The sequence below is a fragment of the Lepisma saccharinum genome, chromosome 3 (assembly GCF_977018435.1).
Source record: "Lepisma saccharinum chromosome 3, izLepSacc3.1, whole genome shotgun sequence".
In the NCBI taxonomy this organism is placed as follows: domain Eukaryota; kingdom Metazoa; phylum Arthropoda; class Insecta; order Zygentoma; family Lepismatidae; genus Lepisma; species Lepisma saccharinum.
Window position 1 is genome coordinate 111,330,975 of NC_139231.1, and position 144,179 is coordinate 111,475,153.

At 37.3% G+C, this 144,179-nt stretch overlaps 5 protein-coding genes and 1 long non-coding RNA gene across 8 annotated transcripts in view; all 6 read right to left on the reverse strand.

Annotated features, from left to right (window-relative positions):
* Positions 1 to 6,826, reverse strand: part of LOC145985641 (DNA damage-regulated autophagy modulator protein 1-like) — a 14,280-nt gene extending 7,454 nt beyond the window's left edge. Inside the window, exon 1 of the mRNA XM_083119709.1 lies at positions 6,679 to 6,826. Coding sequence (XP_082975835.1) covers positions 6,679 to 6,739 — 61 coding nt within the window. The 5' untranslated portion in view covers positions 6,740 to 6,826. The remainder of the gene's footprint in view (positions 1 to 6,678) is intronic.
* An 18,408-nt stretch (positions 6,827 to 25,234) lies between these two features.
* LOC145985959 (uncharacterized) lies at positions 25,235 to 116,488 on the reverse strand. 3 transcript variants are annotated; one of them, XM_083120105.1, is made up of 6 exons: positions 116,393 to 116,488; positions 115,231 to 115,303; positions 113,969 to 114,090; positions 104,641 to 104,779; positions 25,952 to 26,100; positions 25,235 to 25,368 (listed from the first exon to the last, which is right to left on the reverse strand). In XM_083120105.1, the coding sequence occupies exons 4-6, from the start codon at positions 104,777 to 104,779 to the stop codon at positions 25,321 to 25,323; spliced, it is 336 nt and encodes a 111-aa protein (XP_082976231.1). In that variant the 5' UTR covers positions 113,969 to 114,090; positions 115,231 to 115,303; positions 116,393 to 116,488; the 3' UTR covers positions 25,235 to 25,320. The 3 variants fall into 3 exon arrangements, with proteins under 3 accessions (XP_082976231.1, XP_082976232.1, XP_082976230.1); XM_083120106.1 differs by lacking the exons at positions 104,641 to 104,779; positions 113,969 to 114,090; positions 115,231 to 115,303; positions 116,393 to 116,488 and adding exons at positions 29,685 to 29,823; positions 36,405 to 36,502; XM_083120104.1 differs by lacking the exons at positions 104,641 to 104,779; positions 113,969 to 114,090; positions 115,231 to 115,303; positions 116,393 to 116,488 and adding exons at positions 29,685 to 29,823; positions 34,591 to 34,644.
* Positions 42,265 to 53,671, reverse strand: LOC145985957 (DNA damage-regulated autophagy modulator protein 1-like). The gene is made up of 7 exons (XM_083120102.1): positions 53,557 to 53,671; positions 49,630 to 49,702; positions 48,818 to 48,939; positions 48,034 to 48,257; positions 43,962 to 44,100; positions 43,165 to 43,316; positions 42,265 to 42,339 (listed from the first exon to the last, which is right to left on the reverse strand). The coding sequence occupies exons 1-7, from the start codon at positions 53,615 to 53,617 to the stop codon at positions 42,265 to 42,267; spliced, it is 846 nt and encodes a 281-aa protein (XP_082976228.1). The 5' UTR covers positions 53,618 to 53,671.
* On the reverse strand, positions 54,979 to 85,998 carry LOC145985958 (DNA damage-regulated autophagy modulator protein 1-like). Its single transcript, XM_083120103.1, has 7 exons — positions 85,879 to 85,998; positions 85,434 to 85,506; positions 84,321 to 84,442; positions 81,635 to 81,858; positions 73,206 to 73,344; positions 57,416 to 57,567; positions 54,979 to 55,130 (listed from the first exon to the last, which is right to left on the reverse strand). Exons 1-7 carry the CDS (start codon positions 85,946 to 85,948, stop codon positions 55,050 to 55,052), a joined length of 861 nt encoding a protein of 286 aa, XP_082976229.1. The 5' UTR covers positions 85,949 to 85,998; the 3' UTR covers positions 54,979 to 55,049.
* Positions 116,489 to 119,851: 3,363 nt separating the features above from the next.
* LOC145985305 (DNA damage-regulated autophagy modulator protein 1-like) lies at positions 119,852 to 137,989 on the reverse strand. The gene is made up of 7 exons (XM_083119156.1): positions 137,856 to 137,989; positions 133,900 to 133,972; positions 133,091 to 133,212; positions 132,276 to 132,499; positions 130,627 to 130,765; positions 120,929 to 121,080; positions 119,852 to 120,107 (listed from the first exon to the last, which is right to left on the reverse strand). The coding sequence occupies exons 1-7, from the start codon at positions 137,914 to 137,916 to the stop codon at positions 120,033 to 120,035; spliced, it is 846 nt and encodes a 281-aa protein (XP_082975282.1). The 5' UTR covers positions 137,917 to 137,989; the 3' UTR covers positions 119,852 to 120,032.
* Positions 137,990 to 139,277: 1,288 nt separating this feature from the next.
* LOC145985960 (uncharacterized) lies at positions 139,278 to 143,767 on the reverse strand. Its single transcript, XR_014441469.1, has 2 exons — positions 143,621 to 143,767; positions 139,278 to 139,431 (listed from the first exon to the last, which is right to left on the reverse strand). It is a non-coding gene; the product is annotated as an uncharacterized LOC145985960 (long non-coding RNA).
* Between the last annotated feature and the right edge of the window lie 412 nt (positions 143,768 to 144,179).

Here is a 144,179-nt window from a genome sequence, read left to right on the forward strand (position 1 = left end):
TTGCCGAAGATGGAGTAAGAGGACTTTAACAGGTTATTTTTGAAAGATATGGTGAGAGTAGTACATTTTTCAGGATTTAATATAAGTTTCCATGTTAGGCACCATGAAAAAAAATTTGTAATGTCATTCTGGAGAAGATGAGTATCGTTGTAAGTGGAGATTTCTCTGAAAATCTTACAGTCATCTGCAGAAAGAAGGTGAGGCGGCTGTGAGATGGTCGGTAAGGTCATCGACGAATAATATGAACAAGAGGGGTCCTAGAACACTGCCCTATGGTATACTCCAGAAAATTAGATAGAGTTCCTGGAAGGACTACACGTTGTTGGCGATCGCTAAGGTAATCTGTGAGCAAGTTAAGAAAGATACCATGAATGTTGAATATATTGCATAATTTGTGAATCAAAAGACGATGACTGACAGTATCGAAAGCTTTGGCCAAATCCAAATATATAACGTCCAGTTGTGAATTGTTTGAAATACATTTCATAGCATGCGAGAGAGAAACAGACAGGTTCGTAAGACAGGAACTACCAGAAAGAAAACCATGTTGATTTGAACTTAGGTACGGAGAAACAAATTTATATAGCCTGTCTTTGATTTTTTCACAAATGATGGACAGAGGAGAGAGTAACGAGATTGGCCTATAGGAAGAAGCAAGGTTTTTGTTGCCACTTTTTTTTTAATGGAAGTGATGTTAGCTTGCTTCCAAGCGGTGAGGAAAGACGCCCTCCGAGAAACATCTATTCAGAAGAATGCAGAGGAGATAAGAAAGGGATTCCGCAGTTTTTCAGGAACATGATGTTGATATTGTCCTGCGCTAGGGCACGGTAAGCTGGGAGAGACGACAATAAACTTTTCACTACATCGGTTGTAGTGGCAAGCTTTGTTAGAGAGGAAGAACAGACTGATATTACGTTTGGCAACGTTGCAATGGGGAAGGCGGACAGAAGTTACCGTGGAAATAAGCATTTGGGAGTTCAGACCTTTGGCCACCTTTCGCACCTTCACTATTGTGTGTAATTTCAAGAGGAATTCTGCTGTTGTTTCTTCTCGAGTTTATTAGGTTGAAGAAGTTCTTTGGATTTTCCTGGATTTTTGCATTGATATTGTTTATGTATTCTTTGTATTTGTTTCGGAGAAGGTACTTTGAGTGCCGTCGAAGAACAGCGAAAGTATTGTAAGTGAAGTTCTTCCAAAGTTGGCAGGCTAAATTCTTGTTAGCCAATACATTGCGCACTTCGGAGTCGAACCAACTTGGAAATCGGCTAGATGCTATTCTTTCCGAAGGGACAAGGTCGTTCACCGTTGCATGAATGGCAGCTGTAAATAGCTCACCTGCATCGTCGACTGTTCTATCTTCCAAAAGGCCCCAGGGGAAGTAGTCGAGGGTACGTCTTATCTCCTCCCACGGCGCCCGGTTCCACAGGTGGCGCTTCTTCTGGATCGAGGGGCGATGACCTCTTTTAGTATATGGGGGATGATAATGGACACGTCCAAACTACCGTGGTCAGAACTGAGGAGCTTACGCGGCGTAATGTTTATATATTGTTCAATGTGGACACTATATACTGTAGATTACTGTTCTTCCTGGTGTTGAATAAATTATGCTGTCTTAGTACGAGTACACCTGGATTAAAGACAAACTCAGAAAGAACACTGAAAATTCTCGAAAAACGGGACGACGATGAGCGCAGCTTCTACTGCTTACCGCCATCTTTAATATCCATAGTGAGGATAAGGATAAAAGGTAATAAGATAAAAATGATGAAACGATAATCACCAACACACATGGTTAGAACACAACAGATTATTATATTGGTTGTGTCCGGACACCAGAGCCTCGTTAGTCTGCAAGAATGCAGTCGTGGGTGTGCTACATTGAAGAAAGATTGACATGTGGTCACCCTGTACATCTCTGTTTAAAGTGGAATCCAGACCACTGCGCATTGTGCCTTCATCTAATCCGGAACACTTGATGGTAAGGCGACAGTGATCCCTCTAGAGTACTGTAGGAAAGTACTGTATAGGAAAAAGGTAGAATTTTTAAAAGCAATGCTCATAAAACTTGACACCTGAAACTTGACTTGCACTCGTTTTAATAACAAAAGTTAGTTTCCTTTTTACATCTATTAAAGAAGTATAGTTTACCTGTATTTGTAGTATTAATGTCTTCATTATAATAAAAAATAGTCCAAAGAACAGCTTTCAAGCAAAAATATGAACAAGGCCAAGGTTGTTTTTCGCCTTGCGCACAGATAGGCTAATAGGGACTGAACCTACAGTTTAAAATGGGATCCGAACCACCATGTATCTCTACGAGTTCGAACCCGGGACTTCTTGATTCCGAGGCGTTAGTATTACTATGCCTTAGGTAAAACCCTGCAAAAATATGCGTAACACTACGCAGATTGCAATAGTGTATAATATATATTGGACAAGAAGAGACATCATAAAATTACAATGCTTTGAAATTACATGTAAAAACAGTAGTGTGCTGATAATTGTCACATAGGATACTTCCAGCAACATGTATGTAAGCATAGGTTCAGTAACTGAATGCGTAGTATTAGTCCTGGATCCAGCCTATACCGTCGTAGAAATATTTAGGTTCCGTCTCCATTAGGCTAAAGAGGCAAGAAAGACTATAAGTAAGACCTATACAGCAAATAAACGAAACGCTTCATTGCTTATCCACTTACCCTTAGGCACTGGTTTCATTGTCCCATTGTTGTTGTCCATCGCTGTTGTAGACAGGAGCATTGTTGGACCTGGCGAACAATACAATGCAATAGTAGTTCACGTACCATGACGCAGCTTCGCTTGAGAAAAACGTGCTAATTACAGTCGTGGGAGATTTAAAAATTGAAGAAGGAAATTCAGCTAAAAATATAAAAAGCAACAAGAGGCTTGTACTTTCTCGCGTCATTATTCAAGGACGAACTATTGCGGAAAACCCTCAGAAAGTTAGCTTCATTTTAATTTTTATTGTAGAACTGTTGTATAATCTCTGTAGTTGTATTTTGTATAACTTTTCTGCATCTTTTGGCTAATCTCTACAACGAGGATGAACGTTAACGTACGCAATAGTTTTTTCGCTAGGACTGGAATCGTATAGGTTGATCTTACACAGCTGCATAAAATATTTGTTAATTGCCATTTTTAAGCTTTGTTTTAAAAGTAGTTCAAAACAAAACAGATAACCTGGAGTTATTTTCAGCAAAGTTTGGTTTCACCACTTGATTTTTTTCCCGAGTTCATTACTTACTACTTTCATTTGGATTTTTTAAATTATTTTTTTCAAAATTCCGGGAGAGGCTGTAGCAGTGGGGTGCCCTTGATTTTCCAAAACATGGGGGTTAAGGACACATTTTTAGTAATCAGTCCTCATTTTGTCATCATTTCCTGCCTTGGAAGTTCATTTTTTATGAGTACTGGGCCAAAGGCGGAGTTCTGACCCCCACCACCAACCCCCTTTGGGTACGCCACTGGCTGTAGCTCCATCTGATCAGCGAGAGAAGAGGGGAGACGCGAGAGAGAGAGAGAGAGAGACAGAGAGAGAGAAAACATAGACAAGTCGGAAAGGAATTAAGAGAAAAGAGAGAAGGAAATGTTAGAAAATATGGAAAGAAGCGAAATAAGAAGATAGAAAGAAACGAGAAAGAGATAAAGGATTGAAAGATGCAAGGGGGAAAGAAGAAAGAGTGAGAAGAGATAGAAGAAAGCGAGAGAAAGAGAATGAGATGAGAGAGAAGGTAATAGAAACAGGAGGAAGCGAGAGATACAACAAAGGGAAGATAAATAAAGACAAAAGAAGAAATGAGGAGTTGGTAAGCTATATGAACAGGGAGATAGTATAGAGCGAAAGGGAAGATGTAAGCGAGATTTATCACCTTTGCACTTAATCCCAATTGCAGTTATTTCATACATCAGCCAAATCATGCATTGTCAGCATCATTGTACTTATCTCACACTTTATTAAGCCATTCCAAAGTCATATTAACCAGATGCTCTGTAAATGAAAAATTAACATTAAACTTCATAATAAGAAAATATAATATGACAATTTATTTCTCAATCAATACAACAATGAACAACAAAAGAATTAACAATTAAATTTTCATTCTCAGGCTAATGAGAAACGTTTGTCTTTATGTGTATGATGATGCCCAACAATATTTGTTAATTAGGTGGCTATACCGAGTTACTGTTGATGAGGTTTCTGATCAGAGAAACTCGTCCCATTCTGAAAATTTCTCACTTCTTCCATGTCGGAGATGATGACCTGTAAGAATGACAAAATGATTCAATTGGTACATTGTTAATAAGTATTCACCATTGTTCTAACATTATCTACGTAGTATGTCATGGAAAAAAATGTACATACAAAGACTCTGTATCTTCTTTAGAGTATATCTATATTTGTTTATTATACAGGATGTTTCCATACAAAACTGCCCAAATTTCACAGCGTGTACAAGACTTCAAGACGAACAACTTTTTTCTTTAACGTTTTGATCTTTGATGCATTTTCTATTCTTTGTGGATGCAGCCATGCGGTAGAATTTCGTGGATGCCACGGGCATTATTTTTTTTCTGTTTATAAAACACGAATTTTTTAGTACTCTACTGACAGACTGTGTTGGGGTGTGAAGACTTCCAGGCAAAATCCATGTAACCGAATACAACATGGCTGTTAATTTCTTCTGGCCAATATCATTAAATTTATTTGGCAAATGTGATTTCCATTGGCATGTTCCATTTCGGACATCGAAGAATTATAATTAATCAGAATATTTCCACTTCAATATATTTGTTAATGAAACTTGCTGCACAAACTAAACTGAGCTTGGTACCCGTCCGTTAGCACCCAAAGTTGGACGCAGGAAGAAACGAGCCTTCTGTTAGATCGTTTGATTGCTCACTGCTACTGTCGCGAAACCAATTTCTGTTATCGCAGTCGAACTCAAACTCGAAAATGACCGAACCGTTAACATTCAAATTTGCAGGCTGCACGGTTCACAGTCCTCTCTACTGCGAGAAAGGATTCCCTCTTATCGCAGGTGAACCCTGAATGAAAGGTAATCTCTCCAGGTGGTTTACCAGCTTAGGCTGCAAGTTCCCACATCCTTCCGGTTCTAACTCGAGAAAGACCCAACCGTTAACATTCAAATTTGCAGCCTGCACGCTGCAGTCTTTTCAGCCAAGCCGTTTTTCGTTCAAAATTGGCTTGTTTTATGTTTATAATTGAATACATTTATTTAGACATGTCCTTACATTCTTTATTTGTGTATTTCAATTTACAAATGTTTATTTTTTATTTATTACTTTATTTCTCTTCACTCAAGTACAATGATTCGTTGCTGTTCTTATATAATATCTACATATGTATCTTTGAGTATAAATAGTTTTATGATATTTATTTATTTTTGCTTGTAAATAATGATCTTCTTTCATACTTCATTTGTCTCTTTCAGTTTACAAATGTTTACAAAAGTTTATTTTCTTTTATTTCTTTGCACTCATACAATAATAAGTTGTTTTTCTTGTGCGTCCATTTCCTTGCGAGGCCGAGAGATCGGGAGAAGTGTGGCGGGAGAATGGTACCTTCTTGCGTCGGTAGCAGGAACTCCAATGGAAGAATTGAAGAGCGAAAGGTAGGGTAGCGCTAATAATGTGTAGACAATGTGGTTGTGGGGTAACAAAGTCCCCCAACGAGCCCGCCCGAGGGTTAAGGGGAAGAGGGACAATTTCCCCTAGGTCCTTCTCTCTGAGGCAGCTGGGAGTACTGTTGCCAACTTAGCTCTTTTGGGGCCAGATCTGGCTCTTTCGTGCACTCGTTTGGTTGTTAACTGTGGCACCCGCCCCCTGCCCCACCATGATGCCATCACTGGCTCCCGCCCATATAGACCAACTTTCGCCATGCGTATACATTTTGCACGTGACGTGATATTGTTATTTTGGCTGCGTCTCCCACCCCCCTCTTACCTCCCCAGCTACTTTAATATAGCCATTGGCTGAGGTTAAGATGACAATATTCTTATCCAGTAATCCCTTATTTTCGATTTCATACAACCATCGGTGAATTATTGAGATGGGTCATGTTGTGAGATCTACACGGTAAAAACTAAGAATAAATTGTCATCACTTTAAAGTTACCGGTAAAAGCATCGCCCCACACCATGGGCACTTTATTCAGCCTTCGTAAATCAAGCTCCTTGAAAGTCAACTTTAGCTCAACTTAAGGTGGAATTAACTCTTTTATGTGCATTAGGTTTGGCAGCACTCCCAGGATGACCGTAGGAGGCAAGGGGAAATGCATTACGCTTATGAGAGAATTATTTTATTCGTTTTCTTGGGTATATCAAACTTCCGATGGCGAAAGTAAACATGTGATCGGGTAGATGATCCATTGAAGATTATATTTTCGCTAGAAAAAGTCGACACTCATATTTGTTTAGCCGTAAGGAATACATGGGATTCTGTAAATACTTATTCATCATATTTTTCAAACAAACTTTTAAAACCGCTGTCACTTGCAACATGTGGAGAAATTCATACTCTAAAATTACGAGTGGATTTTCTTTAGTAGCAGTGCCCTTCGGACGATATTTAAATAAATGCATGCCTGGTGCGAAATTGTCACACCTCATCTTGATCGTACTGAGAACCAAGACTTACCTTGGGTTTTTGAATATGCAGACGTGTGATTTGCTTCGTGTAAGTTGCAATCCATAGGCATTGTGCGAACATGTATGTCCACTCGCTTATAGCACTGATAACATGCATCTCGTATCCACCATCCTCAGGCGACCATCGCAGTCGATCCTTTCCTGTAAAACGAGAAAAATATTGCAAACTTATTTCTAAATATTTACTTTATTACTAATGGTGCAGGTGGTTGTAATTAAAGCTTTCTACTACTAGCCCTTTCCAAATATCGTGTTACTGTGAAACTTAGTATAGAGCTATGGAAACCGAACGCTAACGTGAAAACAAAAGTTCAAATTTTCACCATCAGGTGGAAATGTGGCGCTGAAGTATGGTGCACAGTGCACAACATCCTGCTGTCTTACTCTTCCAAAGAGTTATTCACGTTGACAGCGCGCATATTTGACACTTTTTGTACTGGCAAGTTTTGCATGTCACGATTTTTGGTTGTTGTTATTTCAACACCACATTTCCACCTGCTGGTGAAAATTTGAACTATTTGTTTCGTCAGCATTCGCTTCGTCATGGTCTCTCCATAGCATCTATGGTTGGACCTTGCTCCAGAGATTCCCGGGATAGATTATGATGTCAGGAGATCCTATCTTGCATCTTCGGAAGTTAATTTACAATTACCTTGTTCAAAAAAGTAACTCGCTCACAGTTATTATTATTGTGTGTGTGTGTACAGTCACCCGCAATAATAATGGAGCATCTAGATCCTGAAAAACTAGCTTCCCTGCAAGGCGTTGTGTGTGTTGCCTAACTGTACGGCGATAAGGGGATTTTTAGAGCAAATTTTCAATGGCAAATTCTGCCACCGCCGTAGTTTTAGCCAACGCACATAACATTGTGCATAACAGTATTTCAGGTTCTAGATGTCCTATTATTAATGCCGGCGACTGTACCAATACGCTCTAGATGTGACTGCCCTTGCCTACGTGTGGGAGTGCTCACTTATCATACACTGTTAATTGGACATTATTTATTTATTTAATAAAGAAATGATGCCACAGAACATTGTTCCATTGAGGCATGCACACATTTTGTGCATTATATTTGTGCATTACATACATTTTGTGCATTTTATTTGTGCATATCGTAATTTGTTTTACTAATTACTATACACACGAACCCCTCACTCCTTTCTCCACTGATCCAGTAAGGCTCCTTGAATGCTGTTCATATCAACGCTTGGATCATTTGTTACCACTTCATTATAATTTTTACACATCGGAGATATCTTTACAAAATTTGTTCTAGATTTTGGTTCATGAAACAACCCGTGTTTCGGTCTGGTTCTCATTTGAGGTACACGATATTGTAATGCAGATACTAACCCCATAGGGTCTATTTTTTTATTTACAATTTTATATAGCGTGCCCATCAAATTTGGATTAAACCTTTCTTCAATTTCTTCGATGTTAAACTGTGATACAAGCTCAGAGTACGGAGTGAAATTAGGGTTCACTTTGTGTAGGGCTTTTAACTGTACAGGAAAGTAGACAAATATGGTATAGGGTGATAAATATGGAATACCGACGTATCTAGTTTAATATGTGTTGATACCTGGCAAAAAGCTGATAAACCCAATCTTAGTAGCCGGACGTTATTTGTGAGACTGCTTTGGTGAAACCTGGACATGTTTGTTGGTTAATGCACAAGAAAAACTGTTTTCGGCTGTGGAAAAAGATTTTCCAGGTATGCATGTAGTCGATTTAGTGCATGTGTGTGCCATGAATGTGTGTGTTGGTGTTGAAATGCGCACATTTGGAGCTATCAATAGGGAGAGGTGTTCAAATATCTTTCGAAGAATGGTGCCTGTTGCGAGAAAGACAAATCCAACATGGCGGAGCGATAAATTTGGAATACCGAAGGGGTGATAAATATGGAATGGTATCATCAAGGTGAGCAGTGGATACAGTGTGCCCTGTGTCAAGAATGTGTGCAGGATATTCAGGCTAAGTGTATGTTTGGGATATATGCAAATAGTTTCATGTCTCATTAGACCCATCTTGGCTGTTGGAACAGTTTCTGCTGTTCTGTCCATCATTGCTATCTAACAGGGTATATTTGACGATTGTCATGTTTCGCGAGTGTATTAGTTTGTCAATATATTGCCCTTATTTTGGTGTACAGAGATAAAATTTAGGTCTTATATTTTATTTTTTACATAGTGTAGCACAAAGTATTTTGTCAACCCTTTCCCAAATGTAAACATTTGTCTTTTTCTTACTTTTGTTTACTTTGGTGCTAAGTGTCTATCTTCTAGTAAGCAAGATATATGCCACATTACACCTAACATATCTCTGTACATATCAGTGCAAAATCTTAAATTTTTACTTCTTTTTTTAGTTATGACCCAAAACAAAAATGGTATTATTTATTCGTCTACTTTGCTTGACTTATTGTAACACTACGTTTTGAGTATCTCTGCTCTCGTTGTGGCCGCGGTGGCTCAGTCGGTAATGCGTCTGACTACCATGTTAAATGTCCCGGGTTCGATTCCCGGCAGGTTCAAATCCGGGAACTTTTCTAATGTTGGAATCGGCCCCGGCGCCCAACCAGCGTCGAGTGACATGGGTACCTGGGGCGTGAAGGCTGTCAGGGGCTTGATGCTGATAACAACACCCCCACTCCCGACCTGATCAATAAAGTGTGGGGCGTTTCCCGCACACACCCTATACGCCTTCATGGCGTGGTGCTAAGCACAGGGGAACACTTTCCCTTCTTTTATCTCTTCTTTCGTTTTCAGGTGAACTCATTTATTTTTGTTCCTTTTGGGTGTTCGCCACTGGATTATTACGTCACGGTAGATACCCAAGAGTTATGAGACTCTCCTTAATTTTATGCTACACTGAGCATTCTCAGGACGTATAATTAGAAAAAGAAGTAGCTTCTTGCCTTTTTACAATTTTGGTAACACCTTTTACTCCAAAATAACACAGCTATACTTACAACAGCAATCACTTTTCAATAAGCTGCGGCTTTTCTTTTATAACAGCGTTTTTCACAAAATTAACATCATCTCACGCAACTCAACTGACTTTTCGTCCCACCACCATGCTACATGATACCACGCACTGTTGTCCTGGCAACGAAATCAATAAAAGATTGTACAGTTCTATAAATGTTTATAAACCGGAAATGACTTCCGCTTCCGATGTTACTTTTAATTACACATAAATAAAAGAAACTATAAATTTGATGATATTAACACAAAACAAATAAAACATATTGATGTTGAAAATAAACAAAGCGTATCAGATGGTCAGCCAGACTTGTAATTTTACTACAGATCTGGTGCGCCACGACACCCCAGGAATTGTATGTTACTGGTCAGTCGTAAGTTCGATTCCAAATGGATAATGTCAAAATTACATTGCATGTTAGTAAAGGACCATTGTCGGTAACATTCATTAAATTATTGCTATGCTCACTTACCTTTGAATTCCAGTTCAGCTAATCCTCCAGCCACAAATGTTATTACTACTGAAACACTTGCTTTTATTGTAAACAGAGTTCTCAAGTTAGCAGCCGTTCTAGAGGTAAATAAAGGACCCAACGAGTAGTCGAAAATCATCTTTAAAAATCAGAATTACACAATTAACACTAGCTTGGAATTTCACACAAGAAAATATTAAAAATCATAATAATATTTTTTAAAGAAAGAGATTTAGAAAAGAATGGAACTTTTAACGTCGTAGCTTACTGATCAATGGGTTCCAGGTTTGATACCTGGTGGAAGCTCATAATGGTTCAGAACCAACTTTAAACTGTAGGTCCAGTCCCGATTAGCCTATCTGTGCACGAAATAGACTTAAAACTCAAGATTTAAAACGAAAGAGGGCACGTGGGAAAAAATAAAAATAAGGAGGAAGAAAAAGATAATAGAAAATCACAAAGAACCGAAATATAAGAATACTTATAAGAAGAAAAGAAACTGTGAAGACTTGAAATCATCGAGGAAATGAAATAAATGAGAAAGAGAAGGAGGAAGGAAAGCAAATACAGAAAAACAAAGAGATAATGATTAGAGTAACATAAATAAAGAAAAAATGAGAAACCAAGAATGAGAGAAAAAATATCAAAAGGTTAGCAAGGGCATGGAAGAATTAAGAAAGGAAATAAACATGAGAGAGAAATGAAAATAAGAAGCAAAGAACAACGAGGTGATAAGGAAAACTATATAGATTTGATTTGATTAGATTTTTGTTATTTATGGTCACTTTTTTGCCACTTTTTCAGCTAATTCGAACGACGAGGATGCGTGATGTTATGATGAAACTGATAATGGAACATTCACAAAGATCACTCAGGCCAGACCGGGATTCGAACCCTGTTATGTACCCAATAGGACCAAGTAATGTAAATAGTTTGCCAAAGAGGATTTGAGATGGCAGCACCAGGCGTACAAGATTAAGAACTGGCATAATATATGTGAATAACTTTATAAATAAGAACAAAGCAAATTGGAAAGATTAAAAACAATAGAATATATTATAAGAAGACAAAGAATAAATATGAAATAAATAAATTAATATATATATTTTATAAATCAAATCAGTGATCATATGTAAGTTAATATGAAAATTAAGGAAGTCAAAGCACTGATACAAGTTTGTGACTTTGAACAGATATTGCATCTGTCTGATTGATTTGTCATTCCCATAGCGGAAATTTTGTTTACATCAGTGGCGAGCGCGTTCCAATCGACGCCCCACAGCACTTTTTGGTTGCGCGTTTTAACCGTAGCACCTACTTGGATGCGGGTGTCAATCGTTTGCACCAAGTATACACTCTGTTGTACTCAGTTAGTGTTGGCGCGTTCCAATCGCAACCGCAAGGAAGGATATTAGTATTATTCCCAAAGCTTAAAGGAAAAAGTTGGAAAAGGATAAAGGAATTCGTTAAATAGTCAAAACATAAACAAATTGAAATCCAGAGGGAAGTTTACAAAGAAGACAAGAAGGAAGTCCAGATCCAGAACGTCCATTAAGGGAAGTCCAGATCCTCCATATTGAGAAGGAAGTCCAGATCCAGACCGTCCATTGAGAAGGAAGTCCCGATCCAGACAGTCCATTAAGAAGGAAGTCCAGATCCAGATCTGTCCATTACGAAGGAAGTCCAGATAGAAGAATATTCAAATAGAGAAAATAAATAATAAAAAGCATATTGAGATGAAAATTGACTGTAAACGAGAAAATTAAAGAAGAAAGTAACTTTTCATGTAAATATTCTTACTCCATGTATCCTGTGTTTAAATAATATATTAGTTTAAACGTCTCCATTGGAAAGCATCCTGTCTGGTTTCGTTGTCTACAAAGAACCCTACCCTGTAGATAACCAGCTGAGTTTTAAGATTAAGGTTTATGTACCTTTGCACCAAATGAAGGTAGCAACCCAGGACCCCTGGCGTCGGAAAACTAAATGTATGTATGTGTATATATTTTTACCTTTTTATCTTATATATATACACACATATACCGGGTGGTCCAAAAGTCCAGGAACGGTCAGATATCGTGAGAAATACACATCGAATCGGAAAACGAAAAAATACGTGTTTAATAAGTGAAAGAAAGCTATTCAATGATATCACACTTGATTCCCCACCCCCTTCCATGTATTCTATTGAAAAGTTTTGACGTGCAGATTTTGAATGTGCAATCGCTTTCACTTTAGCTCAATTAGGGGCAGAGCGTTCCTTTGAATTTCTTTTTGGGTTTTATGAAATTTTCACGTGGCTATGAGGATGGTTCATTTGCTCGTTGGACTCGGAATGAAGGCCTCTTTCCGATTCTACAATACAAAATGGGGGTTTCCATTTTAAAGTTTCACAGTTGTACTCCGCCCCGCCCCCACGGGAACTTCTGGACCACCTGGTATATACATGAACACTTGCCTGAATCCACATGTAACTGATGATCGTTAGAATACCGACAGTGGCAAATATAAAATGGGCAACAAGCATAGTTGTGGATTGACAAACACCAACGAGGTTCATGGCAATAGCGGAAACCCACGCCAGCCAGAGACATAACCAGTTTAGAGACCTTACGTTAGGATTGGGTGTGGTTCTAAGGAATTTCTCCACCAGCAGGTAGTTAAGATACGCTAGGAAGGCACCTGGAAAAAAAAGAGCAATTTTACTTCTTGAAGCTTAAAGTTGGTCACCCACTGGCACATGCATTTTTCTACAAGGGTAATCATCTATATTACAAAAATCAAATTAAATTAAGGCGCTTCGTTATGGTATGTGTCTGCATACTTGCCCTTCACTGTCTGATTGAACATACTTCAACTGTTCTATTCAGCACGTGCTCGCTCTTTCAAGATATAAATAACTTTCTTTTGCACTTACCTAGTGCAGTGCTTAAAATTTCACTTACCTAGTGTAGTGTGAGGTGTATCATGCTTTTTCTTTTTCAAAGACAACAAAGTCAGAATATGAGACACAGAAATTTACACTTGGCACAGATAAGGGTAGAAGGAAAAAAATACAAAGTGTTACTCAACTTTTGTTCTCAATCAAGATTTATCAAGTGATAAAGTGACGCCTATATACTTCCTTTGGGGGGTTAGCACATGAAACAGATTAGATGTCACCATTCAACTCAGTACATGACATTCATTGTGTGTGTGTGTGTGTGTGTGTGTGTGTGTGTGTGTGTGTGTGAGAGAGAGAGAGAGAGAGAGAGAGAGAGTTTATTTATATATTTCAACACACACTCAACTTGCCCCGAATTAGTACTCGTATTATGTATATTATATGTATTATGTATTTTAATTATTGTACTTAAACTTTTTCATTTGCCAAAATATAGTAGTAATAGTACGTTTCTAAATATGTTCTTCAGACACTAAGACACAATTTAAATATTCTTAAATATTCTAACTTTTTTCTAATCAGAAATGAAAAACCTTAAATCCTTAAATGTAGCTAACCTGTATTATTTTTAATGTTTTTTTCTTTGTTTCCTCATTGCATCCTTATTTGTAGGATGTATATATCGTAACGATCCGTAGTATCTTTTAATTATTATGGACAACGAATTCCAACTTTCAGTCATTTCAACCATCGTTTCCTAATTAGGAAATATTTAGAAACATCAAAGCGTCAAACCATAACCCTACCTCTGGTGCCAAAATGAGGACTAAAAGTGGGAAACGTTGTAAGTGCCAAAAGCGAAAGTGTTGGGAAATCGCATCGTTCCGCACATCAGCTCGTAATAACGTGCACACTAGTAATCTCTTTACAAGCCCTTTGAACTACTTAGAGGGCTACCAGCCACATTTCACGTTTACCCCATTTTCAAGCATGGCACATTTCACAGTTTAACGTGGAAAACGGTGTTTGAATTATTGCTACACTTACAGCGTTTACTAATTTTAGTCTTCAAATATCTAGGCACTGGGCTGATGACCCATCTTCAAGTAATCCCGAAAGAAATGTTCAAGTGTTAAAATGATGGTTAATATACCTAGTTACATTTAATTTAATTTAATTACATATCGGAGGAAACTCGCAATTTTAAAGTTTTAGCATTGTTTTATTAGCAATATTAGTAATTTGAGGTCTATGACATCCCTCTGTGAAATTTCATTAATCCCTCCGGTTAAAAGCGATTGGATTGAACACTGTTTGTTTTCCTTTGTCAGTCAAATTAGAAGGAAGCTTTTCTAGGTGACTGACAATAGGCTGTCTTTGAAATTTATATAATGACTGATTTGTGCTAATTTTGAAAATGAAATATAAGCAAAAGCAACATCTGTGAGAATATCTTGCATATGGTGTTCATATATGTGCAACAAAATTATCAGACTCTGGCTGATTGATTGATTGATTTTGTGTAGAAATTAGTCTTTTTTTTTTACTAAATGTGTGCCGTGACGAAGTACATTAATTAATTAACGATTCATATTGCTGCATCTGGAAGCTATTTCTTTTTCCATTTAAAATTTAAATTCATGAAAAATGTATATTCCTTTCATTGTTACATCTGCCTCTGTGGCAAAGGGCCATGAGTGGTTGGGAACAGTGGCGGCGATTAGGAAAGGCGAGGGGGGTAGTTGTCCCCACTTTTCGCCACTTTTGCCCCCGCACTATGCTAAACCTTATCTACAAAAGGAAAGATACTGTCTTTGCACCCCCCAGTTTTAACATCTTGGTTTTGGAACCCAATCGCCGCCACTGGTTGGGAGTGAATTCAAACCTAATTCTATAGGTTTGAGTCTACCAATGGGATAAACTAGGAGAGGAAAACATAATTTATTTAGACATTCATATAGTTGTTGCGGCATATTTCTATGTTCTAGGACATGCTCATGCAAATTTTACGTTCTAAAATTCCTAAACGTACCTGACAATATAATTTAGAGCACATATTTCTCGCTTGATTCTACCAAAAAGAAATCTTACACAACGTAAAATAATAATAATAAAAAAGTCTAACTCTATCAGTATCGCTTTCTGCGATGGTCCATCACACCACGCCGAGTAACCCATACGTTCAGAACTCAATTTTAGAAGGAGAAAAAATAGGGGTGCCACTCACCTATAAGACAAGCGACATTGAAGACAAATGTAAACAAAGAGCTTTCTGGTGGTGTGGCACCTGCGTCGCTAATGTAAGGGAAAATTGGCTCTACGTGCCATTAAGCACAGCAATGGCGTACCTGAAATGAAACAACAAAAATAATTACAATCATTATTGACATAATTTTAAATAGGGTTCCAAAGAGCTTGATCGAAAATACAGAGAAAGTGAAAAAAATAACTCTCCCCAAACGGTAAATTGGTCCATCACACCACGCCGATTAACCCATACGTTCAGAACTCAATTTTAGAACTATTAAAAAAAAACATATTAAGTCAATATATACAACATACATATATATTCTATACAACATTAAGTCAATAGTGTTTAGAAAGTGAAAGATATTCAACAACAGTTTGGAACATATACAGGGAGGTCACAAAGTGGGCGTACCCCACCCTGTATTTTCGACACTACGATGGTTATGGTTGATTGATTGATATGAACACATACCTGATGGCTTAAGTGTCCGGAACATTGGTATAGAGATCGTCTTTTTCGTAGCACGGCCGAACTTTGGCACACTTCGCGATCCAAGTGTGAGTGAATAAGACCTTTTTCCGGACGGTGACGTTGCCCTCAATAACGTTCTGAAGGGCGTCCAAGAAGTCCCAGAGGTGGATAATCAATGACACAGGTATGTGTTCATATCAAGTAATCCGACAATTACCATCGTAGTGTCGAAAATAAAGGGGGGTACGCGCACTTTGTGACCACCCTGTACCTGCACTCCGCAACTTTGGCTAGAAATCGCAAACGCGGTGTGTGTGTGTGTAGTTGCATGTGGCCATAACATAACCGAGTTCCACACATCAAAACTGGTGCATATCTGATATTCCTGGTTGGTTGATTGATTGATTAAGTTGGTGTTTTAAGTTCACTTTGTGCACAGTAAGGCTAATCGGTATTGGACCTACACTTTAAAGTGACCCGGCGGCGACCCTACCACTCTGATATTCCTAGGTCTGATTGCACAGCATGAGGGGTGTCCACGACACGATAGTGCACATGCCTATACTACAATAATATGATATTAATAGAGTTTAAAAAATGTACGACTTACGTAATGCAAATTCCAATTATCAAGACCATAGACTGTAATAATGGGAGGAGATACAACTTGCTCGAACGTTCATCTGAAATAAAGAAAAAAGGTCTTGAGAGTAATAATATGTAAGTGTGAAAGCATAACATTATGTCTTTTTATAAGTTCTAGTTTACGTAGTATTATTCACCCTTTCCCTTCATATTGTTTCTATAGCATCGCATTCGCTTGTTGCCCAAAAGCAAATTATTAATCAAGTTATTACTTTTCTAAGCATAATATACTATAGCCTTAGATTTTCCAAATAGCATTAATTAGAAATTTTTGATGTTCAGTGTGCAATGCCAATTAAAATCAGCACTTAGCGAATTAATTTATAATGTTGGCCTCACGATACTACAACATATCACTAGATACAGTAATAATAATAATAATTGACAATAATAAAGTAAATAAATTACGTACTATGTTCTACAGCACTGGTTATGCACTTAATATTAGTCTCTGGTTTCACTGTTCCATTGTGGTTGTCCATTGATGTAGCAGACTTGAGAATTGTTGAGTAACTGGAGAACAATGCTTAGCAACAGCTTTGTCTGTGGTATGATGCAGCTTCGCTTAGGAATCAGATGGTAATTAGAACCGTGGGAGTTTTATGAGAGAAATTATTCCCCTTCAAGAAGGAAAATAAACGTTGAAAATAATCGCAAGCAAAGAATATTCTCATATCATTGTTGAAGGTCGACTCCAAAGCCAAAAACTCTCAGAAAATCTGCTTGCTAATTTTTATAATCTTCTTTTAGCAATGGTTTTCAAATTCTTTCGTAACATAAGTTTTATATAATAAATTTGTGCATTTTTTATTTAACGTTGTTCTTTTAAATTTTGAATTGTTGATTTAAGTCCACTTTATGCACAGAGAGACTAATCGGGACTGGACCTACAGTTTAAATTGGGATCCGAACCACTGTGACATGTGCCTACACCGGGAATCGAACCCGGCACACCTTTATTACAAGGCGACGAATATACCACTACACCATTGGGGAGGTACATTTACGTTGCTTTTCTGGCACTTTCTAGCTAATCGTGACAACGAGGGTTAGATGAAATTGATGAAAGGACACGTGTACGAAAGAACATTCCTTAGGCCAGGACTGGAACCCGGAACCTTCGTGATTCGACCAATCAACGCGTGACACCAAGGCGACTGCGTAAGAGTCAAACTAGGAACTAGTCTGTAACGAGCGGCGCAAGAAATGTCAGCTGCCCTTAAGTGAATTAGTTTCAGCAGTGACCATAAAGCAATATTCTTTATGCACACCCAAATGACTCAAACGGTACCATTTTGACCCCCGCATTAGCAGCCAACGTCATCGAGGTTACATTCCAGAATTATAAGGTTGATTACAAGAATGCAGTCCAAAAGTTTCCACTCAAAAGGACCTAGGTATTATCATGGATCAAAAACTCATTTTTAGTTATCATATTATAGCTACCACTAAAAAAAGCCATGCGCCTTCTTGGTCTTCATACAAATTTAGTGAAATTCAAAACCCATCATCTCTTGCCTTCTTCTTTAAATACAGCTTGCCCATCCTTGAATACTACTTCCCTATTTGGGCAATGGCCTCATAAACCAATCTCACCAGAATAGATTCTGTTCTCAGTTTATTTCTTGCCATTGTTCGCCATAGAACACCTTCTTTCCGACATGTATCCAAATCAGACACCATGGCTGTTCTGAATGTTCACTCTTCATCCTTTCGTCGTGATCTAGCTGACATGAAATTTTTATACAAGATAATAATTGGCAAAATCAGAACTGATCTCCTAATCAGTGAATTTACACTTACGGTACCCCAAAAGCAAACGCGCAACCTGCAACTCTTCCACAACGCTCCTTGTTTTATATAAAGTGTCTCAACCTTAAAAGTCAGTATGGAAGTAAATGGAGTACTTCCCTCTCTCTCTCTCTCTAATACATGAGTTTTGCCAATAACTCTGTCCTTCTCTACCACCGCTGCGTTGCGAGATGTTACAAAATTTACAAAATGTTTTTTTTTTTCCTAGTAAATACTTCAAAAGCCATAAGTATCAAACCGCTTGAACAACTTCTGCAGTTATTTTTCTACGGGATCTATAATGTTTGTAGATATGATATTCTTCGCCTGAGTGAATTAATTGGCTTACGAGGAGAGTTATATATATATATACACATTGGATATTTTGTATAAATCATCAGACCGGAACACGAGAAAGTTGGTTAGCGAGAAACTTTTCGGTTTATCGCGATACACATGCAAACCAAACGAGAAAAGTGTTGACCATTGTTTGAAGTTATTTTTAGAATGCATTGTTACTCCACAGCACCGTCATTTATTCCGTAATCGTAGTTTGTTAATGCAGGCTGTCTGGCGTATCAAATTCATTGCGCCCCACCAAGTTACAGGCAGGTGTCCCGTTTTGTAGGAAGTGCAGTGTGCTTTATTTTCCGTAAAAAATGTATCCTAATGTTTGTTTTTGCATTTATTTAATTCTGTTTATGTAAAGGATACAACATTTAACGAAAGAAGTAATAATAGTTGCGTGTATTACACATATAATGCACATGTAAAATGGTGAATAGTTACGTCGAAATATAAACATTTACATGCAAATCTTGAGGTAACTTTCGTTTCTTTTTCGAAAATGCATCAAATTCATAGATTTTGATGATTTGTTATACGATATTAAGGAAGTAAATTTGTCGCAATCATTAGCGATTAACAGCGACTCGATGCGACTCCATTTGTTGATCTGGCAACGCCGTGCTCTATTTAACTCATACTGACTTTTAAGTTTGAAACGCTCTATAGGCTGCCAGAAATCTACAACAAACTTCTCATGGATGTAGATATTTTCCTTCCAGAAATAAATTTTTGTACATTACTGACCAAGAACATGTAAATCTATCTCAGTTTGTTATTGTTTATATCTTTTGTAATCTTTTGTTTCTACTTCATGTTGTTTCAGTGTAAAATGGCCAAATAAGACTGTATCTAAAACTCTGAGTAAATAAATAAAAATAAATTAATAAATAATACACTTGATTTAACCTTTGAAAAATTGTAATTACAATAACTAGTGTTTATAAACAAACATATATATATCAGGGTGCATCGAACTTTATTAGCTGCGCAAAAAATTCACTGTACTACTGTATTGATGTAATTATACAACATAATACTTTACATGAAACATTTGATTGGGAATTTAATTATAATATAAGGCTTATAGTACTTATTCCTACAATCCGTTATAGGAATTTAATATATTCACACATAGTTACATAAGAAAGGAAGGCCCAGGATAAAATTTATATCCAGGCGAAGTCGATTTTTGGCACCCCAAATGTCCACCCTGTCAACCCCCGCCTCAACTTTCTACCCATATACCATAAATGTGCCTTCATGGCATGGTGCTATATGCATAGGGAACTTAACTTTACCTGTATATATTGTACTCGTTTCTCTACCTCTGAGTAAATATGTTTACTTTTTACTTACGCGAACCCTCTTCTATGCCAATGGCTGAGGCCTCCCTATAGACCTACTTGTCTCCGCCCCCTTCCCCCAGTGCGGGGTTTTGCGGCTTGTAGATCCGGCACTGTCTTTTAGTCACTTTTTCATCATGCCAAACAAATATTTCTCAATTTTGACCTGGAAAAGTTGAGGTATTTTTAATTATATTCCATATGGAACCACTACAATATAAAACCCAGTCATTACACGATCCAAGGATATTATATTTTAATTGATTGTTTAATTCTGAATATACAGTGCCCTGTATATAATATCATGAACAAACCGTTTCACCAATATCTAATTTAAGCATTGAATGTATACTTGCTGTGACTTATCAAACGAAAAGAGATTTACAAAGTAGAAGATCGTGATAAGTCAATCACATTGGCTATTGTTGCTAGTCAAACCAGCTGTGTCTCTGGCTCACTACCCGTCCTTATTCGTTTTTTAAAACACGTTTTTCAGTTCCATCTGTTCGCAATTAGGGCATGGAAGTATTTCTCAATTTTGTGTGTTCGGAATTAGGACCATTTAGGCGTTGTTCGTAATTAGGACTGTTCGCAATTAGAACAGAACTTTTGGTTGCGAGAGAACGTTTTGATTGCTAGCGTGTTTTGCTCGTGTGCGATATTCAATATAAATATTTTATAGGGGGTGGTATACAGTGTCGCGAAACACCTCACTACACGTAAAGCAGAGCTGTCGCATTGCTTAGCACTGTATCTGTTCTATTGGGCTCCCTGAGTGACTGTACGAAAGTTCAACCCGCATACCAAACAGTAGAAGTTCGTGATTGAGAGGGAACAAACTGGTGGTGAGGCAGGGAAGTAACTGGCATAAGAAAGAACTGGCTCAACATGCTTAATGCTCATGGTAGCGCCGGAGGGTGCGAAGGGGAGAAGGTGTACTTCCCATTACTTAACATTTCTGCTACTTTTGGTTAATCGTGAAGATGAGGATGAGTGATGATATCATGAAATTGATGAAGGGACACACAAACAACACCCATGTCAAGGCCGGGATTCGAACCCGGGACTACTGGTGTCGTAGCGCGGTAGGAGGTTAAATGTAAAAGACGTACAACAGAGTACACAACATTGCCTTGTTCGAAGACTCGTTCAGTAGCTACACATATCTGCGAGTTGTTTTTAATTGATTCAGTGCCAGTTCAGAAGAAAACTCATTGACAATTTGCCTTCTATTACATTTGCCACCCACTGTACACGTCCATTATCCCCACTCGCACAGAAATTTTCACCGAGACCATTACGAAGGTTAAGATTTAGTTCTGTAATTGGACTAGAAACCTATTCTGAATCTTGGATTTTCCAGCTGGAATTAAATGCTAAATAATGCTAATAAAGGCACACTTGGACATGCAATTATTTTCGAAATGCAACACGTGAAGCAAGAAATGTTTACTTTAAAAGAATTTACTAGTCCAGGAAATTTACAATTTGACGTAGGCAAAATTGCTTAAGAATGTTTTTAAACAGTTTCTAGCTCAGAAATCATTGCTGAATAACATATCCAAAATCAGAAAAAATCGGACCACGGGGAAAACCCCCAAAACGGATTTCAAAAACGGATTTCAAAATGGGAGACTGCCTGTTTTCTACTAAAGGCGAAAAATAAAGTAATTTACGGAGTTTAGAGAGAGGTAATGCTTTTATTTACCTTTAATAATACTTATACTAAAACTATCTTTCAACATTATATCATTTCATATGCAATTTTGATATTATTTATAGAAGTTAACACTGAGAAAATAACAATTACTTCAAATAAAATTATTTTAAGTTCTCTTAATTATAAAGTCAACTTCTAAGGATGGAGAAAGTTTAATTTACCGTCTTCATCACCGTAAACACTTACTTACACATGGGGGGGGGGTACAGTCCCTCCTGACATTTTGAGAAAAATTAAATTTTTAAAATGGAAACTGCAAAGAATTTGGGAATAACGAAAGTACTAAATGCAAATCACTCTTTCATTAATCCTTAGATTTCAATGTTGAGTGAAAGTTCGAAATATACGAAATCAGTAGAATTTAGGTAATTCCCATTTTTACAATTCCAGCAAACCCCCCTCCCCCATACTCCCAAAAAGTGAATCCTGAGTGCGCTAATAACTGTCATCATATAATTATTGCAACCACTCGCCACGAGTTGTTGGAGAGGACAATCGATTACGCTTGCATCTACATCGTGAAGTATCATCAAGTTTCGACGTGCACGAACAACAAACCATCTTAAGGAGGAAATTTAGATTTAGTGGGTGTACAGCATAACAGGAATTATTCTTTACATACCAACCCCTTCCTTCTACCTTGATCGTCTCTTCTCTATACTTCCAGATTCTTATTTGAAAGTGTGTGCGAAATTTAAGGTGCTTTGTGGACGAATCTGTAAGTTTTAAATTGCACGAAAATACTCACAGAGTAAGATAATTTATTTAATTGGAAGAGACCGTGACTCATCAAGCCCTTCATAATCCAAGCAATTTTCCATCTGACACTCAATGCCTCACACTTTCCCAAGGATATTTACCCAACCTTTTACTCAATACTTCAGGTAAAACAAGTCGTTTTACACCAGGGACATGAAGCATAACGTAACTTGCAACGCTTTCAAGTTACGAACGGAACTATCGATATGCGTTACAAAGGTAGTACCGGAAGGACGGGACCTACCAACAACCTTAGTAATCTAGGCGTACCGTTACTCAACAACCTAATCGCTTCAGGTACTGAGTTGAACGAGTCTCGGATCGAACGGGTACGAACGTTCATACTGTACCGCAACGGTGGCTACAGGGTACGAAATTGAACCAGGTTGGTAACTGATAAGGATGCACCACGACCAGCGCTTGTGATTAGAATACCAGTACGTGGATAGAACTGGAAGAAGGGGGTAACATTTGTAACCGGAAGTTACAGTAACCATAACACATACTGGGAGTATACGATTTAAGTTTACTGTCATTAAACTTCCACAAAAGCAAAAAGAAGTAGCTATAAAATTATACTTCTTGTTTAATAACTATTGTAATAAGTTAAAAAATAATAATTCGTCGCCTTTCTGGTTAATTATTTATCAGAAACATATCTTAAAATACCTTTTAGTTTCTATTTTAAAATGGGTTGCATAGAAGAACTACACATTCATCGTTTTGGCAATTATTAATATTAAGAATGTACGCTAAGTACTATCATGCTAATTTGTTAAAAACAGTAATAAGCTAAGCAAGATGTTCGAAGACCATCACTCAGGAAAACTATTAACAGTAGATAACATTAGGTTTACCTGTTAGTGAAGAAAATACTAATTATAACGACGTGCGCAAACTCAACTTCATGCACAGAAAATCTCATCGGGACTAGACCTACAGTTGAAAGTGAGATTCCATCCACTATGTGGCTTCACTGCGTATCGAACTCGGGGCCCTTTGAACAAAAAAGGTGGAGATTGTATAATTTGGTTTATATTGCATCGCATCGACACAGTGATAAAGTCTTCGCCTTTTAGCACAGCACACGATACAACGCTAGGGATCGCAGGTTCGAATCGCAACCTGGGCATGGGTGTTCTTTGTGAGAGTTCATTCATCCATATCATCATATCATCATTCATCCTCATATTCGTGAATAGCCAAAAGTGGCAGAAAAGCGAAGCAAAATAAACCAAATTATACAATCTTCACCTTTTTTGATCAAAGGGTCCCGAGTTCGATACGCAGTGAAGCCACATAGTGGATGGAATCTCACTTTCAACTGTAGGTCTATTCACGATGAGCCTTTCTGTGCATGAAGAGGACATAAAAATAAACTCAACAGTAATATTGAATTTATTTAAATATGTATTAATTGAAAGTATCTATGGACCTTTTTAGGCAAAAGAAATATAGAAAAAAAGACAAAACGCTTTTCAAATCATCTTCATTCACCTTCTAAATAGAAATTACAACATATTGACTCAATTTTCATCATAATCGGTCAATTATTAACAGAGATATGAGCAGTTTTGTGATTGAGTGGCCGCAATCTTCGATAACATCATAGCGGGAAAATGTACCACGTGACGGATGTCCACCCAAGCCAAAAATACTTCCTAAGACACCTACTAAGCAATGATGAAAAAATATTCTCTATACTCAAAATTTCCTACAGAACCATAGCCAGTCCTGGACTATCAAGCACTGTGAAATCAAACGTTTGGAATTAAAACGGTAGCATGAATGTTTTTGTTAATGTTCTACCTTCAATTTCGTTTTTCCTCTCATATATGATAGAAGTCGTCATTAAGGTTAGAGAAGTATATTCATCTTTAAATAAATAAGAAATGTATGATGATGATATTTATCACTTCTCATGTGCTAGCCGGTTGGCTGTACGAACTACATGCATATTTTATACATTTGTGAAATATAAATAATTACTTGAATATTATAAATAGCATACAGAACATATTTAATAATTATTCGGTCCCAAAAGTTAATATTGGCCACATTCTTAATCGAAACCGCATTACCGACTGCGGGACGGTATGGGTTAGACTCGACTTGGATTCAGTCTCTTAGTTTTCGGCCTTTGTATAGGACCGCTGGTAACCCACCATCGTGAGGAGATTGGGGAGCTACGAGTGAGTAGCGTAATCCGGTCTCGGAAATCTCCTATAATGGCTGAGGGTTCGACGTGCTGACCTCACGTCACCCCATTAGTGGTTGAAGATCTCCACACCTCTAGTCAGGATTGTGTGAGGAAGACTGGCAGTCGGGAAATAGGCCAAGGCCCTTCACTTCAAGAGCTGTCGATCCACGGGTTATTAGCTGTGCATATGTGTGTAGTGAAAATGTGATGTTTTTCGATTTAAAATGTGTGTTATTTATTGTTGTTATGGGGAATTGGAAGAGTAGCTTTCGTATTTGAAACTCAATCCCTCCCTCGACGAGAAATAATTGATAATTTGTTCCCTCCCTACAGGCATACCTTCCGCCTCTATTGAATAATATAAATGTGTGAAGAGTTATATAATTAAGACTTTCGAAACAACCAGAAGCATAAATAAAATGCATGTGTAAGTCTGCACATATTATATTATTCCAGTTAATGATCATCATCAGTTATACATACAATGTAATTGCTTGCAAGAAAATTTCTGTTCGAAGTAACTGTAAAAGTAGCTTACCGTTACTTTTCAAGAACCAGTAACTGTTACTTTCTAAAACGTGTAACTGTAACTGTAACTCCGTTACTTTTTGAGGCAAGTAACTGTTAATTGTAACTAGTTACTTTAAAAAAGTAACTTTCAGAACATTGCCAATATCTAATACGTGAAGTAAAACAAAACAATGCACTGTATAAGGACTGCATTCGAGATAATGGTATTGTAGTTTCGAATCTGCAACCTCATTCCCTTTTGCCATTTTGATCCACTTCATCGCAGGAGAATATGATCTGCAAGTATACCAATAGGATTTAGTTAACAAGGAATCTACGAGATATCTGTGAAGCATTTCTTCTCAACTCCTGAAACGAAAATACGTATCTTGAGAAGGATATGGGAGAGTTTAGGCACTGCGAAAAATTGACTGGAGACCGTCAAATTCACAAATTGGGCTGCCATCAAACAACCGTAAAAAAGGCCGTGACTGTTTCTAATGTATTAACGGCAACTATATTCTTAACGGTAATCAACTTAATGTCAAGGATGATTTTTTTAAAAAATTATATTGCACACAACTGCAGCCTACAGCCTACCTGTTATTTATCTTATTCATGATAAAATATTCAAATATTCAAAGTTTCTCTCTACCTCCCTTTTCGTCCAGTCGAACCAGGTGTACGTACGTCCTGAGGACTTTCAGGCACGTATGTGAGGACTAAATCAAATACTTATGATAAATAAAACTGAGTCTGCAAGGAACATTCAGTAAGTAATAAGGATACGAGGACAATACCCCACATCCACCGGATTCAGGATTGCCGTTTTCATTACATGCATTCTTGAACTGGTGTAGAAATCGTCAGTTTAACATACCTGAGGTTTAAGCTTTAGGAGTTTGAATTGATGTCCGTACGTCGCCATCCACAGACACGCTGCGGTGATATAAAACCATTCGCATGCAACGGCTAAAACATGCATCTCGTATCCACCATCCTCAGGAGTCCATAGAAAGTAACTATTTCCTGTGAAATAAATTACAAGAAAAAAATACCGATTTATTCATACAGACTTTTCTCGTTGTAAACATTTTAGTAGAATACTTATTAAGAAAATATATGGACGTCATTGTGATGCCGAGTCCTTGGACAAATTTGAATAACTTTATGGAAAATAAAATGTGCGAACCTCATTCGTTCAGTTTTTTTGCCATCTAGCACAGTGCTAAAACTGCGCCGTAATGATTTCCGCATGTAGCTCGCCTGGCGTGGTGATGTTTCTGCCCGCTTAACATCTCTCTAACATTACATGCATAGTCGTAGCTACGGGGTGTGCCGGGTGTGCCTAGGCACACCCTAATGGGATGCTTTATCAAAGAGAATTAAAGACAGATATTTCAATAAGAGAGAAAATAAGCGGCATCTTTACGTTTAATAATTTTGTCCGGGAAAAAGAGAGATTATTCGAAATATTGAACTCGCTGAGTTTATCCCCGAATCCCAACCCCTTCCTCAATATTGGTCTAAAACTTACCTATATTTGTGGAAACAGGTTATTTTCTTTACTGAACACTCGAAATTAAAAACTGATATAATACAGGGAAACAATATGTATAACAATAACAACAATGTCACAGTAACATATTTGCTGCCAACAATCGCCTTCACCTCCATTCTCACAATCAACTAATTATTGTATGCTTTCTGTGGTGCAGAAAGCTTATCAGTAAACATTTTGACAATGCAACTATATTGTTGGAAGTTTATTTATCAATGTCGCTGGTGGTTTGTATTTAAATCTCTTTCCAGAACTGACTAGTTTACTTCGTTGTAACTGTCGTTGTACTTGCTTTTTCGGATTCTGTTGCAAATTCGTCTCTCGGAATAATCGAAGGAGCCATTATTTGATGAAAATTTCCGCTTGTGGACGTGATATTTCGTCGTGTAAACTTACCGTACTTTTATTAAATAGCGAGTTTATGCTCTAAAAGAAGATGGATCGTTTTGTCGTAAGACTGAAAAGAAACGAAGGTGGTCCCGATCGAAAGCAGACAGTTGAAAAATGAAGTGGTAGTGCCTGTGATAGTGCACGTTGTAGTGGTATCGGTGAACTTGTAAATAACAAACCATCCTTTTTCGATTCTTCTTTGTAGCTACAGTGGTGATTTATTCAATCTAGTTTTTGGACTTTTAACCGCTGTTATTTTTAAAAGAGATTTACCTACGTTTCGGAGGCTGAGTCTATCTCCGTCTTCAGGGTAGCGTATAGTCTGTTAGATAATATAAATGGTCTATAAATGGTTGCCTTGGAAGATTATTCTTGGTAGCCTAGACTCCACCGTGTCTGTCGGTCACAAGGACATCTATATTCATAAAGTTGCCAGGTAGGATTATCAGTGGCCCAGGCTCCACTTCGTCAGATGACCACGTCAAGGTCACGATCAAGGCTTCGTGTTTCACCGTTCAAACACATTCCACGAGCCTAAGACACTCCGTTGTGTGTCTGCCGGCCGGCACAAGTCTCTACTCTACAGCAAGAGCTCTCTGCCGGCAGATATGCAAGTTGCAAGGTCATGCCGGCAACCTGTTTATTCTTAACGTGCTTTCGTTCTCGTGCTCTACAGTTGGTTCAACCTAAAAGACACATCTTTCTGCCTGCACATCTAACAGACTACACGCTACCCTGAAGACGGAGGCAGATTCAGCCTCCGAAACGTAGGTCAATCTCTTTTAAAAAATAACAGTGGTTAAAAGTCCAAAAACTAGATTCCTGTTTCAATGCTCCTGATGCTGAACAAACACCAGGTAAGCCTACTGACATATCAGTAGATCCTTGTGACCCTGTGAATGCATTGCCACACAACAGAACAGAATGTGATGTAAGGTAAAATTAGGACCGTACCAATAAAACCTGGTGGTTTTCCCTAGAAGTGGAATAGGTGGGAAAGAAAGGACTTTTCAATCTAGCTGGTTTCACAGTTAGAAATTGTTGGAATATCGTATAGCTGTTGACTCTGCATTTTGTTTTTACTGTATAGTTTTTGCTTCAAACAATGCATCAGTGAGAGGGCACCTTGATCAAGCATTCATTACGCGAGGTCTTAAAAACTGGCATAGAGCAAACGAATGTTTTCGAAGTCATGAAAAATCTAAAGGACACCAGCAAAGCTTAAGTTCCTGGTCAAACTACAATAAAAATAAACCAATTGACGTCCAATTAGAGGAGTGAAAGAAGGCCTTTCTTCCGAAGCAAGAACAAACAAGACTGCATAATCGATAAATCATGGAGAGGCTAATAAACATAATTCTTTGTCTTACAAAAGGAGGCCGCCCATTGCGAGGTCATACTGAGAATAAAGAAGCATAGGACAGGGGGTTATCTCTAGCTGTAGTTTGAAAAATGTTCTTGTAAGGAAGTTGAAAATGTCATTACTTGGTACAAACGTTTGTGGTATTGATGAGAGATTTCGTGAAGAAACTGTTGGGGTCATGTGTGCCATTGGAAATCTGGTTGACTTGAATGTAAATGATGAAGAAATAGCCGTCTTAGCTAGAACATTCAAATTGTCAGGCGACGAGTTGGCAGCAGAAGTAAGACTTCTGAAAGGAAAATCCTCTGTACCTAAGGGAAGTTCTTCTGTTACGCTACAGGAGTGGTTTGAGTGGTTGGAGAAAGAAGAGAGAAATAAATTTACTGCATTCTACTCTGTACTACAGCGCTTTTCTTCTTTACCTGTCACAAGCTGCAAGTGTGAGAGAGCTTTCTCCAAGCTTGCTCAAGTTAAAACTAAATTAAGAGCAACTCAGAAGCAGGATAGATTGGAAGCCCTGCTCTTGCTATTTGTGGAACAGGAAAAAGCTTCGTCTATTGATATACATGAAGTTATTGATGAGTTTAAGAACATTGTACCTTTTGACAGACGTCTCTTGTTATAGATGACGTGTATTTTGATATCTTCCTTTGTAACATTTATGAACATTGTGTGTGTGTGTAATTTCGATGCAATTTGATTTTTTTCTACTATATATATTCAGAAATTTTCAACACTGTCATTTAGTGAATTTATATTCCTTTATAAACATCAGTGCAGTTAAAGAGCCAAGTGATTGTATTGCAAAATATGCTATTAAAAAGATACAAGACCTCATTTTTTCTTTGTGCAGACCCAAATATAAAGTTCTAGCTACGCCTATGATTATATGTAGGAGTATTCTTAATCTAAAACCGTCATTAGCCACTTCTTCACATTGCAAGATATAAATATGAAAACTGTTTCTTTGTTTGTAATTTTAACATACCGAATACAATTGGACCGTTTGAATTCCGAAGTCCTTGGGCCAAAGTTGCAAAGTGCATTTTCATAAAAAATATAGAGTCTATTAACTCTCAGAAATGCTATTATAGTAAGTCATAGATGAAGATCATACATAAATCTGCACAGAATGAAAACAAGCCATTGACTTTCAACCACCACTGACGCCTGTCAATGTAACGCATTAGGTACTAGCCAGATATTCGAAGCAAATAAATGCAATTTCAAAATACATTTTCATACATTATTTTAGCGTGAACTCCAACATACTTCTATACATCAATGGTTTCCACTTACCTTTGAACTCTGAGAACGATATTCCTGTTGCAATTCCACAAATTACCAGAACAACGGTTGTTATTGTAGTAAGCAGGGTTCTAAAATCAGCAGTTCCTTTTGTGACGTATCGTGGACCCAATGTGTAGTCGAAGATCATCTAGAAGAAATCAGAATTACAAGATCATAGCTAATATGGTATTAACTACAGTTATTTGCTACAATAAATGTTAAATTTAAAGTCTTTATTGATATGTGTATTTGTTTGTAAATACAGACTCATCCACTATTCTAAATATTTATAGCGACTTTCTGTTTGCAAGAGTTCAAAAGATTCTGTGAAACTTGTTGAGTGTTGATAAATGTTTGAATTGTTATATGTCATACTTGATTATCAACTTTCATTTGTTTGTAGAGGTGTTTATAGACATATTGATCCAGAATGTATATGTTAAAAGTCATTGTTACTGAGATTCCTCGCATTGTTTATCAAGACGAAATAACATGTGCGCATATTAGTGATAAAATACCAGTTTTCCACATACACGACAAAACCTTGCACGAATGGAGATGCTAGCCCACATTTAAATGGAAAAGCATCAATTTTCTATGCTTTCATTTTTAACATATTCTAAGATTTGAAATTGTTCCAAAGGCAAATTAATTACAGTGATCAACAAAATGATTTCTTTTGAACATTAGAGTAATTACTCGATCCTAATATAACTTTTCGGATTGAGCCCAAGAGCCGCTCTATACGGGGATATTGGTTGAATAATTATAATTCCTATACAGAGATCACCCGCCTAGGGAATCGAACCCGTGTCTCATGTATAGTTCACGTAAGGGAGGGGGTCAACTTTTGGTATGATTAGGGTTGCTGTATTTCATAATTGAGAACCAGGACAGTGCTGACCAGAAGCATGTAAGGGAATGGTGGGGAGAATTACAATATTAGAATTACTATTTCCCTCCTTGCTACAAAATTGAAAATAACATCATCGGTGTTATTTTAATATTCCTATGTACACTTAACAGTGCAGGGTCCATTCGTCGAGAATCTCCCGTTGAATTTGAAAGACATGATTTCAACATCTTGAATGTTGAAAACATCCTATCGGGTGTTGCAGTTGAAACTGCAGTGTAGTCAACTTCACCAACAATTTGTGCATATTTGAGTAAAAGGGTTTGTCACAACTTTCTAGTGCCTACAATGCAGACCCTGGACGTGTCTATCCAATTACTGTTTGCCACTTATTTTGCCAGATTTGTCATTCAGATTTGAAAATTTAAAAATTATCAACCAGACCATCCAACATTTTTTAAGCACTGTTCCAATGAATGAGGGATACTCATTTCACATTTTGTTAGAAGTTGTTGCAATTTTGCAATGTGTTGACTGTGTTCAGAGAAACGTGAGTTCATTTCTGCTACAAAATGGTCCAAAAATGGATGACAGATATTTCAAACTCCTCAAAGGTTACACACTGAAGAACCTGAAAAGCTTGCTGAAATGTTTCTCTTGTTCTGGTAAATTGTAAAGTCTCTAAGTTTCTGCAATTAGAGAAAACAATAATTGCACAAGTCACGCTACTTAGCATTGGTACTTTTCTGTCCATCTTGCGTCAAACAACTTCAGAATGTTACCGTTTTTACCTTTCTTGCACTGCGTTTTATAAAAACTAAATTCCTTTGAGAAGTCTCGAGGAAGAAAATATAACTGATTTCACAGTCCCAATGTAGTATCTTATCTCAGAAATTTCACATGAATAGGCAACAGCTAGAGTTAAAAATATGTGCTGAACAATGCACAAAATTTGCTTGGGACACTTCTCTGAAATTAAATCTACCACGCATTACATCAGCACCATCATATCCTTGAGCAACAATTGTTTTCCTACCCAAAAAAAGTGATAGCTGAAGGTAACCCAGACACAGTTACATCTCCAACAGGAAAAAATTGGAAAGAGAATTCCCAATTCCGATCTAGGCTTTGGGATTCTCGCGATTAACGAACAGTTCGGAAAATTTAAATTCTCAAAAAAATAGAACTTGAGGAATGTTTAATTCTTCCATTTCGGGAACTTATAATTAAATGGTAATATTCGTACTACAAGTTCACGAACAACTGCTTAGGACAAAAATTACATGTAACATTTTATAACTTGCGAGATGTCAGGAATTTTCTAAGCATTTCCAGATATATTCCGAAACTATCAGGAAATTGAAGGAATTTGGTCTGGAGTTCCATCTGGTGTGTGGATTTAATTTCTTTCCCATCCGTATCCCGTCCTATACGACTCTAATTAGGAGAACAAAATAAATCTGAGTATTTTTTTATGAACAAGCGGATAGAACAGGTAATCTGGGAGTTGGACCTGTTTAACCCCCGCTTAAATACGCCCATGGTCTCATTCATAGCAATCGGACGTCCTACTGAACAAACAGAAGAGATAGAAGAGAGGAATAGTAATGAAGAATGGAAAAATATAAAATCAATAATACTAAAAACAGCCGAAGAGAAAATAGGAGAAAAGAAAAGAGAATATGGAAAACCATGGTTTGATGAAGAATGCGAAGAGGCCATCCAGAAGAAGAATGAAGCAAGAAATAAGAAGTTACAGAGATAAACTAGAAGCAAATGTGCAAGATACACAGAATTAAGAAGAGCCGCTAAAAGAATACGTACCCAAAAGAAAAGACAATATTTAAAATAAAGATTAGTGGAAGTAGAGGAACAAAAAAAAATGAGAGAAGAAAATTATATCAAGCCATGTTCAGTCTTACAAAAGAATATCAACCAGAAATTGAAGGATGTAAAGATAAAAATGGAGAAATGCTGTATGAAGAAAGTCAGATCAGAAAACGGTGGGCAGAAAGTTTCAAAGAAAAACTGTCAAGAAGAGAAAATGGAATAGAAGCTGGAAATACAGAACGGGAACTAGAAGAAGAGAAAGAAGAAACAATAGAACCACCAACGTTAGATGAAGTAACAAAAGCAATCACGAGATTAAAAAATAATAAAGCACCAGGAAGTGATAATATGGTAGCCGAAATGATTTAACATGGAGGCGCACAACTATACCCGAAAATACACGAGCTGATTAGTAAAATATGGATAAAGGAGGAACACCCGGACGAATGGAGACAAGGAATTATATGTGCCATTTATAAGAAAGGAGACAAATATAATTGTAGCAACTATAGAGGAATAACATTGTTAAATGTTGGATATAAAATATTCTCGAGCATATTAAATAAAAGGATACAGGAAATAATTGAACCCAGCCTTGAAGAGTATCAAGCAGGATTCCGGGAAAATAAGAGCACCATAGATCAAATATTTGTAATTAGACAAATATTAGAGAAACATTATGAACATGGGAGCGAACTACATATGCTATTTGTAGATTTCAAACAGGCCTTTGATAGTGTACAAAGAGAAGAAGTAATTAAAGCAATGGAAAGAATTGGTATACCCAAAAAATTAAGACAACTTGTACAGATGACTCTGATGGACACCTCAGCAAGAGTAAAAGTAAAAGGACAACTCAGTGAAGAGTTTACATTTGACAAAGGTGTAAAACAAGGGGACGGATTGTCGACTACACTATTTAATATAGCATTGAATGATGCTATAAAACAGATTGACCAAAGAAATAGCATCTTTAATAAAAGCTCACAAATCTGCGCTTATGCCGATGATATAGTAATCATTGCAAGATCTATGAATAAGTTAATACAAGTATTTAACGACATGGAGAACTATACTAAGGAAATGGGCCTAGAAGTAAATATAAATAAAACAAAATATATGAAAATAGCACGAAAACCAGAAAGAAGAAAAAAAATAGAGATAGGTAATAAGAAGTTCGAGGTAGTACATGAATTCAAATACCTGGTTAATCAAATAAATGAAATAAATAACATTGGAAGATGCGTGGAAGGAAGGATCAGAGCAGGAAATAGAGCATATTATGCAAATAGAAATCTGCTGAAAAGTAAGATAATAACAAGAACAACAAAAATGAAAATATGCAATACATTAATTAGGCCAGTAGTAACATATGGAGCCGAAACTTGGACGTTGACCAAAGATACAGAAAGAAGGCTAATGGTATTTGAAAGAGCAATATTAAGAAAAATATTTGGACCAACTAGAGAAGAAACAGGATGGAGAATAAAATACAATCATGAACTAGAGGAACTAATAAAACATAAAAATATAGTTCGCTTCATTAAAGCCAGGAGAATCAGCTGGATAGGACATGTATATCGCCTACCAAAAGATGCCATGCCGAGAAGAATAATAGAGAGTAAGCTATATTCAACTAAAAGGAAAGGAAGACCTAGAAGCAGATGGAAGGAAGAAGTATGCACGGACTTAAACAAGATAGGAGTAACAAGATGGAAACAGAAATGCCAGGACAGACAGAAATGGAGGGACATAGTGGAGGAGGCCATGGCCCGACAGGAGCTGTAGCGCCGGATGGTAAGGTAAGGTAATCAGGAAATTGAAGGAATTTGGTCTGGAGTTCCATCTGGTGTGTGGATTTAATTTCTTTCCCATCCGTATCCCGTCCTATACGACTCTAATTAGGAGAACAAAATAAATCTGAGTAATTGTTTATGAACAAGCGGATAGAACAGGTAATCTGGGAGTTGGACCTGTTTAACCCCCGCTTAAATACGCCCATGGTCTCATTCATAGCAATCGGACGTCCTACAGAATGGGCCACCTTGCATCAATTAAATATAATTTAGTTCCTAAAATTCTAAAACGTTTATATATAAAGATAGAGAAGAAATAATATAAAATTACAAGAATATTGAAAGGTTGAAAATAAGATGAAATAGAACATGAAGAAACAAATCGGGAGGAATATAAAGTGAGTTAACAAAGATAACATGTCAAGAAAAGACTCACCTGTATCCACATATCAAAAAGGTGGAGCGAAATTGTACTACCAGCAGCAATAAAGTGAATATCGTACAGTGATGAAGGCTGAAAATTGGCTACGATGCTCAGTGAAAATAGAGAAATCGTCTCCAGCCACAAACAGAATGAATTCAGGGATCTTAAGCGATAATTTTGTGTGGCTTTGACAAGTACGCCCACTTGAAGATAGCGAATGTACATTGTAATCATACCTGAAAAAAAGAACAATGTGGCGGGTCTATAAAGGTTGCTCACAACTTGAAAAATTAATAATATGACTTGTTAAACACATACTGTAGCTTACTTGATACATTAACTCGATTTTTTGTGTGTTCGGTCTGCTTCAACGCTCTGTTAAGACGTAGAGCATGATACGTTTTTCAACTGTTGTCCTTTCTGCTTCTATGCATTCAAAAAGTGAGAAACTATGAAGGAACTTCCCGAAGAAAGCGAACGATATCATTGAGTTGGAACATTTATAATATGTAATACTATATATCGGCACCTTTGGATAGAAATCGCTAAGAAATAAGTAGTGTGACTCATCGAAACGACCACTACATATTTCAACTCTGTCTGTAAGTCGTATTGGCACGTGGACATGGGCGTGCGGCGCAGAACCTCTGATTACGAAGGGACGGGCAAAAAATTGATGAAAGTTCATTTGGAGAAAGAAAAACGTCATTAAATCTCACTGTTTTATTGTATTGATGGGTATGAAAAAGGGGCGTATCCGCCGAATATCTCTGCATTAGAAGAATTCAAACTTCCGCGGCGCTAATGTTCTTTGCCCCTTCTGTATTTCCCCTGTCTGTGATTCAGATACTATTTTACACATAAATATAGTTTCGTACATCAGATTCTTCAAAACAACTACACATATAATATATGTCTCTTAATGATAAGCCTTGTCCTTACCCCCAGGGGTGCCCACAGGAGGGGAGGGGAGGATTATGGCGCAGACTGCTTCATCGAGATTTTTGGGGGGGATTTTTCTTTGCCCCTTCTCTATTTCCCCTGTCTGTGATTCAGATACTATTTTACACATAAATATAGTTTCGTACATCAGATTCTTCAAAACAACTACACATATAATATATGTCTCTTAATGATAAGCCTTGTCCTTACCCCCAGGGGTGCCCACAGGAGGGGAGGGGAGGATTATGGCGCAGACTGCTTCATCGAGATTTTTGGGGGGGATTTTTCCCTCCAAATAATATAAAATTCAACATTTATATATTTCTCTAAAACATGCAATATATTTAATCCATTAGATGAAGAAAAGAAAAGGGGCAGAGGTGCCCATATGTGGGTTTGTGTATGCACGTTACGTTCACCCAACTTGGGAAGGGGGGGGGATATTTTTAGGATGGACATTTGACGTGAACAATATAGCATTGGACACAATTTGAATTACGTTATCAATTAACCATTGCTGCTATACAAATAGCAATTTGTATAAACTTCCAAGGGAATTGTAAAAGGTAATATGGATTATCGTGGGGGATATCCAACTCTTACATATTATGTACAAGACGGTCTCGTCTTCGCAAACAAATTTTCCGGTTCTGAAGTTATCAAGGTTACACAAGGAAAGTGAGTAACGTTACAAGGTACAATTGTAATTACTAACGCAAGTACAGGAAAAGTAACACACTACTTCCAAACTCTGACATAGGGTACATTTTGTACATTAAGTGTGTGATCTGAAACCCATTTTGGAGAATTCGTAAAGTTATGGGATAATTACCTACCTATTATTAATGTTTTAGTGTTAGCTGTACTCATAATATTAAACTCACTTGTCAGAGAGAACAAATTCATGACTTGAGCGAACAATCTGCTCTCTGGTGGCGTTCCACCGAAGTAACTGGCAAAAGGAAGGACTGGCTCAACATGTCCGTTCATGACAGCTAGTACGTAACTGGAATTAAAAGACAAGGATATAAAATTTTGGTTCAAATAGGAATGAAATAAGTTTAATGCACTACGAGAACAGTATAAATGAGGGATACTTGTAAATATAATCATTACACAATTACGTACAAGATCGGGTGCAATAGTTTTATCAAGTTACCATTATTCCTCCAATAGAGCACTTAGTCAATTAGACTGGAATGTAGAACAGACAGACAATAGCAAGGATAGGAAGCAAATTGAATCATTATTTTCATTTCTTATTATTGTACATCCCGTATTGTGTTTAGGAATGTGATTCTGTTGATGCAAGGTAGATGTTGAATGAATGCATAATTTGACTACAATGGCCTTTGTGCCGTTGAGTGTACAACAAAAAGTATATTTAAAAGGTTAATTACATGTTATGTGACGTACTTCTGAAATTGCAAAAATGCTTATATGGCTTTGAATCTCACTATACAGGATGGGCATTGGACACTTCTTAGCTTGAAACTGTAACTACCGTACACAATAAACTACGCGTTCACTTCATCAAATAGTCGTATAAGGTCGTTTTTTGTGCCCTCCGCCCCCATTCCCGCCGTAGAATACAATAACGTGGCAGTGACAACTCCAAAGGAGAAATAATCCGTTTGTTAGCGAATCCTCGCTCCCCAGATAAGAAAACCTGATAAGCAAACGAACTTTAACCATAAATATTAAAATTTTAACACACCTTAAAATTTTAACCTTCTGTTTCTCCTTCTGCTGTTGTTGTGATTTGGGTCCCATTATCAACATTTCGCATAGCGCCACCTACATAAAAGAGCACAGAGGTACCAGGTACCACTCATTGAAGCAGGGTTCTCATAAATCATCCCCTTCGTCCACAAATTGTTCGCTTCCTAGAACTTTTGGAATCTACCCCACGTAAAATAGCGCATAAAAATAGTAAAAAAGATTAAAGAAATCTCAACTTATGTAACACATAATCCAAGAAAAAACACCAACGAACCGACGATCGGGATAAGATAAAATTTGGTCCACACCTCATCTGAAATATGAACAAAGGATTTTAAAATATCAGTTGTCTTGTATTTCTATTTTATTGTTTTATGAAACTTTCGGCCAATCGCACGAAGAAGATGAGTGACGTTTAGATTAAATTGTCGGACACTAATTTAAAAAAAAATAGCCAAATCTATGCCAGGACTCGAACCTTTGGTGATGGCGTCGTGGGTCGATCACCACTTGGTCAGTAATGCAGCAATACAATCACTGTCAGAATTACTGTCGTAAAATCATTACATTACATATTACACGTATTACATATTACGCTTGCAGCTCACTAAGCTGACTTCAGATAGTAGTATGGGAAGATGATCGTGCCCGGGAGCCTATTTCGAGTAATAATTTGCTGGGCTGCTTTCCGAGTTGAAAATTTTGGCCACTTTGCACTGATTCTCTGTTGGCAACAATATCAAGTGGTGCTGCGCAGTGATGAGAAAACCCAACAACCTGCGGCACGTGTCTGCTTGCAGTTGCGGCCATCAGAGAAGTATGACGTTCGAACTGCAATCTGCTGGCCTTCTGAACAGAGAGGCAGCGCTTCCAGCTGATAAGAGTAAGGTAGATTTCACACCAAAGCGACAACCGACACGTGTCGCTTGGAAGCGAATCTTCAGTAATCAATGCAACCTTTCAAACCGATCAAACACAACAAGCTGAACTTGTCGCACGGACCGGGACGTTTTCTCAATACCGTGCATCGTGCTGCCTTAGCCCGTTGTTTGCGCATCCGCGGCGAATGTTTTGCTTTTGACTGATAGGGCTCGTGTCGCTTGCAGCTTCGGTGTGAAATCTCCCTAATACAGCCAATAGAGTATAATTGTTTCCACTTACCTTGCTGTCCTGTACTCAGTCTTACACTTTTGTTATTCATCGGTACTGAAGGCGTGAGCAGTGTACCAAAAGAAAAGAGTTTGGCATAAGCTGCTGTTCTTCCCGCTCTTGAACGTTCGCCTTTCTAGAAGAAACAACGCGGTGTTGTAGCCGTCTGATGTCAACCCCAAGTTGTGAGGAACACACAAAACGTAAAAGCTAAACAAGGATGCACAAATGTATGTGCAGCAGACTATCCAATACCACAAAAACTGGTCAAAACGAACTTTCCCAGTAAGGCATTAAATAAAGTGATGAATACACCACGAAGTGGCAACAGCGTGTGCGTGAGAGCTCTCTCTGTCTAGCATACTTCATTTTCTTCGTTTACAATTGGTACAAGTACTGTCGACCGATCGCTATCTTGGGAAAAGCAACGGGCTGCACCACATTCGGCAAATTGTGACTACAGTATGAAGCAGATAATTGATTACCTTTTTCCGTGTGAGAAATTAGTGCCAATTAACGCCACGATTTTCTCAGAAAAAGATACGTACTTTAAAACCCTAATTACAATATATTAAATAAGTAAAATCAAGTCCTAATTATAGGCACCCGCCAAAAGTTTTACGGCAGTGCTGCCGTCAGACCTTCTGTTGTAAGAAGGCGTTTTGGTAATCCTAAGAAGGACTCTGTAATCAAGGTATCACGGGTTCGAAACCGGTGGAGACACATAATGGTTCAGATTCCACTTTAAACTGTAGATCCAGTCCCGATTAGCCTATATGGGTATAAAGTGAACTTCAGAAAACAATCAATCATAATCCTAAGGGAAGAAAAAGGCTTCGGTGGGCAAGAGCGTCGAGTGGTCTGGTCTGGCCGTTTGTGACTCTTCATCAATTCCAAGGTCACGTTCACGAATGGCCAAATATGGAAGAAAAACGACGTAAAATAGGATGAATACAATAATATTATACTGATTTAAGAACTATCGTAAAATATTATTATAAAATAAAATATAAATAAAAAAAAGTAACCCTAGATTATTATTATTTCTGTATTTTTGCTCAGGCTTGGTGTTCGAGAGCGTTATGTAGTCGACTACGAAGTTCTCAGGTTTGAATCCTGTGCATGGATGTTCCATGCATCAATTACATCATATCATCATTCATCCCCATCTTCGCAATCAATCAACCTTCATCCACTTAATCTAATGATCACTCATCCTCATTGTCCCGATTAGCCAAAATTAGAAGGAAAGCTACTTAACCGCCTGGACTGGTTTTAATTCTCAGGACAGCTTTTCGCGCTGAGCTATAGAAAAGTATAAAGAACCAAGCCGGGCGCTCATAATGGATTATTTCCCATTTGATTTTCTTTCAATTTGCCGAACCGGGGCATCACGTGCTATGCCGAGCCAAGCCAAGGCGCCCACTCGCTTTCTCCCTTTTCTCTACCGTTACGCGCGGCCTTGCTCCACAGGTTCCCGAGACAGACTGCACTTGTTTGTCTCTTGCTTTCCATCCTAGTACGTTGCATTCCATAAAACAAAGCTAATTATAATTACTTGTACTTTCTACTTTTACTTTACGCCACCTTATGCAACTTTGGGTTAATCGCGACTACGAGAAAGAATGATTTAGATAAAACTGATTAAGAGAGACTCGCCTAAGTACACATTTCCAGATCAGGACTTGAACCCGGTACCTTGGGTAGCGAGATTGTGAGTCGATCACTTAACGCGCTCGAGACGTTAGCATGACGGTTAATGTAAACGCCCATTTTCACCAACTTGCACGAAAATTCTCACAGAGTAAGATAATATCTTTAATTGAAAGAGACCGTGACCCAGTAGGTCCTTCATAGTTCAAGCAACTTTCCATGTGACATTGAAAGCCTCACATTTTCCCAGGGATATTTACGCAACCTTTTATGCAATCCAATAGGTAAGAAAAAGTAGTTTTACGTACGTGTGATTCAAAGAAAAACAAGTTGTAAATGCAATAACTCTGAGACCGACATATCCTTCGTAGGTACTAATCAGAAATTGGCAAATCGATATTTCATTATCTAACTCTTCTGACCAATCAGATAAACTTACATCGAAGTAAACTATATAGTACTTATAATAGTTGCTAAGTTAGTCAATATAAATAGCAACATCTTGGATTATCTTGGATTATTAATTTGAACAATCAAATGATATCAAGAATATTCATAATGAATGAATATGATACATGTGTTTTGGTTTTCTTATTTTGTAGATTGAATTGTTTCGTAAATATCAAAGTATAAATGATTTTGCTTGATTGGTTTGGTACACATGGGCAAACGGGTGTGCAGTGAAGTTCCTATTCTAAACTTTTGTTTGTATTAGACACGATATCTTTGTTTTGCCGATGCTTTGTAATATATTTATGGACGCAAATTTAACGAATATGTTGATGAGCATTTAGAATACTACACTTCAACTTGAATGTTAGTCGAAGATCTTACGTATCAACAGAATAGTAGGCTTTCAGTCATTAAATGTTATATTTGTATTGTGAACAGTTTCTGAATGGTTGTTGGGTGTTAATCGGGTTTGAGGACCAATAGAGAGTTATATATCGTATTCAGGGATCTTTCAACTCACCAAATTCAATGTCTGTTGCTTGAATAGTCTCGAAGATACATTTTTCTTAAAATTAATAATTACGTTGTTATTCAATTCATTTACTGCTACAGACAGATGGACGAGAGAATCAAAGTAGTGCGTATCGTGTTACACTAAGATTAAAAGAAATACACATTGACTTTAATTACTTTGCGATACATCGATAAATTCGGTATATTGAGCGTTGCATCTACCTAGGTAGCTTCTCCCAGGTCTATCTATTCAGCCGTTTATGTCTACAGTTCTGGGAGTTGCCAAGGAAGTAAAGATAGGCGGATACTACAGTACCGCCGTATAAGGATACTCTTCTAAAGTCACCGTCTCGGTATCCGAGCGCATCCGATTGAAGTCCCAGCCTCGACGTGGGTGTTATCTTAATCAATTTCAACGAATTGTCGCTCATTCTCCTCACCGTAATCAGCCAGAATTGCCATAAAAAGATACGTATAATAGGAAACGTACAACCACACTGAAATATTTCCCTTGCCATGTAGAGTAAGAGTGAAGAAATCGATAGAATGAGAAAATGGGGAGCGAAGGAGAATGAGAGAGAAGGAAGTGAGAGAGAATGAGAGGAAAATAATCGATAGAAAGACAGAGACTAACAGATAATCTCGATAGAAGTAGAGAGAAAGTGAAGTAATAATAACACTGAGTTAAGAAAGGAATAGAAATAGGTATAGAGGGGAACATAGATTACACAACTGTAAAGCTACAGAGAGAATATACGCAAGAGAGAAGTAAGTGAGTGAGAAAGAAGCAAGAGCAAAGAGAGAGAGAGAGGGGGGTAAGTGAGAATAAGAGAGAAGAAAGCAACGGAATTAGAAGGGCAAGCGAGCGATGCAAGAAGCTGGAGAGAAATGAAAATAAGGGAGGCGTAAAAAGAAAGAGAAGCGATAGTAACCCAGAATTAGGGAAATAATGTAAGTAGAGAGGTATATAGAGCTTAGAAGACATATTACCCTGATCCTCTGGAAGTGAAAAATTGACTGCAAATTTCAGTAAGAAAGAATACCATTTACTTTTCTACATTGAACATACACATTTCCTGAGATAATTTATTTCAAAATGAATACAATGCACGACAAGACAATTAAACTCTCAGCTCTCACTTTTCATCATCATGAAATGACAGCTGAAATACAAGAAAATGAATCGAAGTTGTGGAAAACGCTTCCTGTATTGAGATGCTCCAGGTCGGGCTTGTTAATAAAGATGACAGACAGTTACTGTTGATGTAATTTATGATCAGAAATTCCATTTTTAAAATTTGGCTCGACCTCTTGACAAGACATGTTGAACTGTAACAATGAAAATAAAATGTACTTTTAAAGTGTTAACGAGTATGTAATTTTATTCTTAAGTTTGTTGGTATCGGTGGAAATTTTACATTTAACAAACAACTTTGTAAGAATCCTTTCTATTTGAGGTTGAAACATATAATTGTAAATATATTTCTGTTTTAAAAATGATAAAATTATGTGTAAATACAAAATAAAGTTATCTTTAAATAAATACTTATACCACTATATATTATATAGTTACAGTCACGGACAAGGATGTAGTGATCGTACTGAATGTAAACGGAATCGTTATAACTCAAAAGTGTCCATGACTACAATCCTGTGCATGCATTATGAAATTACCACCGATAATGTTAGAGGGCACAATATTGTAAGAGTATACCTATTATACTGCTTTCCTTACTTTTAGTGCCTATTATCTTGCCTATTTTACACACTCTTAGTGCCTTTTTAGCTGCCATTTTGGGGTCTACTTCTACTAACCATTTCGATTGGTTACTATGGCCTATTTTACATCACTTGTCTGCCACTTTTGGCTAATCGTGATGATCAAAATGAGTGACGATATGATGAAATTGTTGAAGGAACACTCACAAAGAACACCAATGCTCGGGGCCGGGATTCGACCCCGGGGCCCCTGGCGCCGTAGCGCGCTGTGCTAACCACTACGCCACGGAAGAAGTCGACTAACAAACCATTTTATTTCGCACCAGTTTCACTCTTACGTGATTATAAGCAAATGGGTATTTATTGGACAGGCTGACGTATAGCAATTCCATGTTACTCACAGTCAGTCATTTGGGGAGATATATGAAGACTTACCTGAAGCCTCTGAAGACGCAAGGATCCAAATTGCTTGAAGAAAGTTGCAACCCATAGGCAAAACGAGAAAAGGCAAATCCACTCGCTTACAGCACTTGCAACGTGCATCTCATACGCTTCATCCTCAGGCGACCATTGGAGCCGATTCTTTCCTGTAGAACAACACAAAGTACATAATTATTTCCAAAGGGTATGGGTTATTACTAGTGTTTTAAATTCAATTCTATAAAGTGTAAGATCAGGATTATTATTTAAAAGATTCTCCGGGGAAAATAACGCCTCCCCTCAAATTCCACACACATATGGCTTTTATTTTCGGTGGATAACAGTAACATTGCTAAACTTTCGTTATGCATCTATTCGTTGAGCAGATAATAAGGTTACACTTCCAGAATATATATATTCGATATAGATAGATAGACAGATCTAAGAGATTGTTAGGAATAGAACATTGCAGGAGGAATACCATCTCATCTTATGAAACTAGTCATCAACGAGGGTATCCTTTCAAAGAACGTATTTTATTGTTCTACTTACTTTTATATTGTAAACGTTAATATCTTTGAATCCACACAATAATGTATTCAATAAATCATGCGTGTGCGTGTGTTTGTGTGTATATATATATACACACACACACACACACATATATATGTACATACACACGCACAATAAATATATATATATATATACATTGGACATTTTAACGGTCAACATCCTCCATAAATGACCTCAATGCTCTTCGGTTTTTCCTACATACTCGTATGTGATTTTTCGTGCGGGCATTGACCACTTACCTTTGAATTTACTGAGAGATTTTATTGCAGTAACAAATGCGATAATCATTGAAACTGTTGATATCGTTGCAAACACAGTTCTCAAATTGGCAGTGAATTTTGTGACGTATTTAGGACCCAATGAGTAGTCGAAAACCACCTAAAAGAAATAAGAATTACGCAACATTAGTTTCGTTGATTCTTATGTTAAAGTACACCAATTAAGTTGTATATTTTTATACTTTGGATTCTTAGTGTATTCAATCTAGGTATAAGCCAAGTCTGACATAAAGTGCACTCTAAACCCTAACTCCCTTTCACGTGTCACACCCGTTGGTAATCGCTAACGAGGCTCTGGCGTCTCTGTGAGTCCAGCCACAGCCTGTTTATCCTCTGTGAAGTTGTGTTACGTCCTTGAGCAACTTCCTATCATCAGAAACAAAATTGATGTATATCAACAAAATTCACAACTTCTCGACTGGTCGTGGAATTTGAGATGCCTGGGAAGAAAAGTGAATGGAAGTCGAAGGGAAGATGTAAATTTGATAATAGATATTTTTTCGTGCTACAGACTATATTTAATAATGAAATGCATGTCAGTATAATTAAAGTAATTAATAAATGTTATTGTTATTTATTAAAATTTGTTCCATGTGTTAGTCTGAAGAGAATTAAAATTATACGAGATTATAGCAGACAGTATAAAAACCGCGGAACTTCCAAATAAAATCTAATCTTGCTCAATGGTCGATCGAGATCATTTGATTTGATACTATGTCAATCAGCGAGCTTCAGCTCATAAGTAATTTCATTAATCCTGAACACTACTAACACTTATCTTCAAGAAATAGTTTGCCAGTAAGTATTTCTTTACAATTTCATGTAAGCATAACCACGTGAATTCCGAGAAATTGTTCCTTTCCTCTTTGATATTTCTGATATTAGCTTGTTCTTAAATGTATTGGTCGTGGCTGTAAAGCTCATAATATAAGGTTGCACAACTTCTGTACAGTAGATAGGCTTTACTACATGCACTGTATTCCTACGCGTATGATTCATACAGAGCTGTCATTCGAATAAACAATACGATTTCTCAAAAACCACGTGAATATGTTTACATTGACTTCACTCTTACAGCGAACGGAGAATAGTTGTAGATATGGTGGAATCACAGTTTTGATTTCAGGAGTAATTCACATGTGAAAAGTAAAGGAATATCTTACTCATATATTTCTTCATGCATTATTCATTAAAATCACAATAATGTGAACTAGTCAATAGTTTAAAATGCTTTTTATTACTATCTTAGCTACTACTGCACCAAACGTCATTAATTTGTAGCGTTCATGTAAATCTTACACGTAAAGAATGTTGAAATGATAGCTCTGACAAAAACAAACAAACCTTTGCATGTTGAATAAAAATGGGTAGGAAATGAAATTTACATAAATAAGAGAGACATTTCTAAAAAGAAGCTTAAAAACAAAATAAAAATTAGTATAAGCCAAGCGTCAGATTAACCTTGCAGCAGGTTTTATGTATCAATCCGCGCGAGAACTGAGCTCAGAATCTTCCGTGCCAGTCTTGCCTCAACCGCCGAGCTGCTTACATCGCAGACACTGAGAAAATCCACATTATTGCCAACCGCACAACACATCAAAACCCGCATGTATGTCAAGCGGAATATATTTGTGTTTCTTTTTGTCTCCTGAAACATAACATTTTAGAAGTACTTTCGGCGCATAAATTATTTAAAAAAATGTGTCATTACTTAATATAAATGCGAAATATCTTCGAAACATGAGAGTATTTTTCCCAGGGGGGCAAACAAGTCACATTTCCCCCAAAAGAGTGTAGTTCCCTAATAACATTGCTTAAATTTGAATTTATTGTGTTAATGCAATAATTAACACATATTATTGTGGCTAAAATGAAATTATATGTGTGAAATACATAATTTTTGGTTGACTTTCATTTTCCAGGGAGGGAACGGCCCCCTTGCCCCCCCCTTCCAGACGCCCATGAGCATGTGTGTATCTTTCGAGCACGCAAAAATAAAAATAAACAAAGATATAAGAAAACAACGACAGGCCCTCTTGAATTTAATGACAAATTATTGTTTTTGGTTTATAAAAAAATACGTTTATGAAAACCTTTGTTACTGTAAGACACACGCACTTCAAGTTATACCAGCAAAAAAAAAGAAAGGATGATTTGTTATTGTGGATATATACAATCAGGTGCATTGTCTGCTGCTATTATTCTGGTTACAATTTATGAATCACTTCACTAAACCAGGATTCAAATCTTGGTCTGTCCATTTCTTGCAAATCATCCATCCCTTTCCTTGCATGGAACAGTAAATATATGCGCCTTCAACAAAGACGTCATTGCCGTCAGTGGGTGAAACAATAAGCCTCCCCCTTCCCCTCTCCCTTTCTCGTCGGTTTCTTCAGCCCTGGCGGTGGTTTTGCATGGTGATATATATATATAAAAAAAATCAATATAACGCCCACCCCCCTCCCAGAGTTAAAGCACGTCTGGTCCAAATAATAAACATGTTTCTTCTCACGGGGATATCTTTTAATACCGGGGACATTCTTTTGTAGTCAAACAACAAACAATCGTTTCCTCTTCCTAAACTCAAACCGCAAATCATTCAACACCCGGGATACAGTTCGTGCCCCCATTGACGGCAAATCACCTCACGCCCTGTTTTACTTTGATCTTGTTTCCGTAAGGAGGATTATGCATTTTAAACAACTTGCTTGATTTGAAGAGTTTTTTCCTTCGGATGAAGCCCACAATAACACTCGCTGAACAGGAGACCTTGCTTGATTCAGCCATTCTCGCCGATGTATAGCACGATTATTAATCACAATAAACATAGGGTTAAAATAGTGGGATGTGCAACACTGGTATCACGGATTCCACACGCTCTGCAACGTATTCAGTCTTGCTCGACTCGCACTTGGGCTTCAGGGATTCCTCAGCTCAATACAAACTCCAGTTGGCGAATCTGCGGATCCAAGTTCGTCTGCACAGTGATTGCAACCGATCAAGTCCACACCTGCTAATGGATGTATTATTTTGTCTGTATTTTACAAATTAAATAACTGTTTTCTTGCAAGTATGCAGTTGTGTCGGAATAGAACCCGTCTCAGTGGAACTATATTCTTGCGCGCACGTTTGGATCTACATATGCGAAAACCTGCTGCAAGGTTAACCTGACGCTTGGCTTAAATATAACAGGAAGGCAATTAGGGGGAATGTAAATAAAGATGAGTGGAAATAAAGATTGGCAAAGAGGAAGCAAACTATGAAGTGACGAAACTACAAGGGTTGGACAAAAAGTAATGGCAACACTGCTGTCCCGTGAAAGGAGTGAGTCACAGCGCCACAAGCGTTTCGTGGCTGATAAAGGAATGTCAAACGAGGAAGTATAGTGAGTGGGAGCGATTGTATGTTATTCAGTCAAAAACAGCAGTGCTCTGAAGCAGAGGACAAGAGTGCAAGCGCCCTAACAATATGTTTAGGCAAGAAGAACAACATCTCTCAGGCAGACGGTCAACGCAGCCTACTTCTGCACCTTCTTGCAACACCACCTTCGTCTCGCATTAAGAAGGAAGCGACGGCACGGTGTCCCATCATCCTGCTTGACAATGCAAGGTGTCACACTGCGAACAATGTGACGGCGCTCCTGCATAACTGGTAGTGGGAGGTGCTGGAACATCCGCCGTATTCACCGGTATACCGGTATGAGACCGTGTGATTACGACCGTTTTGTCAAAATGAAGGAACCACTGTGCGGGAAGCACTACGACACGCGCGAAGCCATCATACGTGCTATAGGGCGGTCACTGCGGGACATCGACAGAGATGGACGCGCTGACGGTGTACGACGCCTTCCATATGTGTGACAGAAGGTCGTAGAGATGAGGGGCGATTACTTTGAAGGAATGTAACACTTGCTCCTCTGCCAATACAGTCAAGTACCAATTATACCAGTGTTGCCATTACTTTTTATCCAACCCTTGTAGGGTAGATATAAATAAAGCGATGAAATAATAGAACAAATGGAAAAATTACTTGCCTGAATCAACATGTAAATATCACCCGCTGAAAACCCAACGGCGGCAAACAAGATGTGTGTATCAAGCACATGTGTAGATTGACATATTCCAACCATATTAATGGAAAAAAAGAGAGCCAACCCCATATACAGACCTAAAGAATTCAGTAAATTCAAGCGAGGATTGTGCGCTGTTCTTAGAAATACCTCCAACTCGTGGTAGTGAATATAAACCAAAATGACACCTGGAAAAAGAAGAGGAAATTAACTGTGTACTAACACCTCATTGCTGTATTTCTTATTAAGATGATTAACGGAAACGTTCCCACTACGTGAACTTGCCCCCAAAGTACCCGGACAAGGAACATGGAAAACATATGCTCCCGAATCAGTTTAACATCTCAAACCAGATAGAACTAATTTACAAAAGAAATTGTGCATAAGTAATTCTATTGTGAAATTGAACTCTATTCAATCTTGGTACTGTTTTGTTTTCTTTAACACTAGTTACAGTATTGTTTGTTTTCGGTTTAAAAAGGCTTCTGCTGTGCTGGAAATTCCTATTAACAAGGGAAAAAAAACAGCACACATTATTTGGATAAAACCTCCAGAAAAAAAATATAATAGGTACAGAACTTGAAATGAGAATGGCACGTTCAGTCGGCACTAGTTCATCTTAAACTTTTTCAAATTTGAGTGTTTGCTTGCAAAACTATCATTAACTAATCGTTTAGTTTCTTGACAAATAGTAAGGATATGTTCTCAACTTAGAAGAAATTAACACTTTTACAGAACATTAACTTACCTAAACTGCAGAATACATTCAAAACAAAGGAAAACAAACAGCTTTCTGGTGGCGTGGCACCTGCGTCGCTAATGTAGGGGAAAATTGGTTCAACATGTCCTTCAATGACTGCAATCGCGTAGCTGAAATTAATTACAATAATTAGTATAGACATTATTTGAAAGAGAATTTAAGACATGTGTGTGCGAGTGTGTACATATATGTATATTTGTATGGCACTATTTGATGGGAAAGAAGGATCATCATAAATTTGTTAGTGATACAAATGAATTACGTATAGCGAAGCAAAGTTATTCACAAGAATTACTAAAAATACTGTGCTATATTCATAAATGATCGTGTATATATATTCTTTGATATCTCATACGATTACTTTTTATTCTCAAGCATGACAAAGGTGCAGGAATGGCGAATAGCCAGGCAAAAAAATCACTATGCGTGTGTTTGGTGCGTGAGAAGACTTCTAATTGACTCACCACATACATTCGTGTTCTGCAGGTTTAAATTGGTACATATCAAATACCACTACGTTCAGATGTCATCATAAAGGTATCTGCAATAACGTATTTTAATTTGGAAAATGATTGATTGATTTGGTGTTTTAAGTCCACTTTATGCACAGTAAGTCTAATCGGGACTTGACGTACAGTTTAAAGTGGGATCCGAACCACTATGTGCCTCCACAGGGTACCGAACCCGGGATCGCTTGTTTAAAAGGCGGCGACGCTACCACTGCGCCATCGGGGAGGCAAATTTGGAAAATGAGTACACTGATTTATGATGAAAGAAAGTAAATTAAATGTACAACTTACGTAATACAAAATCCAACGGGAAAAACCAGTGACTGCAACAGTGGTATGAGATACAACTTACTCCAACGCTCGTCTGAAATTTAAAGAGAAGGAAGTCATGAGAGTAAATAATGTGTACGTGGAAGCATAACATTATTTGTTTCTACCTTAGTTAATACAGACTCAAATTTTGTTCTTGAAATATGAATTCATTCAAAAGCATTTGGGTAAAATTTTGTATTGATGACTTTGCTTGTTTTCTAGTTCTCATACATATTAATGACTTAATCCAATTATATCTATTACAAGTAGCTAGGCAATAACGAATATGAAAACAAATCTTGTGAAAGCTCGTTTTGAAGCTCAGTTTATGCTGGATATAAGTTATTCGGGACATGCCATACAGTTTTAAGTTAATTGATTTGTTCTACTTCATAATTCGTTTTTCTCCCACTATTAATTTATTTATTGAGAAAATTTCAGATACAGCACGTAGCAATTTTACACTGGAATCAGTAACAATGAAAAGAACAAAAAGAAAAATAACAAAATAAGACAAAATATTAATATAAAGAAGTCAAGATAGCACAATTAAATATTATTTGGCAACATATGTTCTGATGGTTGACCGAAAGGCGTACTCTGTGGAAAATACATCAGCATTTGATGGGAGGTCGTTACATTGAGTGAGAAGTCTGTGGAAGAGCGATCTTTTTTGAATTTCTAGTCTGGGCTCTTTTGTGTAAAATAGATTTGTGTTGCGTGTTGAGCGCATAGGCACTCGAAAGTGGAATTCCTGGAGGAGCGTGTTGCAACGGATTTTGCCATTGACAATTTTGTAAAGATTCCTAAAATCATTCAGTAAACGGCGCTGATAGGGAGTCTGTAAGTTTAGAAAGGACAGGAGATGTGGTGTTGAAATATTGCGTAATGAATGAACCCTGTAACGAACTATGCAAGGAAGAAGTTAAGAACAGAATCGATTCTGGAGAGCTGAGTGGGACATGCCATGGACCAGAGGGGAGAGCAATATTCTATTATTGGGGAAATGAATGATTTGAAGTACAAGGTGAGGGTTGAGATGTCACTAACTTCGGTGAAACGATACAGCAAACCTAATAGACGCATAGCCTTTTCTGTCCTGCCTGTAATATGTTCTTGAAATGTGACTTTTTGGTCGAAAACAATGCCTAGGTCTTTATGAGAGGATACTGCTTTCATGTTATTGCCAAAGATGGAGTAAGAGGACTTTAACAGGTTCTTTTTGAAAGATATGGTGAGAGTAGTACATTTTTCAGGATTTAATATAAGTTTCCATGCTGTCACCATGAAAAAAGTTGTTATGTCATTCTGGAGAAGATGAGTATCGTTGTAAGTGGAGATTTCTCTGAAAATCTTACAGTCATCTGCAGAAAGAAGGTGAGGCGGCTGTGAGATGGTCGGTAAGGTCATCGACGAATAATATGAACAAAAGGGGTCCTAGAACACTGCTCTATGGTACTCCAGAAAATTAGATAGAGTTCCTGGAAGGACTACACGTTGTTGGCGATCGCTAAGGTAATATGTGAGCAAGTTAAGAAAGATACCATGAATGTTGAATCTATTGCATAATTTGTGAATCAAAAGACGATGACTGACAGTATCGAAAGCTTTGGCTAGATCCAAATATATAACGTCCAGTTGTGAATTGTTTGAAATACATTTCATAGCATGTGAGAGAAAAACAGACAGGTTCGTAAGACAGGAACTACCAGAAAGAAAACAATGTTGATTTGAACTTGGTACGGAGAAAAAATTTATATAGCCTGTCTTTGATGATTTTTTCACAAATGATGAACAGAGGAGAGAGTAACGAGATTGGCCTATAGGAAGAAGCAAGGTTTTTGTTGCCACTTTTTTCAATGGAAGTGATGTTAGCTTGCTTCCAAGCGGCGAGGAAAGACGCCCTCCGAGAAACATCTATTCAGAAGAATGCAGAGGAGATAAGAAAGGGATTCCGCAGTTTTCTTCAGGAAGATGATGTTGATAATGTCCTGCGCTAGTGCACGGTAAGCTGGGAGAGACGACAATAAACTTCTCACTTCATCGGTTGTAGTGGCAAGCTTTGTTAGAGAGGAAGAACAGACTGATATTACGTTTGGCAACGTTGCAATGGGGAAGGCGGACAGAAGTTACCGTGGAAATAACCATTTGGGAGTTCAGACCTTCGGCCACCTTTCGCACCTTCACTATTGTGTGTAATTTCAAGAGGAACTCTGCTGTTGTTTCTTCTCGAGTTTATTAGGTTGAAGAAGTTCTTTGGATTTTCCTGGATTTTTGCATTGATATTGTTTATGTATTCTTTGTATTTGTTTCGGAGAAGGTACTTTGAGTGCCGTCGAAGAACAGCGAAAGTATTGTAAGTGAAGTTCTTCCAAAGTTGGCAGGCTAAATTCTTGTTAGCCAATACATTGCGCACTTCGGAGTCGAACCAACTTGGAAATCGGCTAGATGCTATTCTTTCCGAAGGGACAAGGTCGTTCACCGTTGCATGAATGGCAGCTGTAAATAGCTCACCTGCATCGTCGACTGTTCTATCTTCCAAAAGGCCCCAGGGGAAGCAGTCGAGGGTACGTCTTATCTCCTCCCACGGCGCCCGGTTCCACAGGTGGCGATTCTTCTGGATCGAGTGGCGATGACCTCTTTTAGTATATAGGGGGATGAAAATGGACACGTCCAAACTATCGTGGTCAGAACTGAGGAGCTTACGCGGCGTAATGTTTATGTTGTTCAATGTGGACACTATATACTGTAGATTACTGTCCTTCCTGGTGTTGAATAAATTATGCTGTCTTAGTACGAGTACACCTGGATTAAAGACAAACTCAGAGAGAACACTGAAAATTCTCGAAAAACGGGACGACGATGAGCGCAGCTTCTACTAGTTGCCGCCATCTTTAATATCCATAGTAAGGATAAAAGGTAATAAGATAACAATGATGAAACGATAATCACCAACACACATGGTTAGAACACAACAGAGGATTATATTCGCTGTGTGTCCAGACACCAGAGCCTAGTTAGTCTGCAAGAATGCAGTCGTGGGTGTGCTACATTGAAGAAAGATTGACATGTGGTCACCCTGTACACCTCTGTTTAAAGTGGAATCCAGACCACTGCGCATTGTGCCTTCACCTAATCCGGAACACTTGATGGTAAGGCGACAGTGATCCGTCTAGAGTGCTGTAGGAAAGTACTGTATAGGAAAAAGGTAGAATTTTTAAAAGCACTGCTTATAACGCCCAAGTTCACACCTGAAATTTGACTAAAGTAACACGAATATTGTTTATTGGCTAAGTGCACACGTTTTAATAACAAAAGTTAGTTTTCTTTTTACATCTATTAAAGAAGTATGGTTTACCTGTATTTGTAGTACTAATGTCTTCATTATAATAAAAAAAGTGCAAAGAGCAGCTTTCAAGCAAAAATATGAACTAGGCCAAGGTTGTTTTTCACCTTGAGCACAGATAGGCTAATAGGGACTGAACCTACAGTTTAAAATGGGATCTGAACCATCATGTATCTCTACGAGTTCGAACCCGGGACTTCTTGATTCCAAGGCGTCAGTATTACTATGCTTTAGGTAAAACCCTGCAAAAATGTGCTTAACACTACCAGATTGCAATAGTGTATAATATATATATGACAAGAAGAGACATCATAAAATTACAATGCTTTGAAATTACATGTAAAAACAGTAGTGTGCTGATAATTGTCACATAGAAACTTCCTGCAACATGTATGTAAGCATAGGTTCAGTAACTGAATGCGTAGTATTAGTCCTGGATCCAGCCTATACCGCCGTAGAAATATTTAGGTTCAGCCTCGATTAGGCTAAAGAGGCAAGAGAGACTATAAGTAAGACGTATACAGCAAATAAACGAAACGCTTCATTGCTTATCCACTTACCCTTAGGCACTGGCTTCACTGTCCCATTGTTGTTGTCCATCGCTGTTGTAGACAGGAGCATTGTTGGGCCTGGGGAACAATACAACGCAATAGTAGTTTCGTACCATGACGCAGCTTCGCTTGAGAAAAACGTGCTAATTACAGTCGTGGGAGATTTAAAATCTGAAGATGGAAATTCAGCTAAAAATATAAAAAGCAACAAGAGTCTTGTACTTTCTCACGTCATTATTCAAGGACGAACTACGGCGGAAAACCCTCAGAAAGTTGGCTTCATTTTAATTTTAATTGTAGAACTGTTGTATAATCTCTGTAGTTGTATTTTGTATAACTTTTCTCCATCTTTTGGCTAATCGCTACAACGAGGATGAACGTTAGCGTACGCAATAGTTTTTTCGCTAGGACTGGAATCGTATAGGTTGATATTACACAGCTGCATAAAATATTTGTAAATTGCCATTTTTAAGCTTTGTTTTAAAAGTAGTTAAAAAAATGGTAACCTGGAGTTATTTTCAGGAAAGTTTGGTTTCTCCACTTGGTTTTTTCCCGAGTTCATTACTTACTACTTTCATTTGAATTTTTTAAATTATTTTTTTCAAGATTCCGGGAGAGGCTGTAGCAGTGGCGTGCCCATGATTTTCGAAAACAGGGGGGTTAAGGACACATTTTTAGTAATCAGTCCTCAATTTGCCAGCATTTCCTGCCTTGGAAGTTCATTTTTTATGAGTACTGAGCCAAAGGCGGGGTTATGACCCCCACCACCAACTTCCTTTGGGTACGCCACTGGTTGTAGCTCCATCTGATCAGCGAGAGAAGAGGGGAGACGAGAGAGAGAGACAGACAGAGAGAGAGAAAATATAGACAAGTCGGAAAGGAATTAAGAGAAAAGAGAGAAGGAAATGTTAGAAAATATGGAAAGAAACGAAATAAGAAAATAGAAAGAAACGAGAAAGAGATAAAGGATTGAAAGATGCAAGGGGGAAAGAAGAAAGAGTGAGAAGAGATAGAAGAAAGCGAAAGAAAAGAAAAAGAGATGAGAGAGAAGGTAATAGAAACAGGAGGAAGCGAGAGATACAAGAAAGAAAATATAAATAAAAACAAAAGAAGAAATGAGGAGTTGGTAAACTATATGAACAGGGAGAGAGAGTATAGCGCGAAAGGGATGACGTAAGCGAGATTTATCACCTTTGCACTTAATCCCAATTGCAGTTATTACATACATCAGCCAAATCATGCATTGTCAGCATCATTGTACTTATCTCACACTTTATTAAGCCATTCCAAAGTCATATTAACCAGATTCTCTGTAAATCAAAAATTAACATTAAACTTCATAATAAGAAAATATAATATGACAATTTATTTCTCAATCAATACAACAACGAACAACAAAAGAATTAACAATTAAACTTTCATTCTCAGGCTAATGAGAAACGTTTGTCTTTATGTGTATGATGATGCTCAACAATATTTGTTAATTAGGTGGCTATACCGAGTTACTGTTGATGAGGTTTCTGATCAGAGAAACTCGTCCCATTCTGGAAATTTCGTACTTCTTCCATGTCGGAGATGATGACCTGTAAGAATGACAAAATGATTCAATTGGTACATTGTTAATAAGTATTCACCATTGTTCTAACATTATCTACGTAGTATGTCATGAAGAAAATGCACATACAAAAACTCTGTATCTTCTTGAGAGTATATCTATATTTGTTTATTTATTGTACCATGCGGTACAATTTCATGGTTTGCCACTGGCGTTATTCTTTTCTGTTTATAATACACCAAATTTTTAGTACGATACTGACAGACTGTGTGTGGGGTGTGAAGACTTCCAGGCAAAATCCATGTAACCGAATATAACATGGCTGTTATTTTCTTCTGGCCAATATCATTAAATTTATTTGGCAAATGTGATTTTCATTTGCATGTTCCATTTCGGACATCGAAGAATTCTAATTAATCAGAATATTTCCACTTCAATATATTTGTTAATGAAACTTGCTGCACAAACTAAACTGACTGTGGTACCCGTCCGTTAGCATCCAAAGTTGGAGGCAGGAAACAACGAGCCCCCGGTTAGATCGTTTGATTGCTCACCGCCACTGTCGCGAAACCAATTTCTGTTATCGCAGTCGAACTTAAACTCGAAAAGGACCGAACCGTTAACATTCAAATTTGCAGGCTGCACGGTTCACAGTCCTCTCTACTGCAAGAAAGGATTCCCTCTTATCGCAGGTGAACCCTGAATGAAAGGTCATCTCTCCAGGTGGTTTACCAGTTTAGGCTGCAAGTCCCCTCACCCTTCCGGTTTTAACTCGAGAAAGACCCAACCGTTAAGATTCAAATTTGCAGCCTGCACGGTGCACAGTCTCTTCACCCAAGCCGTTTTTCGTTCAAAAATTGGCTTGTTTTATATTTATAATTGAATACATTTATTTAGACATGTTCTTACATTCTTTATCTGTGTGTTTGAATTTAGAAATGTGTATTTTTTTATTTCTTACTTTATTTCTCTTCACTCGTGTACAATGATTCGTTGCTGTTCTTATATAATATCTACATATGTATCTTTGAGTTTAAACATTTTTATGATATTTATTTATTTTCGCTTGTAAGTAATGAGGTTCTTTCATACTGTTTTTGTGTCTTTCAGTTTACAAATGTTTACAAAAGTTAATTTTCTTTATTTCTTTGCACTCATACAATAATAAGTTGTTTTTCTTGTGCGTCCATTTCCTTGCGAGGCCGAGAGATCGGGAGAATGGTACCTTCTTGCGTCGGTAGCAGGAACTCCAATGGAAGAATTGAAGAGCGAAAGGTAGGGTAGCGCTAATAATGTGTAGACAATGTGGTTGTGGGTAACAAAGTTCCCCAACGAGCCCGCCGGAGGGTTAAGGGGGAGAGGGACAATTTCCCCTATGTCCTTCTCTCTGAGCCAGCTGGGAGTGCTGTTGCCAACTTAGCTCTTTTGGGGCCAGATCTGGCTCTTTCGTGCACTCGTTTGGTTGTTAACTGTGGCACCCGCCCCCTGCCCAACTATGATGCCATCACTGGCTCCCGCCCATATAGACCAACTTTCGCCATGCGTATACATTTTGCACGTGACGTGATATTGTTATTTTGGCTGCGTCTCCCACCCCTTCTTACCTCCCCAGCTACTTTAATATAGCCATTGGCTGAGGTGAAGATGACAATATTTTTATCCAGTAATTACTTATTTTCGATTTCATACATAATTCGGTGAATTATTGAGATGGGTCGTGTCGTGAGATTCACACGGTGAAAACTAAGAATAAATTGTCATCACTTTAAAGTTACTGGTAAAAGCAGCGCCCCACACCATGGGCACTTTATCCAGCCTTCGTAAATCAAGCTCCTGGAAAGTCAACTTTAGCTCAACTTAAGGTGGAATTAACTCTTTTATGTGCATTACGTTTGGCAACACTGCCAGGATGACCGTAGGAGGCAAGGAGAAATGCATTACGCTTATGAGAGGAATGTCTTATTCGTTTCCTTGGGTATATCAAACTTCCGATGGCGAAAATAAACATGTGATCGGTAGATGATCAATTGAAGATGATATTTTCGCTAGAAAAAGTCGACACTCCTATTTGTTTAGCTGTAAAGAATACATGAGATTCTGTAAATATTTATTCATCATATTTTTCAAACACGGTATCTATCTAATAATCAACTTTAAAAACCGCTGTCACTTGCAACATTTGGAGAAATTCATACTCTAAAAGTACGCGTGGATTTTCTTTAGTAGCAGTGCCCTTCGGGAGATATTTAAATAAATGCATGCCTGGTGCGAAATTGTCACACCTCACCATAATCGATGAGAACCAAGATTTACCTGTAGTTTTTGAATATGCAGACGTGTGATTTGCTTCGTGTAAGTTGCAATCCATAGGCTGTGTGCGAACATGCATGTCCACTCGCTTATAGCACTGAAAACATGCATCTCGTATCCACCATCCTCTGGCGACCATCGCAGTCGATCCTTTCCTGTAAAAAAAGGAAAAGATTGCAAACTTATTTCTAAATATTTACTTCATTACTAATGGTGCATGTGGTTCTAATTAAAGTTTTCTGCTCCGAGCCCTTTCCAAATATCGTGTTACGATGAAACTTAGTATAGAGCTATGGAAAGCGAACGCTAACGTGAAAACAAAAGTTCAAATTTTCTTCATCAGGTGGAAATGTGGCGCTGAAATATGGTGCACAGTGAACAACATCCTTCTGTCTTACTGTTCCAAAGAGTTATTCACGTTGACAGCGCGCATATTTAACACTTTTGTACTGGCAAGTTTTGCATGTCCCGATTTCTGGTTGTTGTTATTTCAGCGCCACATTTCCATCTGCTTTGGTGAAACCTGGACGTGTTTGCTGGTTAATGCAAAATAAAACTGTTTTCGGTTGTGGAAAAAGGTTTTTCAGGTATGCATGTAGTCGCTAATTTAGTGCATGTGTGTGCCATGAATGTGTGTGTTGGTGTTGAAATGCGCACATTTGGAGCTATCAATAGGGAGAGGTGTTGAAATATCTTTCGAAGAATGGTGGCTGCTGCGAGAAAGACAAATCCAACATGGCTGAGCGATAAATTTCGAATACCGAAGGGGTGATAAATATGGAATGGTATCATCAAGGTGAGCAGTGGGCACAGTGTGCCCTGTGTCAAGAATGTGTGCAGGATATTCAGGCTAAGTATATGTTTGGGATGTCTGCAAATAGTTTCATGTCTCATTAGACCCATCTTGGCTGTTGGAACAGTTTCTGCTGTTCTGTCCATCATTGCTATCTAACAGGGTATATTTGACGATTGTCATGTTTCGCGAGTGTATTAGTTTGTCAATATATTGCCCTTATTTTGGTGTACAAAGATAAAATTTAGGTCTTATATTTTATTTTTTACATAGTGTAGCATAAAGTATTTTGTCAACCCTTTCCAAAATGTAAACATTTGTCTTTTTCTTTCTTTTGTTTACTTTGGTGCTAAGTGTCTATCTTCTAGTAAACAAGATATATGTCACATTACACCTAACATATCTCTGTACATATCAGTGCAAAATCTTAAATTTTTACTTCTTTTTTTAGTTAAGACCCAAAACAAAAATGGTATTATTTATTCGTCTACTTTGCTTGACTTATTGTAACACTACGTTTTGAGTATCTCTGCTCTCGTTGTGGCCGCGGTGGCTCAGTCGGTAATGCGTCTGACTACCACGTTAAATGTCCCGGGTTCGATTCCCGGCCGGTTCAAATCCGGAAACTTTTCTAACGTTGGAATCGGAATCGGCCCCGGCGCCCAACCAGCGTCGAATGACATGGGTTCCTGGGGCGTAAAGGCTGTCAGGGGCGTGATGCTGATAACAACACCCCCACTCCCGACCTGATCAATAAAGTGTGGGTCGTTTCCCGCACACACCCTATACGCCTTCATGGCCTGGTGCTAAGCACAGGGGAGCACTTTACCTTCTTTTATCTTGAAACCTACACATTTTTATCAACATAAAACTAGATTCCAATATTAATATTTCTTGTATTCATAACTTAGATATGATACATAACTTTTTACAAACTATTTACTATATTCGATAGTAATTTTTTTCATTTTGAACACGTACGTTCATAAATTCACATTACAAACTCATCATAACTCAACATAACACAACACGTACTTTCATAAATTCACATTACAAACTCATCATAACTCAACATAACACAACATTGTAACTATTGTGCTCGTCACAATATAATCCCCTCCCTCAGAAAACATTTTCTGCGTGAGACAATTATTCAATATACATTAAGTTGTCGAACAAGAAGAAAATTTACAATAAAAGGGGCACGATTACAAACTGCTTTCTACAAACACTAACGCAATAAAATGCCATTCATACATAATTTAGGCAATTTTCTTTGTCATATTGTCTTTATACAAAGAAGCAAATTTTATGACTTTCATAAATATACACAAATATTTCATTGAGATCACAGAAAATAAACACAACATTATACACAAAAATCATTTGTGTTACACATTGTTTGCTTTCAATAGCTCTCTTCTCTTTTCTTCTGTGCAATTGAAAAGATTAAGATTTGTTAAGTTCTGCTTTTGTTCCTTTGCTGGCGTCGACAATGATATTATATGTGCTTGGTTATTCTTAACTTCCTTGACTTGATAAGGACCAACATACAAGCTGAAAAATTTGTGAATGCTATCACTAATAGCTTTGCTTTTAAGATGGTTTCTAACAAGAACCAGGTCACCAGATTTTATCGGATGCTTAGGTTCATTAAAATCCCTTTTAATCTTTTGGTTTTTCTGTTTTATATTTGCTTCAGCCATTATACACTTTGTCTTCCAGGGTAAATGTTTCAAGTCATCTGGCCAACTTATTTTGTCTATTATTTCATCGTGATAATCAACATGCATAAAAAGTTCAGATGGTGTGAAACCGGTTGTTTACGATTTTGAATTATTCAATAGATGAACGACAATATTCACATAATTAAACCAAAGTTTATGGTTATACTTACAAAACATTCTCAATAGTCTCACCAGCTCTTTATTGTAACGTTCGACAGGATTGGCAAAAGGTGCATATGGTGAAGTTAACACATGTTTAACACTCACAGAATCCAAATAACTTTTAAATTCAGTTGACTTAAATTGCGAACCATTGTCGGTGAGAATTACCTTACACTTTGGGTAATGATTAAAGTAAATTCCAAACTTGTTAATTATTTCCTTTGAGGTTGCACGTCGAAGACAATAAACCATCACAAATTTACTCATTAGATCTACAATGACTAATATATGTTGGAAACCTTTAGACAAAGGTAATGGACCAATTAAGTCGGCTGCAAGTAAGTAGTGAGGTTTGGTTGAACACACATGTAATTCTTCCTTTGAAATTTTAAAGGTGCATTGTTTATCCCTTGCACATGAAAGACAGTTTCTTAAATAGTCCTTAATACTTTTATGCATTTTAGGCCAATAATAAAACCTTTTACAAAAATCATAAATTTTAAAATAGCCGAAATGTCCCTTTAAATCATGCTGTTTATACAAAACATCTCCAATTAAAGCATTAGGAACTATTATCTTTCAATTATCATCTACATAAGGTTTAAAAAATAGTATGCCAGTCTATCCAGTCCAGTCTATCCTGCTTCTCTGGACATAAACAGAAGAAGTAAGAAAACGGGCAGGGGAGAATTGGAAGAGAAAGAAAAATAGGAGAGAAGGTTTGGAATAAGGAGTATGGGGAAGACCACAGAAAAGATATGCAAAGTGCTTAGGATAGCGGGAATTAAAACTTACAGGAAGGGAGGGAGAAGCATCTTAGGAATAGCGAAGAATGCAAGCAAGAAAAAGGAGAACAGAGAAGAGGAAGAGGAAGGGATTATCTACGAAGTGAAATGTAAAGAATGTCAGAGTGTGTACATAGGAGAAACGAAAAAAAGGCTGAAAGACAGGTTGAAACAACATAGGGATGATGTACGACTTAAGAGAGAGAGAAATGCAATATTTAAACACACGAGAGAAACAGGACATGACATAGAGTGGGATGAGGCTAAGCAGAGAATGCTAGTGAGAAAATGGAAGGAAGCCAAGGAAATAAAGAAGAAAGGTGAAGAAGACATAATGAACTGGAATGGGGGACTGAAGTTAAACAAAGAATGGAAGAAGGTGTTAGAAAGAGTGGAAAGGACAAGAGAGAAAGAGGAGAGGAGAAGGGAGAAAAATGAAGGAAAAAGAGCATGAGATATTCTATATGAATATCTCTTCACATTCTATATTAGCCTTTTAGGTGAGAGTACAGTTGGAAATTGAAAGCCACCTGCTAGAAAGTTCCTAACAACTTTCTAATAGTCTGGAGGGAGTAATGTTTGTGTATATATAATGCCCTTTTTGTGTATCTTGTTACTTTTCTACTTGATACAGAGTTTGATGAAGACCTTGCTAGAAGGTTGAAACGTTACTTTTTAGTTTATGTTTTTAATAAAATAAATTACTGCCTTGGTCAGCATATTTAGTTTTTCATAATCATGGAAACAAGGCTTAATGGTGTTATTCATTAATCGGTTCCACACGAACTAGAGGAGATATCACATGTTTATTTAAACGATGAAAATCAACAACTGGCCGCCACTGTCCACCAGCTTTTGGAACTATATGTAGCGGATTTAAATAAGGTATTTAAATAAGGTGAAGCCGATTCTTGAATGACTCCCCAAGACTTCCATTTAGTGAGTTCCTTCTCCAAATCATCTCTTCGAGCTATAGGTATAGGATATATGAGAGCCACAATTGTTTCTGTTGTATTTAATTTAATCTCGTAAGGCTCTACTTTAGCTTGCCTTGGTTTATCAGAAAACAATGTTCTGAAACTTAACAATAACTTAAAAAATAAATCATACATTTCATCAGTAGCAATCAACAAACTACTATGAGCTAAGAAGCTTTAAGATCGGTTTCTGATGCTAAGTAGTTTTCATCCTCTTCTTCCACAGAATTCTTAGCAAATGTTACAAAGTTACTTTGAAAAGAACATGAAGGGAATGTGTCAGTCGTTTCTAAAACATAATTAGATTGAACTCCCTTATCACTTGATAATGTGATATTTTGCTTCTTGAAATCAATTATTGCTCCGAAGCGCCAAAGAAATGGCAATCCTAATATTACTTCAGCATGTAACTGCTTAATAACATATAACTCTATATGAAAGTGCTCTGAAGCTATTATTAAACTAATATTCTTAGAACCAATAACTCTAAATCTTTTGTCACCAGCAAAAGAAAATAATTTAACATTATCCACTGAATCTAATCTAGCAGTAGGAATAATAGTTTTCAATTTTAACCAAGTTGCATAATCCATTAAATTTGCTTGACTCCCACAATGAATAATACAGTTAATGGTTAAATCACAAATTTGAACTGGCAACACAATAACTCTTCTGTTTGAAACAAGAACACCGTCATCGTCCATTACCCATTCTGGTTCAGCTTCATACCAATCGAGTACAAAGTTTATAGTAAGAACTTCCTTTTCCGTTGGGAACAAAGCTGTGTTGCTCTGAAAATTGACATTATCTTCAATTGATGTTGGAGTATAGTGATGAATATGCTCCTTGTAATTAACTGGACAGAGGAACCGGAGCTCATTACTCTGCCTTACATGTTTAAGGATGAGTGTTCACTTGTATTAGCAGTCGTTCCTGTTAAATTTCACACTCGACTACTCGAAGGTACTTGATTTTGGGTCACGTTACTGCTAGTCCCGGGTTATGGTAACAAATTGGAATTATTACCATACCATAAAGAGTTATTCGCTGGATATATACTCTGCGAAGGCCAGAACCACGGTTCAGCTAAAGAAGGTTGAGATTGTTGTTTAGATTGTTCACTGTTGCTTCGTACTGTGTTCCAATTACATTTACCCCGTTGGTTCCTTACTGGACGTTTATTATAACCACTTTGTGTATTTGGTTGAACACTATTCGGAGATGAAAAGCCTTCATCCGTTCGTAAAGTATTTTGTATCTGTTGATCTGAGCATGGATTTGATTGCTGAACGTTGCTCGAAATTCGGCTTGCACCACCAATTGTTGTAGGCTCAGTATTTTGGGAATATGCAAAATTTCTGGTCTTACGAAAATCTTACGTTTTGACAGAAACTTGTCCAACATTGAATGATTGTTTGGATTTGTTGTTCAGAAATTTGGATGTCTTATTTCTTCTCATAAATTCTTCCTGGTCCTCTGGAACTCTAGAAGATTTGTTTTTTCCCGAATGAACCAAATCAATTCTGTCCAAAATATATATCAGTCTGTCCGTATGTCATGACATGACACATATTCTGACACATTTCTCGGTATTTGTCGCAACACTAACTCAATCATATCAGATTCAGATGGGTCTTCTTCCAAATTTGAATAGGCAGAATAGAGTTTCAATGCAAAAGTAGCTAAGTTTTCATCAACATTAGGATCATATTTTCTTGTTCGTAGAGCTGCCAATTGCGCTTGTACTACTTGTTCAGAAGCATAATGATGCAAAAACTTTCCTACGAAATCCTGAAAACATGAAAATCTCTTCTTATGAGAATTATACCATAACAATGCCTTGCCGTAAAAACACTTATATATACTATTCAGCCTGTATTCCTCCGGAACTCCCATTAGATTGAATGTTGAAACTAACTGATCAATATAGTCTCTACGACTTTGTTTCTCTAAATTTCCCCCGAACTTTGGGAGTAGGTTCAAGTCACTCACTTTTAATATGCGTTGCATAGTCTCATTACAGCCAGTTACTATTGCTTGTGAAGGACGGTTATTCAACGAACTCATCGGATTCTGAAGAGGAGGTGTCATTGTGTCAAACGGTACTGTAGTTACTACTGTGCTATCCTGATTATTCGGACTTATGAAGTGTGCATTACTTCTGGCAGTACCAAAACATGTGCCGCGTTTATATGTAGCATTAATTCGTTCAGAATTATTGTCTAACACACAACTACACTGCCCTCCAGAAATTAAGCAACAACAAGAAAATGTGAGATAAAAGAGAAAACAGTTGGAGAAAAGAGAAGAAGAGTTGTGGGCACGCTGAAAGAAAGCAACGAATGCGTTAGGGAAAACAGGTGAGTCATAAAGTGCGATCATCGTGCCCTCGCACGGATTTCTGGCGTACCAGGTATTGGAGTCGAAGACGCACGTTCACGGAAGAGGTGTGTGTCTCTATCTGGAGAGTGCAGAGGTGAGTCAAGTGTGCGGAAAGGGTCGAATATGGCAACCAGGCATCATTTGGCTGATGAATTACGGTGGCGTGCCATCGATAGACTAGAAGCAGGGCAGCGTCAGGATGAAGTGGCCAGATGGCTCAATGTCGATCCTTCAGTTGTCAGTAGGTTATGGAACAAGTTCCAGAGAACGCAAAATGCATCGCGGAGTTTCAGTGGAGGTCGACCGCGTGTGACATCGGTCAGGGATGACCGTTATATCCGTTTGACAAGTCGGCGTAACAGGTCCGCAACAGCTACCCAAGTGCGTGCAGCGGCTATTGCTGCCACAGGACGGCCTATGTCAACGAGTACAGTATGCAGACGGCTACGCGAGGGTGGGTTGTATGCCAGGAGACCAGTGTTGTGTATACCACTCACCCAGCGTCAGAAGACAGCCCGCTTACGTTGGGCACGAGAACATGTGAACTGGACACTGGACCAGTGGCAGTCCGTTCTCTTCACTGATGAGTCCAGATTCTCACTGGACAGTGATTCGCGACGCCGATTGGTCTGGAGAGAGGCAGGAACTCGTTTCCATCCCTCCAATATTGTTGAAAGGGACAGATATGGTGGTGGAGGTGTGCTTGTACGGGGTGGCATTTCTATTGGTGGACGTACTGACCTCTATATCCTCCCACGTGGCACCATGACAGGTCAGCGCTATAGGGATGAGGTCCTTGCACGTTATGTGGAACTATTCTCACGAGAACGAGGTCCGGGCTTCATTCTGCAGGACGATAATGCCCGTCCCCATAGGGCAGGACTAGTCAATCGGTTCTTGGACGAACACCATATTCAACGCATGGTGTGGCCATCTCGTTCCCCGGACCCTAACCCCATTGAACACATGTGAGATGCTCTGGGGAGACGTCTCGCTGGTCTTGTGCCCCCTCCACAAACACTCCAAGACCTTCAACTGTCTCTCTCCCAGCAATGGACCCTCATACCCAATGAGTTGGTGGACAACCTTATTAGCAGCATGCGGCGGCGTTGTGAGGCGTGCATTGATGCGCGCGGTGATGATATCCCTTATTACTGTCAGATAATGGTCACTTTCCGTCTCCAACGTTTACCACCTGTGATGCTCCATGCGTACATTTCTTTTCTTTTGCCCACGAGTGTACCTTGTTTTGTGTTTCTTCTGTTCTGTAAGGCGTGGGACACTTGTTTCTTTCGTTACAAATAAAATATGTACAGCCTCCGGCCTTGTGTTTGATTCTGTTGGATGATCACCATTTGTTGCTTAATTTATGGAGAGCAGTGTATTTCTGCAAACTGTTAATGGGCAGGAATTGGTATGAATGCTACAGTTAATAGAATCCGTAGTCATAGCATTTGTTGAACAGCCCGAGAAACAAGCATGGACATTGCTAGTACAATTGTCAGGCGAGTTGTGAACAGAACCGGTGTTAAATTGCTCTTGTAATGAATTATCACAACCGCATGTATCTCGTGTGACATATGAATTAGTGAAAGAAGCATTTGTACAGTGTTTAGAATTAACATTATTGATGGCCTGATAACGCTTCCTAACTAATCTGCTTCTCTTCGTTCTCTTGCCTTTGTACATTTGCTTTACATGCGTAGTATTCGAATCTTCACTCCCAAAATCTGTTACATCTGTATCGGATGAAGTTGCGTTTGTATTTTTGCCTTTAAAAGAAACAAATTTCTTCTTTCTCTTAACATGGTTTCTAGTTAAAGCTGTTATTGGAGTAGTTTGTGCAGTTTGAGAATTGACATCGACTTGATTGGCCTCAGACACGTCAGATATTTTATCAACGATTGGTGCATTATCATTCTCAGGAGCTAACACTTTTGTACTACTAATGTGCCCCATTCTAGTTTTAATATCACCAATCTCATCTTCTAAGCGAGAAATAGATACTTGTTGTTCATTTAGTGTAATTTTAACAGCACTTATATTGCAGACTTGTTCTTCCGCTTGTGTCGTTAGTTCGACGAGATGTTGCTGATGAGAAGAAGTCTTTGCAATAAGTGATTCTATATTAGACTGCACAACAATTAATTCCTCTTTAACATCATTTTTAAGGGCGTTAGTACTTATTTTGGAAGCATCAGCCACCTGTTTTATTTCTTCTCGGAGTTCAGCGCGAAAAGTAACAAGAGACTGTTTGAAACTTTCTGAAAGAGTCGCTGTTATTAACTCCTGACTTTCAGAAATTTTTTTCATTTGATCAGTGAGTTGCTGTTTCATATGCTCTTGGTTGTCTATAAGCTGTTGTTTCATCTGCTCTTGGGTGTCTGTAAGCTGCTGTTTCATCTGCGCTTGGCTGTCTGTAAGCTGCTGTTTCATCTGCGCTTGGCTGTCTGTAAGCTGTTTGATCTGCGCTTGGCTGTCTGTAAGCTGCTGTTTCATCTGCGCTTGGCTGTCTGTAAGCTGCTGTTTCATCTGCGCTTGGTTGTCTGTAAGCTGCTGTTTCATCTGCGCGTGGCTGTCTGTAAGCTGCTGTTTCATCTGCTCTTGACTTTCTGTAAACTGCAACTGAACCTCATCCATTTTATGAATTATTGTCTCCAATAATGCATTGAAATTAGTATCTTTATTGTGTTCAGTCCCATGCTGGCCAAACATCGGATCGCATACTTTGCCCAAGTACTGATCAAATGTATCAGAATTACTGGAATGTAACGCTGCTAACTGTAGACATTTATGGTGATATAACTTTCCACATTTGCGACAAGTTATACACTTAGCATTCTTATCTGGATCCTTACAACAACCGAAATTTTCAACATTGATTTCCGCATTGTCAGAAATCAAGCTTTCATCAATAGTTTGTCCTTTTCGTGTTGATCTTTTCCCTTTATCTGTCATTATTTAACTATATTATTAAGAAAAACGTATAGCTAAACACTTACTAATTCGAATCCCGGAAACTGGGTCGTCAAATTATTGAAACCTACACATTTTTATCAACATAAAACTAGATTCCAATATATACTTTTTTTTTATATATAAAATATTTATTGGTTGTGGACAAAATCCATGCACCAGTTAACAATTTATCAATTGGTATTATATACATGTATGCACATAATATTTACTCACAATTATTCCTGTCATAATAAATAGTTTCCAAATTTCATTACACTTTTACAGAATTATATTAGACTTATTAAGATATTTTTTAAGAATATAGATTACCTAGGATGAAGGTGAAGTCAGTAAACAAGGCAGTGTCAGTGGCGTTTGATGTCCACTCCTGTACAATTCCTGTAGAAATGGTTCTCTGTAAGTTTCATTAAATTGCATTGAAATATAATGTGGTTTGGAGTTGCAGTATATTCATTGCACAAACAAACTGGTGAAGTCACTAAATTCTTCTTGTAAAGGTGAGCTGTGGCGATAGTGTGATTTAACCTGCAGCGCATTATAGTTGTGAGGGAACTCCGGGAGAGTTGAATCTGTTTAAACCAACATTCCTTTGGAATTGTTTCTTGTATAGAATAGTAGGCCTTACCGCATTGAGTGTCAGTATTTGTCCACAAGCTTTGCGAGTCAGTAAATAGTATTTTTCTAGTGTGTGATTCCAAAACGGAATCTTTATTGAAAGCGGCCGTTGGATTGTTTGATTCGCTGCATATTTTGCCAAGTATCTGCTATATTGTTCCCTTCTATTAAAGAATGTCCAGGTGTCCAAATAAAGTTGATATCATATCCCAATCTCGTTAATTTCAGTGTGAGTATTCTTATGTTAACAATGTACCATTCCGTATGACATGACCATGATGCAAACTGTAAAGAATTTAGCACAGAGGCTGAATCGGTTGCAATTAGAACTGAATTTAACTTCTTCTTTTGTACATAAAGCAATGCCTGTCGTATTGCAAAAGCTTCTGCAGTGTAAATGGACAGATACGATGGCAAAGGAAAAATTTTGAATTCTGCAGAATTATCACAGTAAAATGCTGCTCCTGTTTTTCCAGACGTTGATTTTGAAGCATCTGTATATATGTGATATTCACATTGTAATTTTGAATGTATGTAGTCTTGATATATATTATTTGAAATTGTAGGGATTGTCTTCCTGAAAACTCTACTTGGGTAGGCAGGATAATGAATCCTCATGGGAGATATCATATTAAAGTAGTCTGTCATGAAGCATGGTGCATTAGGTAAACGAATAATATTAGCTTGAAATTTATTAATGTCCTTATAAGCATAATATGGTATAGGTAATGTGGATTTATATTTTGCTGTACGTCTGTTGAGCATCAAAGAGTCTAACAATTGAAGTTTTGGTATGATCGAAGATGTCGTGTTGGCAATTTTCTTAAGTAAAAATTTGCTCGCAAGATATTTAACTCTAAGTTTGTATGGTGGATCTCCCACTTCTACGAAAGTTGCTTGTTTTGGAGTTCCTTTCCAAAGGCCATAAATCCTGGATAAACTGCTATATTGGATAGAAGATAGCGTGTTAAAAGCCCAACTTAGATTATCATTGTACATAAAGGAACCATACTCTAGTCTTGAGTTTAGCATCTGTTTATGGATCTGATGTAATAATTTAGGATCAGCACCCCACTTTTTCTTAACTGTCAACTTTTTTATTATGTTAAACACTTGAGATCCCTTACATTGTGCCAGTTCTACTTGTGACTTCCATTTCAGTTTTTCATCTAATAAAGTCCCAAAAAATTATGACTTCTTTGTTAACTAATAGTTTTTCCGTTTATATTTATTGATATGCATGAATGAGATCTCTTCTTATTAAAAACTACCACCGAAGACTTATCTGGATTTACTTCAATTCCATTGATATCACACCATGATGATAATTCATCCAGAGATTTTTGAATTTTTTGAGCCCCTTCTTGAATATTTTTACTACTAGTGTATATAACAATATCATCTATCCGCATATTGTAATAGACGAGTGTGTTGAAGAATTCTGGAGCCTAAATCTGCCGTGTACATATTAAATAGCATGGGACTCAGCACTGCGCCTTGTGGTAGACCATTATGTGTATAACGTGCGGTGGATAACTGTCCTCCATATCGAATGTACAACTTACGTGCCAATAATAATCCAAGAATACTTTTTATAAAATTACGTGGAACATTCATTTTCTCCAATTTTTGTAACAGTATATTTGGAAGGACAGAATCATAGGCGCTACTTAGATTGAGAAAAACTACGATACAAAATTCCCGCCGTATGAAAGATAGCCATATATCTAAAATTAGTGTCGCTAATACATCTACTGTTCCAGTTCCTTTCCTAAATCCCATCTGATGTTTCGGTAATTTCTGATTATATTCGACCCACCATGTGAGTCTGTTCAGTATTAAATGTTCATATAATTTAGCAAGGCAGGATGACATTGCAATAGGTCTATAGTTCGTATGTATTCCTGATTGTTTACCTGGTTTTAATATGGGTATTATAACCACTTCTTTCCACTGTGATGGAATTTCTCCACTATTAAATATTGAATTGTATGTATTTAGTAAAATTTCATATCCATTCAAAGGCCAGTGTTGAATACATTCGTATGTAATACCATCTAAACCCGGAGACGTTTTCTTTCGTTTATGAACAACATATTCTAATTCATCCATAGTGAATAGCGATTCTAACATGGATGTTTCTGGATATTTCATAGAGTTTAATAATTGACAAAGATTAGTTTCAACCGTATCTGGTGTCAACTTGCGGTGAAATTCTTTTATCCAGGCTGAATTGATATCTCCTCCAAAATAATGATAAGTATTATTATTGGACATACTTCTTATTATTTTCCAAGTCAATGAAATAGAAGAATCTTTAGTTAATGTAGAGCAAAATGACTTCCAAAAGTATGATTTTGATTTCTTTAGGAACCTCTGAGTTTTTGCTGCAATTTCTTTATATCTAATAAAATGATTGATCGTAGGATTCTCCTTATAATTTATGTATGCTTTTTGTCGTTCGTTTACCCATTTCTGGCAATCCGTTGTCCACCACGGAGTCACTTTTCTTCTAGATCCAAAATTAGATACTGTTGCATTTATTTGTTCTTGTCGAATGAGAGACACCAATGTGTCATACGATACTTCTTGTTTCAACAATTCATTCTTTATTGCATTGTTTACATTTCCGGAGAATTTCTGCCATTCAACCCTTCTTGTAATATATTGACTATTGTTTTGTTCAGAGCTAATAGTAAACCACGTTATATTTTTATTATGTTGAAAGGTTATCATAATTGGCATGTGATTACTGTTGTAACACTTCTCTAATACACTCCAATGGATTTTTGAAGCTATACCATTTGAGGTAATAGTTATGTCTGGAGCACTCGGCTGTTCATTAGGTCTTGAGATTATTGTAGGTGTTCCGTCGTTGAGTAATACAGCTGAGGAATCTTGCAAGTAATTATACAAATCTTTACCTGATCGATCAGTTAGAGAACAGCCCCACATAGGGTGGTGTGCATTAATGTCCCCTGCCAGCACAAATGAAGTGTTTGGTGGAAGCTGCCCAACGATATTCTGCCACACTGTAACAGGGAGGTGCACTGTGGGAGGGCAGTAAATTGATACATAAGACGTATCAGCAATCCGAACACCTGTAATCTGAATTTGACTGTTTATATTTTGAAACAAAATAATGTCATACTGTATATTTCTTTTAACACCTATAGCTGAACCACCGTATCCATCTAAAGGATCATCTCTTATCCAATTGCAACCTTTAAACTTCAATGTTGAGTCAGTTTTCAACCACGTTTCTTGTATAAGAAGGACATCTGCAGAAAAGTAAGATAAAATATGTTGTAAATTAAGTCTATTAGGAATTAAACTTCGTATATTCCATTGTAATATTTTCAAGACTTTGTCTGGCATGCTGGTTGTTGAAATAAGTATTGCAAAATACTTGTAGCAATGCAAGTCCAGTCCTGGTTAACGTTCAATGTCGAAGTCCCTGCTAGGCTACATAATTGTTCTATAAATAATGAAAAATTATTTAGGAATTTTGTAGAATTTTGTTCCTGTGACCGATTTGGCTGGATAGCTTGAGCCGCCTCTGCAAGAACAAATAATTTATTTTGTTGGCATGTTGTCGACAATCCGGAGCATTGTCTTTTCGAGATCCTGACAAAGAATAATCAGGGTTTGTCATTCTCTTTTTATATTCATTTTGTCCAAATGGTTTCAATGTTTGAGAAGATTTCTGGCGTTTTCCTTGAGAAGACCCAGTCTCTTCCAAATATTTTCCAGCTTTCTTTGAACTGTACAATGGCCTTTTATTAGATACACTGTATTGATCTTGTATTATATTATGATGATATGAGGTGCTACTCAAATTGTTAGATATCGAAGCATATGTAAATGGCATTACTGTCTTTTCTATTTCCTGAACATGGCCTGTAGATATCTGTTCATATCCATACATATAGTTAATTTTTGAGACTTTCTTCATAGCTTCGTTAAACGTAACATTCTGAACTGTCATAATTTTGATTATTTCCTTTTGTCGTTGTTTTTCAGGACAGTTTTTGTCAATTGCAGTGTGCTCCTGATTACAATGGAAACACTTGATCTTATTTGTGCAAGAGGACGATTCGTGATTCTCACCACAGCGTTTGCATTTTAATTTACTTCTGCAATTAGCCCTGAAGTGCCCATAATAAACGCAATTAGTGCACTGTTTAATCAAGGGAATGTACCTATCAATATCAAACTTTCTGTAAAACAGTGTGACATATTGTGGTAAGGATTGCGAGTCGAATGTTACAATTACCGTTCGAGTTGGAACAGCAACGCGAGTACCCTCCTCGTACTTATACTTCACAATGCGTTTTACCTTTATTACTTTGGCTGTTGATGAATTTATATTTTGCAAAATTTCATCTTCACTTATTGACTGATGTACATCTTTCATAATTCCCATTCTTCGTACTCGGTGTGATGGAACAAAACCTTCCCAATTATTCTGTAACAGTAATGGATTCGAAAGGAAATCATTTGTATAATTAGATGTCGTAAATGTAAGTCTAGCTAGATTTTTCCCAAGGCTATCTATCTCTTTCAAACCTCTAATATTTTCTTTGCTGACTATAACTCAACATAACACAACATTGTAACTATTGTTCTCGTCACAATCTCTTCTCTCGTTTTCAGGTGAACTCATTTATTTTTGTTCCTCATGGGTGTTCGCCACTGGATTATTACGTCACGGTAGATACCCAACCTCCCTGTGCGGCGAAGTTATGAGACTCTCCTTAATTTTATGCTACACTGAGCATTCTCAGGACGTATAATTAGAAAAAGAAGTAACTTCTTGCCATTTTACAAGTTTAATAACACCTTTTACCTTTAAACAATCACAGCAAAATAACATAGCTATACTCACAATAGCAATCACTTTTCAATAAGCTGCGGCTTTTCTTTTATAATAGCGTTCTTCACAAATTAACATCAATTCACGCAACTCAACTGACTTTTCGTCCTACCACCATGCTACATGCTACCACGCACTGTTGTCCTGGCAACGAAATCAATAAAAGATTGGACAGTTCTATAAATGTTTATAAACCGGAAATGACTTCCGCTTCCGATGCTACTTTTAATTACACATAAATTAAAGAAACTATAAGTTTGATAACATTAACAGAAAACAAATAAAACATATTAATGTTGAAAATAAACAAATCATATCACATGGTCGGACAGACTTGTGATTAAACTACAGATCTGGTGCGCCACGACACCCCCGGAATTCTATGCTACAGGTCAGTCGTAAGTTCGATTCAAAATGGATAATGTCCAAATTACATTGCATGTTAGTAAAGGACCATTGTGGGTAACATTCATTAAATTATTGCTATGCTCACTTACCTTTGAATTCCAGTTCAGCCAATCCTCCAGTCACAAATGTTATAACTACTGAAACACTTGCTATTATTGTAAACAGAGTTCTCAAGTTAGCAGCCGTTCTAGAGGTAAATAAAGGACCCAACGAGTAGTCGAAAATCACCTTTAAAAATCAGAATTACACAATTAACACTAGCTTGGAATTTCGCACAACAAAATATTAAAAAGCATAATAATAATTTTTAAAGAAAGAGATTTAGAAAAGAATGGAACTTTAACGTCGCAGCTTAGTGATCAATTGGTCCCAGGTTTGATAGCTGGTGGAAGAACATAATGGTTCAGAACCAACTTTAAACTGTAGGTCCAGTCCCGATTAGCCTATCTGTGCACGAAATAGACTTAAAACTCAAGATTTAAAACGAAAGAGGGCACGTGGGAAAAAAAATAAGGAGGAAGAAAAAGATAATAGAAAATCACAAAGAACCGAAATATAAAAATAATTATATGAAGAAGAGAAACTGTGAAGACTTGAAATCATCGAGGAAATGAAATAAATGAGAAAGAGAAGGAGGAATGAAAGTAAATACTGAAAAACAAAGATATAATGATTAGAGGAACATAAATAATGAAAAATTAGAAAACATGAATTAGAGTAAAGAAAGATCGAAAGCTTAGCAAGGGCATGGAAGAATTAAGGAAGGAAATAAACATGAGAGAGAAATGAAAATGAAAATAAGAAGCAAAGAACAACGAGGTGATAAGGAAAACTATATAGATTTGATTTGATTAGATTTTTGTTATTTATGGTCACTTTTTTGCCACTTTTTCAGCTAATTCGAACGACGAGGATGCGTGATGTTATGATGAAACGGATAATGGAACATTCACAAAGATCACTCATGCCAGGCCGGGATTCGAACGCTGTTATGTACCCAATAGGACCAAGTAATGTAAATAGTTTGCCAAAGAGGAATAGAGATGGCAGCACCAGGCGTACAAGATTAAGAACTGGCATAATATATGTGAATAACTTTATAAATAAGAACAAAGCAAATTGGAAAGATGAAAAACAATAGAATATATTATAAGAAGACAAAGAATAAATATGAAAAAAATAAATTAATATATATATTTTATAAATCAAATCAGTGATCATATGTAAGTTAATATGAAAATTAAGGAAGTCAAAGCACTGATACAAGTTTGTGACTTTGAACAGATATTGCATCTGTCTGATTGATTTGTCATTCCCATAGCGGAAATTTTGTTTGCATCAGTGGCGAGCGCGTTCCAATCGACGCCCCACAGCACTTTTTGGTTGCGAGTTTTAACCGTAGCACCTACTTGGATGCGGGTGTCAATCGTTTGCACCAAGTATACACTCTGTTGTACTCAGTTAGTGTTGGCGCGTTCCAATCGCAACCGTAAGGGAGGATATTAGTATTATTCCCAAAGCTTAAAGGAAAAAGTTGGAAAAGGATAAAGGAATTCGTTAAATAGTCAAAACATAAACATATTGAAATCCAGAGGGAAGTTTACAAAGAAGACAAAAAGGAAGTCCAGATCCAGAACGTCCATTAAGGGAAGTCCAGATCCTCCATATTGAGAAGGAAGTCCAGATCCAGACCGTCCATTGAGAAGGAAGTCCCGATCCAGACAGTCCATTAAGACGGAAGTCCAGATCCAGATCTGTCCATTACGAAGGAAGTCCAGATAGAAGAATATTCAAATAGAGAAAAGAAATAATAAAAAGCATATTGAGATGAAAATTGACTGTAAACGAGAAAATTATAGAAGAAAGTAGCTTATCATGTAAATATTCTTACTCCATGTATCCTGTGTTTAAATAATATATTAGTTTAAACGTCTCCATTGGAAGGCATCCTGTCTGGTTTCGTTGTCTACAAAGAACCCTACTCTGTAGATAAGCCAGCTGAGTTTTAAGATTAAGGTTTATGTACCTTTGCACCAAATGAAGGTAGCATAAATAAATGGCGACCAACTTTTGGGGCTAGAGAATTAGGAACCAGACAGCGAAGAGACAAAGAATAATTGAAAATGGAGGAAAAGGATAAAGATGGAAATGAGATTGGAGAAGCTACAATGGAGGAAGACGGAGAAAAAAGGGAAACTTTCATTTGTTGCGGAGAGGAAGGAAACAAGGAAGAAATTATTTTCTGTGTCACATGTAAGGAAATGAAACATTGGACGTGAGAAGGAATAAGAAACGAGAAATATATATCAATAAGTAAAAGGGAAGAAGATTATACATGTAAGGAATGCAAGAAGGGAAAGCTAAAAGAAAAGCAGAAGAAGGCAGAAGAAATAAACTTAATGCAAAAGTTCCAAAAGCTGTCATTGCAGATACATGAAAATAACAGAGAATTGAAGGAGAAGATTGATGAGAGTAATAGAACAGTAGAAGAAAAGGTAGAAGAAAAGTTAGAAGAAAGTAATAGAAAGGTAGAAGAAAAGTTAGAAGAAAGTAATAGGAAGGCGGAAGAGAACAACAGAGAAGTAAAAGAAAAGTTAGAAGAAAATAACAAGGAAGTGAAAGAAAAGTTAGAAGAAAAGAACAAGGAAGTGAAAGAGAGGCTCGATGAAAATAGTAGAAAATTAGAAGCAGTAAGAAATGAAATCAAGAAAATGTACGAGAAAATAACCGAGACATGTGAAGAAAATAGAAGATCATTGGAATAGAAGATAGAAGATATAACACTGCTAATTAAAAACAAAAGCGTGGATATAAATAGGACGATCGAGGAAGAAGTTTCAAAACTTAGAGAGGAGAATATACACAGAACCAACAGTATGGAAAGAAAAATTGTTGAAAATAAATCGCAAATAGAAGCAGATGAAACTGATAGCAAGATAGAGGAAGCAAAGGTCCTAATGGAAGACAGAAGCTGGGAAACACGCAATAGAATGGAAAAGGAAGTTCTAAAACTGAGAGAAGTAAGTACGCGGGAACTGCAAGAAGTTCAAGAAAAAACTAGCAGTATGGAGAAGGACATTGCGGAAAATCAAAGTAAAATTAATGCAGCAGATAAGAAAGGAAAGGAATTAGACAGAAAATTAAATGGGGCAGTGTCAAAGATAGATAAGACTGAAAAGAAAGTAGAAGAAGTGGAAAGAAACTTAGGAAAGCTATTCATCAAAGATGGAAACATAAATCCTAGGTTTCGAGAAAGTGAAGGAACGAATGTTCAGAAAGAGCTGAGAGAATAGAGTTCAAGCGATGAATCGACGACGGAGGAAGAAGACAAGCATAAGAGATATAGAATAGCGGGAGGTCACAAGAAAAGGAAATGGAAGAATAGCGAAGATGGAAGTAATAATGAAAGGCTGTTAGACATATTGGAAAATGAATTCCCGAGAGACGAGAACTATAGGACCAGGATACCTAGGCCACAAGAATTGCAGCATCTTCCAAAATTCAATGGGGATATATCTGATTAATGTCCCAGAAAGTTTTTAAGGGGACTAACAACAAATGTCAGACTTATGAGGATCCCCGAAGGAATGATTTTGAACGTCATAGAGACATGTTTTGAACAGTCGGCAGCAGGATGGTATCAACTAATTGAGCACAAATTTCGAAATTTTAAGAAGTACAGCCGAAAATTCCTGAACTACTACTGCAGTGAAGACATAAAGAAAAGGCAGCTAGAAGCATTAAAAAGAAGATATGTAGATTGGTCAAAAGTCGACAGCCTGGAAGAACATACATGGGAGACTCTTAGAAGCTTCAAAAAACCTAAAGGAAGGATGCAGTGAAGAGGAGCTGGTTAAACAAGTTGTCCAAACATTGCCATTAAGAATACAGAGAGCTATAGCAGCGGTTAAGATAAAAGCAGTTGATGATTTGATTGAATATCTAAGACCGAAGATGTGCTAAGAAAAACTCCGAATTCCTGGAACGATAAGGAAGGAAGATTCTATGGAAAGAGGCAACATTCAGAAGAAGAAGGGCGCTCAAAACCAAAATTCCGGAGACAAGAATTTGATGTAAGAAGAATAGAAGTTAGAAATCAGAGACCAAGTGCAGAAAGAAGAGACGTAGGAAGAAACAATGGAAGATATGAAAGAAACATAGACTCTGTGGAAGAAAGAGAGAGAAACGATGATAGATATCGAGGAAATTGGAGAAACTTGAGAGGCCGAAATAATTTCCGAAGATACGGAAGAGGAGGAAATCAGCGATGGAGGAACATAAATATGAACAGAACGAAAGAAAATACCGAGTAAGTGTGCCCAATGAAGAAATGGAAAGAAGAAATGCACTTCCGGATGTAGAAAGAGACGAAGCCATGGAATTAGCCAGAAATTATTGTAATGACGCAAGAAGATTCCAAGAGGGAATTACAGCAGATGAAGATTCACTGAACGCAGAAGAGAATAGAGGGTCAAACACGCAAGGCTCTTGCAGCATCTCCCAGGTGTGAGAGCAAAAACAGAGAGAAATGTAAGGCAGGGAGAAATTGTAAATAGAAATGTACATAGTGAAAGAGAAAGTCTTGAGTTATATTTAATAGAAGAGCCGAATTTCAATGACCTGAAGCAAGGGAAAACTTTTTATGTAAAGGCAAAAATTATAGAATTAGAAGTAAAATGCCTAATAGATTGAGGTAGTGTGGTAGAAGTAATGAGTTATGATTGTTGGAAACGGATAAAAGGAAAATATCCACAAGCTCGTCTAGATGCATCAGAAAGGGATAAAATAAGATTGGTCATGGCAGCAGGGAAAGAAGAATATAAAATACAGGGAACCGTCGGCGAAATGATGAACCTTCAAGGGTTAAATTTTCCTGTCAGATTCCTCGTAGTTAAAGGTCTAAGAAGTGATATGATATTAGGAATACCATTTTTGGAAAAATATGATGGTCATATTTATATCAAAGATAGAAGATTGAAACTAGAGTCATTGGAAGAAGAAAGACTAGATGTTCCTATGGAAACTGTAAACAACGAAATGGAGAGAAAATAATGCATTGGCAACCTCAATTTAATGTACGGGCAGATGAAGGCAGTACCAAATGATATATGTGAAGAAATTGAAAGTGAAATGAATAAAGACAATTATGAATACACTGCATCTGTTGAAGAGATAAATAATAAGGTTGATGAGTGCAAAGATATCTCCAAAGAGGAGAGGAAGGAATTACAAGAAGTTTTGTTAGAGCATAGGAATTTGTTTAGCCAAAAGCCAGGACTCACCAGAGGGTATTCCTGCGAAATAGAAGTAGATACAGAAAGACCTATAGTATCTAAACAGTATCCGATACCTTTTGCGAAAAGAAAAGCTGTAGAAGAAGAACTTCAGAAATGGTTAAGATGGGAAATTATAGAAGATTCAAATAGCATACATGTAAGCCCGATGCATGTAGTTGACAAACCCAATGGAGGAGTTAGACCAGTCTTAGATCTTAGAGAACTAAACAAACACGTATTACTTCCAAGAAACCAGAATAGATGAGATGCTACACTCATTTGCAGGAAGCAGATACTTTACTTCTTTTGATTTGACCCTGGAATACTTTCAAATTGAGATCGAGAAGAAGTCAAGAAAGTATACAGCATTCAGATATGGCTCAAGATTGTTCCAATTCAGAAGATTGCCATATGGTTTAAATTCATCTGTTTCGGCATTTATGATTGCGTTGAACAAGATATTTGAGATAGAAACTAAGCATTGGTTAGCCATATATGTAGATGACATGTGCATTCACAGTAAAGACTGGGATTCACATATATGAAGAATAGATTGGGTATTGAACAAATTAGGAAAAGCAGGATTAACCGTCAAACTGGAGAAATGCTCTTTTGTCAGAAAGGAAGTTAAGTTTTTAGGTCATGTTATATCCGGTGGAGAAATTAAGCTATGTACAGATAAGGATGAAGCGATATGACTTTTCCCTAAGCCAATTACAAAGAAACAATTACAGAGATTTCTTGGAATGTGTAATTGGAGAAGCAAGTTCATTAGAGATTTTGTACAAAAGGCAAGACCATTGTATGAGCTATTAAAGAAAACTAACAAGTGGAATTGGCGCGAAGAAGAAATAATAGACTTGTCCATATATAATTTGAAAAAAAATTGTATCTGCATATATATATATATATTACGATAATTTTTTTATGGCCAACGGGGGGAATATTGTGTTACGTACCCAATAGGACCAAGTAATGTAAATAGTTTGCCAAAGAGGAATAGAGATGGCAGCACCAGGCGTGCAAGATTAAGAACTGGCATAATATATGTGAATAACTTTATAAATAAGAACAAAGCAAATTAGAAAGATGAAGATAAAAAAAGGTAAAGTGTTCCCCTGTGCATAGCACCACGCCATGAAGGCGTATAGGGGGTGTGGGGGTAACTCCCCACACTTTCTTGATCCGGTCATGAGTGGGGATGATGTGATCAGCATCACGCCCCTGACCGCCTTTACCCCCCAGGGTTTCCCCCAGGTACCCATGTTATTCGACGCTGGGTAAGCGCCGGGGCCGCTTCCAACGTTAGAAAAGTTCCCGGATTTGAACCGGCTGTAATTTCAGTGCCCATCTCGTTAAACGAGGGTTCAATGACTTTGCAGTTTCCAACCAGGAAAGTGACTTATGATCCGAGTATATGTGGAAATGCCTTCCCTTAAGGTATATCGAAAATTTTTCTACTGCAAAAAGAATAGATAAACACTCTAGTTCATGAGTACTGTAAGTCGCCTCTGTACTACGAAGTGTACGACGTGCATATTGAATGACACGTGTTCCATCACTTGCTTCTTGCCACAATACACTTCCTAATCCTTTCTGACTAGCATCAACGGATATAGAAAATTTCAAACTGAAATCCGGCTGTCGTAGGACTGGGGCAGCTACTAATTCATTCTTTAACTTAACGAAAGCTTCTTGATGTATCGGATTCCATTCATAAATAGTATCCTTACTTAAGAGGCTGTATAATGGTGTGACAATATGTGAGTAGTTAAAAAATAAATCGGCTTCTCCAGTTCGCCAATCCAATGAATTTTCTCAGTGATTTCTTATTGTTTGGGACTGGAAAAGACAAAGAATAAATATGAAATAAATAAATTAATATATATATATTATAAATCAAATCAGTGATCATATGTAAGTTAATATGAAAATTAAGGAAGTCAAAGCACTGATACAAGTTTGTGTCTTTGAACAGATATTGCATCTGTCTGATTGATTTGTCATTCCCATAGCGGAAATTTTGTTTGCATCAGTGGCGAGCGCGTTCCAATCGACGCCCCACAGCACTTTTTGGTTGCGCGTTTTAACCGTAGCACCTACTTGGATGCGGGTGTCAATCGTTTGCACCAAGTATACACTCTGTTGTACTCAGTTAGTGTTGGCGCGTTCCAATCGCAACCGCAAGGGAGGATATTAGTATTATTCCCAAAGCTTAAAGGAAAAAGTTGGAAAATGATAAAGGAATTCGTTAAATAGTCAAAACATAAACAAATTGAAATCCAGAGGGAAGTTTACAAAGAAGACAAAAAGGAAGTCCAGATCCAGAACGTCCATTAAGGGAAGTCCAGATCCTCCATATTGAGAAGGAAGTCCAGATCCAGACCGTCCATTGAGAAGGAAGTCCCGATCCAGACAGTCCATTAAGAAGGAAGTCCAGATCCAGATCTGTCCATTACGAAGGAAGTCCAGATAGAAGAATATTCAAATAGAGAAAAGAAATAATAAAAAGCATATTGAGATGAAAATTGACTGTAAACGAGAAAATTAAAGAAGAAAGTAACTTTTCATGTAAATATTCTTACTCCATGTATCCTGTGTTTAAATAATATATTCGTTTAAACGTCTCCATTGGAAGGCATCCTGTCTGGTTTCGTTGTCTACAAAGAACCCTACCTTGTAGATAAGCCAGCTGAGTTTTAAGATTAAGGTTTATGTACCTTTGCACCAAATGAAGGTAGCAAACCAGGACCCCTGGCGTCGGAAAACTAAATGTATGTATGTGTATATATTTTTACCTTTTTATCTTATATATATACACACATATACCGGGTGGTCCAAAAGTCCAGGAACGGTCAGATATCGTGAGAAATACACATCGAATCGGAAAACGAAAAAATACGTGTTTAATAAGTGAAAGAAAGCTATTCAATGATATCACACTTGATTCCCCACCCCCTTCCATGTATTCTATTGAAAAGTTTTGACGTGCAGATTTTGAATGTGCAATCGCTTTCACTTTAGCTCAATTAGGGGCAGAGCGTTCCTTTGAATTTTTTTTGGGTTTTATGAAATTTTCACGTGGCTATGAGGATGGTTCATTTGCTCGTTGGACTCGGAATGAAGGCCTCTTTCCGATTCTACAATACAAAATGGGGGTTTCCATTTAAAGTTTCACAGTTGTACTCCGCCCCGCCCCCACGGGAACTTCTGGACCACCTGGTATATACATGAACACTTGCCTGAATCCACATGTAACTGATGATCGTTAGAATACCGACAGTGGCAAATATAAAATGGGCAACAAGCATAGTTGTGGATTGACAAACACCAACGAGGTTCATGGCAATAGCGGAAACCCACGCCAGCCAGAGACATAACCAGTTTAGAGACCTTACGTTAGGATTGGGTGTGGTTCTAAGGAATTTCTCCACCAGCAGGTAGTTAAGATACGCTAGGAAGGCACCTGGAAAAAAAAGAGCAATTTTACTTCTTGAAGCTTAAAGTTGGTCATCCACTGGCACATGCATTTTTCTACAAGGGTAATCATCTATATTACAAAAATCAAATTAAATTAAGGCGCTTCGTTATGGTATGTGTCTGCATACTTGCCCTTCACTGTCTGATTGAACATACTTCAACTGTTCTATTCAGCACGTGCTCGCTCTTTCAAGATATAAATAACTTTCTTTTGCACTTACCTAGTGCAGTGCTTAAAATTTCACTTACCTAGTGTAGTGTGAGGTGTATCATGCTTTTTCTTTTTCAAAGACAACAAAGTCAGAATATGAGACACAGAAATTTACACTTGGCACAGATAAGGGTAGAAGGAAAAAAATACAAAGTGTTACTCAACTTTTGTTCTAAATCAAGATTTATCAAGTGATAAAGTGACGCCTATATACTTCCTTTGGGGGGTTAGCACATGAAACAGATTAGATGTCACCATTCAACTCAGTACATGACATTCATTGTGTGTGTGTGTGTGTGTGTGTGTGTGTGTGTGTGGGTGTGTGTGGGTGTGTGGGTGTGTGTGTATGTGTGTGTGAGAGAGAGAGAGAGAGAGAGAGAGAGAGAGTTTATTTATATATTTCAACAGACACTCAACTTGCCCCGAATTAGTACTCGTATTATGTATAGTATATGTATTATGTATTTTAATTATTGTACTTAACCTTTTTCATTTGCCAAAATATAGTAGTAATAGTACGTTTCTAAATATGTTCTTCAGACACTAAGACACAATTTAAATATTCTTAAATATTCTAACTTTTTTCTAATCAGAAATGAAAAACCTTAAATCCTTAAATGTAGCTAACCTGTATTATTTTTAATGTTTTTTTCTTTGTTTCCTCATTGCATCCTTATTTGTAGGATGTATATATCGTAAAGATCCGTAGTATCTTTTAATTATTATGGACAACGAATTCCAACTTTCAGTCATTTCAACCATCGTTTCCTAATTAGGAAATATTTAGAAACCTCAAAGCGTCAAACCATAACCCTACCTCTGGTGCCAAAATGAGGACTAAAAGTGGTAAACGTTGTAAGTGCCAAAAGCGAAAGTGTTGGGAAATCGCATCGTTCCGCACATCAGCCCGTAATAACGTGCACACTAGTAATCTCTTTACAAGCCCTTTCAACTACTTAGAGGGCTACCAGCCACATTTCACGTTTACCCCATTTTCAAGCATGGCACATTTCACAGTTTAACGTGGAAAACGGTGTTTGAATTATTGTTACACTTACAGCGTTTACTAATTTTAGTCTTCAAATATCTAGGCACTGGGCTGATGACCCATCTTCAAGTAATCCCGAAAGAAATGTTCAAGTGTTAAAATGATGGTTAATTATACCTAGTTACATTTAATTTAATTTAATTACATATCGGAGGAAACTGGCAATTTTAAAGTTTTAGCATTGTTTTATTAGCAATATTAGTAATTTGAGGTCTATGACATCCCTCTGTGAAATTTTATTAATCCTTCCGGTTAAAAGCGATTGGATTGAACACTTTTTGTTTTCCTTTGTCAGTCAAATTAGAAGGAAGCTTTTCTAGGTGACTGACAATAGGCTGTCTTTGAAATTTATATAATGACTGATTTGTGCTAATTTTGAAAATGAAATATAAGCAAAAGCAACATCTGTGAGAATATCTTGCATATGGTGTTCATATATGTGCAACAAAATTATCAGACTCTGGCTGATTGATTGATTGATTTGGTGTGGAAATTAGTCTTTTTTTTTACTAAATGTGTGCCGTGACGAAGTACATTAATTAATTAACGATTCATATTGCTGCATCTGGAAGCTATTTCTTTTTCCATTTAAAATTTAAATTCATGAAAAATGTATATTCCTTTCATTGTTACATCTGCCTCTGTGGCAAAGGGCCATGAGTGGTTGGGAACAGTGGCGGCGATTAGGAAAGGCGAGGGGGGTAGTTGTCCCCACTTTTCGCCACTTTTGCCCCCGCACTATGTTAAACCTTATCTACAAAAGGAAATATACTGTCTTTGCACCCCCCAGTTTTAACATCTTGGTTTTGGAACCCAATCGCCGCCACTGGTTGGGAGTGAATTCAAACCTAATTCTATAGGTTTGAGTCTACCAATGGGATAAACTAGGAGAGGAAAACATAATTTATTTAGACATTCATATAGTTGTTGCGGCATATTTCTATGTTCTAGGACATGCTCATGCAAATTTTACGTTCTAAAATTCCTAAACGTACCTGACAATATAATTTAGAGCACATATTTCTCGCTTGATACTACCAAAAAGAAATCTTACACAACGTAAAATAATAATAAAAAAAAGTCTAACTCTATCAGTATCGCTTTCTGCGATGGTCCATCACACCACGCAGAGTAACCCTTACATTCAGAACTCAATTTTAGAAGGAGAAAAAATAGGGGTGCCACTCACCTATAAGACAAGCGACATTGAAGACAAATGTAAACAAAGAGCTTTCTGGTGGTGTGGCACCTGCGTCGCTAATGTAAGGGAAAATTGGCTCTACGTGCCCATTAAGCACAGCAATGGCGTACCTGAAATGAAACAACAAAAATAATTACAATCATTATTGACATAATTTTAAATAGGGTTCGAAAGAGCTTGATCGAAAATACAGAGAAAGTGAAAAAAATAACTCTCCCCAAACGGTAAATTGGTTCATCACACCACGCCGATTAACCCATACGTTCAGAACTCAATTTTAGAACTATTAAAAAAAAACATATTAAGTCAATATATACAACATACATATATATTCTATACAACATTAAGTCAATAGTGTTTAGAAAGTGAAAGATATTCAACAACAGTTTGGAACATATACAGGGAGGTCACAAAGTGGGCGTACCCCACCCTGTATTTTCGACACTAAGATGGTTATGGTTGATTGATTGATATGAACACATACCTGATGGCTTAAGTGTCCGGAACATCGGTATGGAGACCGTCTTTTTCGTAGCACGGCCGAACTTTGGCACACTTCGCGATCCAAGTGTGAGTGAATAAGACCTTTTTCCGGGCGGTGACGTTGCCCTCAATAACGTTCTGAAGGGCGTCCAAGAAGTCCCAGAGGTGGATAATCAATGACACAGGTATGTGTTCATATCAAGTAATCCGACAATTACCATCGTAGTGTCGAAAATAAAGGGGGGTACGCGCACTTTGTGACCACCGTGTATAATAGTACCTGCACTCCGCAACTTTGGCTAGAAATCGCAAACGCGGTGTGTGTGTGTGTAGTTGCATGTGGCCATAACATAACCGAGTTCCACACATCAAAACTGGTGCATATCTGATATTCCTGGTTGGTTGATTGATTGATTAAGTTGGTGTTTTAAGTTCACTTTGTGCACAGTAAGGCTAATCGGTATTGGACCTACAGTTTAAAGTGACCCGGCGGCGACCCTACCACTCTGATATTCCTAGGTCTGATTGCACAGCATGAGGAGTGTCCACGACACGATAGTGCACATGCCTATACTACAATAATATGATATTAATAGAGTTTAAAAATGTACGACTTACGTAATGCAAATTCCAATTATCAAGACCATAGACTGCAATAATGGGAGGAGATACAACTTGCTCGAACGTTCATCTGAAATAAAGAAAAAAGGTCTTGAGAGTAATACGTGTAAGTGTGAAAGCATAACATTATGTCTTTTTATGAGTTCTAGTTTACGTAGTATTATTCACCTATCCTTTCATATTGTTTCTATAGCATCGCATTCGCTTGTTGTCCAAAATCAAATTATTAATCAAGTTATTACTTTTCTAAGCATAATATACTATTGCCTTAGATTTTCCAAATAGCATTAATTAGAAATTTTTGATGTTCAGTGTGCAATGCCAATTAAAATCAGCACTTAGCGAATTAATTTATAATGTTGGCCTCAGGATACTACAACATATCACTAGATACAGTAATAATAATCATAATTGACAATAATAAAGTAAATAAATTACGTACTATGTTCTACAGCACTGGTTATGCACTTAATATTAGTCTCTGGTTTCACTGTTCCATTGTGGTTGTCCATTGATGTAGCAGACTTGAGAATTGTTGAGTAACTGGAGAACAATGCATAGCAACAGCTTTGTCTGTGGTATGATGCAGCTTCGCTTAGGAATCGGATGGTAATTAGAACCGTGGGAGTTTTATGAGAGAAATTATTCCCCTTCAAGAAGGAAAATAAACGTTGAAAATAATCGCAAGCAAAGAATATTCTCATATCATTGTTGAAGGTCGACTCCCAAGCCAAAAACTCTCAGAAAATCTGCTTGCTAATTTTTATAATCTTTTTTTAGCAATGGTTTTCAAATTCTTTCGTAACATAAGTTTTATATAATAAATTTGTGCATTTTTTATTTAACGTTGTTCTTTTAAATTTTGAATTGTTGATTTAAGTCCACTTTATGCACAGAGAGACTAATCGGGACTGGACCTACAGTTTAAATTGGGATCCGAACCACTGTGACATGTGCCTACACCGGGAATCGAACCCGGCACACCTTTATTACAAGGCGACGAATATACCACTACACCATTGGGGAGGCACATTTACGTTGTTTTTCTGGCACTTTCTAGCTAATCGTGACAACGAGGGTTAGATGAAATTGATGAAAGGACACGTGTACGAAAGAACATTCCTTAGGCCAGGACTGGAACCCGGAACCTTCGGTGCCGAAATCGTGATTCGACCAATCAACGCATGACACCAAGGCGACTGCGTAAGAGTCAAACTAGGAACTAGTCTGTAACGAGCGGCGCTAGGAATGTCAGCGGCCCTTAAGTGAATTAGTTTCAGCAGTGACCATAAAGCAATATTCTTTATGCACACCCAAATGACTCAAACGGTACCATTTTGACCCCCACATTAGCAGCCAACGTCATCGAGGTTACATTCCAGAATTATAAGGTTGATTACAAGAATGCAGTCCAAAAGTTTCCACTCAAAAGGACCTAGGTATTATCATGGATGAAAAACTCATTTTTGGTTATCATATTATAGCTACCACTAAAAAAAGCCATGCGCCTTCTTGGTCTTCATACAAATTTAGTGAAATTCAAAACCCATCATCTCTTGCCTTCTTCTTTAAATATTTCATCTTGCCCATCCTTGAATACTACTTCCCTATTTGGGCAATGGCCTCATAAACCAATCTTACCAGAATATATTCTGTTCTCAGTTTATTTCTTGCCATTGTTCGCCATAGAATACCTGCTTTCCGAAATTTATCCAAATCAGACACCATGGCTGCTCTGAATGTTCACTCTTCATCCTTTCGTCGTGATCTAGCTGACATGAAATTTTTATACAAGATAATAAATGGCAAAATCAGAACTGATCTCCTAATCAGTGAATTTACACTTACGGTACCCCAAAAGCAAACGCGCAACCTGCAACTCTTCCACAACGCTCCTTGTTTTATATAGAGTGTCTCAACCTTGAAAGTCAGTATGGAAGTAAATGGAGTACTTCCCTCTCTCTCTCTCTAATACATGAGTTTTGCCAATAACTCTGTCCTTCTCTACCACCGCTGCGTTGCGAGATGTTACAAAATTTACAAAATGTTTTTTTTTTCCTAGTAAATACTTCAAAAGCCATAAGTATCAAACCGCTTGAACAACTTCTCCAGTTATTTTTCTACGGGATCTATAATGTTTGTAGATATGATATTCTTCGCCTGAGTGAATTAATTGGCTTACGAGGAGAGTTATATATATATATATATATATATATATATATATATATATATATATATATATATATACACACACACACACACACACATTGGATATTTTGTATAAATCATCAGACACGAGAAAAGTGTTGACCATTGTTTGAAGTTATTTTTAGAATGCATTGTTACTCCACAGCACCGTCATTTATTCCGTAATCGTAGTTTGTTAATGCAGGCTGTCTGGCGTATCAAATTCATTGCGCCCCACCAAGTTACAGGCAGGTGCCCCGTTTTGTAGGAAGTGCAGTGTGCTTTATTTTCCGTAAAAAATGTATCCTAATGTTTGTTTTTGCATTTATTTAATTCTGTTTATGTAAAGGATACAACATTTAACGAAAGAAGTAACAATAGTTGCGTGTATTACACATATAATGCACATGTAAAATGGTGAATAGTTACGTCGAAATATAAACATTTACATGCAAATCTTGAGGTAACTTTCTTCTTCGAAAATGCATCAAATTCATAGATTTTGATGATTTGCTATACGATATTAAGGAAGAAAATTTGTCGCAATCATTAGCGATTAACAGCGACTCGATGCGACTCCGTTTGTTGATCTGGCAACGCCGTGCTCTATTTAACTCATACTGACTTTTAAGGTTGAAACGCTCTATAGGCTGCCAGAAATCTACAACAAACTTCTCATGGATGTAGATATTTTCCTTCCAGAAATAAATTTTTGTACATTACTGACCAAGAACATGTAAATCTATCTCATTTTGTTATTGTTTTTATCTTTTGTAATCTTTTGTTTCTACTTCATGTTGTTTCAGTGTAAAATGGCCAAATAAGACTGTATCTAAAACTCTGAGTAAATAAATAAAAATAAATAAATAAATAATACACTTGATTTAACCTTTGAAAAATTGTAATTACAATAACTAGTATTTATAAACAAACATATATATCAGGGTGCATCGAACTTTATTAGCTGCGCAAAAAATTCACTGTACTACTGTATTGATGTAATTATACAACATAATACTTTACATGAAACATTTGATTGGGAATTTAATTATAATATAAGGCTTATAGTACTTATTCCTACAATCCGTTATAGGAATTTAATATATTCACACATAGTTACATAAGAAAGGAAGGCCCAGGATAAAATTTATATCCAGGCGAAGTCGATTTTTGGCACCCCAACTGTCCACCCTGTCAACCCCCGCCTCAACTTTCTACCCATATACCATAAATGTACCTTCATGGCATGGTGCTATATGCATAGGGAACTTTAACTTTACCTGTATATATTGTACTCGTTTCTCTACCTCTGAGTAAATTAGTTTACTTTTTACTTACGCGAACCCTCTTCTATGCCAATGGCTGAGGCCTCCTTAAAGACCTACTTGTCTCCGCCCCCTTCCCCCACTGCGGGGTTTTGCGGCTTGTAGATCCGGCACTGTCTTTTAGTCACTTTTTCATCATGCCAAACAAATATTTCTCAATTTTGACCTGGAAAAGTTGAGGTATTTTTAATTATATTCCATATGGAACCACTACAATATAAAACCCAGTCATTACACGATCCAAGGATATTATATTTTAATTGATTGTTTAATTCTGAATATACAGTGCCCTGTATATAATATCATGAACAAACCGTTTCACCAATATCTAATTTAAGCATTGAATGTATACTTGCTGTGACTTATCGAACGAAAAGAGATTTACAAAGTAGAAGATCGTGATAAGTCAATCACATGACTATTGTTGCTAGTCAATCACATGACTATTGTTGCTAGTCAAACCAGCTGTGTCTCTGGCTCACTACCCGCCCTTATTCGGTTTTTAAAACACGTTTTTCAGTTCCATCTGTTCGCAATTAGGGGATGGAAGTATTTCTCAATTTTGTGTGTTCGGAATTAGGACCATTTAGGCGTTGTTCGTAATTAGGACTGTTCGCAATTAGAACATAACTTTTGGTTGCGAGAGAACGTTCTGACTGCTAGCGTGTTTTGCTCGTGTGCGATATTCAAGATAAATATTTTATAGGGGGTGGTATACAGTGTCGCGAAACACCTCACGACACGTAAAGCAGAGCTGTCGCATTGCTTAGCACTGCATCTGTTCTATTGGGCTCCCTGAGTGACTGTACGAAAGTTCAACCCGCATACCAAACAGTAGAAGTTCGTGACTGAGAGGGAACAAACTGGTGGTGAGGCAGGGAAGTAACTGGCATAAGAAAGAACTGCCCCAACATGCATAATGCTCATGGTAGCGCCGGAGGGTGCGAAGGGGAGAAGGGGTACTTCCCATTACTTAACATTTCTGCTACTTTTGGCTAATCGTGAAGATGAGGATGAGTGATGATATCATGAAATTGATGAAGGGACACACAAAGAACACCCATGCCCAGGCCGGGATTCGAACCCGGGACCCCTGGTGTCGTAGCGCAGTAGGAGGTTAAATATAAAAGACGTACAACAGAGTACACAACATTGCCTTGTTCGAAGACTCGTTCAGTAGCTACACATATCTGCGAGTTGTTTTTAATTGATTCAGTGCCAGTTCAGAAGAAATCTCATTGACAATTTGCCTACTATTACATTTGCCACCCACTGTACACGTCCATTATCCCCACTCGCACAGAAATTTTCACCAAGACCATTACGAAGGTTAAGATTTAGTTCTGTAATTGGACTAGAAACCTATTCTGAATCTTGGATTTTCCAGCTGGAATTAAATGCTAAATAATGCTAATAAAGGCACACTTGGACACGCAATTATTTTCGAAATGCAACACGTGAAGCAAGAAATGTTTACTTTAAAAGAATTTACTAGTCCAGGGAATTTACAATTTGACGTGGGCAAAATTGCTTAAGAATGTTTTTAAACAGTTTCTAGCTCAGAAATCATTGCTGAAAAACATATCCAAAATCAGACAAAATCGGACCACGGGAAAAAACCCAAAAACGGATTTCAAAATGGCAGACTGCCTGTTTTCTACTAAAGGCAAAAAATAAAGTAATTTACGAATTTTAGAGAGAGGTAATTTTACATTTAATAATACTTATACTAAAACTATCTTTCAACATTATACCATTTCATATGCAATTTTGATATTAAAAGTTATTTATAGAAGTTAACACTGAGAAAATAACAATTATTTCAAATAAAATTATTTTAAGTTCTCTTAATTATAAAGCCAACTTCTAAGGATGGAGAAAGTTTAATTTATCGTCTTCATCACCGTAAACACTGGCTTACAAATGGGGGGGGGGGGGGGCTACAGTCCATCCCGATATTTTGAGAAAAATCAAATTTTTTAAATGGAAACAGCAATGAACTTGGGAATAACGAAAGTACTAAATGCAAATCACTCTTTCATTAATCCTTAGATTTCAATGTTGAGTGAAAGTTCGAAATATACGAAATGAGTAGAATTTAGGTAATCCCCATTTTTACAATTCCAGCCCCCCCCCCTCCCCCATACTCCCAAAAAAGTTAATCCTGCGTACGCTAGTAACTGTCATCATATAATTATTGCAACCACTCGCCACGAGTTGTTGGAGAGGACAATCGATTACGCTTGCATCCACATCGTGAAGTATCATCAAGTTTCGACGTGCAGGAACAACTAACCATCTTAAGGAGGAAATTTAGTTTTAATAGGTGTACAGCATAACAGCAATTATTCTTTACATACCAACCCCTTCCTTCTACCTCGATCGTCTCTTCTCTATACTTCCAGATTCTTATTTGAAAGTGTGTGCGAAATTTAAGGTGCTTTGTGGACGAATCTGTAAGTTTTAAATTGCACGTAAATGCTCACAGAGTAAGATAATTTATTTAATTGGAAGAGACCGTGACTCATCAAGCCCTTCATAATCCAAGCAGTTTTCCATCTGACACTCAATGCCTCACACTTTCCCTTTTACTCAATACTTCAGGTAAAACAAGTCGTTTTACACCAGGGACATGAAGCATAACGTAACTGACAACGTTTTCAAGTTACGAACGGAACTATCGATATGCCTTACAAAGATAGTACCGGAAGGACGGGTACCTAAAAACAACCTTTGTAATCTAACTCAACAACCTATTCGCTTTAGGTACTGAGTTGAACGAGTCTCGGATCGAACGGGTATGAACGTTCATACTGTACCGCAACGGTGGCTACAGGGTACGAAATCGAACCAGGTTGGTAACTGATAAGGATGCACCACGACCAGCGCTTGTGATTAGAATACCAGTACGTGGATAGAACTGAAAGAAGGGGGGTAACATTTGTAACCGGAGTTACAGTAACCATAACACATACTGGCGTATACGATTTAAGTTTACTGTTACTTAAACTTCCACAAAAGCAAAAAGAAGTAGCGATAAAATTATACTTCTTGTTTAATAACTATTGTAATAAGTTAAAAAATAATAATTCGTCGCCTTTCTGGATAATTATTTATCAGAAACATATCTTCAAATACCTTTTAGTTTCTATTTTAAAATGAGTTGCATAGAAGAACTACACATTCATCGTTTCGGCAATTATTAATATTAAGAATGTATGCTAAGTACTATCATGTTATTTTGTTAAAAACAGTAATAAGCTAAGCAAGATGTTCGAAGACCGTCACTCAGGAAAACTATTAACAGTAGATACCATTAGGTTTACCTGTTAGTGAAGGAAATACAAATTATAACGACGTGCGCAAACTCGCCCTCTTCATGCACAGAAAAACTCATCGGGACTAGACCTACAGTTGAAAGTGAGATTCGATCCACTATGTGGCTTCACTGCGTATCGAAATCGAGGCCCTTTGATCAAAAAAGGTGGAGATTGTATAATTTGGTTTATATTGCATCGCTTTTATGCCACTTTTGGCTATTCACGAAGATGAGGATGAATGATGATATGATGAAATTGATGAATGAACACTCACAAAGAACACCCAAGGCCAGGCAGGAATTCGAACCTGGGATCCCTAGCGTTGTAGCGTGTGCTGTGCTAAAAGGCGAAGACTTTACCACTGTGTCGATAATCATAATGCAATGATACCATAAATAAATTGGCTTTATACTACCATTAAAATTCATATTTACCAAGAGTGATTGTATTACAATTTCAGATTTTATCTGATATGGGTTTATCCGTTCCCTGATATTGCCACACATACAAAAGGAGCAACAGGTTAATTCACGTTCCCTACAAATGCATGAAGATCTAGTACATTCTTAATAATTATAGGACTTAGTTCTTTTCTGGAATATAACCATCTACTATCAGTTGAAAACCAAATCCAGAAGGATCTGTGCGAACAATCAGGTCATCTCAATGCATTGTTGCAATAAGATCTCAGAAAATGTTCCCTAGCATCTGCTTGTAGGTGGCAAATCTTCAATGTCTGTATTCTTCCCATGAAGATACCGCCACAATATGAGTTCAACTAAATATTGCAAAAGGATCATCTTTTGCAGGTTTAGAGTTTTTTTTTATATCTCCTCCCAGACAGGTGATGCTCCAAAGTTCTCCAAATTCACAAATTTAAATTCACTGTAAAGAGATCTTTTCTTGTATCTAGATATTACATTGTTGGCTGGTAAATACTATGAACAGGCAATAATCGCATTGAATCAACAAGTCTTATGCACGTCCATATTTATTGTACACCAAATCGATGTAGAATAGTCCAATGAAACTTAGCCAAAACCAAAATATCAGTAGAGATCTAACAAGAACTGTTTTAGAGTAAACCCACTCTGGGATGTATGTTTTGAATGAATCAACATTGTTAAGTCAGCTTCCCCACCGACGAAAATTATGTACTTCTAGCTGATTTATTCGCTTTCTATGTTGCACAGATATATAGTTGATTGATATTTCGATTCGTTCATCACCAGAAAAGGAACTAAATGTGTGGATGGCACATCAAAATATCTATTACTGGTTGCTTAGTCGGCGAGTTCCGTGGAAGTCTTCAGAGAGAGCGGACGCGGAAACTAGTTGCTCCGTGAAGGTCAGTGAAAAGTTGCCTTCAGCAAACAACGAGCGGGAGTGCCGTGTGTGTGTTGAGTGTGGCGTTTGGTGCAGTTGGCTGGCAAGTAAGTAGAATTGGAAAAGTACTTTAGATTTGTAAAAAGATGAATATTATTTGACAAAATACCATCCAGATACGTTTTGCGGTCGGGGCACCGAGGCCGCCGGCGAGAGAAATTCATGACTTTTTATACATGGACAATTTCAACTCCACGTAGATGAGATCTTGGGAATACAAATACCTACACATTTTCCATGTGTTTTCGTAAAATGTATCAGAGACGCAATAATGACGCGAATATTAGAGAAATGTGGTCCGGAAACAAACTTTTGTTATGATAATGGTGAAACTGTAAAATTGCTTTTGGGTGATGCGGGGAGGGAAAGAAAAGCGGTAAGAGTGTTTAACTTACCACTAGAATTAGATGATGACTGTGTGAAAGAAAAAATGACGGAATTTGGGAAGGTTGAATGTATAGACAAAGAAAAGTGGTCTGATAACTTTAAATATCAAGTTTATAACGGGGTGAGAATTGTGAAAATGGAACTAAAAAAACGATTCCGTCGTTCATTACAGTAAAATCTCATCAGTGCCATGTGATATACGACGGACAGCCGAGAACGTGCAGGGCGTGTGGAAAAGAAGGACACGATAGCTGGCAATGTGATAGTCGTCAGATAACAACGCTTCGTGTGAATAAAAACCGAGAGAGAAATTATAGTGATATAATAGTGGAAAAGGGGAGTTCCTCGAACGTGAACAATCAGTTCCAACCAGATAATAATCAAAACAAATCGGAAGGTCTACAAAAGGTGATAAAAGAATAAAAGAAAGATAAGGGGATAAAGAATGTGCCAAGTGATACCAGCCCGGTGGAAATGTTACCACCGGTAAATACGGCGACCACAAAGGAAGAACACAACCAGAAAATATTATCGATGGACACAAAACAACCGTGAACATCTCACCTAGACAAACAAGAGGAAAAAGGAAGTGAAGAAATGCAGGATGACCAGATGCAGGACGAGGGAATTCACCTGATCTTCCTCCCATCCCAGCTGCAAAGGACAATGTCCGAAAGGAGGAGGACAAGGGACCTTTGAAAGACTGTAAGCTGGAAAGTGAATTTAATACAGAAGAAGAAAGTGACAAACAAACAACAAACAAAACTAGTCAGGGGTCCATCATATTGGAAGCTAAATATACAGTTATTAGAGCTTCCACATATCAATGAAATATTTGCACAAAAATGGGTCGAATGGTGTAAACAACAAAAGCATTACAGTAATCATAATGACTGGTGGGTTCGATATGTAAAACCAAAATTAAAAACTTTTTTCTGCTGGTATGGAAAGGAAAATGCAAAAGACAGAAACGGTTTGATCAACTTTTATTACCAGTGTTTACACGAGGCATGTCAAGGGAGAGATGTCACCAAAAATTACCAAGCCATACAGCAGTATAAAGCCAAAATCTTAACACTCCAGAGGCAACAAATGGAAGGCATAACAATAAGAACCAATTCCAAGAATTTAATTCAAGATTAAAGAACTTCGATGTATCACTATGTACAGATGCAAAAACAACAAAAAACACTCATGATCAACAATCTTGTGGATTCAGGTGGAGAATTGCATGGGAATCAGCCAGGAATCATGCAAACATTGTATGACTATTATGGGGAGCTTTATCAGACCGGGGAGGGGGAATCAGAAGCAAGAGAGACAATACTGAAATCGCTAAATAATGGTTTGCAAGAAAAGGATAGATAACTTTTAGATACTGAAATAACAATAGAAGAAGCATATGAAACGTTACGAACATGCAACCTTAAAGGAGCACCAGGAAAAGATGGTATTGGTTACAAGTTTTATTTGAAGTTTTTTGAGATTATAAAATATGAGCTAATCAAAATCATACAAGATGTCTTTAAAAATGGAAACGTTTTACAAAATGAAGGCATCATCATATTGATACCGAAAAAAACACACGCAAAACAAGTAGACGACTACAGACCAATGACATTACTAAATTGAGACTATAAATTAATGGCAAAGATCTTAGCAAATAGGTTAAAGTTAATTTTACCACGGATACTCAGCGAGAAACAAACATGCATTGGCAAAAAGCATAACATATTCAGTGTAGTTGGAGGGATTCGCAATCTGATATCCTATTATATGGTGCAGAAACTTGATGCATGTGTGCTTGCTTTTGATTTAAAAAAAGCGTTTGATTTAGTGTCGCATGACTGCCTGTTTGAGGTGCTAAAGGCATATGGACTCAGTGATAAATTTATTCATATTTTGAAAGGTTTCTATCAACAGGCAACATCTCGGATAATGGTCAATGGATTCCTGTCGTCCCCAATAAATATAACAAGATCAATTCGGCAAGGATGTCCACTAAGTATGCTCTTGCTTGCTTTAACCCTGGATCCTTTGCTGTAATATATCAGGAAAACTACTCCCGACGCGATACACGCCTTTAAGGAAAACCAAGTGTTTGCTTTCGCAGATGATCTATCCGCTTGTATCACCACAAACGAGCAAATGCAGAAAAATGATGGCAGCGATACGTATATACTGCCGTGCTAGTAGGGCCAAAATAAATATGGAAAAATCAAAGGCGCTACCCTTTGGCATATGGCTCAAAAATATCCAGATGTAGGGATACCATATGTACAGGAAATTAAAATATTAGGAATAATTTTTCACAGGGACGAGGAACAAATGTTAGAATCCAATTGGCAAAAGATAGCTAGAGACATTCGCATACAATGTTATCAAATGCACAGCAGACAGTTGAACATGATACAACGGGTGTGGTTTTTGCAAACATATATGCTTAGTAAATTAAACTATATGGCCCAAGTGATCCCAATCAATCAAAAATACCTCAGAATAATGAATTCAGCAATTGGTTGGTTTATGTGGTATGGACATCTTTTTTGAATATCACTATCCAATCTATGGCAAATGAAACTAAAAGGAGGATTGGAGCTCACAATCGACTTACCGCATTGAAGAACATTTTCCCAATAACAGATGGCAAAATATTTGGAAAAATTAAATAAGAAATTTCTGGATACATCAGTGTATAGTGTTTGGTACAATGTAATACATGATATTATACCAACTAATGAACACTTACATAATATCAATAGACTAACAACTAATAAATGCCACATATGTGGAGAGATAGACACCATTGAACATAGAATAGTAACATGTAATGGAGTACAGGAAATTTGGAAATGCCTAACGACATATCTAGGACAAATATGCCGAACAGCACCCCGGTACTTTCAACCGTCGATGTGTACAAGACCAGATTTCAAATATTTTCCTGAAAAGAAAAACAATGCAGTAATTTGGTTAATAGCTAATACAATATATTATGTATTTTGTAAAAAGTATGAAAGCAATAGCATTTTGTTCACACAGTATTTAAAAAGAACTAGATGGAAAATGTTACAATATCCAAAAATGTATGAGTATTTTGGAAACTAACTACCTCTGAGTTGTTTAGACAACAATAATTGTATACTTGTGGTGTGAAAGTGTAAACAGGTATTTAATATATGAAGAAACGTATATTTGTATTACAGGTACAACTGCATGTTTACGCCAAAAAATATTGTATAACATAGAGAAAATGGGACTCTTACTATATTACTTACTATGTTAAAAATTCTATACAATACTTTTAACAAAATTTATGTAAGGAAAAAGATCTATTTTGTATATATGCTGATAAAATAAAAGTTTGTTAAAAAAAGGTCGGTAACGCGTCTGACTACCATACTAAAGGTCTCGGGTTCGATCCCCGGCCGGTTCAAATCCGGGAACTTTTCTAACGTTGGATAATGCCCCTCACATATGAGAAGAAAGCATGGACAGATCCCAAAATGTATTCTTAAGTCAGCTGTCCCACCGAAATATATATATATATATATATATATATATATATATATTTATATATATATATACATATATAAGGGTGACTGGTAATTAGATATATTCCCTGAAAGGGGTTAAAGTAGAGACAATTTGCAATATATTTGACCATATGATACCCCGTCCGAAAATTAGTAGTTTTCGAGATAATCGAATTTCTATTGTTTTTTTTAAAAAAAAAATTGACAATTTTCCACATAAAAAGATGAATTGAGAAAAAACTGCTCATTGTATGGAACTTATTTCAGCGTTTTCTGATAGCTAACAAATAAGTGGTTCGTTAAAAAAAGGTTTTCCCAAATAACAATCACATGTAAGTAACGGGTGGGTCTAAATTTACAAGTGATGATAGAAAAATGCACTCTTAGTTTACTTGGCAACGTATTAATAACAAAAATGGTATGACACGAAGCGTGCAAATTACTTAAATTACTTCCTTGAGTCATCAGCTATCCAACAAGGTACAAATGTTGCTAACATTCACATTTGTGTAAAAGAAATAATACTTCATTCATCTTCAGGTGAATGGAATCAATGGACAATACAATTAAAGAACATTACACGTCTTGCTTAAATAGGACACCTCCATTACGAATGCAGGCACGCAGGTTTTTACGGACATTTGGTCTCGTAACTCGTGATGTGATGGTGTTCTTGAAGTGTTGACCAGCTGTTAATATCCTCTCCCTGAGCTCTTCTTTCGAGTTTACCGGTGTCTTGTCATGTGGCTCCAAATGTAAAAGTCGCAAGGCGTCAAATCGATCGGGGGATCGAGCTGGGCAGTCATGATGCTGAGAAATCATGTCAGATCTTGTAACTAGAGGCACATCCTCCAACAAAATTGCCACCCCGTTCCTCAAAAAATGTTCATAAATGATGCCATTTAAGATTTGGGGCAGGAAAATGGTTCGATCAAATGATTGTTGATTACGCCCATTCATACTTCTGCCTGGGCGTGCGACAGTGGCTGGTTGAAAATTAAGCAAAGAAATGGATTGGCCGAGGCGGCTCGATTCCCTGGCCGGCTCGATCTCCCGATTTGTGGCCTTGCGACTTTTACATTTGGAGCCACATGACAAGACACCGGTAAACTTTCAAGAAGAGCTCAGGGAGAGGATCTTAACAGCTGGTCAATACATCAAGGGCACCATCACATCACGAGTTACGAGACCAAATTTATTGCAACTTGTCTCTACTTTAAACCCTTTTAGGGAATACATCTAATTATCAGTCACCCTATATATATATATATATATATATATATATGTGTGTGTGTGTGTGTGTGTGTGTGTGTGTGTGTGTGTGTGTGTGTGTGTGTGTACATTGTGGACCTTTTCATATCTGTCCTGGGTTTTCTTAGAGGACTCGTGGTGGACGTTCAAACCTTCGAGAAAGTAATGCAGTCCGTTACTTCCCGAAATAGACTGGATATCATCCGATGCTCATCACGTGTTATCTTCCATTTTCCACAGACTGCTTTGCTTAGTATGCCCTATGACATCAGATGATCTCTTTTGAAATCAAATGATTATTTGCTTAAATTCCCATGTCCGCAGCAAGAGTGGTCTCCTCATGTCATCTATTTAGATATAAAGAAGTAGACAGAATCAAACACAGAAAATAATAGCCGAAATTTCTATACCGTATCTAGGTGTAGTTGCCTGACACCTTGTCTACCAGAACAGATCAGATTCTTAAGAAGTTGGAGAAGTCGTAGAAAATAATCCCAGATCAGATTACACTAGTAAGTTTAGTGATAAAAAAATATCTCTTTACAGTGAATTTAATTTGTGAATTTGGAGAACTTTGGAGCATCACCTGTCTGGGAGGAGATATAAAAAAAACTAAACCTGCAAAAGATGATCCTTTTGCAATATTTAGTTGAACTCATATTGTGGTGGTATCGTCATGGGAAGAATACAGACATTGAAGATTTGCCACCTACAACCAGATGCTAGGGAACATTTTTTTGAGATCTTATTGCAACAATGTATTGAGATGACCTGATTGTTCGCATAGATCCTTCTGGATTTGGTTTTCAACTGATAGTAGGTGGTTATGTTCCAGAAAGGAACATATGTCCTATAATTGGTAAGAATGTACTAGATCTTCATGCATTTGTAGAGAACGTGAATTAACCTGTTGCTCCTTTTGTATGTGTGGCAATATCAGGGAACGGATAAACCCATATCAGATAAAATCTGAAATTGTAATACAATCACTCTTGGTAAATATGAATTTTAATGGTAGTATAAAGCCACTTTATTTATGGTATCATTGCATTATGATTATCGACACAGTGGTAAAGTCTTCGCCTTTTAGCACAGCACACGCTACAACGCTAGGGATGCCAGGTTCGAATCGCGGCCTCGGTATGGGTGATCTTTGTGAGTGTTCATTCATCAATTTCATCATATCATCATTCATCCTCATCTTCGTGAATAGCCAAAAGTGGTAGAAAGCGAAGCAAAATAAACCAAATTATACAATCTCCTCCTTTTTTGATCAAAGGGTCCCGAGTTCGATACGCAGTGAAGCCACATAGTGGATCGAATCTCACTTTCAACTGTAGGTCTAGTCCTGATGAGCCTTTCTGTGCATGAAGTGGACATAAAAATAAACTCAACAGTAATATTGAATTTATTGCAATATGTATTAATTGAAAGTATCTATGCACCTTTTTATGCAAAAGAAATATAAAAAAAAAAAAGACAAAACGCTTTTCAAATCATCTTCATTCACCTTCTAAATAGAAATTACAACATATTGACTCAATTTTCATCATAATCGGTCAATTATTAACAGAGATATGAGCAGTTTGGTGATTGAGTGGCCGCAATCTTCGATAACATCATAGCGGGAAAATGTACCACGTGACGGATGTCCACACAAGCCAAAAATACTTCCTAAGACACCTACTAAGCAATGATTAAATAACATTCTCTATACTCAAACTTTCCTACAGAACCATAGCCAGTCCTGGACTATCAAGCGCTGTGAAATCAAACGTTTGGAATTAAAATGAAATGTTTTTCTTAATGTTCTACCTTCAATTTCGTTATTCCTCATATATGATAGAAGTCGTTATTAAGGTTAGAGAAGTATATTCATCTTTAAATAAATAAGAAATGTATGATGATGATATTTATCACTTCTCGTGTGCTAGCCGGTTGGCTGTACGAACTACATGCATATTTTATACAGTTGTGAAATATAAATAATTACTTGAATATTATAAATAGCATACAGAACATATTTAATAATTATTCGGTCCCAAAAGTTAATATTGGCCACATTGATAATCGAAACCGCATTACCGACTGCAGGACGGTATGGGTTAGACTCGACCTGGATTCAGTCTCTTAGTTTTCGGCCTTTGTATAGGATCGCTGGTAACCCACCATCGTGAGGAAATTGGGGAGCTACGAGTGAGTAGCGTAATCCGGTCACGGAAATCTCCTATAATGGCTGCGGGTTCGACGTGCTGACTTCACGTCACCCCATTACTGGTTGTGAATCTCCACACCTCTAGGCAGGATTGTGTGAGGAAGACTGGCAGTCGGGAAATAGGCCAAGGCCCTTCTCTTCAAGGGCTGTCGATCCACGGGTTATTAGCTGTGCATATGTGTGTAGTTAAAATGTGATATGTTTTCGATTTAAAATGTGTGTTATTTATTGTTGTTATGGGGAATTCGAAAAGTGGCTTTCGTATTTGAAACTCAATCCCTCCCTCGACGAGAAATAATTGATAATTTGTTCCCTCCCTACAGGCATACCTTCCGCCTCTATTGAATAATATAAATGTGTGAAGACTTACATATTTAAGACTTACCAAGACTTTCGAAACAATCAGAAGCATAAATAAAATGCATGTGTAAGTCTGCAGATATTATATTATTGCAGTTAATGATCATCATCAGTTATACACTACCGACAATAAGTTTAAGACCACCAGGAAAAAGTGCCAAAAATCAGTAGAAATGAATGTATATCATAATTAATGTACAAGAAACAGGTGTAAGAATCTACTTGGCAATGTACAAACATAGGTACAGCCACTATACACACTAATGTCACCTCAAATTTTGCTTTCATCAATATGCCCGCCATGGGCCTTAATGACATCAGCGCAAACACGTGGCATGCACTCCAATAGTTTTTTCCAGATAGGATGGTTGAATGTTACGCCAGGCATCGTTGATGAATTCCCATAGCTGTTGAGTGTTGCTGGGTAACTTCTTCCTGATGTCCCTATCGATTTGGTCCCATAGCAGTTCAATTGGTGAAAGATCAGATGACTGTGGTGTCCACGTCATGAGAACTAATGCCTCTGCTGTTGCCTTGCGTTCCAAATACCGCGTGCACAATTTGGATGTGTGTTTGGGATCATTATCTTGCTGAAAAATAAACCCATTACCAACAAGACGACGACCAGAGGGGATGGCATAGTGCACCAATATCTGATGATACCCTTCTTTTACCAATGTTCCCTGAATTTTATGAAGGTCGCCCATCTGGTTTCCGGCAAAACATCCCCACACCATTACACTTCCACCCCCATGTTTCACTGTGGGAACAAGACACTCTTCTTTCATTCTCTCTCCAACCTTTGGACGCACAAAGGTTCGCCTATTGCTGCCAAATAATTCATATTTGGATTCGTCGGTCCAAAGTACCCGTTTCCAGTTATCCACAGTCCAACCTTGGTGCATTTTAGCCCAGGCCAATCGTTTCGTCTTGTTCACACGTCGTAACAATGGCTTTCTAGCAGCTACTCTGCCATGCAGCCCTTCTTCACGCAACCTATTCTTCACCGTTGACACAGCCACAGACGTCACTCGGCTGTTATTCAGGGAAGCAGCGATGACTGGTGCTGTTAGGCGCCTGTTCCATTTGCTAGTTACTGTAATATATCTATCGTCAGCTGCAGACGTTACACGAGCTCTTCCACTACGTGCACGGTCAGCATGACTGTTGGTTTTAAGGTATCTGTCCAATGCACAATGAACAACAGTCTTAGAAATATTCAGTTTTCTTGCTATCTTGCATTCCGAATAACCTTCATCTTTCAGTGCACATATCACAGCATGCTTTTCAACCGAAATCGCCTCTTCCCCACGATGACGGGCCATTTCACATAGCCCCACTTACCTTGCACACCTCACACACAATAATGGGCTCGCAATGTCGCCTGCATGAACATCAACTGACCCTGAGACACTGATAAGGATGTGCATGAGTCTGGCTACCGTACTGACCGGTTTCACGCACACAGCTGCAATGTTGCCAGCTTCAGCAACGTTTTTGTCACTTTCCATTTTGCCAACCACATGCTACACATTCGGAAAAAAATTGGTTTCGCGTCTTACGGGGTTCAAACTAGACTACATTGCATTTTCCATGTGTATCATCGTCACGTCTTTCTTGGACAGGAACTGTTGGTTCCATATAACACTCCATACTGATTTTTTGGCCATTTTTCATGGTGGTCTTAAACTTTTTGTCGGTAGTGTACATACAATGTAATTGCTTGCAAGAAAATTTCTGTTCGAAGTAACTGTAAAAGTAGCTTACAGTTACTTTTCAAGCACCAGTAACTGTTACTGAGTTACTTTCCAAAACGTGTAACTGTAACTGTAACTCAGTTACTTTTTGATGCAAGTAATTGTTAACTGTAACTAGTTACTTTAAAAAAGTAACTTTCCGAACATTGCCAATATCTAATACGTGAAGTAAAACTAAACAATGCACTGTATAACGACTGCATTCGAGATAATGGTATTGTAGTTTCGAATCTGCAACCTCATTCCCTTTTGCCATTTTGATCCACTTGATCGCAGGAGAATATGATCTGCAAGTATACCAATAGGATTTAGTTAACAAGGAATCTGCGAGATATCTGTGAAGCATTTCTTCTCAACTCCTGAAACGAAAATACGTATCTTGAGAAGGATATGGGAGAGTTTAGGCACTGCAAAATATTGACTGCCATAACAAAAGGCCATGACTGTTTCTAATGTGTTTTTGGCAACTATATTGTTAACGGTAATCAACTTAATTTCAAGGATGATTTTTTTGAAATTATATTGCACACAACTGCAGCCTACAGCCTACGTGTTATTTATCTTATTCATGATAAAATATTCAAATATTCAAAGTTTCTCTCTACCTCCCTTTCCTTCCAGTCGAACTAGGTGTACGTACGTCCTGAGGACTTTCAGGCACGTATGTGGGGACTAAATCAAATACTTATGATAAATAAAACTGAGTCTGCAAGGAACATTGAGTAAGTAATAAGGATACGAGGACAATACCCCACCTCCACAGAATCCAGGAGTCCATAGAAAGTAACTATTTCCTGTGAAATAATTAAAAAAAAAAAGATTTATTCATACAGACTTATCTCGTTGTAAACATTTTAGTAGAATACTTATTAAGAAAATGTATAGACGTCATATGATGCCGAGTCCTTGGACAAATTTGAGAAACTTTAGGGAAAATAAAATGTGCGAACCTCATTCGTTCAGTTCTTTTGCCACCTAGCACAGTGCTAAAACTGCGCCGTAATGATTTTCGCATGTAGCTCGCATGGCGTGGTGATGTTTGTGCCCGTTTAACATCTTTCTAACATTATATGAAGGAGTCTTCTTAATCTAAAACAGTCATTGGCCACTTCTGCACATTGCAAGATGTAAATATCAAAACTGTTTCTTTGCTTGTAATTTTAACCTACTGAATACAATTGGACAGTTTGAATTCCCAAGTCCTTGGGCCAAAGTTGCAAAGTGCATTTTCATAAAAAATATAGAGTCTATTAACTCTCAGAAATGCTATTATAGTAAGTCATAGATGAAGATCATACATAAACCTGCACAGAATGAAAACAAGCCATTGACTTTCAACCACCACTGACGCCTGTCAATGTAACACATTAGGTACTATCCAGATATTCTAAGCAAAGAAATGCAATTTCAAAATACATTTTCAGACATTATTTTAGCTAGAACTCAAAAACACTTCTATACACCAATGGTTTCCACTTACCTTTGAACTCTGAGAACGATATTGCTGTTGCGATTCCACAAATTACCAGAACAACGGTTGCTACTTTTGTAAGCAGAGTTCTAAAATCAGCAGTTCCTTTTGTGACGTATCGTGGACCCAATGTGTAGTCGAAGATCATCTAGAAGAAATCAGAATTACAAGATTGTAGCTAGTATGGTCAAATAACTACAGTTATTTGGTACAATAAATGATAAATTTAAAGTGTTTATTGATATGTGTATTTGTTTGTAAATACAGACTCATCCACTATTCTAAATATTTATAGCGACTTTCTGTTTGCAAGAGTTCAAAAGATTCTGTGAAATGTTTGAACTGTTATATGTCATACTTGATTATCAACATTCATTTGTTTGTAGAGGTGTTTATAGACATATTGATCCATAATGTATAATGTACAAGGTCCATTCAATAAATAACCGGAAAAGTTGTATAAAAAATCGAAAATACGACCATGTTTGGTGTTTCTTTGTTATTTTGGGGTGGTGTCCTAGAACTATTAACAGATGGGCCTGGGACGCCTGCCTCTAGAACGGGGTGCTGGGAATCAGTGAAACAAGATGGCGGCACCCTTGCAGGTTTGCACCAACTTGGAGCAGCGAAGTGTCATTAGATTTCTGTTAGCTGAAGGGTTGAAACCAATCGAAATTCACCGTCGGATGGCAGTGCAATATGGTGAAAGCTGTTTGAGTCGAAGACAAGTGTACGGGTGGGCAGAGAAGTTCAAACAGGGTGTAACAAGTGTAATAGATTCGCCACGTCCAGGACGCTCTGTCCCTGAAGTCACGTAGAACAACATTGCGAGAGTTGACGAGTTGATACGGGAAAACAGGCGTATTACGGTGAGTGAGATTGCATCAGAGATGAACGTTAGTTTCGGATCAGCCCACCATATTGTTCATGACGTACTGATGTTAAAGAAAGTGTGTGCGAGGTGGGTTTGAAAACATTTGACACCAGAAATGAAAGAAAGGCGCATGGATGTGTGCTGGGAGCTCTTGTGACAGGACGAGGCTGAAGGGGAGGCATTTCTTCGCAGTATTGTCACGGGAGATGAAAGTTAGGTACATTTTTACGAACCTGAACGAATGCGGGCTACAATGGAGTGGCGACATTCTTCATCTCCAAGAAACAAGAAGGTGCGAGCTGAAAGAAGTGCTGGGAAGGTCATGTTGACTTTGTTTTGGGATCATAAGGGGACAATTCTTAAACATTACATGCCAAGAGGTCAAAATGTAAACAGTGTGACGTACGCAAACCTTATGCGTGAAAATTTCAAACCAGCAATTTTGAAGAAGCGACGTGGTCTGGTGTCCAGTGGCGTCCTGTTACTGCATGAGAACGCGAGACCATACACTGCTAGAGTCACATTAGCTACCATCAATGACCTAAAGTTCGTCTGCTTACCCCCACCCCCGTATTCCCCGTATCTGGCACCTTCAGATTATCACATTTTTGGCTCACTTAAAGACGCTCTTAGTGGCTCATGGTTCGAGGATGATGAAGACGTCCAGGCAGCAGTGCATGCCTGGTTACGCACACGCCTAAGAGAATTCTTTTCACGTTGAATTGGGAGGCTTGTCGAGCGCTGGTGCAGGTGCATTGAACTTGTGGGGGAATACGTTGAAAAATTATCATGTGTTGTATTCCATTCTAATAATAGATTCTGTACAAAAAATATTTCCGGTTATTTATTGATGTTAAAAATCATTGTTACTAGTTTCCTCGCATTGTTTATCGTACCGAGACGAAATAACGTGTGAGCATATTAGTGATAAAATACCATTTTTCCACATACACGACAAAACATTGCACGACTGGAGATGCTAGCCCACATTTAAATGAAAAAGCATAAATTTTCTATGCTTTCATTTTTAACATATTCTAAGATTTGAAATCGTTCCAAAGGCAAATTAATTACAGTGATCAACAAAATGATTTCTTTTGAACATTAGAGTAATTACTCGATCCTAATATAACTTTTCGGATTGAGCCCAAGAGCCACTCTATACAGGGATATTGGTTGAATAATTATAATTCCTACACAGAGATCACCCGCCTAGGGAATCGAACCCGTGTCTCATGTATAGTTCACGTAAGGGAGGGAGTCAACTTTGGGTATGATTAGGGTTGCTGTATTTCACAAGTGAGAACCAGGGACAGTGCTGACCAGAAGCATGTAAGGGAACGGGGGGGGGGGGGCTGGACCAGACAAAGTTGTGTGTATGTACAACATAATTATTACGTACATTTGCACAGTCCCATTATCATATTCTTTACACTTCTTAATAAAAACAGAAATCCACTTAAAAGTATATCATGAACCTTGCAAATCCTTTTTGGTGTCATAATGAACTAAGCTGCTATTTCACAATGTCGAAACTTTATTTGAAAACTGCGGACTGAACATTGCAGGCACCCAACCACTGACTGTTTACAGTAAGCAGCTTACTATACAATGGAAGAGATTTGCAACTAAAATTGAGTGCTGCTAGCAGACGGAGGTGCCATCGTGAAGTCAAATATCTTTGCAGAAGCTTCTTGTAACTCGATAACTCTTGTACACACATTATCGAGAGGGAGCGGTTCAATGTACTGTACAGTTAAGATTATTTTTTAAAATGAGTGTTTTAAAATTACGTCCACGCATTTAAATATAAATACAGTTCATGAAACTATGGACTTAATAATTTCTTCTTTTCCACCCGATTCCAGGATATTTGTGCATCCAGAAGAAACTATTTGGAACACCGGAACAAATTATATCATTCCGGGATTGTCCCGGAAAATCCTAGGTATGATAAAGCTATTGATTGATTCAGTTGGTGTTTTAAGTCCACTTTATGCACAGTAAGGCTAATCGGGACTGGACCTACAGTTTAAAGTGGGATCCGAACCACTATTTGCCTCCACAGGATATCGAACCCGGGACCTCTTAATTGCAAGGCGACTACGCTACCACAGAGCCATCGACGAGGCCGATAAAGCTATCAAAATCCAATCTGCCACCAAATGGAGGGACACAACTTTATTAAATTTGATCTATCTACAAACTTCTAACTTCTCAATATAAAATGAGTAGAAATTGCTTTTGAAAAAGCTAGCTATTCCAAGATTCAATTTATAAAAGAATTACAATATTAGAAATACTATTTCCCTCCTTGCTACAAAATTGAAAATAACATCATCGGTGTTATTTTAATATTCCTACGTACACTTAACAGTGCATGGTCCATTAGTCGAGAATCTCCCGTTGAATTTGAAAGACATGATTTCAACATCTTTAAAGTTGAAAACATCCTATCGGGTGTTGCAGTTGAAACTGCAGTGTAGTCAAGTTCACCAACAATTTGTGCATATTTGAGTAAAAGGGTTTGTCACAACTTTCAACTGCCTAAAATGCAGACCCTGGACGTGTCTATCCAATTACTGTTTGCCACTTATTTTGCCAGATTTGTCATTCAGATTTGAAAATGTAAAAATTATCAACCAGACCATCCAACATTTTTGAAGCACTGTTCCAATGAATGAGGGATACCCATTTCACATTTTGGTAGAAGTTGTTGCAATTTTGCAATGTGTTGACTGTGTTCAGAGAAACGTGAGTTCATTTCTGCTACAAAATGGTCCTAAAATGGACGACAGATATTTGAAACTTCTCACAGGTTACACACTGAAGAAACTGAAAAGCTTGCTGAAATGTTTCTCTTGTTCTGGTAAATTGTAAAGTCTCTAAGTTTCTGCAATTAGAGAAAACAATTGCACAAGTCACGCTACTTAGCATTGGTACTTTTCTGTCCATCTTGCGTCAAACAACTTGAGAATGTTACCGTTTTTACCTTTCTTGCACTGCGTTTTATAAAAACTAAATTCCTTTGAGAAGTCTCGAGGAAGAAAATATAACTGATTCACAGTCCCAATGTAGTATCTTATCTCATAAATTTCACATGAATAGGCAACAGCTAGAGTTATAAATATGTGCTGAACAATGCCCAAAAATTGCTTTTGAACACTTCTCTGAAATTAAATCTACCACGCATTACATCAGCACCATCATATCCTTGAGCAACAATTTTTTCCTAAACCCACAGAAGTGATAGTTGAAGGTAACCCAGATACAGTTAGATCTCCAACAGGAACAAATTGGAAAGAGAATTCCCAATTCCGATCTAGGCTTTGGGATTCTCGCGATTAACAAACAGTTCGGAAAATTTAAATTCTCAAAAAAATTAGAACTTGAGGAATATTTAATTCTTCAATTTCAGGAACTTATAATAAAATGGTAATATTCGTACTACAAGTTCACAAACAACTACTTAGGACAAAAATTACATGTAACATTTTATAATTTGCTAGATGTCAGGAATTTTCTATGCATTTCCAGATATATTCCGAAACTATCAGGAAATTACAGGAATTTGGTCTGCAGTCCCATCTAGTGTGTGGATTTAATTTCTTTCCCATCCGTATTCCCTTCTATACGACTCTAATTGGGAGAACAAAATAAATCTGAATATTTTTTTTATGAACAAGCGAATAGAACAGGTAATCTGGGAGTTGGACCTGTTTAACCCCCGCTTAAATACGCCCATGGTCTCATGCATAGCAATCAAACGTCCTACAGAATGGGCCACCTTGCATCAATTAAATATAATTTATTTCCTAAAATTCTAAATCGTTTATATGTAAAGATAGAGAAGAAATAATATAAAATTACAAGAATATTGAAAGGTTGAAAATGAGATGAAATAGAACATGAAGAAACAAATCGCGAGGAATATAAAGTGAGTGTTAACAAAGATAACATGTCAAGAAAAGACTCATCTGTATCCACATATCAAAAAGGTGGAGCAAAATTGTAATAGTACCAGCAATAAAGTGAATATCGTACAGTGTTGCAGACTGAAAATTCCCTACGACGCTCAGTGAAGATAGAGAAATCGTCTCCAGCCACAAACAGAATGTATTCAGGGATCTTAAGCGATAATTTTGTGTGGCTTTGACAAGTACGCCCACTTGAAGATAGCGAATGTACATTGTAATCATACCTGAAACAAAAAGAACAATGTGGCACAACTTGAAAAATTAATAATATGACTTTTCAAACACATACTGTGGCTTACTTGATACATTAACTCGATTTTTTGTGTGTTCGGTCTGCTTCAACATTCTGTTAACACGTAGGGCATGATAGTTTTTCAACTGTTGTCCTTTCTGCTTCTATGCATTCAAAAAGTGAGAAACTATGAAGCAACTTCCCGAAGAAAGCGAACGATATCATTGAGTTGGAACATTTATAATATGTAATACTATATATAGGCACCTTTGGATAGAAATTGCTAAGAAATAAGTGGTGTGACTCATCAAAACGACCACTACGTATTTCAACTCTGTCTGTAAGTCGTATTGGCACGTAGACATGGGTGTACGCCGACCCTCTGATTACGAAGGGACGGGCAAAAGCCTTGATGAAAGTTCATTTGGAGAAAGAAAAACGTCATTATATCTCACTGTTTTATTGTATTGTATTCAAACTTCCGCGGCGCTAATGTTCTTTGCCCCTCCTCTATTTCCCCTGTCTGTGATTCAGATACTATTTTACACATAAATATAGTTTCGTACATCAGATTCAAAACAACTACACATATAATATATGGTCTCTTAATGCTAAGCCTTGTCCTTACCCCCAGGGGTGCCCACAGGGGGGAGGGGAGGATTATGGAGCAGACTGCTTCATCGAGATTTTTGGGGGGGATTTTTTCCCTCCAAATAATATAAAATTCAACATTTATATACTTTTCTAAAACATGCAATATATTTAATCCATTAGACGAAGAAAAGAAAATATTTAGGGGCAGAGGTGCTCATATGTGGGTTTGTGTATGCACGTTACGTTCACCCAACTTGGGAAGGGGGGAGGATATTTTTAGGATGGACATTTGACGTGAACAATATAGCATTGGACACAATTTGAATTACGTTATCAATTAACCATTGCTGCTATACAAATAGCAATTTGTAGACTTCTAAGGAAATTGTTAAAGGTAATATGGATTATCGTGGAGGATATCCAACTCTTACATATTAGGCCTTAATTTGGCACGTAGATTCTGGAGGGTATTGAGAATTAAACTTTGGAAAAGACTATATCGAACTCTTGTATATCAGTGTTAAGTCTTAGATTATGGAGGGAGGTTATTCTGGTTAGGGGGATTGAGCATTTAATTGAGGGGGGATCCAATTCTTGTGTATTACTATTGTCTTAGAATGTTGCGGAAATTCTGGAGTGGGGATTGATAATTATTTGTTTTGGAGGGGGCAAATTTCCACTCTTCAATATCAACAGTAGGTCTAAAATTGGCATTGAAATTTTAGTGGGAAAATTGAGTATTAAATTTAAAGGAAGAGGTATGACGCTGTTGATAAAGTGTTAAATCTTAGATTGTGAAGGGATCTCTGTAGTGGGGAATATTTAGCAATATAGTGTCCACATGTTTTCGGCGCCGAACGTGCGAAAGGAAAAGTTGGAAAAGAATAAATATCGCGGAATCCTATGAAAGCATTGACACCCCATTAAATTAATATTTTTGGAAGCCTGAACAGAAATAGATGTAAAAATTTCCTTGCTCGGTTAGCTGGCAATCATGTCTTACGAATATGCATGTTTGGTAGTTTCCTGAGGTGAATCTCAAGGTTTTTTTTACTGTAGTTGCTTTACAAGACATGAACGATATTCTCGATATTGATTAAAAACATCACTTCTTAAATATATGATGATTATTAGTGTTGGTATACTGTTTGATTTAAAGCAGTTGCATCATTTGGATGATGTACTTCTATTAGCAATATTATTGTATTATTGATTCCCTGTATGCTGTAATACACTAAGTGTATTTCATATAGTAACACCTTGCAAGTTACCCAATAAAACAGAAACATAAAAAATATGAAATTCGCATTTCTAATTTCTTGTCACAGGACAATTTTACTTTAACTAGTGAAATTTGCACTCTAGATAAAATCCACGTAATTATGGATTACTAAAATAATTATATTTACCGCAAGCAGAGGGGGCGAGTTTTTTGAAGGAGAAACCGTATTATATTCTCGCCCTGAGCTTGGAAATTTGTATCTAGGGTTCTGTAATGTCTCATGAAACAATGCAGTATTTCAATCTGTCACACGGCGTGTTATTTGGTTTGCCCTGGTTGAATTTTCTATCTTAAGTTGTGTAACAATTTGTGTTAAATACTGAAATTGTGGCCTTTATAAATTTTATTCTACATTCACAAACACTTTAACTGCATATTTAAAAAATGTATTACATTTATTCAATCAATGTGATAGCTTTCTGTTATTTTGACATTTGAACAACTAAAAAAGTATTTACAGTTTAACATGGTATTATATTCACATAAACATAAATTATTACGTATTCGTCCAAACTATTTTGGGGGGATTATAAATAATTAACGATTTGGGGGGGGTTATGCATCCACGGTCTTGGTGTCATGGGCACCCCTGTTTAGGCAGGAAGGGCAGATCAAATATAGTGTTCAGTAAAGCTACCAAAAAAGTTTCTTTCAGTAGACACGCTGTCGTAAGTACATACTTTATGGGGATTATGACATGGTTAGAGCGGGCAAATGACATGATTTGGTGGGATGCATGACGTGATTTGGGGAGACACACGACATAATTTTGGGGGCACACATGACATGATTTGGGGGAATGCGACATTGGCCTTGAGGGGGATTGCCCCCTCCCCACCCAATCGCCGCTACTGATTTCCAATGTATGGGCAATTTATTCTGCAAACACACAGAGGTAACGCAACTAACGAATAAAGTCTGTGGGAGAGTTAATAACAAGCAATTTGATAGAGAACGCAGTTGGAAAGTTCAATTTCATAGGAAATAATACTTTCCTCCCCGTTTCTAGTTGCTTCGAACTTTCGTCGGCTGGAAAATATTTCAATTTTTTAAAGAGCATAATATTGTTTAACATCGCTAATAAGATTCCTCTACACTAAATTTATAAGTGAGAATATTACGGGGGCAACTGTCCCCTCTTGCTCCCCGTGCGCACGCTTATGAGTGGCAGCGGCAATATTCACATTATTCTCAGGAGTTAGGTGCACTTGCTCTTCAATGCAAATCCACAAAACGTCCAAGGGTATAAAGTCAAGGATTATAAAAGGCCAGGTGATTGGGTAGTCTCTTCCAATTCACCATAGAGTATGAAAATAGTTGGAATAACAACTAGATGTCGTTTTGGGCAAGAAAGGTGCAAAACTGTAACTTTACATGCATAAGTTTGCAAAGCAGGCAGTGATGTGCCGTAGACTATAAGTGTACGTCTACATACGTTATCTACGCGTAATCTACACGAAGATTTCATTGGCTTCTAGTTTACATTGTCTACGGAGACAATGCAAACAACAGGGAAGAAGAAAATACCAATGCTCTTTGAAAGAGAAAGTATTTTTTCCTCAAACATGTCGATAATCTGGGCCTATAAAAAACTTAAGACCATCCGACGTAATCAAAGTTATCGAAAAAGAAGAAAAAGGACTACCGAAAAAAGCAACAAATGACAGCCATAGTGAAAACTGACACTATTTTCTACACTGACAAAAGGGAAGCCTAAAAATAGTTAGTTTTTGTGTTATTACTGCATGGGAAAGTGAATGTGTGTTTAAACCAGATTTTTCCACGTGTGAAATGGTGGAAATAGAAGGAAAAGAAAATCTTGTCATTCTACTACGGACATCGCATTTCTTTGGGTATGTCGCGACAAGTTTATTTGATAGTTCAATTAATACGTAGTGAATTTGTTGAACGTAAACAAATGCTTAAAACACTTATTTCTGGACAATGGAATACTTCACGGTTTCTATATCCATCTGTTGATGCTGGTTGCTGCTTCTAGAACGATGCGCTTGCCTTGCACGAATAACGCCATGTTGTCAATATTGATTACGTAGAATACATAGTTTACATAGTCTACACGTAGAATGTAGACAATCGTTGTTTACGCGTAGACGGTCTCGTCTTCGCAAACAAATTTTCCGGTTCTGAAGTTATCAAGGTTACACAAGGAAAGTGAGTAAAGTTACAAGGTACAATTGTAATTACTAACGCAAGTACAGAAAAAGTAACACACTACTTCCAAACTCTGACATAGTGTACATTTTGTACATTAAGTGTGTGATCTGCAACCCATTTTGGAGAATTCGTAAAGTTATGGGATAATTACCTACCTATTATTAATGTTTTAGTGTTAGCTGTACTCATAATATTAAACTCACTTGTCAGAGAGAACAAATTCATGACTTGAGCGAACAAGCTGCTCTCTGGTGGCGTTCCACCGAAGTAACTGGCAAAAGGAAGGACTGGCTCAACATGTCCGTTCATGACAGCTAGTACGTAACTGGAATTAAAAGACAAGGACATAAAATTTTGGTTCAAATAGGAATGAAATAAGTTTAATGCACTACGAGAACAGTATAAATGAGGGATACTTGTAAATATAATCATTACACAATTACGTACAAGATCGGGTGCAATAGTTTTATCAAGTTACCATTATTCCTCCAATAGAGCACTTAGTCAATTAGACTGGAATGTAGAACAGACAGACAATAGCAAGGATAGGAAGGAAATTGAATCATTATTTTCATTTATTATTATTGTACATCCCGTATTGTGTTTAGGAATGTGATTCTGTTGATGCAAGGTAGATGTTGAATGAATGCACAATTTGAGTTGAGTTGAGTTGTTGTTTTAAGCACATTTTATGCACATGTAGGCTAATCGGGACTGAATTTACAGTTGAAAGTGGGATTCGAACAAATGTGCAATGTGCCTCCACCGGGTATCGAATCCGGAATCCATTGATTACAAGGCGGACGACGCTACTCAATCGGGGAGGCTATATGCATAATTTGACTACAATGGCCTTTGTGCCGTTGAGTGTACAACAAAAAGTATATTTAAAAGGTTAATTACATGTTATGTGACGTACTTCTGAAATTGCAAAAATGCTTATATGGCTTTGAAGCTCACTATACAGGATGGGCATTGGACACTTCTTAGCTTGAAACTGTAACTACCGTACACAATAAACTTCGCGTTCACTTCATCAAATAGTCGTATAAGGTCGTTTTTTGTGCCCTCCACCCCCATTCCCGCCGTAGAATACAATAACGTGGCAGTGACAACTCCAAAGGAGAAATAATCCGTTTGTTAGCTAATCCTCGCTCCCCAGATAAGAAAACCTGATAAGCAAACGAACTTTAACCATAAATATTAAAACTTTAACACACCTTAAAATTTTAACCTTCTGTTTCTCCTTCTGCTGTTGTTGTGATTTGGGTCCCATTATCAACATTTCGCATAGCGCCACCTACATAAAAGAGCACAGAGGTACCAGGTACCACTCATTGAAGCAGGGTTCTCATAAATCATCCCCTTCGTCCACAAATTGTTCGCTTCCTAGAACTTTTGGAATCTACCCCACGTAAAATAGCGCATAAAAATAGTAAAAAAGATTAAAGAAATCTCAACTTACGTAACACATAATCCAAGAAAAAACACCAACGAACCGACGATCGGGATAAGATAAAATTTGGTCCACACCTCATCTGAAATATGAACAAAGGATTTTAAAATATCAGTTGTCTTGTATTTCTATTTTATTGTTTTATGAAACTTTCGGCCAATCGCACGAAGAAGATGAGTGACGATTAGATTAAATTGTCGGACACTAATTTAAAAAAAATAGCCAAATCTATGCCAGGACTCGAACCTTTGGTGATGGCGTCGTGGGTCGATCACCACTTGGTCAGTAATGCAGCAATACAATCACTGTCAGAATTACTGTCGTAAAATCATTACATTACATATTACACGTATTACATATTACGCTTGCAGCTCACTAAGCTGACTTCAGATAGTAGTGTGGGAAGATGATCGTGCCCGGGAGCCTATTTCGAGTAATAATTATAATTTGCTGGGCTGCTTTCCGAGTTGAAAATTTTGGCCACTTTGCACTGATTCTCTGTTGGCAACAATATCAAGTGGTGCTGCGCAGTGATGAGAAAACCCAACAACCTGCGGCACGTGTCTGCTTGCAGTTGCGGCCATCAGAGAAGTATGACGTTCGAACTGCAATCTGCTGGCCTTCTGAACAGAGAGGCAGCGCTGCCAGCTGATAAGAGTAAGGTAGATTTCACACCAAAGCGACAACCGACACGTGTCGCTTGGAAGCGAATCTTCAGTAATCAATGCAACCTTTCAAACCGAAGAAACACAACAAGTTGAACTTGTCGCACGGACCGGGACGTTTTCTCAATACCGTGCATCGTGCTGCCTTAGCCCGTTGTTTGCGCATCCGCGGCGAATGTTTTGCTTTTGACTGATAGGGTTCGTGTCGCTTGCAACTTTGGTGTGAAATCTCCCTAATACAGCCAATAGAGTATAATTGTTTCCACTTACCTTGCTGTCCATTACTCAGTCTTACACTTTTGTTATTCATCGGTACTGAAGACGTGAGCAGTGTACCAAAAGAAAAGAGTTTGGCATAAGCTGCTGTTCTTCCCGCTCTTGAACGTTCGCCTTTCTAGCACAAACAAAGCGGTGTTGTAGCTGTCTGATGTCAACCCCAAGTTGTGAGTAAGGCACAAAACGTAAAAGCGAAACGAGAATTTCAAATGTATGTGCAGCAGACTTACCACAAAAACTGTTCAAAACAAACTTTCCCAGTAAGGCATTAAATAAAGTGATGAATACACCACGAAGTGGCAACAGCGTGTGCGTGAGAGCTCTCTCTGTTTCCATTCGTCCCTCTGTCTAGCATACTTCATGTTCTTCGTTTACAATTGGTAAAAGTACCGTCGACCGATCGCTATCTTGGGAAAAGCAACGGGCTGCACCACATTCGGCAAATTCTGACTACAGTATGAAGCAGACAAATGATTACCTTTTTCCGTGTGAGAAAGTAGTGCCAATTAACGCCACGATTTTCTCAGAAAAAGACACAACGTAACTACGTACTTTAAAAACCTAATTACAATATATTAAAAAAGTAAAAACAAGTCAAAATTATAGGCAGCCGCCAAAAGTTTTACTTCAGTGCTGCCGTCAGACCTGTTGTAAGAAGCTGTTTTGGTAATCCTAAGAAGGACCCTGTAATCAAGGTATCACGGGTTCGAAACCGGTGGAGACACATAATGGTTCAGATTCCACTTTAAACTGTAGATCCAGTCCCGATTAGCCTATATGGGTATAAAGTGAACTTTAGAAAACAATCAATCATAATCCTAAGGGAAGAAAATGGCTTCGGTGGGCAAGAGCGTCGAGTGGTCTGGTCTGGCCGTTTGTGACTCTTCATCAATTCCAAGGTCACGTTCACGAATGGCCAAATATGGAAGAAAAACGACGTAAAATAGGATGAATACAATAATATTATACTGATTTAAGGACTATCGTAAAATATTATTATAAAATAAAATATAAATAAAAAAAGTAACAGTAGATTATTATTATTTCTGTATTTTTGCTCAGGCTTGGTGTTCGAGAGCGTTATGTAGTCGACTACGAAGTTCTCAGGTTTGAATCCTGTGCATGGATGTTCCATGCATCAATTACATCATATCATCATTCATCCCCATCTTCGCAATCAATCAACCTTCATCCACTTAATCTAATGATCACTCATCCTCACTGTCCAGATTAGCCAAAATTAGAAGGAAAGCTACTTAACCGCCTGGACTGGTTTTAATTCTCAGGACAGCTTTTCGCGCTGAGCTATAGAAAAGTATAAAGAACCAAGGCGGGCGCTCATAATGGATTATTTCCCATATGATTTTCTTTCAATTTGCCGAACCGGGGCATCACGTGCTATGCCGAGCCAAGCCAAGGCGCCCACTCGCTTTCTCCCTTTTCTCTACCGTTACGCGCGGCCTTGCTCCACAGGTTCCCGAGACAGACTGCACTTGTTTGTCTCTTGCTTTCAATCCTAGTACGTTGCATTCCATAAAACAAAGATAATTATAATTACTTATACTTTTTACTTTTACTTTACGCCACCTTATGCAACTTTGGGTTAATCGCGACTATGAGAAAGAATGATTTAGAAGAAACTGATTAAGAGAGACTCGCCTAAGTACACATTTCCAGATCAGGACTTGAACCCGGTACCTTGGGTAGCGAGATTGTGAGTCGATCACTTAACGCGCTCGAGACGTTAGCATGATGGTTAATGTAAACGCCCATTTTCACCAACTTGCACGAAAATTCTCACAGAGTAAGATAATATCTTTAATTGAAAGAGACCGTGACCCAGTAGGTCCTTCATAGTTCAAGCAACTTTCCATGTGACATTGAAAGCCTCACATTTTCCCAGGGATATTTACGCAACCTTTTATGCAATCCAACAGGTAAGAAAAAGTAGTTTTACGTACGTGTGATTCAAAGAAAAACAAGTTGTAAATGCAATAACTCTGAGACCGACACATCCTTCGTAGGTACTAATCAGAAATTGGCAAATCGATATTTCATTATCTAACTCTTCTGACCAATCAGATAAACTTACATCGAAGTAAACTATATAGTACTTATTATAGTTGCTAAGTTAGTCAATATAAATAGCAACATCTTGGATTATCTTGGATTATTAATTTGAACAATCAATTGATATCAATAATATTCATAATGAATGAATATGATACATGTGTTTTGGTTTTCTTATTTTGTAGATTGAATTGTTTCGTAAATATCAAAGTATAAATGATTTTGCTTGATTGGTTTGGTACACATGGGCAAACGGGTGTGCAGTGAAGTTCCTATTCTAAACTTTTGTTTGTATTAGACACGATATCTTTGTTTTGCCGATGCTTTGTAATATATTTATGGACGCAAATTTAACGAATATGTTGATGAACATTTAGAATACTACACTTCAACTTGAATGTTAGTCGAAGATCTTACGTATCAACAGAATAGTAGGCTTTCAGTCATTAAATGTTATATTTGTATTGTGAACAGTTTCTGAATGGTTGTTGGGTGTTAATCGGGTTTGAGGACCAATAGAGAGTTATCTATCGTATTCAGGGATCTTTCAACTCACCAAATTCAATGTCTGTTGCTTGAATAGTCTCGAAGATACATTTTTCTTAAAATTAATAATTACGTTGTTATTCAATTCATTTACTGCTACAGACAGATGGACGAGAGAATCAAAATAGTGCGTATCGTGTTACACTAAGATTAAAAAAAAATACACATTGACTTTAATTACTTTGCGATACATCGATAAATTCGGTATATTGAGCGTTGCATCTACCTAGGTAGCTTCTCCCAGGTCTATCTATTCAGCCGTTTATGTCTACAGCTCTGGGAGGTGCCAAGGAAGTAAATATAGGCGGATGCTACAGTACCGCCGTATTAGGATACTCTTTTAAAGTCACCGTCTCGGTATCCGAGCGCATCCGATTGAAGTCCCAGCCTCGACGTGGGTGTTATCTTAATCAATTTCAACGAATTGTCGCTCATTCTCCTCACCGTAATCAGCCAGAATTGCCATAAAAAGATACGTATAATAGGAAACGTACAACCACACTGAAATATTTCCCTTGTATGTAGAGTAAGAGTGAAGAAATCGATAGAATGAGAAAATGGGGAGCGAAGGAGAATGAGAGAGAAGGAAGTGAGAGAGAATGAGAGGAAAATAATCGATAGAAAGACAGAGACTAACAGATAATCTCGATAGAAGTAGAGAGAAAGTGAAGTAATAATAACACTGAGTTAAGAAAGGAATAGATAGGTATAGAGGGGAACATAGATTACACAACTGTAAAGCTACAGAGAGAATATACGCAAGAGAGAAGTAAGTGAGTGAGAAAGAAGCAAGAGCAAAGAGAGAGAGAGAGGGGGGTAAGTGAGAATAAGAGAGAAGAAAGCAACGGAATTAGAAGGGCAAGCGAGCGATGCAAGAAGCTGGAGAGAAATGAAAATAAGGGAGGTGTAAAGAGAAAGAGAAGCGATAGTAACCCAGAATTAGGGAAATAATGTAAGTAGAGAGGTATTTAGAGCTTAGAAGACATATTACCCTGATCCTCTGGAAGTGAAAAATTGACTGCAAATTTCAGTAAGAAAGAATACCATTTACTTTTCTACATTGAACATACACATTTCCTGAGACAATTTATTTCAAAATTAATACAAGAATGTAAAACAAGACAATTAAACTCTCAGCTCTCACTTTTCATCATCATGAAATGACAGCTGAAATACAAGAAAATGAATCGAAGTTGTGGAGAACGCTTCCTGTATTGAGATGCTCCAGGTCGGGGTTGTTAACAAAGATGACAGTTACTGTTGATGTAATTTATGATCAGAAATTCCATTTTTAAAATTTTGCTCGACCTCTTGACAAGACATGTTGAACTGTAACAAAGATAATAAAATGTATTTTTAAGTGTTAACGAGTATGTAATTTTATTCTTAAGTTTGTTGGTATCGGTGGAAATTTTACATTTAACAAACAACTTTGTAAGAATCTTTTCTATTTGAGGTTGAAACATATAATTGTAAATATATTTCTGTTTTAAAAATGATAAAATTATGTGTAAATACAAAATAAAGTTCTCTTTAAATAAATACTTATACCACTATATATTATATAGTTCCAGTCACGGACAAGGATGTAGTGATCGTACTGAATGTAAATGGAATCGTTATAACTCAAAGTGTCATGACTACAATCCTGTGTATGCATTATGAAATTACCACCGATAATGTTAGAGGGCACAATATTGTAAGAGTATACCTATTATACTGCTTTCCTTACTTTTAGTGCCTATTATCTTGCCTATTTTATACACTCTTAGTGCCTTTTTAGCTGCCATTTTGGGGTCTAGTTCTACTAACCATTTCGATTGGATGCTATGGCCTATTTTACATCACTTGTCTGTAACTTTTGGCTAATCGTGATGATCAAAATGAGTGACGATATTATGAAATTGTTGAAGGAACACTCACAAAGAACACCAATGCTCGGGCCGGGATTCGACCCCGGGGTCCCTGGCGCCGTAGCGCCCTGTGCTAACCACTACGCCACGGAAGAAGTCGACTAACAAACCATTTTATTTAGCATCAGTTACACTCTTACGTTATTATAAGCAAATGGGCATTTATTGGACAGGCTGAAGTATAGCAATGCCATGTTACTCACAGTCAGTCATTTGGGGAGATATATGAAGACTTACCTGAAGCCTCTGAAGACGCAGGGATCCAAATTGCTTGCAGAAAGTTGCAACCCATAGGCAAAACGAGAAAAGGCAAATCCACTCGCTTACAGCACTTGCAACGTGCATCTCATATTCTTCATCCTCAGGCGACCATTGGAGCCGATTCTTTCCTGTAGAACAACACAAAGTACATAATTATTTCCAAAGGGTATGGGTTATTACTAGTGTTTTAAATTCAATTCTATAAACTGTAAGATCAGGATTATTATTTAAAAGATTCTCCGGGGAAAATAACGCCTCCCCTCAAATTCCACACACATATGGCTTTTATTTTCGGTGGATAACAGTAACATTGCTAAACTTTCGTTATGCATCTATTCGTTGAGCAGATAATAAGGTTACACTTCCAGAATATATATATTAGATATAGATAGATAGACAGATCTAAGAGATTGATTAGGAATAGAACATTGCAGGAGGAATACCATCTCATCTTATGAAACTAGTCATCAACGAGGGTATCCTTTCAAAGAACGTATTTTATTGTTCTACTTATTTTTATATTGTTAACGTTAATATCTTTGAATCCACACAATAATGTTTTCAATAAATCATGCGTGAGCGTGTCTGTATATATACGCGCACACACACATATATGTACAGACACACGCACAATAAATATATGTATACATTGGACATTTTAACGGTCAACATCCTCCATAAATGACCTCAATGCTGTCGTATGCCGATTGAACTTGAACGCCAGACCTGGTTATTAAATGTTGTTCGTTATCAGTCTGTGCATTGTTCCTGTCATGTATGTCTAAAAAGTCATAGCCGTTCTTCGTGACGAGACTTCTTTCATTTATACCAATATGTAAGTTGTTGTACTTGTTCTGTTACTGTGTTCCGGAATTATACACTTTTGTTTGTGTTACAAATACTGTCTTATTCTTAACTCCATTTTCTGGATTACGGAAGAACTGAAAGAACCCAAAACCCAAAACTCAACAATGGCGACGAGGATCTTGGAAACTTCATTTGATACTTACTTCTCGTAATTTTACATATTTCGTGTGATTGTTCTTCAAGCTGTCTGTTGGAGGTAAGAATCTCTGTACACAATGCAAAACTTGTCACAATTTTCTGAATTCTGCAGGGAGCAGGAAAGTATTAAACAATACTTCGATAGATTGTGAAAAATGTAGGACGGGCTCTAGATATGGAAGTGGAAAAGGAAATGATAGACACTTGCCATAGGTTAAGGAAACTTCCCTATCAAAAATCAGCAGGTATTATTGTCAAGTTTATAAGGCGGGCAGACAAAGAGAAATTTGTACAAAAACGTAAGGTTAAAAGGAATCTTAATTGTATCCATGTAGGATTTTCTGGTAATGACAGTGTATATATTAACGAAAGCTTAACACCACTTCGTAAGACCATATATGGTCAAGCAAGAAAAATAAAACGAGAGAAAAATTATGCATTCTTGTGGGTCGACAGTTCAGGTACGATTAAACTAAGAAAAAGAGAAGGCGACAGAAATGTTTTTGTTTTAAAGACAATTGAAGATATTACTAAATTGGCATGACTTTAAATGGCTTCCCCAAATGACATTTCCATTTACTATCTAAATGTTAGAGGTCTAAATACAAAAACACAAGAGTTTTACGTAAATAATATTGTGAATAGCTACGATATAATTGTTATTACTGAAACTTGGTTAAATAGTGGTGTATACAGTAATGAATTGTTTGATGATAACTATAATGTGTTCCGACATGACAGGTTAGAAAATAAGAGAGGAGGAGGCGTATTCATAACAATATCTGGTAGTGTTAAGTTAAGAATGAAAACAAATGATTCGGTGGTTCATATACTAAACTCAATAAATGATGTTCTCAACTTGAAGTAAAGGTATGACCGAAACCAATAACTATTTTTCAATATATTATCAAAATGTAAGAGGAATTAGAACTAAATTAGATCAAGTATACAGGAGCATATTAACCGCCAACTACGACTTTATATTGTTAACTGAAACTTGGTTAAATAATAGTATTTTTGACAGCGAATTTATAGATGATAAATACCTTGTTTTTCGTCAAGACAGAAATTATAGAAATGGGGGTGGTTCATTAATAGCTATCTTAAATTGCTTCCGTGCTCAACAAATTGAATTTAACATTGACAACGTACAAGTGGTTTGTATTAAGGTTGTAATAGACGGAAATGTTTACATTATTGTCTCAGTATATTTTCCACCAAATTCAAAAATTGAAACTTATGATGATTTTTTTGTAAAATTTGAAGATGTCATTAATTTCAACCCTTATAATATTATACTTATTGGTGATTTTAATCTACCTCTTGTAACTGGTCCAGATTATGATCTACTGGAAGGTGATCGTATTTGTTTAGCATTAGCAAATTTTCTTTCTATGTTTAATCTCCATTCTTCCAATAGTATTAGGAATGGCAATGGAAGAACCTTAGATTTAGTATTAACTAATTTAACTAATATTAATGTCATTAGATCTACTGATACGATTGTACCTGAAGATTACCATCACCCTGCATTGATTGTCGAAATTGTAAATTCTTTTATAAAATTCAGAGAAAAGATCAGTGGCGTACCCACTTATAATTATTCAAAAGCGAATTTTCTTGGCCTATATAAGGACCTGGAGAAAGTAAATTGGGATCAAATAATTAAATATCATAATCCAAATATTGCATTATCACAATTCTACTCATTACTAGATGCAGTTATAAGTAGGTATGTCCCTAAAAGGAAAAGATATAAAAGATCATATCCAAGCTGGTTCACATCTGAAATAATAAGAACTTTAAAGAACAAAGAATATTATAGGAAAAGGAAGAACTTATCCTATTATAACAACATTATGTTTATAGAGACACGTAGGAATTTAAAGAGTATGATAAGTAAAGCATACAAGTCTTATTTGAGAAATGTTGAAGAAAATATCACTGATAACTCAAAGATGTTTTGGAATTTCATTAAAAACAAAAAGAGAAATTTAAGTAAACAGAAACAAATGACTTATGAAGCCCAAAATCTTGAGTCCAGCAAGGAAATTGCCGATTCCTATGCTAAGTATTTTAACAGTGTGTATTCCTCTTCTCCCTCATCATATTCAATTCCTGAACCTTCCTATACTGAAGTAACTCATTGTCTTAACATTCACTCAGTAACTAATGATGATTATAACGAATCTGTAAAAAAATTAAAATCGAGTAAATCTAGTGGTGCGGATCAAATTCCTACTTATATATTTAAAGCTTGCGCTGACGTATTACGCATACCACTTTGTCATATATTTAATCAGATATTAAAAACCCAAATATTTCCCGATATTTGGAAAATTAGTAAAGTAATCCCCATTTTTAAATCTGGTAATGCTTGTGATGTAAAAAACTATCGACCTATATCTCTTATATCCGCTCCGTCTAAGATATTTGAACAAATTATTTATAAAAAAATATTTAACCATGTCAAACCATTTATAACTACAGAGCAACATGGGTTTTACCCGAACAGAAGTACTACAACTAACTTGATCACATTAACCCAATTTGTTTTTGACTCATTTAATGAGGGATCCCCAGTAGATGTAATATATATTGATTTTGCCAAAGCTTTTGACAAATTAGACCATTCAATTTTGCTTCAGAAATTATCAAACTTTGGCTTTTCCATAAGTTTATTAAAACTAGTAGCTTCCTATTTAAGTAATCGAACCCAATTTGTAACATATAATCAGGTAACCTCTTTTCCGTTTATTGTGCACTCTGGCGTACCACAGGGTTCAAATTTGGGCCCTTTATTTTTTCTATTATATATTAATGACTTACCACGAACAATTAAATACTCCAAGTGCTTATTGTTTGCCGATGATGTAAAAATATACAAGAGAGTAAATCATGAGACTGACTGTCTAGCTCTCCAATCCGATTTAAATAAATGTTGCGTTTGGTCACAAACAAATAAGCTTTCTTTTAATGTCAATAAATGCTTTGTACTTTCTTTTGCTCGACGACATATGAGATACACTCACAAATATATAATTAACAGTAATTCTTTAAGTAGAAAAAGCATTACCAAGGATTTAGGAATATGGTTAAACAACAAACTCACCTTTGATACTCATATTGAAAAAGTAGTTAACGACTCTTATAAAATGCTTGGCTTTGTTTTAAGAAACTCCAAAGATTTATTTAATATCAACTCTTTAGTATATTTATTTAATAATCTTGTACGAGCAAAATTAGAGTACGGGAGTACGGTATGGAACCCATATATCTCATGCCATATCAATAAAATTGAAAAAATTCAGAACAAATTTTTACGACATATTTACTACAAAAAATACAAGAGATCTTCATATGCAGATCGCATCTCCTATATTAAATTACTAAATGAATTCTCATGTGATACACTTCAACGAAGACGCGAAACGGCTGACCATATATTCCTATACAAACTTGTCAATGGTATACTTGAGTGTGAAAATCTTATACAGCTGATAAACTTTAACGTCAATTATAAGGTATTAAGAGTAAGACAACCATTTTACTGCAATAAATCAAACACAAAATTCCATCAAAATTCTCCAATCATTAGATTATTAAGTAAACATAATAATATTGTCCCGAATGGAATTGATTTGGATTTTGCTTTTAATATTAAAAACTATCTATATAGTTTAAACAACATATTAGATATAATATACAAATAAAACAGATCTAATTCTAGAGTGATTTATTTATAGTCTCAATTACAATTTATAGCTTTCCAAATTTTGTATACATATAAACGAATTCAAATTTGAACTTTTGCTTTGTATTGATTATTCCTGTTTCCTATTTAAATAGTGCTATTCGTATAATTTCTTTATTCTTCTCAAGCTTTTATAGTTTGTTACTTGTTTATGTTTTGTTTCTTCTGTCCTTTAGTTTTCTCCTCTGTTCAAAATTTGTAATATGTATATGTATGTAATTTTTTGTATTTGTGTAACTTTTGTATTTGTATAACTTTTTGTATTCATATTTATCTAATGTTTTGTGTAATAATTACTATGTGTTTGCATCATGTATTATATATTTATGTAAACTACACTGTATATAGCCTATTGTAATTGGAGCATTCGCTCTGTTATAGGTGATTGGTTAATAAATAAATAGATTCGAGTATTTCTGCAAAGCTTCAGACATTACCGATGATAAGGCTAAACATGTTCTATTAGCAGCAATAGGGCACAGAACGTATGCTGATTTATACAATCTCATACAACCTAAATCAATATCAGAGCTCAGTCTTGCTCAAATTCAACAAACATTGATCTGTCATTATGAGCCCAAGAAGAATCTCGTACTTGAAAGGCATAAGTTTTTTTCTTATTAAACAGAAAGATAATCAAAGCATTCCTGATTTCATTGTGCAAATCAAAGAGCAAGCCTCAAAATGTGATTTTGGTGATCTCATTGATTCAATGTGTCGCGACGTATTTATTCTTGGTATGAGAAGTGTGCGCGTTAGAAATAGACTGTTATCAGATCCAGATTTGACCTTGAAAAAGGCAATAGATACGGCCATGTATCTCAACGATCTAGAATTAAATGAGGGAATTGTTAACCAAAGTCGCTCAAAGAATACTGTGGAACATTCTGAAACCCCGACTGAATTCACTTCGCAAATCCAAAACAGGTACAAGGGCAATCTTCGAATGAACATCAGACAAAATAGACCTGATACAAGGAATATTGGTAACAAATCAAACAATGATTCTGGTGAACCGTGTGATAATTGTAATTCTTTTCATCCTAACGGGAAATGCCCAGCTTTCGGGGCTACTTGCAGATATTGTAAAAAGAAAAATCATTTCTTGACAGCCTGCAAGAAGAGAGAATATAACAATTCTAGCAAAAACAAATTGGTTTCTAGCACAAACATTGTGCTTAACACACGTATCAATGAAAGATCTATCAATGTTTCAGCTAATTCAAAACCGACGATTGTACCAAACAATCACAGCAATTTCAAACATATAATCCGAGAATCATCCATTGATTTTTCAGATTTTAATGTGCCGTGCATTCCCATAGATCACAAATTTGCAGATATTCAAGAAGAAAAATCTAAGAACGAATTTGTTGATTACAGGGCCGCTGGTATCGAACGTAACGCTCAGTGTCCAGAAATTTTCACTACTTTCGTTTCTGAAGAAAGTGAATCTGTTTGGCATACACAGGGATCGTTGTTTATCGAATTACAAGTCAACAATTCTAAAATTCCATTCCTAGTGGATACAGGTTCTGTTTATACTTTAATTGATAGTAGACAATTTGATTCTTCATTGCGAGGTTGCACTATACACAATTTTCCTATCATCTTGAAAGCAGCAAATGGTAATAATCTTGGTGTTTTAGGAAAAGTTAACATTGAAGTTGTATTTCAAGGAATAAAACATAACTTAGATATGATTGTTGTAAAGACAAAATTGAATCGAGCGATTATGGGTTTGTCTTGGATTGATATTTTCATGCCTGAATGGCGAAACATTTTTGTTTCACATGTTCCTCAGATGGTTGCAACTACTGTTGAATCATCAGCAATAAAAGGAACTGGTTGCGAATCTAAGGAAAGATTTTCCTATACCTTTTGATGGTGACATGTCCAAGTCGATCAAGCGCTTCGAGATAGACTTGTCATGGAAAGACGACGCTACACCAGTGTTCAAGAGATATTGCGACGTGCCGTACTCGCTTAAGGAACCAGTCAAGGATGAATTACAGAAGTTGGTTAGTGACGGAGTCATTGAACCGATCAAATCATCATCGTGGGCTTCTCCTCTTGTTGTTCGTAAGAAAAACGGTGAATTAAGGCTATATGTGTCCTACAAGAACACTGTAAATCCGCAACTTAGGACCTTTTCAACAAGATGGTTGGTTGCAGTTGGTTCGTTTCATTTGACCTTCAAAGGGCTTACCTTCAGTTACGCCTATCTCTACAGGCTCAGAAGGTCCTTGTCTTCAACACGGAATTCGGGTTATTCAGACAGTTGAAGCTTCCCTTCGGAGTAAACTCAGCCAGTGCCATTTTCCAAGCCACGATGGAGCAGATATTGATGGGTGTAGACAAGGTTTCCATTTTCCAAGACGACATTTTAGTAGGAGGACTTACTCTTGAGGAGTGCAATGATAACGCACGAAATGTGCTGAATCTTTTCTCCGATTATGGCGTCCGCATAAATGAACAAAAGTATGTGTTCTTTGTGCAAAATGTGAAGTATCTGGGCCATTCTCTTTCACAGGAGGGAATTCGTCCTCTGAAAGAAAACATTGATAAAATAATTCAGTGTAAGCCACCCACTAATGTTGGCGAATTGAAGTCATTTCTCGGTATGGTCACGTATTACGCTTCGTACCTGCCAAACCTAGCTGACTGTGTTTTATGATTTGTTGAAGAATGGGGTGCGCTGGTCATGGACAGATGTTCATCAGAAAGAATTCCAGGATGTCAAGGATCTGCTATCTAAGGACTTAGTACGTACTGTATATGATCCTTACAAAGACTTATACCTCATGTCGGATGCATCTCCTACCGCTACGGGAGCAGCCATAATGCACAAGATAAACGGAGTGCTAAAGCCTATCATGTGTATGGCCGGTACTCTATCCGCTGCGGAAAGGAACTACACTCAATTAGAAAGGGAATCACTTGCATTAGTCCGTGGAGTCAAATACTTTCACAAGTATCTCATTGGACGACATTTTGTTGCGTTCACCGACCCGAAACCTTTATCTCACCTGCTGGATCCTAGAAGTAACCTGCCTGCTTTAGCCATCAGCAGAATCAACAGATGGAAGTTAGTATTGGAAGAATATGACTTCAAAACTGTTTACACGCCTCATGTTGAGTTGGCTGATGCACTGTCTAGAATTTGTGTTGCAGATGATCCAGTTCATGATTATTATGATGATTTCGCAAGTCAGTTGACAGCTGAGCCGGTTGTCCTTAATCTTATTGAATCTTCGGTGTTGACGCGCATTTCGCTGGAATCACAACGTGATCCTGAGCTTTCTAAAGTCTTCGAATATGTTCAAGGGAGATGGCCACAATTCATCGGGAGAACAAAAGGTCATCCTCTCAGAAAAATATTCGACAGGCGATATGATGTCCACATACAGAAGGGATGTATTTTCGTGGGCGAAAGACTGGTCGTACCTGAATCTTGTATCCAAAGTGTCCTAACTCTGTTGCACAAATTCCACCAGGGAACATGCAAAATGAAGGAAATAGCTCGTTCATCGTTTTTCTGGAACACGATGAACGAAGATATTGAGAGGGTTACGTCTTTGTGTGACACATGTTTGCGATACAATAACAGGCCCAACGTACCGGGTACCGCATTCGAAACGTGGCCTATTGCATCGCAGCCTTTTGATCGTGTTCATTTTGATTTCTTCCATTTCTCAGACATGAATTTCCTGTTGCTGGTTGACGTTTATTCTCATTGGATATCTGTATGGAGAGTGATGAATATGCAATATGACACCATGATTGCTTATTTAGATGAATTTTCTTCATTTTGGATATCCGAAAACCTATTTTACAGACAATGGCCAACCATTTGCATCTTCAGAGCTCAACTCCTATTGCTCAAAGAGGAATATCAAGCTTCTTCACTCAGCTCCGTACACCCCCCAATCAAATGGTCTAGCTGAAAGGAATGTTGGGGTGGTGAAGAACTTACTAGAAAAGAACTTTTCAAATCGTTCATGCATCACGTTGAGAGAGATGGACAAGTTCGTTCTTGAGCTTTTAGGCAGATTAAGGAATACTCCAGTGCACGGATATAGTCCAGCAGAACGTTTGCTTAAGTTTCGGCCAAGAACAGATATTTCCGCTTTTGACACGTCAAATGGTTCCAAGAATCAGCCTATTAGTCCCGTTCCGTTTATGCCGGGGAAAAGGTACTTGTGGAACGTCACAAGAAACAATTCAGCCATGGGTCCAAGTACAAATTCGGAGAAATTGTTAAATTGATAGGCCGGAAGATGGCGAAGGTGATTGTAGATAATGAACTGATTGTTGTTCATCTCACGAAGATCAAGAGGTATCCCGACAAGGTTGGAGAAGACACCTTTGTCCGAAATCAAAGTCGACCGCGCGGAAACAACCCAATACTTGTTAGAGAGGAGGACTATCTCCCAGTACCTGCTACTGAAGATCTAGTGGAACATCCAAATGCGACCTGCAACAATCAACCGGTTAGGAGACCACAGAGACCAAGACGACCGCCTGACCGCTATGGGCAAACTCCATGAAACGGGAGTCTCTTCAGCCGAAGGGGGGAGAGTGTCGTATGCTGATTGAACTTGAACGCCAGACCTGGTTATTAAATGTTGTTCGTTATCAGTCTGTGCATTGTTCCTGTCATGTATGTCTAAAAAGTCATAGCCGTTCTTCGTGACGAGACTTCTTTCATTTATACCAATATGTAAGTTGTTGTACTTGTTCTGTTACTGTGTTCCGGAATTATACACTTTTGTTTGTGTTACAAATACTGTCTTATTCTTAACTTCATTTTCTGGATTACGGAAGAACTGAAAGAACCCAAAACTCAACAAATGCTCTTCGGTTTTTCCTACATATTCGTATGTGTTTTTTCGTGCGGACATTGACCACTTACCTTTGAATTTACTGAGAGATTTCATTGCAGTAACAAATGTGATAATCATTGAAACTGTTGATATCGTTGCAAACACAGTTCTCAAATTGGCAGTGAATTTTGTGACGTATTTAGGACCCAATGAGTAGTCGAAAACCACCTAAAAGAAATAAGAATTACGCAACATTAGTTTCGTTGATTCTTATGTTAAAGTACACCAATTAAGTTGAATATTTTTATACTTTGGATTCTTAGTGTATTCAATCTAGGTATGAGCCAAGTCTGACATCAAGTGCACTCTAAACTCACACTCCCTTTCACGTGTTACACCCGTTGGTAATTGCTAACGAGGCTCTGGCGTCTCTGTGAGTCCAGCCACAGCCAGTTTATCCTCTGTGAAGTTGTGTTATGTCCTTGAGCAACTTCCTATCATTAGAAACAAAATAGATGTATATCAACAAAGTTCACAACTTCTCGACTGGTCGTGGAATTTGAGATGCCTGGGAAGAAAAGTGAATGGAAGTAGAAGGGAATATGTAAATTTGAAAATAGATATTTTTTCGTGCTACAGACTATATTTAATAATGAAATGCATGTCAGTATAATTAAAGTAATTAATAAATATTATTGTCATTTATTAAAATTTGTTCCATGTGTTAGTCTGAAGCGAATTAAAATTATACGAGATTATAGCAGACAGTATAAAAACGGCGGGACTTCCAAGTTAAATATAATCTTGCTCAATGGTCCATCGAGATCACTTGATTTGATACTATGTCAATCAGCGAGCTTCAGCTCATAAGTAATTTCATTAATCCTGAACACTACTAACACTTGTCTTCAAGAAATAGTTTGCCAGTAAGTATTTCTTTACAATTTCATGTAAGCATAACCACGTGAATTCCGAGAAATTGTTCCTTTCCTCTTTGATATTTCTGATATTAGCTTGTTCTTAAATGTATTGGTCGTGGCTGTAAAGCTCATAATATAAGGTTGCACAACTTATGTACAGTAGGTAGGCTTTACTACATGCACTGTATTCCTACGCGTATGATTCATACCGAACTGTCATTCGAATAACCAATACGATTTCTCAAAAACCACGTGAATTTGTTTACATTGACTTCACTCTTACAGCGAACGGAGAATAGTTGTAGATATGGTGGAATCACAGTTTTGATTTCAGGAGTAATTCACATGTGAAGAGTAAAGGAATATCTTACTCATATATGTCTTCATGCATTATTCATTAAAATCACAATAACGTGAACTAGTCAATAGTTTAAAATGGTTTTTATTACTATCTTAGCTACTACTGCACCAAATGTCATTAATTTGTAGCGTTCATGTAAATCTTACACGGAAAGAATGTTGAACCGATAGCTCTGACAAAAAAGACAAACCTTTGCATGTTGAATAAAAATGGGTAGGAAATGAAATTTACATAAATAAAAGAGACATTTCTAAAAAGATTTAAAACAAAACTAGAAAGAAGCTTAAAAACAAAATAAAAATAGGTTTAAATATAACAGGAAGGCAATATGGGGGAATGTAAATAAAGAAGATTGGAAATAAAGATTGGCAAAGAGGAAGCAAACTATGAAGTGAAGAAACTAGGGTAGATATAAATAAAGCGATGAAATAATAGAACAAATGGAAAAATTACTTGCCTGAATCAACATGTAAATATCACCCGCTGAAAACCCAACGGCGGCAAACAAGATGTGTGTAGCAAGCACATGTGTAGATTGACATATTCCAACCATATTAATGGAAAAAAAGAGAGCCAACCCCGCATAGAGACCTAAAGAATTCTGCAAATTCAAGCGAGGATTGTGCGCTGTTCTTAGAAATACCTCCAACTCGCGGTAGTGAATATAAACCAAAATGACACCTGGAAAAAGAAGAGGAAATTAACTGTGTACTAACACCTCATTGCTGTATTTCTTATTAAGATGATTAACGGAAACGTTCCCACTACGTGAACTTGCCCCCAGAGTAGCCGGACAAGGAACATGGAAAACATTCCCAGACTCTCATTCATACAGAGTTCCTAATTCCATATGCTCCCGAATCAGTTTAACATCTCAAACCAGATAGAACTCATTTACAAAAAAATTGTGCATAAGTTCAATTGTGAAATTGAACTCTATTCAATCTTGGTACTGTTTTGTTTTCTTTAACACTAGTTACAGTATTGTTTGTTTTCGGTTTAAAAAGACTTCTGCTGTGCTGGAAATTCCTATTAACAAAGAAAAAAACAGCACCCATTATTTGGATAAAACCTCCAGAAAAAAAATATAATAGGTACAGAACTTGAAATGAGAATGGCACGTTCAGTCGGCACTAGTTCATCTTAAACTTTTTCAAATTTGAGTGTTTGCTTGCAAAACTATCATTAACTAATCGTTTAGTTTCTGGACAAATAGTAAGGATATGTTCACAATTTAGAAGAAATTAACATTTTTACAGAACATTAACTTACCTAAACTGCAGAATACATTCAAAACAAAGGAAAACAAACAGCTTTCTGGTGGCGTGGCACCTGCGTCGCTAATGTAGGGGAAAATTGGTTCAACGTGTCCTTCAATGACTGCAATCGCGTAGCTGAAATTAATTACAATAATTAGTATTGACATTATTTGAAATAGAATTTAAGATATGTGTGTGCGAGTGTGTACATATATGTATATTTGTATGGCACTATTTTATGGAAAAGAAGGATCATCATAAATTTGTTAGTGATACAAGTGAATTACGTACAGCGAAGCAAAGTTATTCACAAGAATTACTAAAAATACTGTGCTATATTCATAAATGATCATATATACATTCTTTGATATCTCATACGATTACTTTTTATTCTCAAGCATGACAAAGGTGCAGGAATGGCGAATAGCCAGGCAAAAAAATCACTATGCGTGTGCTTGGTGCGTGAGAAGATTTCTAATTGACTCACCATATACATTCGTGTTCTGCAGGTTTAAATTGGTGCATATCAAATACCACTGCGTTCAGATGTCATCATAAAGGTATCTGCAATAACGGATTTTAATTTGGAAAATGATTGATTAATTTTGTGTTTAAGTCCACTTTATGCACAGTAAGGCTAATCGGGACTTGACGTACAGTTTAAAGTGGGATCCGAACCACTATGTGCCTCCACAGGGTACCGAATCCGGGATCGCTTGTTTAAAAGGCGGCTGCGCTACCACTGCGCCATCGGGGAGGCAAATTTGGAAAATGAGTACACTGATTTATGATGAAATAAAGTAAATGAAATGTACAACTTACGTAATACAAAATCCAACGGGAAAAACCAGTGACTGCAACAGTGGGATGAGATACAACTTACTCCAACGCTCGTCTGAAATTTAAAAAGAAGAAAGTGATGAAAGTAAATAATGTGTACGTGAAAGCATAACATTATTTATTTCTACCTTAGTTAATACAGATTCAAATTTTGTTCTTGAAATATGAATTCATTCAAAAGCATTTGGGTAAAATTTTGTATTGATGACTTTGCTTGTTTTCTAGTTCTCATACATATTAATGACTTAATCCAATTATATCTATTACAAGTAGCTAGGCAATAACGAATATGAAAACAAATCTTGTGAAAGCTCGTTTTGAAGCTCAGTTTATGCTGGATATAAGTTATTCGGGACATGCCATACAGTTTTAAGTTAATTCATTTGTTCTACTTCATAATTCGTTTTTATCCCACTATTTATTTATTTATTGAGAAAATTTCAGATACAGCACGTAGCAATTTTGCACCGAAATCAGTAACAATGAAGAGATAAAAAAAAGAACTAAAAGAAAAATAACAAAATAAGACAAAATATTAATATAAAGAAGACAAGATAGCACAATTAAATATTATTTGGCAACATATATTCTGATGGTTGACCGAAAGGCGTACTCTGTGAAAAATACATCAGCATTTGATGGGAGGCCGTTATATTGAGTGAGAAGTCTGTGGAAGAGCGATCTTTTTTGAATTTCTAGTCTGGACTTTTTTGTGTAAAATAGATTTGTGTTGCGTGTTGAGCGCATAGGCACTCGAAAGTGGAATTCCTGGAGGAGCGTGTTGCAACGGATTTTGCCATTGACAATTTTGTAAAGATTCCTAAAATCATTCAGTAAACGGCGCTGATAGGGAGTCTGTAAGTTTAGAAAGGACAGGAGATGTGGTGTTGAAATATTGCGTAATGAATGAACCCTGTAACGAACTATGCAAGGAAGAAGTTAAGAACAGAATCGATTCTGGAGAGCTGATTGGGACATGACATGGACCAGAGGGGAGAGCAGTATTCTATTATTGGGGAAATGAATGATTTGAAGTACAAGGTGAGTGTTGAGATGTCACTAACTTCGGTGAAACGATTCAGCAAACCTAATAGACGCATAGCCTTTTCTGTCCTGCCTGTAATATGTTCTTGAAATGTGACTTTTTGGTTGAAAACAATGCCTAGGTCTTTATGAGAGGATACTGCTTTCATGTTATTGCCAAAGATGGAGTACGAGGACTTTAACAGGTTCTTTTTGAAAGATAAGGTGAGATTGAGATTAGTACATTTTTCAGGATTTAATATAAGTTTCCATGCTGTCACCATGAAAAAAAGTTGTTATGTCATTCAGGAGAAGATGAGTATCGTTGTAAGTGAAGATTTCTCTGAAAATCTTACAGTCATCTGCAGAAAGAAGGTGAGGCGGCTGTGAGATGGTCGGTAAGGTCATCGACGAATAATATGAACAAGAGGGGTCCTAGAACACTGCCCTATGGTACTCCACAAAATTAGATAGAGTTCCTGGAAGGACTACACGTTGTTGGCGATCGCTAAGGTAATATTTGAGCAAGTTAAGAAAGATACCATGAATGTTGAATCTATTGCATAATTTGTGAATAAAAAGACGATGACTGACAGTATCGAAAGCTTTGGCTAGATCCAAATATATAACGTCCAGTTGTGAATTGTTTGAAATACATTTCATAGCATGTGAGAGAAAAACAGACAGGTTCGTAAGACAGGAACTACCAGAAAGAAAACAATGTTGATTTGAACTTGGTACGGAGAAAAAAAATTATATAGCCTGTCTTTGATGATTTTTTCACAAATGATGAACAGAGGAGAGAGTAACGAGATTGGCCTATAGGAAGAAGCAAGGTTTTTGTTGCCACTTTTTTCAATGGAAGTGATGTTAGCTTGCTTCCAAGCGGTGAGGAAAGACGCCCTCCGAGAAACATCTATTCAGAAGAATGCAGAGGAGATAAGAAAGGGATTCCGCAGTTTTCTTCAGGAAGATGATGTTGATAATGTCCTGCGCTAGGGCACGGTAAGCTGGGAGAGACGACAATAAACTTCTCACTTCATCGGTTGTAGTGGCAAGCTTTGTTAGAGAGGAAGAACAGACTGATATTACGTTTGGCAACGTTGCAATGGGGAAGGCGGACAGAAGTTACCGTGGAAATAACCATTTGGGAGTTCAGACCTTCGGCCACCTTTCGCACCTTCACTATTGTGTGTAATTTCAAGAGGAATTCTGCTGTTGTTTCTTCTCGAGTTTATTAGGTTGAAGAAGTTCTTTGGATTTTCCTGGATTTTTGCATTGATATTGTTTATGTATTCTTTGCATTTGTTTCGGAGAAGGTACTTTGAGTGCCGTCGAAGAACAGCGAAAGTATTGTAAGTGAAGTTCTTCCAAAGTTGGCAGGCTAAATTCTTGTTAGCCAATACATTGTGCACTTCGGAGTCGAACCAACTTGGAAATCGGCTAGATGCTATTCTTTCCGAAGGGACAAGGTCGTTCACCGTTGCATGAATGGCAGCTGTAAATAGCTCACCTGCATCGTCGACTGTTCTATCTTCCAAAAGGCCCCAGGGGAAGCAGTCGAGGGTACGTCTTATCTCCTCCCACGGCGCCCGGTTCCACAGGTGGCGCTTCTTCTGGATCGAGTGGCGATGACCTCTTTTAGTATATGGGGGGGATGAAAATGGACACGTCCAAACTATCGTGGTCAGAACTGAGGAGCTTACGCGGCGTAATGTTTATGTTGTTCAATGTGGACACTATATACTGTATATTACTGTCCTTCCTGGTGTTGAATAAATTATGCTGTCTTAGTACGAGTACACCTGGATTAAAGACAAACTCAGAGAGAACACTGAAAATTCTCGAAAAACGGGACGACGATGAGCGCAACTTCTACTAGTTGCCGCCATCTTTAATATCCATAGTAAGGATAAGGATAAAAGGTAATAAGATAAAAATGATGAAACGATAATCACCAACACACATGGTTAGAACACAACAGATGATTATATTCGCTGTGTGTCCAGACACCAGAGCCTCGTTAGTCTGCAAGAATGCAGTCGTGGGTGTGCTACATTGAAGAAAGATTGACATGTGGTCACCCTGTACACCTCTGTTTAAAGTGGAATCCAGACCACTGCGCATTGTGCCTTCATCTAATCCGGAACACTTGATGGTAAGGCGACAGTGATCCGTCTAGAGTGCTGTAGGAAAGTACTGTATAGGAAAAAGGTAGAATTTTTAAAAGCACTGCTTATAACGCCCAAGTTCACACCTGAAATTTGACTAAAGTAACACGAATATTGTTTATTGGCTAAGTGCACACGTTTTAATAACAAAAGTTAGTTTTCTTTTTACATCTATTAAAGAAGTATGGTTTACCTGTATTTGTAGTACTAATGTCTTCATTATAATAAAAAAATAGTGCAAAGAGCAGCTTTCAAGCAAAAATATGAACAAGGCCAAGGTTGTTTTTCACCTTGCGCACAGATAGGCTAATAGGGACTGAACCTACAGTTTAAAATGGGATCTGAACCATCATGTATCTCTACGAGTTCGAACCCGGGACTTCTTGATTCCAAGGCGTCAGTATTACTATGCTTTAGGTAAAACCCTGCAAAAATGTGCTTAACACTACCAGATTGCAATAGTGTATAATATATATCAGACAAGAAGAGACATCATAAAATTACAATGCTTTGAAATTACATGTAAAAACAGTAGTGTGCTGATAATTGTCACATAGGAAACTTCCAGCAACATGTATGTAAGCATAGGTTCAGTAACTGAATGCGTAGTATTAGTCCTGGATCCAGCCTATACCGCCGTAGAAATATTTAGGTTCAGTCTCGATTAGGCTAAAGAGGCAAGAGAGACTATAAGTAAGACGTATACAGCAAATAAACGAAACGCTTCATTGCTTATCCACTTACCCTTAGGCACTGGCTTCACTGTCCCATTGTTGTTGTCCATCGCTGTTGTAGACAGGAGCATTGTTGGGCCTGGCGAACAATACAACGCAATAGTAGTTCACGTACCATGACGCAGCTTCGCTTGAGAAAAACGTGCTAATTACAGTCGTGGGAGATTTAAAAACTGAAGATGGAAATTCAGCTAAAAATATAAAAAGCAACAAGAGTCTTGTACTTTCTCACGTCATTATTCAAGGACGAACTACGGCGGAAAACCCTCAGAAAGTTGGCTTCATTTTAATTTTAATTGTAGAACTGTTGTATAATCTCTGTAGTTGTATTTTGTATAACTTTTCTCCATCTTTTGGCTAATCGCTACAACGAGGATGAACGTTAGCGTACGCAATAGTTTTTTCGCTAGGACTGGAATCGTATAGGTTGATATTACACAGCTGCATAAAATATTTGTAAATTGCCATTTTTAAGCTTTGTTTTAAAAGTAGTTAAAAAAAATGGTTACCTGGAGTTATTTTCAGGAAAGTTTGGTTTCTCCACTTGGTTTTTTCCCGAGTTCATTACTTACTACTTTCATTTGAATTTTTTAAATTATTTTTTTCAAGATTCCGGGAGAGGCTGTAGCAGTGGCGTGCCCATGATTTTCGAAAACAGGGGGGTTAAGGACACATTTTTAGTAATCAGTCCTCATTTTGCCAGCATTTCCTGCCTTGGAAGTTAATTTTTTATGAGTACTGAGCCAAAGGCGGGGTTATGACCCCCACCACCAACTTCCTTTGGGTACGCCACTGGTTGTAGCTCCATCTGATCAGCGAGAGAAGAGGGGAGACGAGAGAGAGAGACAGACAGAGAGAGAGAAAATATAGACAAGTCGGAAAGGAATTAAGAGAAAAGAGAGAAGGAAATGTTAGAAAATATGGAAAGAAACGAAATAAGAAGATAGAAAGAAACGAGAAAGAGATAAAGGATTGAAAGATGCAAGGGGGAAAGAAGAAAGAGTGAGAAGAGATAGAAGAAAGCGAAAGAAAAGAAAAAGAGATGAGAGAGAAGGTAATGGAAACAGGAGGAAGCGAGAGATACAAGAAAGAAAATATAAATAAAAACAAAAGAAGAAATGAGGAGTTGGTAAACTATATGAACAGGGAGAGAGAGTATAGCGCGAAAGGGATGACGTAAGCGAGATTTATCACCTTTGCACTTAATCCCAATTGCAGTTATTACATACATCAGCCAAATCATGCATTGTCAGCATCATTGTACTTATCTCACACTTTATTAAGCCATTCCAAAGTCATATTAACCAGATTCTCTGTAAATCAAAAATTAACATTAAACTTCATAATAAGAAAATATAATATGACAATTTATTTCTCAATCAATACAACAATGAACAACAAAAGAATTAACAATTAAACTTTCATTCTCAGGCAAATGAGAAACGTTTGTCTTTATGTGTATGATGATGCTCAACAATATTTGTTAATTAGGTGGCTATACCGAGTTACTGTTGATGAGGTTTCTGATCAGAGAAACTCGTCCCATTCTGGAAATTTCGTACTTCTTCCATGTCGGAGATGATGACCTGTAAAAATGACAAAATGATTCAATTGGTACATTGTTAATAAGTATTCACCATTGTTCTAACATTATCTACGTAGTATGTCATGAAGAAAATGTACATACAAAAACTCTGTATCTTCTTGAGAGTATATCTATATTTGTTTATTTATTGTACCATGCGATACAATTTCATGGTTTGCCACTGGCGTTATTCTTTTCTGTTTATAATACACCAAATTTTTAGTACGATACTGACAGACTGTGTGTGGGGTGTGAAGACTTCCAGGCAAAATCCATGTAACCGAATATAACATGGCTGTTATTTTCTTCTGGCCAATATCATTAAATTTATTTGGCAAATGTGATTTTCATTTGCATGTTCCATTTCGGACATCGAAGAATTCTAATTAATCAGAATATTTCCACTTCAATATATTTGTTAATGAAACTTGCTGCACAAACTAAACTGACTGTGGTACCCGTCCGTTAGCATCCAAAGTTGGAGGCAGGAAACAACGAGCCCCCGGTTAGATCGTTTGATTGCTCACCGCCACTGTTGCGAAACCAATTTCTGTTATCGCAGTCGAACTTAAACTCGAAAAGGACCGAACCGTTAACATTCAAATTTGCAGGCTGCACGGTTCACAGTCCTCTCTACTGCGAGAAAGGATTCCCTCTTATCGCAGGTGAACCCTGAATGAAAGGTCATCTCTCCAGGTGGTTTACCAGTTTAGGCTGCAAGTCCCCTCACCCTTCCGGTTTTAACTCGAGAAAGACCCAACCGTTAACATTCAAATTTGCAGCCTGCACGGTGCACAGTCTCTTCACCCAAGCCGTTTTTCGTTCAAAAATTGGCTTGTTTTATATTTATAATTGAATACATTTATTTAGACATGTTCTTACATTCTTTATCTGTGTGTTTGAATTTAGAAATGTGTATTTTTTTATTTATTACTTTATTTCTCTTCACTCGTGTACAATGATTCGTTGCTGTTCTTATATAATATCTACATATGTATCTTTGAGTTTAAGCATTTTTATGATATTTATTTATTTTCGCTTGTAAGTAATGAGGTTCTTTCATACTTTATTTGTGTCCTTCAGCTTACAAATGTTTACAAAAGTTTATTTTCTTTTATTTCTTTGCACTCATACAATAATAAGTTGTTTTTCTTGTGCGTCCATTTCCTTGCGAGGCCGAGAGATCGGGAGAATGGTACCTTCTTGCGTCGGTAGCAGGAACTCCAATGGAAGAATTGAAGAGCGAAAGGTAGGGTAGCGCTAATAATGTCTAGACAATGTGGTTGTGGGGTAACAAAGTCCCCCAACGAGCCGGTCGGAGGGTTAAGGGGGAGAGGGACAATTTCCCCTATGTCCTTCTCTCTGAGGCAGCTGGGAGCAAGACTAGTAGAGTAGAAGGCTGGGACCTTACCTGATCACGTGGTCCTTGACGTCAGGCGTGACGTCACGCGCGGACAGATCGCTCTACGCTCCGGTTTTGCAGCCGAATCAAAGCAGTAATTATGAACAAAAAAGAGCCGTAATTATGCCCAGAAGCTAATTGGGAGTGAATACACAGACTTACTTAGGATCCGACATAACGTATGTCCTTACAGTTGGATTACACAGCCATTTACGCACACATTTTATCGGTAGTTGATAAGTCGTCACATTCCTCTGTGAAACATTAGTTTCATGTAAAATTGCGGTTAATACACCTAGTAATGCATTCTGTTAGGGCAGAAAGAAAAATATATATGTTGAATGCGTAAAATAATTTTGTTAAATAAAGAAAGGCAGAAAGCCAAAATTATGGATAAGTTGAATATGTAAAAGAAAACAATCTCGTCTATTGCTCTCTTTTAGGAGTGAGAGAGGAGCTGTTTTCACTTAACTTCTTCAAATTTGGTAACTTTGCTTCGACTATTGGTATTTATTTCTTAATTAATTTTCCTTATTCAGATTACAATTCTGAGTCTTATGAATCTTTGAACTACACAGGGAGGAATGTGAGGAAGTTCCGTGTGTATTATGTAACACACACTTTAAAAAACTTTTCACTGAACGAAAACTTGAGACATAGAACTGAAGAAAGTCGAGGGTCACTTTATATACTTATACGTATATATAATCAGTGGAATGTCGAACAGGGGTGCCGACAGCCGGGTATGTGAAAGCTGGTTGAGTCCACTTAACTTTGGGGGGGGGGGATTGTGATGAAAATTTGACTGAATAAATAATAGAACAATGGAGGACGGAAGTTGAACTACGTTGTCATTTAAGCATCACTCGTATATAAATAGCAAGTTGTGTATTTTGAAGTGTATGGTAGCCTGATGTTGTGTAATGAGACTACTGGTATTGCAATCCACTAACAAGTCTCGTTAGATGCGATGTGTTCAGTTATATATTGTCGCCCGCTGTTTTTATTTTTTCATCGGAGATCACGACACGTCGCAACACCTCACTGAAGGCAATGTGAACTGCAACACCTCACAACCCACCAGGGTGCGAAATCATTGAAAACTGGTGAGGGGGAGAAAGTTCGTAACCTACAACCCCCCTCCCCACAAACATATGTGTGAATTATACGATGTACATATTTGTAATGTTATTAAAAGTAAAAATAAATTACTCAATTAAAATAATTATTGTGATTATTAATTAGAAATTAATTTGTTACTTTCATACATATCAGATAGTGTAAAGCAGCTAACTAATTTCTTTACTAACCGGTTAAAGATGTTAATAAATTATGGCAGTTGAAGTGGTTTTATTATGTGTAAGTTTTTGTTTAGTTTGTGCACTATGTTAATATAAATCAATTAGATTTCATAGTTATTAATGTTTTGCATTCTTGTTTTACTTTTACTGTGCGTATTGATGTAGATTTGTTAATGATCTCTTGAGACAGAAAGCATTCAACACTCACAACTACACTAATTTGTGTGTGTTTTCAATATTATTCTTAGTAAAGTATATTTGAAATTTAAAGTAATTGCTTATCTTTTCATTGTTATAACAAAAACTCTTTCCCCCGGGACATTTTTGGTGTTTTTTTTTTTTGTGGCCAAGATTGTTGGTGGGGGAAAATCCCCCTCGTCCCCTCCAGGATTTCGCACCCTGAACCCAACAATCGAGAAATACAAGAAAAAAGGAGCGAAAAGAACAAAACAGATCAGCCTTTCCACGTTTCTTTCCGTATGGGGTAAAGACTCAGCTGGGTTTTGTCCGCCCAATGACGTCACACCCGCGGCAGTCGCGAAAAGAGGCGTGTCTGACCCCAGCCTTTCCTTCTAGTAGTCTTGAGCTGGGAGTACTGTTGCCAACTTAGCTCTTTTGGGGCCAGATCTGGCTCTTTCGTGCACGCGTTTGGTTGTTAACTGTGGCATCCACCCCCTGCCCCACCATGATGCCATCACTGGCTCCCGCCCATATAGACCAACTTTCGCCATGCCTATACATTTTGCACGTGACGTGATATTGTTATTTTGGCTGCGTCTCCCACCCCCTCTTACCTCTCCAGCTACTTTAATATAGCCATTAGCTGAGGGGAAGATGACAATATTCTTATCCGGTAATCCCTTATTTTCGATTTCATACAACCATCGGTGAATTATTGAGAAGGGTCATGTCTTGAGATCTCCACGGTGAAAACTAAGAATAAATTGTCATCACTTTAAAGTTACTGGTAAAAGCAGCGCCCCACACCATGGGCACTTTATCCAGCCTTTGTAAATCAAGCTCCTTGAAAGTCAACTTAGAACAACTTACGGTGGAATTTAGCTCTTTTATGTGTATTAGGTTTGGCAACACTGCCAGTATGACCATAGGAGGCAAGGAGAAATGCATTACGCTTATGAGAGAATCATTTTATTCGTTTCATTGGGGATAACAAACTTCCGATGGCTAAAATAAACATATGATCAGGTAGATGATCCATTGAAGATTATATTTTCGCTAGAAATAGTCGACACTCATATTTGTTTAGCCGTAAGGAATACATGGGATTCTGTAAATACTTATTCATCATATTTTTCAAACCAACTTTTAAAACCGCTGTCACTTGCAACATGTGGAGAAATTCATACTCTAAAATTACGCGTGGATTTTCTTTAGTAGCAGTGCCCTTCGGATGATATTTAAATAAATGCATGCCTGGTGCGAAATTGTCACACCTCACCTTGATCGTACTGAGAACCAAGACTTACCTGGGGTTTTTGAATATGCAGACGTGTGATTTGCTTCGTGTAAGTTGCAATCCATAGGCATTGTGCGAACATGTATGTCCACTCGCTTATAGCACTGATAACATGCATCTCGTATCCACCATCCTCAGGCGACCATCGCAGTCGATTTTTTCCTGTAAAACAAGAAAAATATTGCAAACTTATTTCTAAATATTTACTTTATTACTAATGGTGCAGGTGGTTGTAATTAAAGTTTTCTACTCCGAGCCCTTTCCAAATATCGTGTTACGGTGAAACTTAGTATAGAGCTATGGAAAGCGAACGCTAACGTGAAAACAAAAGTTCAAATTTTCACCATCAGGTGGAAATGTGGCGCTAAAATATGGTGCACAGTGCACAACATCCTGCTGTCTTACTCTTCCAAACAGTTATTCACGTTGAGAGCGCGCATATTTAACACTTTTGTACTGGCAAGTTTTTCATTTCACGATTTTTGGTTGTTGTTATTTCAGCGCCACATTTCCACCTTCTGGTGAAAATTTGAACTATTTGTATCGTCAGCATTCGCTTCGTCATGGTT

What these genes read in the sequence shown, in the direction of transcription:
- LOC145985959 (XM_083120104.1), bottom strand. An exon ending in ATCGTTCTCAGAGTTCAAAG is followed by an intron (nt 26,101 to 29,684) that starts GTAAGTGGAAAC and finishes TTTATTTCACAG; the next exon opens with GAAATAGTTACTTTCTATGG. An exon ending in TCCTAAAGCTTAAACCTCAG is followed by an intron (nt 25,369 to 25,951) that starts GTATGTTAAACT and finishes GTATACTTGCAG; the next exon opens with ATCATATTCTCCTGCGATGA.
- LOC145985957 (XM_083120102.1), bottom strand. Translation starts at nt 53,617, where the DNA reads ATGCTCCTGTCTACAACAGCGATGGACAACAACAATGGGACAGTGAAG. An exon ending in CCCGTTGGATTTTGTATTAC is followed by an intron (nt 48,940 to 49,629) that starts GTAAGTTGTACA and finishes AATTAATTTCAG; the next exon opens with CTACGCGATTGCAGTCATTG. An exon ending in ATCTCTCAGTAAATTCAAAG is followed by an intron (nt 43,317 to 43,961) that starts GTAAGTGGTCAA and finishes GTTGTTCTACAG; the next exon opens with GAAAGAATCGGCTCCAATGG.
- LOC145985958 (XM_083120103.1), bottom strand. Translation starts at nt 85,948, where the DNA reads ATGGACAACCACAATGGAACAGTGAAACCAGAGACTAATATTAAGTGC. An exon ending in GGCTGAACTGGAATTCAAAG is followed by an intron (nt 57,568 to 73,205) that starts GTAAGTGAGCAT and finishes CTTTTTTTACAG; the next exon opens with GAAAGGATCGACTGCGATGG. An exon ending in TGCATATTCAAAAACTACAG is followed by an intron (nt 55,131 to 57,415) that starts GTAAATCTTGGT and finishes TCATTCTTACAG; the next exon opens with GTCATCATCTCCGACATGGA.
- LOC145985305 (XM_083119156.1), bottom strand. Translation starts at nt 137,916, where the DNA reads ATGCTCCTGTCTACAACAGCGATGGACAACAACAATGGGACAGTGAAG. An exon ending in ATCTCTCAGTAAATTCAAAG is followed by an intron (nt 121,081 to 130,626) that starts GTAAGTGGTCAA and finishes GTTGTTCTACAG; the next exon opens with GAAAGAATCGGCTCCAATGG. An exon ending in TGCGTCTTCAGAGGCTTCAG is followed by an intron (nt 120,108 to 120,928) that starts GTAAGTCTTCAT and finishes TCTTTGTTACAG; the next exon opens with TTCAACATGTCTTGTCAAGA.